Source organism: Daktulosphaira vitifoliae, unplaced genomic scaffold (assembly GCF_025091365.1).
Source record: "Daktulosphaira vitifoliae isolate Bord-2020 unplaced genomic scaffold, ASM2509136v1 Scaffold_4, whole genome shotgun sequence".
NCBI classification, from domain to species: Eukaryota; Metazoa; Arthropoda; class Insecta; order Hemiptera; family Phylloxeridae; genus Daktulosphaira; species Daktulosphaira vitifoliae.
In genome coordinates this window covers 27,206,434-27,332,717 of record NW_026099575.1, presented here as the reverse complement: position 1 = coordinate 27,332,717, position 126,284 = coordinate 27,206,434, and the positions used below count along the sequence as shown (strand labels likewise).

Here is a 126,284-nt window from a genome sequence, read left to right as displayed (position 1 = left end):
TATTTTATATGACGTAATTCTGACTATATTATTACATGAAGTATCAAGTTGCTGAATTAATACATTTCTAGAGGTAAAAAACACTTGATATATTTTTAATTTCAATCGAATCTCACTTTTTTCCGAACTGTATGTTAAAAATAAGTACACGCAACGCAACTATCTCATGGACTTTGTGGTGTATATAACCTTCCATACAATATAATATATGAATAGTCATTTGTTAAAAGGGACCTTAGCAAATTTTTACTCAATAAGTTTTATGTTTGAGCATTTTATAATATAAACACGTTTTCTTTCAAATGTCATTTTAAAAGTGGTATTTATGTGTATAAAATAATTTTTAAATACACATAATATGCGAAAAAAATAGTTTTTGTCTATGCTGAAAAATTAATCAGAGTGGACATATATCGCTTGTAACAAATGAATTTTCATTTAATTTGTTCTTACACTACCAATTTTTACTAATATTTTTTATAAAAAGGTTAGATCTCAATATATCCTGTGCAAAAGAAGACGAGAGCCCATTCTTAGTTACCCAGATTCTATGAAGTACGCCCTACAAGATGGACCGCAGTTCTTGAAATTTTTAGTCCCATTCTCTGCGTTGGTGATATTTATTTCATCTTAAATAATACATAAATAATAAGGTTCAATGAAAAAATAGTTATATTCAAGTTGTACTGTGACGTTTAAGTTATTCTTGATATTAGTACTCCTTAGACACGTAAAATAATAATATAAATTGTATACGAGTCTAATGACTGTGGTAACGTATACTTCCTATAGAGTTGTGCTTTATGATCATTATTACGACCTTGCTGTTACCACATACAATTTATGTCACACTTACATTACAAGTTGAACCTATCTAAATTATTATTGTCCCCTACATTAAAGCTAATCGTCGATTTTTTGAATTTATTACAGAATTATTGTCGATGGATTCTTGATCGTTTATCAGCTTGGAATATGTTGTGTGTACATAATGTTTATTGGAAACAGTTTAAAACAGGTAAAACAAATTGATAACTTAGATCATAGTTCTTGTTAAAAAAAAAAAAGTTGTAAAAAAGGATTCTATTAGTAAAGTTTTCAATTGTATTAAAAAAAAAAAAAAAATGTACAAAACTCATGAATTCAGACGTGTTGTTGCAAAATAATAATAATTAATAACTGAATATAGGTAGTAAATGTATATTTGCCGGAGTCAAATCAAATAAGTGAACGGTATTATATGCTTATGATACTAATTCCTCTTGTCTGCATTATGCTAATCAGAAACTTGAAATTGTTAGCACCATTTTCACAACTTGCCAACATTATCACTTTTATTGGTCTTGGGATCGTTCTTATATATGTATTCACGGATTTACCACCGATTTCGTCCAGACCATTGATTGGCGAACCCAGAACATATACATTATTTATAGGAACAACACTGTTTGCGTTGGAAGCTGTTGGCGTGGTAAATACACCTTGATTATGTAAAACTAAGTAGGTAGATGGATAGTTGACCGTAGGCTGGTAAAATTAAATGAAAGTTTTTTCTAAATGCGAAATTTTTAAGTCTAAGATATTTGTACGATAAATTCTATTACATTTTATTTAGGTAAATGACTTTTAATTATAAAAAAATGTACACTCAAATCAACTATATAAAATATTATACATAGTCCATGAAGGTTGAATGATCTCTTTATTACCATGATTTCACCTAGAAATAAAAATACTTTTAAGACAAATTAGTTTTTTTGAAAAAAAAATTGCGGTCTTTAACTTAAATGACAAGTTTAAATTTTCAGTTTTTGGCGTTAGAAAACAACATGAGAACACCTGCATCTTTTGGGGGCGTATTAAATATAGGCATGACAATTGTTACACTTATGTATGTATTCATGGGCTTTTTTGGCTATGTCAAATATGGAAGTGCTGCTGAAGGAAGCATCACTCTTAATTTGCCTGCAGAAGCTTGGTAAAACTAACTATAATTTTTTTTAATTTTATAAATGTATTCTATCGTGTTTCGTAATATTATGTAAAAAAATGCTTCGTATTGAAATAACTCAATTTTTTTTATTCTATAATAAGTTAATGTAACTAATATAATTAATCTTACATTAATTTCTCGGAACATGATGATTACACAGGATGAATGATTTATCGCTGACCACTAGATATTTTCCAGATAATAATTTTGAGAATTTTTTTGTTTTGTTTATTTAAGTAGTATTTATTTTTCGAATTTTAAATGGTCAAATACCTTTTTTGTTAGTCTGTGATCTATTATATGGGTATCAACTTAATTTTTTTTAATTGCAACATACATATTTAACGAGTTTATATAATATAGAATGATTCGACTTAGAAAAATAATGGTCGATAACGACTTTTGAACTAGTAATTTAGAAGTTATAAATATTTTTATGTCTAGATAGGAGGAGTAGCGCGGGCTATAATTACATGCATAGTAAAAAAAATAATATAATCAGTGCTTCATCACCAGTCTACATTTAAAAATGGTAATAACTTCCGGATAAATGGTTCTAAATTTGTTATGGGACAGTCATTTTTTTAGTTGAATAATTTTCTTTCGTATTAATTAGTTGAATATGTAAGTTAAGGATAAGGGATTGACCTTAAAAATACTTAATATATATATATATAAATAATTAATACTAAAGAAAATCATAAAAAAGGTTTTCAAAATTATTATTATTTTAAGAGATACTTACAGTTTTTAGTGATCAAAGATAGATCAATTATCTGTATTATGTATAATTATTATATTACATTTTTTTTCATTAGGTTAGCGCAAACCGTTAAACTAATTTTTGCTGTGGCTATCTTTATAACGTATGCACTTCAAGCTTATGTTCCTGTTGAAATATTATGGAACACGTACATGAAACAGAGGATTGAAAATGTGAATAAACAAAAAATGGAATACCTTTTAAGAATAGGAGTAGTTCTTGTCACATGTATGTATTTTTTAGCACCACGTTTACTAATAGTTTTTGAACTGCATTATCATTACATACATTACTGTATTTTTAAATCTAAAACATTCCTAAACAAATTAAATATTTGTAAACCTAATATAATATTATCCTTGTTGCTGTAATAAAATATCTAAAATGTCTTTGATGTTTTTACAGTCGTTTTAGCTGTTGCCATTCCACTATTAGATTTATTCATTTCGCTATTTGGTGCCTTATGTTTATCTGTGCTCGGTATCGCATTTCCGGCACTCATTGAAATATGTGTTTTATGGTCCAGTAAAAATTTTGGACCATACAATTATGTACTGGTGAAAGACATTTTATTGATCGTCATTGGTATTATTGCGATGGTACTCGGTACATACATCAGTGTAATAGATATTTATCGGAAAATCAATTAAGTAAAACTGTAAAATTTTGTATTAAATAATTTTTGTTGAACATTCAAGTACATTATGTTAATGGATCTAAAATATTGTTTTATAAAAATTTTGTAACGACCATAAGAATTTTCATATATTGCTTAAAAAATTAATTGTAGACAGGGTTGTAGTATTTAGATCCATAATAAGTGTTAGCATTAGTATTACTTAGCAGGGATAAAAATTGAAATAATTTCGGTTTTGGCAATTTTTCTTATATATCGTAAACTAGTTAGATGAACTAGTTATTAGATATAGATGATATCTAATTTTTTTTTTAGTACACGTTGAAAAATTATTACAGAAACCTAAAATATTACGAGAATATTAAAATTATTATTCCTATGAGACCGTATTTGAAACTTTAATTGAACAACATTTGATTTTAAAAGTTTTGATAAACCAAAAATAACTGAAAAAAGGTATCAGTTAATTTTGGTTTGAAATATTACAAGGTCAAATTAAAGTTTCGTTAACTTTTAATAGCGGTTTTATAATACTTTTAGTTTCTACAATTATTAACCTTACAAATTAAAAAAGAAATTCGATATAATTCAACTATTTACTAGACATGATAAAAATTTTCGAAAATCGAAATCCTGTTGGTTCCTATCCCTGCTACTAAGTACACCTGTTATTGATGTTTATTATTATTAATATTGTATCTCAAAGAATAATTTAAGTTTATTTAAAATTAGTTCAAGTTTTAAATTGACTTGAGTATGTTTAAAATAATATAATTGGTTTAACCTTACAATTTAACTTTCAAGAAAATTTAACAAATATACTGTATAACAACTTTTTTTTTAATTACTCGATGTTAATTACTTTGTTTTAAATCCATTCTTATTATTATTCAATTAATTTCATATATTAATTAAATTAAATGGAATATTTAGATAATATAAACAGAAAATATAATCTTCTTTTTTATTTGTACAAGTTATAATTTATTCTTTATCAGTTTTTTGTGAGAAAACAAATTTTTATTGAATTAGTAATTATTTTTTATTAATTCAGTATTTTAAAAAGACTTACGTTATACCACATGTTAAATGTAATGATAGCAAGTAGTCCATGTGATAAAGTTATTATAATGTAATATTTTAAGTCTCCTATTTATAATTTATAAAATTATATATAGAAGAAATATTTTTTCTTGTGAAGTGTAAAGGTAACGATAATTGTTTTAAATTCATAAATGGTTATGGTGCAATAACATTTACGATCTAACTGCCTTCTTCAATAAATGTTCACTCGATTATTAACTCGATAAAATTGTATTGCCTTAATGCTTAATTTTATACAATTTGTACATCTTATGAATTATTTGCTTTAATATGATTCTATTATATTAGTGTAAAATTTTCTTTACTTTTAAAAAATTTAGTGAATATTTTTGTAAAAGAATAAGAATTGTACGATCAAACAATTAATATTGGCACAATTTTATTTTAAATCTATTAAATTAAAATAAAATAAAAGAAATTTTTGGCATTTACAGGTTGTTTTATATATTTTCCTTTAGTTATTATAGTTTTAATTTTTAGATAAATAAATCGACTAACAGAACTTAGAATTATTCAATTTTAGTTTTGTTTAAAAATATTATTGATGGCATTGTGAGTCTACTTAAAGAAATTCAATTTAGCTAACTTATTTATAACTCCTTCTGCTTATTTAGATTCAAATGAAACCTATTTTACATATAGATCTAGATAGAACATATAGATTATTTTAACAATTAAAGGAATAAGGAAAATACTAAAAAAATCCATACACAGTAGGGTCGCGGTAAAATGGGGACGTGGCATAGATGAGTCCAGTATAAATTTGACAGTGATTAAAATCACTATCATAAAAAACGCTTCGATGCAAGTCTGTAGATAGTGTTTAATTTTAAAAAAATGATGGATAATTCCAAAAGCTACATGATCTCCTATTTCCTTATTTATATTTTGATACAAGTCTTATGATTTATTAGTGTAATATATGTATATATATATTAGGGTGGTCCTTAATGTATAGATGCGGAATTTTTTTTTTCAAAATTTGATCGGGCTACCCCCGGAATTGTTCAAAACTATAAAAAAATAATTTGTGTCAAATTTCACTAATTTTGGTCAACCCTAAGCTGTGCCTCAAGAGGGTTGAAAATTTAATCATGAGGGTAGTTTTTCAATAATTGTAGTTTACTTCAAAATTTATGATTTTTACATAAAAGTTTATAAGAAAAAAATCGTAGATATGAATATTTTACATAAAAAAGTTATTACTAAATAAGTCAAATATTTACCTCGCAAAAGTTAAAATTTCAACCAAATATATGTTAAAGAGTAAAATTCTGAAATTTTCACAATTTTAATATATACGATGAAGCGTTTGCGTTATAAAAAAAATGCTTGAGTAAAAGTTGTTTTAAATTAAATATTTCATATTTTTTGTAAAAAAAAAACAGTTATGAATATTTAATTTATAAGTATAAGTTAAACTTAAACTTAAATAATAAGTTTCGTTCTAAAATAATTGTAAAAAGACAACGAATCTTTTTAATCTTTTAAATAATTATAAATAATGCAATATAAAATTTACACATTATAAATGATTACAATATTTTACAATATCCAAATTCATGTATAAATTATAGTAATATAAATAAAAAATTAATAAATAATAAAAATAATNAAATAAAAAATGAATAAATAATAAAAATAATTTATCCCATTAGTGTAGCTTTTTTACTGTTAGGGAATTGCTTTTGATATCGTGTTACAACTTGTAATATGTACTGTTTTTGTCCCTCGTTTTTAGATCCTATCTTATTAAAATCCTCCATTAATTTTACCGCACGCTCTGCAGTATCATTCACTACTTTTAAATTATTGATAATTTATTGACCTTTGCAATAACTTGAATTTTTTTCCCATATAGATGGGTCTGTTTCCATAAAACTATAATCAAAATTAAATCGATCAAAAAAATTTAAAGTTTTATTTGTCACAAAATCTTCTATTTTTTTATTTTTTATAAAGTTTGATACTTCATTGAAGTCCAAATATATGCGTTTATTTTTTATGACATAATATTCTTCCCCATCGAAATTTTCAGTATCAATTCTTTTAATGTTAAATGCCATTTTAGTTTTTGTCTCGTGTGGAATATGTTTATCGAAAAATGCTAAAGCAATGTTGTCTGAAGTTAAATACCATAAATGGTTAACAAATTTTTTCAAATTATTTTTAGGTAATTCTTCATCTATGGTTTTGTATTGGAAAATATTTTTTAAAAATTCTAAATCTTGTCGAGGCGAAAAAGCAGCAATTGGTGCATTAAACCAAACTTTGGTGTATAAATTAACCAAGAAAATGCATATACTCGAGATTGAATTATATTCTTTTTGTGTCAACTTGAGTTCTTCACGAAAAATAAATATTTTAAGAGTATAATGCGCTTTTGACATCCATCGAGCATGGTGAATCGCTCCTGGAGCTCTAAATAATACACCTCTAGGCGGAACTTCATTTAAAAAAATTACTGTTAGCTCAAGAAATTCTCTATAATCTTCTCTAAAGTGGGATAGTTTTAATTGATTTAAACAAAACTCTAAAATATGATCAATAGAACTTTGCAATTTTTCAAAAATAAATCGATCGTCGATACCGGACTTCTAATTTTCAGTACTAATTTTTGGCCAAGACTTTTGAAAACGAAGAAATAAGGGGACATTCGGTCCTGAAGTTATACCAAATTTTGTGTCAAATGTACATTTTAAAATAATCTCGTAAATATGATGATGACACGGAAAGTATACAATGTTTTTTTCTAACCATTGTTCTAATAAAACACACGTACCTCCAATCCTGCCTAAACGATAATTAATATTACTATTTATATTTTCAATTAAATTTTGAAGGATACAAAATTATAAATAACAGTTAATATAGTTTTAAGTAAAAGTAACAACACGAAAAACGGTGATTTTTTAAATAAAAATAATAATTTTCGTTTAACTTCGACTTAATAAAATAGATAATAATAAACAATTGTTTTATTTACCTGTGTTAGTGGCTGTAGTATTAAAACACATAGCTTTTACGTGGTTTGTTAAACCCCAATCGACCAACGTTTGATATATAGCCTCAGCCTGTGATTTAGAAGTTCCGTTTAACATCTTTGGTACTGCTAATAGTTGGTCATTTCCATTATTTGAAATAATTATAGGTAGTCTATCAACTAATTGTTTACTACATAAATCAGGTAATAATTTGCCGTCCCAATGTAAAACTAAGGCATTGAGATTAGTCACAGAAAATTTGTCGCGAATTTCTGTAGCTAAATTCCAAACGTATTTTTTCACGATGTCGTTTAATTGATGACCTATTAACTATGATATCATTGACATCATGCCCTCTAATGATTCAGCCACTGCAATTATAATATGCACTGCATCTCGGTCGCTTATTTTGCACCTATCTAATGCTGAAGATAACTTTACAGTCATTATGTCTATTGTACCTCTTTGTTTTATAGAGTTTGATATTGGCAAAACATTAGTTTTATTAGACGGAACCGGTGAAAAATTAATATCTTCTAAATTTAATATTTGATCTTTAGTTTTTTTAACATTGCCATCAAACAAATTACTGAAGTCATCATTGTTTACAACTATAAAACAATATAAATTAATGAATATAATGATGTATAAATCGTTGTAGATAATTTATAGATCGTAATATTTTAATCTAACTCACAATCATCAGGCAAACTTTCTTCTGTGTCGTCGCTTGTAGAACAGAATTCCACAGTTTTAGCTAAAATTTAAATAAAAATTGCATATGACTGAACAATACTATACTATTCATTGTTTATTTATAACTCAAAATACTTACTAGTTAATTTGAATTCATCTTCATTAAGTTTTCTTTTTTTCTCAAATTCTTTTAATTTTTTAAATTGCTTAAATTCTTTTTTTTGTTAAGTTACATCAACGCCAATAAGTGATTCTGGACGACCTTTTTGTTTTTGACTTATTAAAAACTGCTTGTCTATATCAATAGTCATCATGTCTAATGCATCTGCATGAGCAATATCAAATAGCTCATCAAAACATTGTACAAATTTATTTTCTTTATCTATCTGAGTATTTGTACGCCGACTTGAATATTTTTGCAAATTACGCCATGTATTGTACAATTCCTTTATTTTTGGTAAACAATTACGAACTTCTTTAGTAGGTATTCGAGCTTTTTGCCAGAATATCAATGTTTCATCGATCACTAAACGCGCACTATCACGAACACTCAATTTAACTTCTCGAATATTAAAAAATAATACCGATAAAACTTGTTTATTTGATGGTAATTTACATCCAACGAGTTGATGTGAACTATTACCAATTAAATAAATACTTTTTCGTAAATTTCTTTTAGTCTCCATTAAATAAAAAAGTAATAATTGAGTTTAAAAAATCATAAAATACACAGACTACAGATTATCTCGATGAAACCTCAATGTTAAACTTAACGTTTATTATTGATGTAAAGATATGAACTAAAATGCTGTAGTTTATGATATCGCATGTAATCAACACAGTTAATAATAATAGGTATTTTTAAGTAGGTAATGTCCAATCTGACCATACTATTTCGATACTATTTATACCTTGTAGAAATCAACAAACAAAAATAATCTATTAGTTTGTCAATATAAACGTATGATACTATAATAAAAAACTCTAGAAATGAATTTTTGTTATTTTGTGATTGAATGAGCCGTTTTGTGGAAAAAGTACTAAAGACAAATATTATTGAAAATTTGATTCAAAAAATATTTTATCATTAGATATATTTTCCTATCGTTAATACTTTAGGATATAATCGCAAAAAACTACGCAAAAATAAATATATAATTTTCATTTTGTTACCAAATTTCATTAAATATTGATTATTACTTTATAATAAAGATCTTTAAATTAAATAATATATCTATACATATATATATATTTAATTTTTTATTACTTTATAGATTTCTTTTCTACATTAATTATGATGTATTATAATATAATAAACAAAATATTATTTGTATAATATAAAAATAAAAACATATTTGTTCTTATTAAATATATTTTAGCAAAATGTTATCTTATCGCTATTTATTTAAATAATTACAAATTTCAAATAAGTTCAAAAATACATTAAAAAATTAAATTGAATTATATAATTGAAAAAGAACAATTAAAACTATTTATAGCACAAAAAACCTTTAAATAAAAAAATATATGCACCGTGTAATCATTGAACATCCAATGACAAAAATATTCATTAGATCTTAAATAAAAAAAAATTCAAAAAAACAATTTTTATGATTAGAACAACATAAAAAATATAATAGAAAAAATAATGTACAAAATGAATGATAGAAACGAAATTATTCATTAAATTGAAAATTCTTGAACGAAAGTTCACAAAAATTATTACCAACTTGAAACCAAGTTAAATAAATAAATTTGTTCATCAATTAAATCTAGATCTTTTTGATCGTTTTTTCTTAGAAACTTTCTTTGTAGAGCTATTCGTATTTAACTTTTTATTTTTTGTAGGATTATCAGTGGTATCAAAATTATTTATGCCATCAACATTGTTAGATAGTTCTATATTATTTACTAATTTTTCTAGTTCGATTGTATTAATTGTTTTATTAAACACATAGGAGTCTATAATTTCTTGCGGAATTCTTTTGAGCAACACAAAAGAATCTATAAATACCAAAATTATAAATTAATTTTTTGATAACAATTTTATACAAAATAAATCATTTTTATATTAAAAAGTAATTATATTATTATAAAATGACAAAATCTTTTTGATAAACACCATTGGAACTTAAAAAAAGAATATATAAAAATAAATATTACTATGATAATTTCATAAGAATTCGTATGTTATTTTCAAAACAAAAATGAAAAATATGTTAAAAGTAACGCGGTTTTGCTATTCGCTTAATAGTCTTAGTGTAAAAGGGTTTCCGAGGAACTCCTTTTGGGTTTTTTGTCATAAACACAACTAGGAAACAAGAAGGTGCTAAGCCCCTCAATTGACAAAATTACCCCCAACATTTTTTTAATTTACGTATGTTTTGATATGACTTATAACTTATAATACAACAATAATTTTGTTGAAATTTTATTTTCTTCAAAATTTTAAAATAGCCATTATTCAGCCTTATCTTACAAAAAAATTTTGTGGGTCGATGATAATATTAGGACAAGTACATATTAAGTTATTATTTCAACGAAATTATTATTTGATCAAAAATAATAAAATATGTCTAACCTAGTTGGACATTCTGTATAATTGTTTGGGATAAGATGAAAATCCAATTAGCACCCTCCAAAATGTTGGTTAAATGTTAGATTATTTTATGGTTTAAGTGTTATATGTATAATTAAGTGACTTAATTAGACTAAATTTAATTATTAAAAACTAAAGCTCTATGAAATATACTTCATTAATTTATTACTTGAAACATTAAAACAAAATACAACTCTAAAATACACTAATACAAAATTTAAAAATATATTATTTATATATTTTTAATAATAGTATAAAATGAATGATTGATTAGCTGTTACTATCAAACTATTATATATATTCTAACAGTGGAATTTGATTTTTTTTTTTTATAAGAAAAACAAAGGCGTCATTAGGGTGGAGTCAACTAGGCTTTTTCCCCAGTCTAAATTTCCAATACATATTGAGGCCGTATAGTGTTTTAAATTGCAATATTAGCAAGACACAAAATATCAAGAATGTGATGCAGCTGACATACTTTACCCACTCATTCTATGCACATGTGTATATTATTATAAAAAAAATGACACTTACTCATATGATTGACTTTGTCGGACGATATTTCCACATTAATTGGATTTGATTTGTTTTCAGTAGATATCTCGACGTTTGACACGTCAGGAGTTTTATTCTTACGATTTGAATTAAGAGTATAAGAATTATTTACTTTGTCTTCATATTTATTTGTTAGTCTAAGTTTTTTACGTGAATCGTTAACATCGTCGAGATGAGCTCTCTTCTTCGATTGAAAAGTCTTGGAAGTTTCAGGCTTTTGAATCCTTGAATCCTCGTCTTCATCAAATGTTAAAAGATCTTTATAAAATTTTATAATTTTACGTTTACTTGGACGTTTGCCAACATAATGAGGATTTAAACGTATGTTGATGTCGATGACAGGAGTTCTATTCTTTTTTCGATACATCTTGTGGATTTCAGAATTGTTAATTCTTACATTTTCTTGTTCACCAGAATCATTTACTATTTCGTCTGCATTAGTTTTTTTTCTAGACATATAATAGTCTATAATGTCTTGTGGAATTCTTTCGATCAATACAATCGGATCTATTGATTCAAAAATTATAAATATTTTATGTAAAATATATAAATTGTATATTAAAATATATTAATATAAAATAAATTAATCTTACTCATATGTTTGACAGCTTCGGATGGTATTTCCACATTAATTGAATTTGATTTGTTTTTAGTAGATATCTTAGCGTTTGACTTATTGCGAGTTTGATTGTTACGTTCCAAAATTAACGCATCAGAATTTTTTACTTGTCTTTTATTGACAGTTGTTTGTTTTTTAGTAATTTTTTTAACATGGCCAACATTAAGTGTCTTTTTTGATTGAAACGTCTTGGAAGTTTCAGGCTTTTGAATCGTTGTATCCTCGTCTTCACAAAATGTTAAAAGATCTTTATAAAATTTTATAATTTTACGTTTACTTGGACGTTTGCCAATATAATGAGGATTTGAACGTATGTTGACGAGAATGGAATTTGATTTTTTATGTCCAGTTTTTAGATGGCTTATAGTCTTTTTGGTTTGGTTTTTCATGTTTAACTTTTCGTGCAGAGATATAAATTAAATATCTGACTACAAAAAATCAAATATTAAAGAGGTTTTGGGCAACTTTTGTGGGGTTTTCGGGCTTAAGAAAATTTCCGTGTCACACCTAAATCGCCCGTGACTGTTAAAAAATATTAACTTAAACAATATAAATTTGTAGTCATGGAAACAAGAAGAAAAATTTATATAAAAACAAATAAATTGGAATAGACAATCGCTTTTGCATTATGTAAAACGAAAAATACATTGGCCATTAAAACTTTTAGCCAGAAAAATTAAAATTAAAATTATATTTATTGTTGTAAAAGTTTGTAAAATTTCCATTTTCTTCATATAAATTTTTTTTTATTGTTGCATATTATATATTTATAATTGTATTTGAGATATTGAAATACAAAAATGTGTAAATCGACATAAATAAGTTTCAAAAATTTTAAGGTAGACAAATTAGTTATAAACTCACGTGAAATTAACAAAATATAAAGGAATGACATATTTATTATATGAATATTTTTCTTATAAATAATGATTAATTATCAGTCTTATCAGTCATTCTAATTTGATCAGATATTGATTCTTGTTTTAAACCATTTAATTTCTTGTAAAATAAAAATTATATTAGAATTAAAATTTTTTTTTGAAGATAAATTGCATATTATCAGTCATGGAGTATTTTTTATGTTGGTATGGACTGTTAGTATATTATAATAAAAAAAATGTATTTTCTATAATTCGAGTAAAAAGATTTTTATTTTGGCAATTTAACTTTTCTTAACTCTAAATGGTAACTTGATAACTTTATTTTTATCACTAAAATAATCCGGAATAACGTTATTTTTATGTAACAATATTTGTTATTCAAGGAATAATACAATTTATCTGAGTTACATAAAGAAATTATTTTATAAATTTAATTTACATTTATACAAATTAGTAAAATTGATTTCAATTGCTACACTTTTAATAGTGTAAACATTATGAGACGCTCACTGATGATTAAGTTTGAACGAATGTTTCGATGACTTATGAGTTCAGGCGTTCCGTATAGGCAAGCTAACTTTCAAGCCCTCGGCAAGTGACGTAGACGCGCACTGTATTTACCAATCGAGAAAAATTGTGAAACGGTACTAGGGACTCATGAGGAAAGCAATGAAGGTGGGTAATTTGATTTCCGAGACTCGATAATTTACAAAAAAAAAAAGTTGAAAAAATAGTACTAGGAATTCAATTTTGTTGAACTTTTAACTTTTGCGAGGTAAATATTTGACTTATGACTTTTTCAGTAATAACTTTTTTATGTAAAGATTCATATCTACAATTTTTTTCTTATAAACTTTTATGTAAAAATCATAAATTTTGAAGTAAACTACAATTATTGAAAAACTACCCTCATGATTGAATTTGTAATTTTTTTTGAGATTTTCTCCATTTACAAGGGATTTGCGGAACAAGGGAATTTTTTTTCAATTTTTGAGTATAATGTATTTTCTTCGACTAATGTTCCGGAAATACTGCGTCCTTTAAACATACATTAAATTAAAGCTTATATTACGTACTATAAATTAAAAAAAAAAAATTGTTCCGATGAGCACCTATCTTCTAGACAAATGGCTACCATATTTAAAAAAAACATGCTATTTTTGTGTTAAAACTTTTTTGAATTGAAACTTCTTTACAGTGGATCTAAAAATAAAAGAAAGTATGACGTTTGGTCGTGACAAACGAATTCTGTTGTTTTATTAGGTATACAGTCAAAATTCTATTGAATGTAAACGTTTGTTAAACGGACTTAATCGTTTTATTAAATACACGGTCATAATTTTATTGCTCGATAAACGTGTACATTTGATAACCGTTTACGTTCCACAATTTTTTGCAATTTATTATAATAATATAAAGAATATTTTGAATTTTAAATTCATACAATTTGATTTTCAATATGGAATATTTATTTTAATTAACACAATTATATACATATATGTCAATAAAAATAATGATTTTTATAATTTATTATATTATGTTATATTTAAATAATAAAATTTATGGGTATTACATTTATTTATATAAATGGAAAAAAGAAAGATCAGTTTTACATCTTTCTATTTCCCGAATTTGACATGCTCAGAGGTTGGTGGCCTTCTTCACATGTTAGAGAGTCAAAAATGGTTCATGGCTAAGCCAATGATGGACATGACGGATATAATAGACGGCTTGCACCAGAGACCAGACTTCACAGAAAATCACAAGAAAAGTCTCGTTGGCACCCTGAGGATTGAAAACGAGACATCATGCGCCGAAATATACCCACTAGCCCTTACAATGTATTTCATATTGTTAATTTAATCACACGACTTATTGTTGTTACTATGTGCAACATACTTAATATTAAAGAAGTAGGATCAAAAATAAACAATTTCCCAACTACTAAAATATAATTTTATTTTATTAAAAAACATTTTACTAAGTAAAAACTATACAATTTACACAAATTCGACAAACTACTGTCCAACAAAATATTTTACTAAGTATAATAGAAATTCTATGAATTGAACAATTTCTATTTTTATACAGTTAAAAGATATGTAAAATTAAAAGAAACGCGTTTGAAAATAAATAAAATCTCAAAACTCAATGTAAATCTAATGTAATTTTAAAAATCATTTTGTAACTGTAGGTTAAATTACTATGAATCTTTGTGCTTCGTTTATCAACCATTATACCATAGCCTATAAAAATAAAACTTTGTTTTTAATTGTTTACTCGGTATTAGTAATAATTGAACTGATCATTTTAGAAATCACATACGTCATAAAATTAGAATTTTAAATATTTAAAAATAAAAATTGATAGGTACTGAGTATTAAAATAAATGATTTTTAACCAAAATATAGAACAAATTACGATGATTTTATTTTATTCCATTTGATATTTTGATTCAATACGAGTTCGTTAAATTTAAATTTTATAAAAGGCCATAATTATGTGTATTATCATTATATTTGAAAGATTAATGACTTTTGTAATTTCGAATGCTGTCTTAGCACGATGGTTGTCAACCGACTTCGCCATGATACATAATAAAAAATTGTTTAAAATTATGAACATATTGGTATTATACACTATTTTACACTCGTCACTATTTGCAATAACTTGGAACAGTTACTATTAATAAAATAATATAAACCATAAATGTAAATTGTATACTTTATAAATATCAACTGACCGAGTAATTAATTGAGTATCCGAATAATTACAGTCTGCTACTAGATCTGTTCCTAGAAAAACCTAACATTATACAAGTAAAGAAAAATGAAAATGATTAAGAGGCCTTAAACAGATTATTAAAGGAACAGGTCGATTGTTACAAACAATTGGAACAGTAAATACCTATTCCTTACTAATGAACAATCCCTGTTCGGCGCTGCGAGCGTGACCTGTCCAATCAGGATTACCTTATGGGTAGCGCGGGGACGCTTACAATATATTCGGTCACCACCGGAATGGCTTTATCATTGATGTCGTTTAGCTGTATAACACTGTCTGTCATTAAATTTGATTTTATGGGGCGCATCGTTATTCATTGTTTTTGTACACGAAACTATCGTTACTATTTTATCTGGTGTTTGAATAAACTAACGTTTGATTGCGTCGGTCTCGAATGTCACATTAATAATAAAGATCTCCTAGCTGGCCGGCAATAATTGGTAATTTTAATCATTTGGCGATTTGACGGAGTTCCCGCCGACACAGAATCAACCTGCTGAGATCCTGGTCAGATAAAAACGAGTTTAATTTATGATGGCATAAAAAAATATTTTCTTTCGTAATAATGATGAGCAAAAAGGCTCATCAATACTTTCAGTAAAAATTAGTTGTCACCTGATTATTAGGGATGGGTGAACACGTTATCCTTTAGCCACCATTTTAACGTTGTTAAAACTTATATCTGTCGATAAATAGCTATTACTAAATTCTCGGTAAGTTAACGGGTATAAATATTAAAGCTTATTCAACAAATCGCTTGTGAACCTTTCTTTATAATTATACATACAAATAATGTATAAATAATCAATTATACAATTGTCATATGTAAAATCTATATACACCATCGAATTTATCGTTAAAAAATAAATATTATAAAAATTGTAAACAATAAAAATGTCTTTGTTATTTATTATAGGTAACACGATAATGTTGTCGTCTTTTAAAATAAGTATACGTTTTAGCTGAGGAAGTATAAATTTTTTATGTCTGTTGCTACTTTTTCTTAGCTCTCATTTGACCGTTTTTTTTAACAATACGTATTGTGATCCAGTGATCACAACTAATAGTGCCTAATTAAAGATATTACTCTCCTTACTTTTGAAATAACCCACCAATTAAAAATTAAACATTATCTACTGATTTGCATCGAAACGTTTCTTATGACGGTGATTTTAATCATTGCCAAATATCATTTGAACTTGTGTCAACTATGCCACGACCTCACTGTTCTACCGTTTTTTCTGATCCTTAACTTTAAACAGCGACCATTTCTCCAGCCCCCCTTTTTTTAATTTTGTAGTTTTTACTACGCCATTCGTTTGTGCATCGTTCATGCAGAAATATGCACAAGGTCCTGTCGTTTGTACACACTTACTCTCCGAGATATCGTAAAAAAACACATTTGGGGGGCCACAGAAACATTTAAACAGCTGTAATCGAGTTGACATTTGAAAATCTAAAGAATATAAGAGTTTAGGGATTATGGAATGATAGCAGACAATTAAGTTTTCATAGAAAGCAACTCAACAAGAATCCATTATTGTTAAAAAAATAAAACAATGATTATCTCTAAAACTTTTAAAGATATTTAAAGAATTAAGGAATTATTTTTTATATATTGTACAATTTTTACGAAATGTAGAAATACATGAGATAATATCTATGTTAAAATAGTTTATTAGCAGAACATTTATAAATGTACATTTTTATTTTCTAAAATAGAATCATAAATAAATATAATAACTGTAAAATGCACATGTATATTATAGACATTATATTTTTATTAAATCAAATTTATTGTTATTTATTATATATTTACAAGGATTAAATGAATTTGTGTAAAATAGACAAAATATGAGTGTATATTATGTCTCACTATCAATATCTTTTTAATAAATGACAAAGGTATTATTAAAGGTTTCTATATTATATTACTGCGAATATATAAAATATGAGTATTTTAAAAACAACTACAGTGTATAGAATGTTATTTGAGCATTTTATTAACAAATTTATTTCTAAAAGACACAACAATTAAAAAAAAATTAAAACATATTCTTCTGACAGACTAAATTGAAATAGATTGACAATTTAAAGTTTTTATATTTTTAAATTTAGGGAGCCAACAAAATTTGTAAGGACACCTACATATGATGAATTCATACTTACTGTATAAGTATTTTATAAAAATATCAATATGTTGTTAATAAAATACAAAGGTCGTGTATTGATACCAAACTTATTATTTTTGTGTCAGTATTACTCTAGTAAAAGAGATAAAAAGAAAAATTATATTTCATGAAGAAATTACTTGAAATAAAATGACATGAAATTTAAAAACTGGTAAACATAATTTTATATAAACAATTTGTAGGATAACCCTTGTAATTATCGAATAATTAAGGACTTATTGAACATAAAAATTGTATAACTAATTTACTTTAACGAATTACTTTTAATATTTGGATTTAAAATGAATACTTACATCATTTCTTAAGTTTTAATACTTTTAACGATATCAAATAAAAAATAAAACTACTAGATTGATTCAAAAAGATACAGTTATAGTTCAAAAAGTGTAACTAAATGGAAGGTTATTAGATTTTGCACTTAAAATTAGTTACTATCCTAGAAAATTGAGTGGTGTAATTAAGTGACATCGATTTTTATTATAAGAAATATGCTAAAATTATAGTAACAAGGTAGTTAATATTGAAACATAATTTATTATCATCTAATAAATCCCAAAGGTAAACCCTATTATTACATGCTAAAGAAAGATAATAATAATTAAAAAGATACATTTTAAACACGCATTTATTGAAATTATAGTTCATTAAATTTAAAAGTAAATCAAAATATGTTTAAATTAAATTGAAAATTTTTAAATAAAATCATGTGTTTCTAATATTACACATAAAATCCTTGGCAATTTAAAAATAAACAATTGATTTTTAATACGAAAATAATTTTAATTTGTTTCATAAAGCTAATAAAGCATTCACGTACAATTAAAAAAGCTATTTTTGTACTTGAATTTCTTACGTTTTAAAATTAACATATTGTTTATATATATATATCTTTATAATAAGTTGTATATTGTTATTATTATATATTACTTTTTTATACAATTTGAAATATATTATTTAAAATAAAATGAATAAAAGTGGAAATATTACAAATTCCATGACAAACAACCCGTCAGTTGGGTTTTGGAAAAAAACCTGGGCAAATATTAAGAAAATCTCTCTAAAAAAATGTAAGTATTTAAACTTTATTAGAGTTCTAGATAAGATCTTCTCAAATTACATTTTTTTCGATTTTATTAGCTTATGGTAATTCCGAAGTAAAGGTCCGTCAAACGAAATCCCAACAAAAGAGTATGTCAGTATGGAATTTTTGCAAACAACACATAAAAAGAAAGTTTGAACTGTGTTTATGCTGTGTCAAATCTACTCCTGACGAATTAGATGAAGAGGAAGTCTATGAACCTCTTCAACATTTTGTAAATCCACAAATTTGTAAAGAGTTAAATACACATGGAGTACTGCTTTCTGACGTTTTGAAAAACGCAATACTTCAATTAACGTTGAATAATTTTTATAATGGTTATCTTTTTTTCTCAAACGAAATCCGTCATAAAGAAAAAATTTACAATTTAGTTGTCAACGTAAGACTTAAACATGAATATCTTAAAAAAATCGAAAACGAATTCTGATTTGTTATAATATATTAGGTTTTTTTATGGAAAATAAAGCTAAATTATGTGCCAACAATCGGATACACAAATAAAATTGTGAAAACGCCACAAAACAATGACTCTGGTGTTAAAAAACATGTTACAGTGTTGAAAAAGAAAACTCTCCTTACTTTTCCAACGATAAGTCGTGTGTCGCAAGGTAATCAAAATTTTATTTTTATATTAATTTCATAATTATTTATGACTTAGTGTATGTAATATTTTTAGTGGGCCGCGGTCTAAAAAACCAAGGCGCCACCTGCTACTTGAATGCTTATATCCAAGTGTTGTTTCACACACCGGAATTCCGGAACGTCATTTTGAACATGGCTCATGATCGTTGTACCGGTGACGACATAAGCTACAACGTTGGACAACAGCTCCGGAATCTTTTTCTTAGATTACTTGAAAGAAAAACATCAGCAGTAGAAACAAACGAGCTAACCAATAGTTTTGGTTGGACGCAAAAGTACTTAAAAATTCAACAAGACGCTCAAGAGTTTAGCCGGTATCTCTTGGGAGTTTTAAGCAAACAGTTGCAAACTTCCACGTCCTCCAATAGCATTGAAGATTTCTTTCAAGGTAAATAAAATGTGTTCGAAGCTAAAAATATATAAAAAAAAATACATCTTAAGCTATGTACAATAACTTACATTAACATGTAATAGGTATTCAGACTGACTATATCACGTGTACCATGTGTAACAATACTGTGGAAAAGTTTTCCACATTTTTGGATATATCGTTACCGATCCGTCCGTTTGGTGCCACTAGATCATATGGTTCATTGGTATGTATTTATCAACCGTATATTTATTTATCTTGTTTATAATTACTAATAAAGTTAATTAGTAAGTGTAATATTCTACAATAATTAATTAATATGTGGCTTTCAGGAAAGTGCTATTGACGGTAGCTTACAGCCAGAGTTTTTAGAAGGAGAAAATGCGTACTTTTGTGGGTTTTGTGAAAAAAAGTGCTTTGCAATTAAAGGTTATCGGTGGACAAAATTGCCATTAGTTTTGTGCTTCCACTTGGGTCGGACCATATTAGACATGAAAACTTTGAGAACAAAAAAAATAAATGATAGGTGTGTAACATTTATAATAATTGAGTTGTGATGAACTATTGTGATGATTTCATATATGTAACTCAGAGTAACGTTTCCATTTTTCTTGAAAATGCCGTTCGAAGATCAAACTATGATTTATGAACTATATAGTGTAATTGTTCATAGAGGGTCGGCAAATTTCGGACACTATTTTGCTTATGTAAAAGTATTAAAAACAAATAAATGGTTCGAGTTTAATGACCACGTCGTGTCTCGAGTATGTATTTAGCATTGTTTGTATACATCATGATTAAAATCAAATATTATTTAACAGGTCAATCCAGGAGTAATTAAAAGTACATTTGGCGGTAAGGCCAACGCTTACATGCTTTTTTATCGACTCCTTGATAAGAGCAACAAATAAGATGGGTACACTATGGCAGATATTCGGACGCATTAGAAGTAATTATTCTTTTTTGTCTTTCTAAATTTGCCATCTTGTGGTACCAGTTGTAGTAAATAGCTGAGACTGTATCAAATAACTTCCATATTAGCATAGTATAAGATTTTTAACACTGTAGTATGCAATTTTAAATTCTTAAGTAAAATAATAATGTCATGTATAGGGAAAATTCAGAGTAAGCAAATCAATGTTGGAAACAAGAACATATAAAAGAAAACGAGAAAAGTAAAGGAGTTTTGACGTTTTTAACAAGAAACGTCTTGTTACGAGTCAGAACGTTTAGAGTGTGTAACTTTGAATTTCGAATTGATTTAATTGTGTTACATTGTTGTATTATATTTTGATTTTGTGTTTCTTACGTCCCGTAAATAAAAAATAACTGTTCAAAACATGTACTTGGTGTAAATATGTTATATCCGCCGTGTTATTAAAATTGTGCGTATGTGTGTGCGGCTAAAGTCAAGGTTGGACTGTTGGTCCTTTAGTCGATCTTAACAATTAGTGTTTATGCTGACTAGTTTCTGAACGTCCTTTAGTACATATAGTGAATAGATAGTTGTGCTGATGGCTAACGAGGAGCCATCTTTCAGTCTGATACTTTTGAGCTAGACCGTGTGCTGACGAGTCTAATAACTACCCCTGTACTGGTTTATTAATTGGAGGGATTGGGACTGACAAGTGTACTTAACGGGAGGACTCGAAAAGAACCAAAACGACGAACATGACGTTAAAAGTACTAATTAATTTGTGTAATTTTTTTTTGTATTGCGTCGCGATACTATCCAACGGATGACACATTGTAATTAAACTATTAGAAGTACAGTCTTACAAGTATACACGTTAAAAAATATGATACGTATCAAATTGATTAGAAATATTTCAAATACATTTTTATCGTACCCATTACTAATTGAATGTATACTTTTTTGATTCCTTAAATTAAATCCTTTATTACATGAATTAAACATTTCACCTTGAAAAAATTGCATTTTAAATAGTTCGAATTATGAATGTGTTAAAGCCTTCTAGCAATTCCAACTATATTGTCTTATTGTACATGAAATTTAGAGTAACTTTTATAAGCGTACATTCATGCACTTCCACACAGTGAGGGTTAAATTCTTTTACATTTAAGTTTGTAATTTAATATACAGAGCTGTCGTCGAATTACATTGCAATAATGCCAATATTTTTAGATCATCATCCATAAAATTTAACACGCTTTAATCTTTTTTTTCACAGACAACAGTTAATCGGTGACGACAATCATGATTAGTTTTATAGCTATATTTTTGTTATTGATTGATTTTCTACATGTTATTCTATTCTTGTAATTTTAATATACGAAAATATTATTATGTACTTAATCGGCACTAATTGAAAGAATTCCAAAAGTGCAACTTTATAACACATAAAACAAAGTTATTTGTCAATTTTATTGTCTTAAATCAAAAAACTTTTCTCGTAGTTTTTTGAAAAAATTAATATTGTATGTTATAAGTATTATATCATTTTGATTTCAGATACTGCAAAAATTTATTATAAGTGCTATTTTATCATTTTCAATAATTATAAATCTTGTTTTAAAAAGTATAATTGAATGAGGTTTCTCCAATAGAAAACTTATGCCTCGGCCTACTCCAATAAAAAGTTTCGTGAATGATTTTCATGAATTATACTTAGAAATTAAATTTGATATGTCAAACGTGATCATAATGCTACGTCTGCAGATGGTTAGTAGATTTTTAAAAAGTAATTAATACACATTTTTTTATTTGTGTAGGTATATAATCAAAAGATTTTATAAGTAGTTATATAATATTGTATTTTGTTACATCATACATTGGGATAATAGTCACATTAATCAAAGAGGGTTTTTTAAAAACTGCTCAAGTATTTTAGCACAGAGAAGACTAGAATGGCCACACACATAATATTTCAGCTAAAGCTATAGATAAAGTATACACACAGTTTGAAAATTCAGATAAATTATGATAATGTACATAGATAATGATTCTAATTTTGGAATATTTAAAGTAGGATCTTTTTAAAATGAATATGATTAATAACTATAAAGGTATTCATGTTGGTTTGCTCACATTTTAAATTTATGTAACATTTATCATGTGGTCATGTACTTGCTGATGTAATATATAAATTTTAAAATAAAAAGTAACATTTTAGATCAAATATATTATTTGTTTAATTAATAATATCTGTATAGGACTCTAAAAAAGTTTCGTAAATTGCTACTTACTAGAAAACCATCCAAAATCAAATTTGCCAAGTCAACTGCATTGTGAAACAAACAGGGGTATTCGACCAAGGTAGCAGATTTAATCAAATAAAATCTTGGTGTTTATTTAATAACACCCAACGAGACACGTTGGAATTAATTTTGTGATGCAGTTTTGTTGTTTACTAAATAAATTAAAAATTATGTGTTTAAATATAAAATTAATATGGAAGACAAATTATTCAAAGTGAGATTAATACTAAAATAAAATAAATAAGTAACTGATATTTCATTGTACATATATATTTTCAGATTTTATAGTTGGGACATTGAATTTATAAAAAAATTAATAGAAGCCTTTACATTTAGTCTAAATTTACTAAAGAGTTATAATAACTAATATTTTAGTAATCTCTTACTTATTATTGAAAAGTTAAAAATATGAAGCAATGCTACAAGATCACACAATTCTTAATTATATGTAAGCTCTGGTAATTGCTATACTAAAAGGTATGTCATGATAATAACTATAAAGCAATATATTTTTAAAAGAATTTATCTCAAATAATATTTGCCTTTTTTACATTATTACATAATTATACTTTATCAGCCAAGTACGTTAACTATTCTACACATTTAATTATTTTTATTTTAGCTAATTTTGTTCCAGAATATTATTAAATAAAACCATTTTAATTAAAAAAAAATATTAGACATATATAATTGGTTAAACAAACTAATTTTCATACTTTGAAAGTAGTATTATTTACATCAGTTTTAAAGTATCATAACATCAAATACCATTAATTTTCCTAATTACTTTTGATATGATAAGTAACACATCAATATTTTTAAATTATTACAAAAAACTAACTTAATTATTTTTTTATTTACAGATGTGTTAATGACGACTAAGAGGCTCTCATGAGATAATTGTTCAACACTTTGTTCATTTTATAAAAAAAAGTTGTAATTTCAGAATATTTTTGATTTGACATATTTCATTTGTTGATTTTGGCACTTACATATTAAGACAAATGACTATATAAATACCAAAAAAATGATCTCATTACTCTTTATTATTTCATTGCTGCATTGAATATTAATTAAATTTACGTCATTATTGTTGCTGCCTACTAAATCCCATTAATAAGATCGTTACTATGAAAAGATAAATTTTGCTTCAGAAATTTATTGAATTATTGAATATTATTGAATTTATTTANAATTTACGTCATTATTGTTGCTGCCTACTAAATCCCATTAATAAGATCGTTACTATGAAAAGATAAATTTTGCTTCAGAAATTCAGCAAAAAATAATTCTTGTGTTTATATGAACTCTTATTGAATTTATTGTGTAATTAAGTGTAAAATTCGATTATAATTAACTAATATGTAATTTTTAGTTAAGTGCAATTGCTTGCAAATAGAGATTTTAGAAAGAGAGAATGTGTACTTTTGTTGTTTTCTAAAATAAAGTGCTTTTCAATTAAAGGTTATTGGTCGTCAAAAATACCATTCGTTCTGTTCTTCCATTCGAATCGGAGCATATTACTTTGAGCTAAAAAAAAAATAAAACACAGGTGTGTAATAATTTTTATTAATTCAGTTAAACCATTGTAATGATTTCATAATTGTAACTCAAGGTAACATTTCGATTNATTAATAAGATCGTTACTATGAAAAGATAAATTTTGCTTCAGAAATTTATTGAATTATTGAATATTATTGAATTTATTTATTTATTGAATGTTTTGTCGTCAAAAATACCATTCGTTCTGTTCTTCCATTCGAATCGGAGCATATTACTTTGAGCTAAAAAAAAAATAAAACACAGGTGTGTAATAATTTTTATTAATTCAGTTAAACCATTGTAATGATTTCATAATTGTAACTCAAGGTAACATTTCGATTTTTATTGAATGTTTTGTGTAAAAATCAAACTCTGTTTAACCACAAAAATTATTGATCTCAAAAATTTATAATATTTCTTTGTTGCAGTCAATGTTGATTCAATTTACAACATTATTGTCACATCTTACAAAATCCCACGAATAACAACATTATTACGAAAAGATATATTATGTCTTATGAATTAGTCAAATACTAGTTCTTGTGTTTATTTGAACACTCGTTGCATTAATTGATATTTTAATTATGTTATCTTTTGAATTAAAATTTTTTTATAAAAATTATTAGAAATTTTGTATTGTGATAATCATATTATAATTTAGAAATGTTATGTTTAAATTTATCCAAATGTATTTATTGATACATATTTTCTCATATTTTTTATTATCTTATTCCGTGTTTGCTTTCCTTTTTAATAAAAATAATTTTTTTAATTTTGTGTATATATTATATTCTAATAAATTTTATTTGTTCGATAAAATTCTAATGATAATTAAATGATATTCAACTAAAAACAGTTTAAATTACGAACAGTTCAAATTAATGTTTAACTGGGATACAAAGCTATGGAGTTATATTTACATTAATGTTTTTTTTTGTCCATAAAAATGCATTTTTCACTGGACTGACATTTATCTTATCCAAAAATTGAAATGACCGCCTTTAATTTTAAATAAAATAAAAAAATATCTAAAATTAAGCAGCTTTTGAAAATGTGAAATTTTTGAAATATTGATTGTTAAATTCCAGTTGTAATAATTATTAAACGATATTCGAATAGAATAATTTTAAATGACAAACAGTTCTAATAAATTTTTTTATGCCTTAGTTAAGCAATTATTATGAAATATTGACATTTTGTAAACTTACAATAATAAAAATATATGTAATTTATTAATGGTTTTTGTTATGTAACAAAAATTAATGTATCTATGAATTTTGTTGCATATTTAAATACATTTTTTGAAATTATTTTTAAAAGTTACAAATTATGCGATTAATTTCCAAATAAATTTTCAAACAAATTCATAAAATAAAAATTAGTATAGATTCAGTTCAATATTGTTGGTCTTTATATTTTTTTGTTTTACTAGCAACATGGATAATTTCTATTGGAGGAAACAGCGGCATGGCAATGCATACACAATAGGAATAAAAGCCGCCGGCTTAAATGATATACGATGAAACTGGCGGCTTGCTGTCACTTCAGAGAATTACTACCACTGCCATCCTTAAAGGGGAAAAAACGAATAATATATTTTACTGTTTTCGATGCCGTCCATCGCATATTTATGACATACGTGCGCGCGCCTCTGACTTGCTTACACAAAACAATATATTTTATCCTTATACGACTCGTTTCACCCTGCAACGTTCACATAAATCTCTTGCGAGACTCTTTAGATTTTTAATAATAATAAAAACGTCCACCGCCTGCACAAATAGAACATAGGGATTCGTGTGGCCTGATCAAGTAGGAGGCAACGAAAATACAAGGAAAAGAAAATCTAAAGCAAAATGTCTGCCTCTTAAAATTACATCTTCCTAAATAGCTTACCAAGAATAAAAAACAAAACCTAATAATAATTATTATTATAACAATTATTGTTATATTGAGGTTTATCTTTATTTTATTTTCTAAGAATTGATATTTGAGCAAATTTGTATATAAAAAATTCATACATTTTAGGTATTTATATTTTTATAAAAATTTTGCTATTGAATTATTTCCATGTTTTTACGAAAATTTAGACATTGTCTTTTTATATTGAACGATTTGTATAACATGTAAATATCGTTTTAAATACTTTATTTCATATCCATAAAATATAATTTTTTTTAAACAAAAATAGTTTAATTTTGTGTTTAATATTCATCATAATAATCTATTAAAGGCAATGCCTTATCATTGGAGTCACTCCTCTCTGTTGACGCCAAATTCTTCAGTGAAATAAAAGACGTACAGTTCATGAGTTACAGGATATTTTCAAAATTTTGTTTCATTAGGCGTTCTCTTGGTTTCTTCCTAGTAATTTTTTCTTCGAAGATGTTAATTATTAAGTCATTATGTCGGATGATATGTCCAATTAACTTTATTTTTCTTGATTCAATCACCTTCATTAGCTGTCTTTCTTCTCTTACTTGCTCATTTCTTTTCTTGTCTACTCATTTAATTGGTCTTTGTCATTTTGCTCCATGTCCATAACACTAATGCTTCTAGTTTACGTCTGTCTTTCTTGTTAGTTGTCCATGTTTCACTGCCTTATGAAAGCATACTACAGGCAAATGTCTTAACAAATCTTTTACATATGCCAATACTCAGAAGTTTATTATTAAGAAGCTGATTCTTGTTTTGGAATGCTTGCTTTGCCAATACTATTCTTCTTCTGATGTCATGTGTTGATTTGTTATTGAAAGCCATGATACTTCCAAGGTAGCAGAATTCTCGGGTCTGTTGTAATCTTATGTTGTTTATTTGTATATGAAGATTTAGATCTGAGTGCATTTTACATGTACTCTGTTTAATATTAGGAATTCAAGATATGTAGTTTTTTTCGGAAATTTATGTTGAATAAAAAATTATAACTTGCAAAAAAAAAAAAAGTACAAATAAAAAAAAAAACCCCAGCGCAATGGGGACATGGTATAGTTGGGTCCAGTATAGATGATATCTGACAGTGATTAAAATCACTATCATAAAAACGATTCGATGCAAATCTGTAGATAGTCTTTAATTTTAAGAAATTGGTTGATTATTCTAAAAACAAAATTAACTCTTATTTTTATCATAATTTCTAATTAATAGTTCATTTATAAGTATAAATATCTACTAAATGTAGTATGAAATTGATATTTAATATTTAGTATTGTATTGTAACACTTTCAAAAGTTAAGTTGAAAAAGTTGTCATTTTGAATCCCACCTTGTGGGCATGTTAAGGTTCAAATTTATAAAAAAAAATATACAAAATGATAGGTAAATATATCTATAAAAAAGTATAAAGAAGTATAATTACAGTTTAAAGAAAAAGAAGAAAAAATGTCGAAAATTAGCAATTTTTAAAATTGTAACTTGTAAATTTCCCATTTACGGGGAACGAGAGAAATTTTTGAGGGTAATTAACTTAAATTTAGGGTTGCCTAANAGAAATTTTTGAGGGTAATTAACTTAAATTTAGGGTTGCCTAAAAATGATGAGTCCTCACACAATTTAATTTAAGTCTGGTTCTTAGTAATGATAAAATTTCCTAGTTTTTAACAAAATATTTTTATTTTTATAGATCCAAAAAATGTTTGAAATTAATTTTACATAAATAAAACTACTTTAAATAAACAAAAAAGAAAAATCAAACATAATTTTTAACTATTATTCAATGAGAGAATCATAATCCTCGACATTTACCTTAAATATTTACTTACTTAATTGACTGTTTGTAATGTAAATACAATTTATTATACAGTTTACAAGTTACACCCGAAATACGTATTTTTTTTTCTATCTCGAGAGATGAATATATTTTTCGTACAAAATTAATTAATAGCTGTAAGATGAATTTTAAAATTCATAAAATTGTTAATACACGTATAACCGTGAATGCATTCAAAGCAGCAACTATTAAGTGATATTTTTATTTAATAAATTATATCATCAAAAAATTATTATTATATATTAATAAAATATTTGTCTAAGATAGCATAGTTATTTTATTTGTCAAAAATTTGTAAAACAAGTACCCTTAACTGCAATTGTTCGCTAGCTTGAAAGTAGTACAGTGTAGTCAAGCCGTTAAATATGGTCACTATAGAAACCATTGAAGTGCAAATATGGCGGATACTATATGTTATATACATTTGTGAAATATTTACGATTTTTAATCATTTAATTATACAGAATAGACTGCTTAATTTAGATAGTTTACTGAGCTGTTATAAAAAAGATTGCATATTAAATGATTTTTACTGAAGTGACTAAAGAAAAATTCATAAATCAAATTGTATCGTTTTATTTAGTGTAATATTTAATAATAAGTATGAAGAAAAGATAAATAATGACACTATCTCATTAAACATTAAACATTAATTTTTTCCTTAGCCATTAATTTCAGTAATTTAAAATTGTTATAGTAAAGACTTGTTAATGTATAAATCTATATATAATGTAAATATTACAAAAAATATAGATGTAATTTACATTTTATAGATATTAAATAGTCAAAAAACTTTAGCCAATTCTCACGTGATATATTAGTATACTACTGACGGCGAGTTTAACACAATATTGATAGAAAATGCTTTATTTTTTCATCAATTTAAAACAGTTATCTTTATCAAGAAACTTTTTTACACAAAAAACAATTTTCCATAGCTATTAATTTCAATGTTTCTAAATTAAATAATACAACCATTATTTAACATTTTTATTTGAATAGTATTATAAATAAAATTACTTTAATTAAATTTATATGAATGACTAATGACTATTACTTATTCTAAGAAAAAAAAAATTGTTGCAAATTTATTATTTTTAGATATGACACAAAAAATGCTTAAATGTTTTCAAAATAATTCTTTATAAGATCTAACCTTATTTAGATACCAAAAAAATACAATCGAATGGTTTAAATTTAGTTATTTCATCAATATAACTAATAAAAACATAAATAACGTCCATACTATCATTATACAAAAATAATTTGATATAATTTATAAAATCTTCAGCATACAATATACTGTAATAACTGATAGTAGTAATATTGCCAATGTCATGTATTGGTTTTGGTTTAATAGCATTGAACGTTTCTGATTCATTTCCATTGAGGATTAATTCCGAAGTTGCATTACAACCTAAATCTTTACAAAGATGTTTCAAAAATGGTATTATGTCCTCTATTAACCTATCCATATATATTAAAACCTTAAGTTCGTTCTTGTAATACTCCATTTTTTTTATCACTGTTTTAATCATAACGTCATTTTCCAAATGTAATGTAGATGAAAAATTATTTAAAATAGCAATCCATTTTTCAAGAAGATGCATAATATTGTTTTCATGTTGATATTTAAGGTACAACAAATGTTTCCAAGTTAATCTTAACATAAAAATTTTTAAAAAACTAAAAACAGCATTAAAGTATCTCTTGTAAGGATGGAATTTATTTGATCTCCATAAAAAGTCACTAGTTTTCCTATAAAATTCATATATATTGGTAAGAGCATCACCCCAAAAGACTTGAACATTATATGTATACATCATATGATTAATACTTGCTGGTTCCATTCATTTTCTCATGAATAAAAGAGGTTTTTTAAGCATTGTTGTTGCTTCATTAGACCACGGTAAATCGCTATAATTTTCTTTAATTAATCTATCAAGCTCTTTGTTTGTTTGTTTTTGAAATGAACGAATCATAGACAAGGCACCCTCATTTTTATATTCTGTTATTGTCGAATCACTTATAAAAAACTTGCTTCCTTTAGCACATCTTTAGCGTCTTCGGTTAATTTTTCTAATACATAATTCGATGTATTTAACAGATTATCATAATCGCCACTTTTTAATTTATGCACAATATTTTTTAAATCTATCATATATAGATTGAGTAGCCATAATGATCCTAATTCAATATTTTGTACATTTAATAATGTACTCATTTGCAGTTTTATTATTGTATTGTAACCAAACGTATCGTCTCCCACCCCTTTTTTATTTTTATTTTCTAAGTGTAACTCATGTACTTTCATGTTAAATATTGCATTAAACAAATAAGAACATTTAATCAACTCAATATTTGAAATTTTATTATCGATTATATTATAACCAGTCTTAAGTGATTTAACATAACTTACAGACATCAATAGTATTGTAACTAGGATAAAATTATTATTCTTGTATAGCATTTTAAAAGATATTTAAATAAAAAACTAGTAAAAATTATTATAAATCAATATATATATATTTTTTCAATTTATACATTTTTATTTATTTTATAGTTTTATTACTTGCAGCTTTTTCTTGAACTACAATTTTTACTTAACTTTTTTTTCGACTAATACAAGAAGTTTACTTGTATTGAATTAAAATATTACATTACAATATTCAAAATTGAAAAATGATTGAGAAAAGTAAAATTTTTAAAAATTATTTGATTTGAATAACATTTTTAATTTTCTTGGTTTTAAACTATTATAGTTCATTTATTTTTTTTGAAATATAAGGTGTTTTGTTAATGTTTTGATACACATAGATTTGTTGAAAAATCTTCTATATTGATCCTGTTGTAATCTTAATAAACAATAAAAACAAATTAAGTTGTCCTGTAAAATATAATTATTTATAGTTATCTATCATTACTATGATATCTTATAAGTTTATTAATTTAATTTAATTTTATACCTAGTGTGCAATATAAAAACTAGAGTTCTGATTTATTACAGTGAATATTTCATTACAAATAATAATTAACGTTAAGCTGTATTGTTTTTCCATGAGTAATTTATGCGATAACATACAATATAAGTTTTATAAGGATTCATATTAATTACTTTTATTCATTATTATTAACATATTAATATACTACTGAAGGTTACAAAATTTATTTTTTGATTACTTTTTAGAAATATTATATTACATAAAAGATGTATAATAACTCTGGAGATTTATTTAAAATTGTTGAAGAAAATTATTGGTTATATAGCAAATACACTACTATTTATTAAATATATTTAAAAATATATACTTATTTTTTTGATTCAATTTAGTTTGACCAAATAATTAAAAGTTCTGTTCGATCTTAAAATCGGGAATTCATTATTTTAGAGGTGTAAAAAAAAACAATTAAATCACAAAATTTTTTTGTTTTATAATGATTTTATGACAAAAATATAATAAATTAATAATAATTAAGTACACAGCATGCAAGTAACATACTATAAGTTGTTATTAACTATTCATTCCTTACCAAATAACAGAATATATTATGATAATAACATACATTATTATTAGAAGCTTCGGTATTTTTATTAAAAAAAACTTTGATTTTTAAATAATTCGCACGTATACTTGCGTTTGGAAATATTTACCTGCGCAAAGTCTTGTATACCTTTAAACATATTATTACAGATGTGGTATTTAACTTAATTAGAACATTGAAGAGTTTACAAACATAAATATACTGAATTTTATTTTAAAATCGGTCAAAATGCGCAAAGACACTAACAAAATTTTAAATATGTATTTCAAATTTTGTATCATATTTTTAATGCATTTGAAAATAATATTCAAAGAAAATGTATCGTTTTATTTCTTTCTTCTTCTTTTCCCTCGCCTTAATCCAACTACTTAGGGTCGGTCACCCTTATCCTAAACTTCCACTTGACACGATCTCCCACATCATCTAGGCGTATTATTTTAATTAGTATATAAAATAATAAATATGAGGGAAAAATGAATAATGACACTTGTTAGCTGATTAATAAAATAATTTGTCTTTTATTTAGATAAAAAGCAAATAATTTCATTTCTTTTATTAATTAATATTTCCTTTCAAGACGTTAATATTACTAAAACAGCACAATGTTTTCCCTCCAACTTATTGTTGCTAAATAGTTTCTATATATTGTCGACAATATAGAAAAAAATGACGTCTAAAAGGATACATTTACAACAATAAATTTTCCTACAAGATCACGAATTCAAATCAGTATTATGCAACCCTTAATTTTTAACAGACCATAGCAATTTACACATGCACGGATCCATAAAATTTGTTAAGAGAGGTAATCACATATAATATGAATGAATGACGTTTTTTTAACTCGTTCAATAAATAGGTACAGTGACTAGGCGAGTCCGAACCGCCATAAAAAACTGTATAAAAACTAATATTACTCTTTTATTTTTTTGTTTATTTCTTAAAATAACCTTACCATTGTTATTATGACACTCATTTACCTGCACTGACTTTTCATAAGAAAAAATCACTTCAAAGTAATTGATATAATTTTAATTATAAACATTTTCTATTTTAACGTTTTAAGGGTATTAAGAAATATGTATAGAATTATAAAATTACTGATATTTATCTTAAGTAATTTTAACTGTTGAATAATAACTTGAATAATATAGAATCAATTTTTTTATATGAACGATTGCTGTATTTTATACAATAAGTTTATTATTAAATAGATTATGCATTTTAATATTTTAAACAAAAACCATATTTAATGAAATAAGTAGTATAAGATTGGATAAAAATATATTAACTCATGTCATCCAAAAAATAAAAAATTAATAAGTATTTTACAAAATTCAATTCTTATTAGTTTTAGAAAAATATTTAAAAAATTGAGAGCTATTTGAAAATGTTCTTTAACTAAATAAATAAAATGAAATTTAATACATTAGTGAGATTTATTCATTTATCTAACAACTAAAAAAAAACTATACCCTCAAGATATTTCAGCCATCATATAGATTAAGTTATTACGTTATCATTTATGACATTAATATTCACTGAGTAGAATTTTAACCAGAGCCGTATTTAGGTTTAATTGAATTTAAGAATTCCCAGAAAAAAACTTCATATAACTGCTAATAACTGTCATTTATTTAATAAAAATTATAAACCCAATATAAGTTTTTACCCACATTATAAGGGTTGAATAATAGAAAACTATATCCCAAAAAGTTTTTTTTGAAAAAACGCGAGATGAAACCTTATGATTCTTATCAATTTTGTAAGTATATGACTTATTAATATATTTATTTCATATTAACCAAAGTATTTATTTATTTCCAATTATAACTACTCGTGAAAAACAAGTACATTTATAGTTTTAAGAAATATAAAATTTATTCAACTGTATTTAATAACAATTTAAGTAGTTCTAAAATAAGCATTTCTCTTATTTAGTATTTCGTATTCACAGCACCCACGAGCCGCCCACTGACAAATTCGATAAACTCAAAATATGTTTTATCCATTTCATACTGTAGTTATAAAGAATTTGATTACATCATTTTAAGAGAATAAGATTTTCTATTGGTTATTTATATGATTCTTAGTAATTCAGCACTATTTTTGTCCAGTATTCAATCGGATTATCAAGATTAGTATTGTATGTCCCCTCTACATGCAATATTAAAATACTAATTCATAAATATATATTTTTAATAAAATATTGCACAATAACATTTTCTTTTTATTATTCTATAAAAATTATGACACGCTGAGGTTTTTCTTATCAACTACAATTTAAGTATGAACATCTTTTTAAAACTTGGCATAGCAACTTTATTTTATTTTTTGCTGGTTAAAAAAATATAAATATTTCCATCAAATTCATCAACGGTAGATTAATTAGTTTATTAACCCATTTTTGTTTAAAAATCTAGATTATATCTACTTACCTAAATTAATATGAGCAGTAAAATATATATTTCTTAATGACATAGTATTTCATTGCTTTAAACCGACATCACTTATTGACTTACGGCCCTATATAATATTAGCGTCACTTATAATCAAGTATATTATATATTTCATATTATGACCTAAACATTAAAAAGACATAGAGCGCTTAGATATAAATTAAATAAAACTAATTTTATTTTATTTAGCCAAATCTAATGATATACAAAAAAATATGGTTGCCATTAGAAATTTCAATTCGATACAAGTTGTAAGCATAAGAGTTGGTGATAGAAATTTCATTTTTCTTGTTGAATAGCTCTTCAAAGAACTAAAATGATTAAAAAATGTTTATATATTGTACTTGTCTTAATTAAAATATGTTTTATGTTTATTTTATTTATTTTTTTAGTTTTTTGTATCGTATTAGTTAGTATACAAAATAATAATTACCCGGGGAAAAACGAATAATGACACTTTCTCAAGTAACACTAAAAAAACCATTTCCTTAGCCATTCATTTCAGTCTTTTTTAATAATTAAAGTATAGGATTATTAATGCTTAAATCTATATTGCACTGTCAATATTTCTAAAAATAGATGTAATTTACATTTTATACAATTAGTCGAAAAACCGTTGCCACTTCTCACGTGACATTTTAGTATACTACTGATTACGAGTTAAATATTAAATTCATAGAAAATGTTTTTTTTTTTTTTTTTAATGTACGATTTAATCAACAATTTAAAGCAATTATATTTTATCAATAAACTTTTCAAAATTAAAATTGTTGATGCTGTTCTCAACATCAACTGTTTCACAAACAATACTTAATATGTTTATTTAAACAGTTATATAAATACAATTACTTTATTTAAATTTATATACAGGATTAATTACTATTCATTAATAATTTTAAGAAAAAAAAATTCTTGCAACTTGTAATTTTTTAAACACGACGCAAAACATTCTTCATTGATTTTGAAACATTTTTGATAAGTTCTAACCTTATTTAGATATCTAAATACCATCGAATGTTGTAAATTCAGTTATATTTTCAATATAATTATTGAAAGTATAAATAATGCTCCTTTCTTTAAACAAAACGTTTTTGATATAATTTATAAAATCTTCTGCATATGCTATGCTATAATAATTTATGGTTGTAATATGGCTAATGTTATGTTCTGGTTGTGATATAAACTTATGAGCATTAAACGGTTTTGATTCTTTTCCGTTTAGGATCAATTCTGAAGTCGCATCGCAGCTTAAGTCTTTACAAAGATATTTCAAAAATGGTTTTATATCTTCTATTAACATTTCTATACATTCTTGATGGGAATTTAATATTTTTCCCAGATCTGTTGAAACAGTAGTTTTTACGCAATGAAAATTGTAATATTTTATTTTCTCCTGTACTGCAATAAACATAATGTTTTTTTTCAAGTATAATGCAGATGAAAAATTTTTTAAAACAACAATCCATTTTTCAAGAAGATTTTTAATATTATCAAATTTTTGATATTTGAGGTACAACAAATGTTTCCAAGTTAATCTTAACATAATAATTTTCAAAAAACTAAAAATAGCATTAAAGTATCTCTTGTGAGGTTGGAATTTATTAGATTTCCATAAAAAGTTATTTGTTTTATTATAAAATTCGTCTATTTTGGATTGAGCTTGACCCCATAACACTTGAACATTATACGTATTCTTTAAATGATTAAATACTTGTGGTTCCATCAATCTTCTAATGAACAAAATATCCTTTGAAAACATTTCTAGACTTCCATTAGACNTTCTTTAAATGATTAAATACTTGTGGTTCCATCAATCTTCTAATGAACAAAATATCCTTTGAAAACATTTCTAGACTTCCATTGTCTAATTGTCATTGTCTAATGACAATTCCTTAGTATTATTATTTTCGTTTATCAAATTCAAAAGCTCTGTATTTTTCTCATTTCTTAATGAATGAACCTTTGGCATACCACCAATACTTTTATATTCCGTTATCGTCGAATCATTTATAAAAAACTGGCTTCCTTCAGCACAATCTTTAGCGTCTTCAATTAATTTTGCTATTACATAATTCAATGTATTCAAAACATTATCATAATCGTCTTTTCCTAATTTATGCACAACATTTTTTAATTCTATTATATATAGATTGAGTAGCCATAAAGATCCCAATTCAATATTTTTTACGTTAAACAATGTAATCATTTGTTTTTTTATTTCAAGATCATAACTAAATGTTTCTTCCATCACCCATTCTGTGTTGTGATTTTCTAAGTTTATCTTATGTACTTTCATGTTAAATATTGCATTAAACAAATAAGAACATTTTAATAACTTTACTGTTCCGTTTTCTTTTTCTATTATATCATATCCAGTTTTAAGTGATTTAACACAAAATACTGCCGACATCAATGTTATTACAGCGAGAGTAAAATTATTACTTTTGCATAACATTTTAAAGCTTTTTAAACGAACTAATATTTACACTTTATAAAATACAATTTTTTTTTAAATGATGTAAACCTTAGATTTGGTTAAATTCATATTATTTTTTCGCATAAAAATGATATATATTTATATATTTACTGTTAAAGAGATAAATAAAAGTTTTAATTGTTATTTATAGTTGATTTATGACTTGCAGTTTATTTTTAATTACAATATTTATTTAGTCATTTTTAAAATTGTTAAACCTAGTAGGTTTAAATTTATAAGTATTATTGTAATGTAACTTTTACGGGATTAAGTTTTTAATTATTGGATCATTCTATTTATAGTCAACATAATAATTAAACTTGAATCAGTATTGTGAATCAAAAATTCTATTAGATTATATGTAGATATTTGAATAAAAAGTTATCTAGATGAGATAATGATATTTGGGGGTTAAAATTATTAGGTGATAAATAAAATAATTTTTCTTTTATTTAGATAAAATGCAGATAATTTCCTTTCTTTCATTTATTAATATTCTCTTATAAGACGTTAATATTATTAAAACAGTATAATGTTTTTCCTCATTCTTATTCATACTAAATAGTTTCTATTTTGATGTCGACAATTTAGAGAAAAATTTTCATCACAGTACAGAATGATCCGCTAATTATACCTCACATAATATTTAAAAATTAATATAGCTAAAAACACAATTTTTTTTTTAATAATAATGAATCATTATTGTGCCATTATATGGAATAATTGAAACTGATATCATTCTTTATTCTAATATCAACTTTTGATTTTCAAAAGGCAACTACATATTATTTTTATATATTTTGTTCGTCATAAAAAACAAACAACTATGTAAAAAAAATTATTTGTATAAATTATAGATAAGTACTAAAAGCGCTGTTTATTTTATAATTTCTTTAAAAAAAAAATATGTTTTTTTTATGAATAAAAAACCAGTATTCGTGTTCTATTATTTTGAAAATATTTATTACTAAATAACATCTGAAAAACTACATTTAGAACAATAAAAATTCCTATGAGATCATAAATTCAACTCAATATTACGCAACCCTCACTTTTTAACAACCCATATCATTTTACACAGGTGCGGATGCAGAAAATTTGATTGGGAGGAGGGAAGGTAATCACATATAAATTGATTGAATAATATTTTAGCTTCGATACGAAGCTGAGAAGGTATTAATTTTACTATGATGTGTTTTTTTTTTTTTTTGTGCCTGTTACCACTTTTTCTCTGCTCTCACCGAAACGATTTCTTTCAACTATACGTCAAAAGATCACAAATCGTATCTAGTCGAAGACATTACCCTCAAAAATTGAAAAAATTTCCCTCGTTCTCTATAAGTGGATAAAATCTCCAAAAAAATTACAAATTTTAAATTCGCTAATTTTCGACATTTTTTCAATTTTTTTTAATTAAAACTGCCATAACTTTTTCAATAATGATTATATCAAAATAATTTTTTTTTTTTTTGTAGTTGCATAATGTCTACCTATCATTTGATATATTTTTTTTATAAATCTGACCCCTCAAACGACAACTTTTTAAAAAAAAATAAATTTTGTCAACTTTTTAAAGTGTTCCGGATACTCTGACACTTTTATACATATCTTAAATTAAAGATAAGGTAATATACTGTATTATAGAAATAAAATTTTCGGACTTTATTTTTTCTTCACGGTGAAAATAGTTACCGAATGCTATTTTTGTGTGAAAATTGTCGATTTTATATTTTACATTTTTAACTTTATAATGCTATAACTTATTAAAAAGTGTATGGATTAATACAATCTTTTTATGAGAAATAATATTTATATGCCTCTTTCATTCGACATACTTTTTTTTAAATAACACCATTACCCTTTATATATTTATATATTATAAATACATATTTAATAGATATTTATTTATTCATATATTACACTTATAAATCATAAGACTTATAATTAGGATATAAATGAGGAAATAGGAGATCATGTAGCTTTTGAAATAATCCACCAATTTTTTAAAATTAAACACTATCTACAGATTTGCATCGAAGCGTTTTTTATGATAGTGATTTTGATCACTGTCAGATATCATAATACTTGACCCAACTATGCTACATCCCTACTGTGGTGGGTTTTTTTTGCTTTAAAATATTAAATGATTTGTGAAAAAGAGGGTCATAGATCCTTTAATTAGTTAATGTAATGCATAAAAAAATAACTTTACTTTAAAACATAAAAAATTCATAAATTTGGTTCTTAAATGTTTAGAAAAGTAGTTTTTATTTTCCTTATACTAAGATGACTAAAAAAAACCTGAAAATATAATTTTGACGCGGTCGGAGTTCACTTCTGAGTTTACCGCTAGATGGCGACTGCGACTTAGCTGCCTCTTCTCGTCCGACAGGTGTCGCGAACCGGTCCGGCGATGCAAAAATATATTAATATTGATTTTTCAACTTCCTTACGGAACATCATCCTGACACTGTTTTTGCATTTCCTGTGTATATTGATTTAAAATATATTATAAGTTATACCTAACCAAATTGTGTTGTTCTTTATTCATTATTAGTATAAATAAATCTGCAATCACAACAATTTTAATGGCTCATTCACATGTTTAAGAAAAATATTTTTAAAAAAAACCCAGCACAGGGGGGTCGCGGCACAGTGGTGACGTGGCATAGATGGATCAAGTATAATGATATCTGACAGTGATCAAAATCACTATCAAAAAAAAACGCTTCGATGCAAATCTTTAGATAGTGTTTAATTTTAAAAAATTGGTGGATTATTCCAAAAGCTACATGATCTGCTAGTTCATTATTAATATCCTAATTAAGATAAAGTATGTCGAATCAAAAAGGGATTATTAAAAAATATTATTTCTTATAAAAAAATAATGTTGATCCATACACTTTTAAATATGTCATAGCATTATAAAGTTAAAAATGTAAAAAATAAAATCGAGAATTTTCACATAATAATAGCATTTGGTAGCCATTTTCACCGTGAAGATAAAATAAAGTCCGAAATTTTTTTTTCGCATAATAAAGTAGATTACATTAACTTTAATTTAAGATATAAATAAAAGTGTCAGACTTTCCGGAACAGTTTCAAAATTTAAGTTGAAAAAGTAAATTTTTTGTGAAAAAGTTGTCATTTTAAATCCCCCCCTGTGGGCAGGTAAAGGGTCAGATATAAAAAAAATATATACCAAATGATAGGTAAAGACATCATGCATCTATAAAAAAAAATTTATATTGATCCATACATCTTTCAAAAAGTTATAGCATTATAAAGTTAAAAATATAAAAAAGAATTTTTTTACAAAAATCGTATTTTTTTTATAAACTTTGATGTCTGTTTTCACCATGAAGATAAAATAAAGTCCGAAATTTTTTTTTACCATAATAAAGTATATTACATTAGCTTTAATTTAAGATATATATAAAAGTGTCAGACCTTCCGGAACACTTTCAAAATTTAAGTTGAAAAAGTTCTACTTTTTACATGCATTTTTTAGATTTGAACCCCCCTCGTATATAGGGAAATGGTCCGATTTAAAAAAACAGTATGTCAAATGAAAGATGTATATAAATACTACTCCTCATGAAAAAATTGTACTGATCCATACATTTTTCAAAAAGTTATAGCATAATAAAGTTAAAAATGTAAAATACAAAATCGAAAATTTTCACACAAAAATAGCATTCGGTAGCCATTTTCACCATGAAGATAAAATAAAGTCCAAAATTTTTTTTTTGCATAATAAAGAACATTACATTAGCTTCAATTTAAGATATATATAAAAGTGTCAGACCTTCCGGAACATTTTCAAAAGTTAAGTTGAAAAAGTTAATTTTTTTTGAAAAAGTTGTCATTTTAAATCCCCCCTTGTGGGCAGGTTAAGGGTTAAATTTATAAAAAAAAATATACCAAATAAAAGGTAATGATATTATGCATCTATATAAAAAAAAATTATATTGATATGTTTATTTTTAAAAAAGTTATGGCACTTTTAAGTAAAAAAAATTGAAAAAATTTCGAAAATTAGTGATTTTTAAATTTGTAATTTTTTTGGAGGTTTCCCCCATTTACGGGGAACGAGGGAATTTTTTTCAATTTTTGAGGGTAATGTCTTCGACTACATACAATTTGTGATCTTTTGACGTATCATTGAAAGAAATCGGTTCGGTGAGAGCTGAGAAAAAGTGGTAACAGACACAAAAAAAAAAAAAACACATCATAGTAAAACCAATACCTTCTCAGCTTCGCATCGAAGCTAAAAAATATTAGCACAGTAAGTATAAATGATGTCTGACAGTTTTCAAATCATTATAATAAGAAATGCTTCGATTCAATTCAATTCAATTAAGTAAAAACACTAAAAAACATTATGACTAGATGAGGTTATTTCTAAACAATTACAATTAAAGCAAAAACACTTTTTTTAAGACTTAGCACAGCAACTCTATTTATTTTTCCCAAATCAAGCACTGGTTAAATAAATATAAATATGTACCTGGAATTCATCAACATCAGTTTAATTTATTTATTAACCCGTTTTTGTTTAAAGTGTATATACTTAAATAAAATGAACAATAAAAATAAGTAGTTCTCAGCGAATGAACTTAAAATCTGATTACAAATTATTTTATTGATTGCTAAATAAATAAATATATTAGCATATATACATTTATTTAAATAAAACTTATTAAGTGTCAACAAACTATCGAATAACTATTCGAATAGTTTTTATACAACCGAATAGTTTATTTTTGGCATAGACTATTCGAATAGACTATCGAATAGTTTTAAAAACTATTCGAATATATTGTGTAACTATAGAATATTTTTACTATTCGAATATTTTTTGAATGACTATCAAATAGTTCGAATAGTGGACAACTATCGAATAGTTCGATAGTTTCTATTCGATATATCCCATCACTAGTTACAATTATTGTAATAAATTCAATTTATTAAATCTGTGATACTTGTCTTAAACTGTTAATAATTAACATAATATAAAACGTAAATCGATAGGTAAAAAGTACAATTTAAGTTAGTTAAAAAAGTCAAATTCGTTTTTCTTAGAGGAAACAAAAAATTTAAAATAAGTTTAAATTTATAATCAATGTAAGTTAGATTCGACTTTTAAAAAATCGGTGGCCTTATTACGATGACAAACCTTATAAAGTATTTTAAAATAAATTAAACAAAAAAAAAATTTGAACACAGTAATAGTACGTTTTTTAACTACGGCAGCCATTAGCACATAAAAGATAGTTCGTAAAGACAATTTTTTTTTGACTTATAGTACGTAATATAAGCTTTAAATTAACATATGTTCAATACTTGTGGTAATCCCAAAACATGTTAAAAAGTTAAGTTGAAAATGTTCTACTTTTCATACGTATGTTTCAAGAATTAAACGCCTCCTGTATAAAGGATAATTGTCCGATTAAAAAAAAAAGTATCTCTGATGAAAGAGGTATAAGTTTTTAATAACATTACATAAATGTTACAGAAAAACAATTGTGTTGATCCATACATTTTTCAAAAAACTATAGTAATTTAAAATTGACAATATAAAATCAAAAACTTTAACACAAAAATAACATCTTTTTAACTATGACAGCCAATTGCACATAAAAAATAAAACATCAGAACAATTTTTTTTTTTTTTTAACTTATAGTATGTAATATAAGTTTTAATTTAACACTTCTTTAAAAGAANTTTTTTTTTTAACTTATAGTATGTAATATAAGTTTTAATTTAACACTTCTTTAAAAGAAGCATTATCTCCAAAACATTTTCATATGTAAAAAGTATTCAACTACAAAAGTAAATAATTTTACTTACTATACTTTTAATATAAAAATTTTGCCTAAACATTTTGAATTCTATAAGATTAACCTATCATACTTTTTTTTTCAAAATTTTTTAATTATTTAAGCAAAAGGAAAAACAATTATAATCACTTGCTTACTTTGTGTACAACAATAGCAATATACTTAATATGTTTGTTTAAAAAAATGTCATCATAACTAAATTTAAAATGAAGTTGAAATATTGATAAAACATTTACTGTGAATTTATTTTTAAATTCATTTTTCTTTGAGGCTTCCATAATATTTTCAAGTTTTCAGATTTAATACTTATCATAACTTAGTTATACTTCTCTTGGTTTAAGTTAATTAATAATAACATTACATCTAATTCATAAATCAAATGAAATTTATTAATATCAAATAATGTATTTTTAATATGTGTTGAACTTCTGCACATTTTTAGTTATTAATTATTTAATATATAATTACTAAATCTATAATTATAATTATTTTCATAGTATTTTGATTTTTACATACATTTAATATCAAAAATTCTACAGAATATTCTTATATTTTTAAGTGGTCTTAAATTACCATGAAGAATACTTTTTTAGATGTTTATGAGAATTTTTTTACAAATAAAAATCATTTTTTTGAAAATCATTTATAATTGAGAAAATTTGTATAGTATAAATGATTTATACAATAAAATTTTGGTCTATTATTAAAAATCTGATATTTTTAAGTGCTATATTTTTAATATTAATGAATATTAATAAAATCTACATCACAATGATATCTATCAATAATATATAAAATTACATCTAATGTCTTTTTAACAATATTTTACTTTAATACACAGTGAATAGTACCAATAGTAAAAATATTTAAATAAATAATTAATAAATTGTAAAAAAAAAATGATAATATATCATCAAAAAGCCAACAAGCATAGTAAATTTAATAGATAATAAGTGAAGAACTCATAACGAATGACAAGTTATGTTTATAACCCATATAATATGGGTTATATTGTTTATAATAACAATTAAAAATATTAATACTGTAATCAGAAGCTTAAAAACAAGTATTTAAAAATAATATAATATACTGTACTTTTGATAAAATGTAAGCACCTAAACTTTGCATAAGTATTAAAACACAACCGTCAAGTAAATATAACTTTAATATACAAAAAACAGCTCAACAAAATTAAGACTTTGTTATAAGTATCATCATTAGAATCAACACATAAGTTAATCTAACAACTTAAAATTAAACAGAGGAAAAAACTTAAATATAAATATTTTGATCATTTTAAGACTCATTGGTATTGATTTTTTTTGAAGATACTCGTCTAATCAGTTTTCTGAATGAAGAAGTCCATTTAACTGAGCGATTAAATGCACCTCTATCAGTACAAGGCATTTTATTTGGATCAGTTGGAGTAGCAGTAGAGGATGAAATTCCAGAGTCAGAAGAAAACTGACGTCTATTACTACATTTGGCACCAACTTCTTCATTCTCACTCTCTGAAGAAAACGCATCATCAATATAAGATACAAAACGTGTTAAAGAACCACTGTTTATAGATCTTTCAGGTGTTGATGGTGGTGTATGAGGGAAGGAACAAGCAGATAAGCGTTCAGCCAATTTTGCACATTCAAATTCAATATCTGTAGTAGACATGCGGGATGCTGAGCGACGAAACTCATCTAAAGGAAAACATCCACCTATTAATTTGGAACTTTTGTCTCTAAAAATCATATATAATACATGTTAATGTTAAATTTTGTAATTTAAACTCTATTAAAGTTAGATTACTTACTCATTTGTTGTATAACCACCAAATGTAGCTCTTGTGTAGGAACAAACTGAACATTTCTTACGTCTACATGTGGCTAAATGTTTCATACCCTTTTGCAATTGACTATTTAGTGATGCAGACTGTTTGGCCATAAGTTTTAGCTCGTTCACCTCACGCTCTAAACCTGATACACGTTTGGCTTTTTGATTTGCTTGTCTACTATTAGTATGATACAAATCTGCTTTTCTACCAAGATCCTCCAATATTTCTTTAAGCCTAGAATTCTAAAAATAATTACATATTTAGAATAACTTGCATGTCTATCAAACGAGCATAATTTAGTTAAAACCGGTTATCATACTTCTCTCTCTAGAGTATCTTTTTCAGCAGAAATTTCCGAAAATTGTTTATAAGCATCTAAACGAGCCCTTTCCAAATTTCGACGAGTGATTTCAGACGACTCGGCTTGTAATCTCAGTTGTTTATATGCTTCATTTTTCTCCCTTTCCAAACGATCTTTCCACTTGACCATTTTATCTTTTTCCATGCGTAATTTTTCACAATCCTCTTCAAGCCTGATTACTTTCTCTAACTGTAAAAACATCTCTTCCTCTTTTTCATGTAACTCCAGGTCTTTAGTAATCATATGTCTTTCCATTTCATGATGAGAAACTATCAAACTGTCGCGTTCTGCCTGCAAAATAAATATTGATATAATTCAAAGCAAAAAATCTTATTGAATCAAGTTTAACATGAAGACATCTTTTGAAAAGTAAAAATAAATAAAGTGATCTATAAAGCATAAATCTGATTATAATTTTTTTAAATATAATAACTAACATTTAACAGTAAGATACCATTGTTCATATTAATGACGTGTAGTTAACAGTAAATAATCATTAAGAAATAAACAGCAATTAATGTAGAATATAAAAATATTTTCGTTAAATGAGAGACATTACTTAAATGTTGCGTTCTTAGTAGCCTCAATTATTAACATATTAAATCAATATTCCGTTATTGATACAGCTATTATTTAGCTGTAAAAAAATCGCAGCATTAACATTCACCGGAAACAAACGAGAGTTTACAACATGTCACGTATTTTCCATATAATGTTTTGGTTATTATTTAAGCTGTTCAACTATAGATCTATATTCCAAGCCGACTATGGACCTACGTTTAATCCATATTTAATTTCCATATTTTTTCAGATATTGTTTTTACTTTACTGACTAGTAAAAAATAATGTAGACTTAATGACATCCGGAACACGACGACTATTATACATAATCCACGTACTATAAATACCGTTAAGATAGGAAAACTTTTTTTACCTGTAAATATATTTTTATAAACATTTATCAGTTTCCTAAGTTCATTAAAAAAAATACAAGTACTGTTAAGAAATAACATTGTGTTTTTTCAAGGCATTTTTCAACATTATTAAATTCGACTTAATCATCAATGAAATTTAATATTATTAGACTTTTCACATAGTTAGCAGGGACTTATTTAGGGGGCGTCTTTGGGATTCGGATCTTCTTCGTAACATTAAAATAAAACTTCTCGTTTCTCTACATTCTCAGAGTTGTCTGAACCTCCATATTAAACGTCTAAATACGTCACTGATGAATAGTCTATTATTACATTTTTATTACAGTTTTACATAAGTTCAAGCATAAAAAATTAAACTCTAAACGAAAATAAAGAGAATAAACAAAGAAAATAGTTTATTTTATACTTTTGAAAATAAAGAATGACAATAATGAATATCAAAACAAACCTGTCTTGAAACAATAAAAACAAGTTCACCTAAATTTTTTTTAACGGAAGTGGAGCATGAGTTAGAAGCTAATTGTAATTCACAATAATTCATTATAACAATTTATGACGTCACTATTAATTCTACTTAAATATAAATGTTGACATTAAAATCACAGTAAAAATTAACATGTAATATATACAATTCTTCTTTACTGTAGTTTTAATATCAATAACCCAACCAAAATTTAATACAATTAAAACTTAATAAAAACAAAAATTTTTATTTTTAAATTTGTTTGAACGATACAATTTTAAGAAAAATATACATTATTCTAGTTTCTATAGTCAAATTAGTAAATAGCGATTAGACACTCTGCATATTCCTAATAACATTATTTTTAACAATGTTATTATACTGTTTTTATGACGTTATAATAACATTATATACAGAGATTGAATCTTTTAATATTAGCGACTCGATTTCTCTTAAATTATAAATTTAATAATATTTCAAAAAAATTATTTAATTTTATTTAAATTTTTTTAAACTCATTTCTTGTACCTTATAATTCATATTTTTAACAACCACATACATACTTAACTCGCTTATAAAATATAAAGTGATATTAAACAAGAAAATTACTGGTCGATAAAGACTATTAACACATAGACGTTGTTGCAGAAGTTATAACCATTTTTTTAAAATATAGAGTGCAGGTGAGGTGTGTATTACATTACTTTTATCATAGAGTAATAAGGCGCTCTCCCTCCACTCTATATTTCAAAATGTTAATAACTTCCAAAGTATTAGAGGTCAAAAGATGTGTCAAATTTTTTTTTTACAGTAACATACATATTTAACTAACTTATAAAATAGAAAATAATCTGATTAAGATGATGATGACTGGTCGATAACAACTTTTGGACCAGTATTTCGAAAGTTATTCTTATTTTTATAACTAGGCGGATGGAAGAGTACAGCCGGGAGATGACTAGTGATAAAAATAGCAAAACTCACTCTCCACCACCAGTCAATGCTTTAAATTATTAATAACTTTTGAAATATTGATCCAAAAGTTATTATCGACCAGTCATTTTCTTAAATAAACCATTTTTTTATTATGTAAGCTAATTAAGTATGTGTTGCCATAACAAAAAAAGTTGACATCCTTAAAAGGTATAAGGAAAGAATTAATAAAATATTTTATAATTGATAGATCGTGAATTATAAAAAACAAAAAAAACCAAAAAGAATTTTCTTAACAAAACTATTAAGTAAAATCGAGTGGCTTATCCAAAGAAATCACCCTTTATAAATATATGTTTGTTTAATAATATTGTTCACCTAAAAAAATTAATTATTTCTTAGAAAATATAAATAAAGAGAATACTACAAACAAAGTGGTTTCGTATTATTTCAAATGAGGTCATCTAGTCAGTTTACGCAACAACAGTAGACAAATCCCATATGAGACTACAAATGGGTGGGAACTGTCATAGTTAACATGCGGAGAAAACGTCACATCAGTGTTTTACAAGAAAACAAAACATACATTTGATTTGCTATCAGTAAGTTCTTAGTGATGGTCATTACTTTTAAAAATGGTGAAGTAAAAACAATCCTCAACAAAAATCTAACTGTGAAAAATCGCCAAGTTTTAACCTCGTCTTTTAAAAAAAATCCTCCAATTCATATAATCTACATTATGTCTAAGTTTGCTTTTTCTTTACTTCATAAGCTTTAAACTTATTTTCATGAACAACATTGCTCCTTTATTCGTATTGCCTTAATACTTGGCCAGTTGTTGAATGAGATATAAAACAGATTTGGCAACAATTTTCAATAAATTTCGTGAGGTATAAATCATTTTTCATTTTTTTTTTAATTCTCTTCTTCCCATTTCCCACGTAATTCTTAAATGAGTACTCGTATTATTAGAAGGATAAGCAACGCTCTATGAGACACGAAACACAAACTGCCACTCGATATCAACTAGTAAACTAATAACATGAGCAAAATATCAACGTTTGGTGTAAATATATAGAAACTATTTTTTGTTTAATATTATATTTCGCGTGATACTTGCTTTAATGTAAGTATATGATAACTATACATGTATATGTTTATCCTATTGAGGTCCCTAGTGCAATGATCCATTTTAAAATAACTCGGTCAACTGCACTAGAAATACAAGATATCGATAGAAAAATTATTATGGTTAAAGAAATTATATTTCAATGAAATATTTCGAACACTCCATTTTAATAATTGAAATAAACATGCTAGCATTCATAATGATCGTGATGGGGTAAGAAATTAAAATTAATAGTATTTTATGTCCATGACCGAAAAACAACAGGGTGCCACATACAAATAATAAGTAATTAGATAATTAAAATTCACATAATTAGTAACACGTAATAGAATAGTTTAACTCGCTAATGAGATGTCATAATTAAACTATAGGTAGGTAGTACTTTTTATGTTTGTATTGTTTCAGTAAAAAAAATGGATTAACAATAACAAACATATACACCACTAATCATCACAAAGTACAATAATTCACCAACAATTTTTTTTATAATTGATATTTGAAACGGATAGTTTTTAGTGAGGTGGACATAATGCCCACGCAATCAGACCTGTTGGTCCATTGTGCACTTTAAAACGGATAACTAGAACAATTAATTCGGGAAATTTTGGCAGCATTGCGAAGCAGAGCGGCGCATAAGGATTTTTTCATGGGAGATATAGACATAAGATATTTTTTACTACGCCCTTCAAAATACATCTATTTATTTTCATCGTGGAGGGGGTTCTATCCCTTATAACCCTGTCAGTAAGAACACCCATGTTGTGAAGGTGAAATACCGATAACGTCACTGTAGGAAGTGCAGCATTGCGTATATGCATTAAAATTAAATAACCGACTCTGTTAAATACACCCGCTGTCTAGTCTTTGTCGCACTCACAATAAAGTGAAATCTTCCATAGTGTACAAAACAACCAACATAGTATTTGGTATTTTTTAAACGTTTTATATTGTCTTTTTCAACTCTTCCTTTTTGTGTTTAATGTCACATCAAAGTATCGTGACGATAGCACATGATCACTTTAATACTTTCTTTTTTTGCGAATTATACAACATTAATGTCGTGTATTTGTATATAACATTATTGATTAGGAGCTATATGCAATGTGCATGTTCTTAATTTTTTGCCAAAGGACACGAAACAGTTGCGAAATAACATTTCATTATTAACTAAACTACGACAATATTTTGAATGTTCATTCAGTTATAGCTTCGTCAAGCATACTGCGTACACACTGAAAATACTAGTATTTTAATATTTATATTTTTTTTATACAATAATTGCTATGGCCTCGAGACGAATCGTAGCGCTCATGACCGCTAAATAAATCATGTAGTATAAAAGTAAAAACTATAACTATATATTTTACAACACTGAAGAAATGAATTTTTAATAATCTTTTCACAATAAAAATTTTGCTTAATCACCTAATGTCCATGAATTAAATGAATATCTAATATATTTCATTCAATACTAAAAAAGCTCAATACATAAAAAAATTAAATTTTTTAAAAAATTTATTTAAACATGAAAAATTTAAAAAGATAAAATGCGCTGTTCATGAAGTAATAATACAATTAAACTTGTTAAAAAGAACTTCCATAAATTCCCAAGGAAAATAATAGTTATCAAGACTCTCATAAGTAAATGTCTTCTAATAGTTATATTCAAATTGTATTCAAAAGATAGGGTAATTATCTAAGAGTAACGACATATAAAAAATGTAATTACTTATAGAATATTTATTAAGAATTACCTACGAAGTAATAAAAATGAAAATACTAAATGTTTCACTATCATTCTAATTTAAATAATTTAAAAATAGCATCTTTATTCTTACGAAAAGAAAAAAGTTAATGAAATAATAACAATTAACTCAAAATAAATATACGAGTGATAATAAATATATATTCTTAAGCGATTTGAACTCGAAGGTGAAGATTTTTTAAGTTCTATTGTGGCTAGAGATGAAACTTAGATGGCTCATTATATCCCAGAAACCAAAAGATTATCATCACAGTAGAGTCACACCGGTTCACCGTACGCAAACAAATTCATAACCTCAATTTCAGACAAAAAAATCATAACCAGTGTTTTGGGACTGTATAGAAAATATTTTGATAAAATGTCTACCTCAAAGAAATATAATAAATGCAAAAGGACACTGTAAAAAATTCAAAAATTCAAAATAAAAGGAGGTGAATATGTCTAAAGGAGTGTGTTTGTTGCATGACAATGTTTATCCACACACAATCACGGTTACTGATAAGATTTGACTCATTCGGCTGTGAAATTTTTTTACCACCGCACTTATTTCATTACTCGGCACCTTCAGACTTTCATCTTTTTACCTCTATGAAAAAGCGAAAAAAAATTATAACTGATAACAAAGTGATGCAAAAGGTCTTAAAGTAAAAAAGGGAATCGTCGAGAATCTTCTTTAAAGTGTATAAAAAAAAACTTGTCCCAATATTTAAAAATAATAATAATATGCAAATACTATACACTTACTAAAGTTCATAAAAATAAACCCGGAATAATTTTTTCTTATAACAAATTTTACATACACTTACAATGGTTAATAAAAATTAGTTAAATATAATTAATCTATACATTTTTATGAAAAAATCATTATCTTAAGAGAAAAAATGAGGTAGTTTACTTATATATCACAATGTATTCTGTTTTTATATTTAACTTTAAATTTAGCTTTTAAGAAAGATCAACAATTTTTCTAAACAATATAAGTACATCTCCACTAAAAAAATTTGTATTCATTTTTTACTAAAACTACTGAAAAACCCTTTTTTTTTAAGAACTAAGAAGTTAAAAACACTCTATTTATTTATTAAAAGTTGTGAAAACTTAACAATTTACTGATAAAAAATTTACCAGCGATACTAACATGATTTACTGAAACAAAATATAAACCAAAGGATTTGTCAAATTAGCATTTGTCAATACACCTTCTATAGATATTTTCAAAAAAAATTTAGAAACAACAAAACTTAAAAAAAAATTAGTTACTAATAGAAAACTATACTTATTAGCACACTTATAACAACGTCAATCGGTCCTTTGTTAATTCTATAACCACTGTTTTAATAACAAAGCGTGTCTGTTATTTTTGTCATATGCCAATTATATTGTTGTTGTTATTAGCAAATATGAATTTGTTCGTCGTTTTTCTTATTTTTACATTATTTTGTTTTATACACGCCGTAGACAAATATTTCAACAGCTATTATTATAAATGGCTGCCCTTGACTCCGGGCCTTACTCTATAACACAACAATACCAAGTAGTATTATAGTGCTATATAATAGCTCCCTCAATTGTATAAATTGGCTAGCTAAAACTTACAATAAAAATTTTGGGTTAAGCTAGGCAATGATAAAAATATATTCAAAACAAAACGCCACCACAATATACGCAAACCGTTCTAAAGCACATCAGTACAACTCGTTAATTTCGTCTATGTACAACAAGATGGTCACTTCTATTGTTATACGATGATTTCTCGTCAGTCATTGTATATATGATTTTGTTTTAATGATTTAAACACTGGATCATCTTAACATGGCACTATTGTTACGGCACCATACTAAACACAAGTCGTGCATAGGCGCGTTTATTTAATCGTGTAAACGGAAGTACACAATTTCCCGTTACAGATGCAAACCGAATATAGATACATAAAGATAGTGAACACGTCTTTGAAATCAAAACAAATATCACAGGGAAAGAAATAGATACCACTATATAATAAAACAATGTAGGAATAACAAAATAAGGTCAACTAATATAAATATTGTGTAATAAACTAGATTATTTTTAAATATCCTTATATTATTATATATTTACCAAATACACGATCTTACGCGAGCAATGTCTATTGGTCATCAAAAGTTACATCTCAGTATTATAGAAACTAGCTACGAGTATTAAAAATAGTAATTATCGAAGAATATTAGTAGAAACATGACCAGTACCAGGATTCTTGTAAATGCACAAACTAGTGATCAAAAATACATACGTCATGCACATCATACAATCAATTTTCATTAAATCTAATTAGTTTTTAGTTATTAGAGGTGGGCACTCAGACCTGTAGGTTCATTGTGCGCATCTCCTAACCAATTATATTAATTCGGTTTCTTCGCCCAAGTGTTTCTACCGAAGTATTGTTACCATTATTTGTATACCTAGCATTTAAATCTAATTAAATCCAGTTTTATCAACTCAATATTGTCTATGATATATTCTTATTTGTAAACTATCTATTGCCCAATATAGTCACGAACCATGATACAAATACTAAGAATAAGATCTCTTATTAGAAAATAAAACAAGAATAAAAAAAAACGAATTACGTTAAAAAATAACTTTGGTTTTTCTTCAAACTAAGTTTATATGAAATTTAAATATATACTGATTTTCAAATGGGTAAGAGTTAAAATCGTTTGAAAACTGCAATTTTATTTTTTATAAAATCAATCATTTTACAGAAAAACAAAATGTACACCATTGTTTGCTTTTTAGCTATTTTAACATAATTGTACGTTTTAATACAAAGATTTCACCGAGTTCTCAAATACAGTAGGCCCTTAGGCTTAAGATACAATCCAATCAGTTTGAGGAAGAGACTTTCATTTTTAAGAAGAAATATTGATGTCTTAATGTATAAATATAATCAGCTGCTTTATTTTTTAAATAGTCTTCATTACGGTTAATTTTAATCTACATACTGTTTCCACTTATACACTTACCCCGACAGTTTCCATCATAGCCAAGTGTTCGACGTTACACACTGATGAACTTCTATACAAAAGTCTGAAATGATCTTACACTCAACAGCACCATTATTTTTATTATAGATATTTATTTTTGTTACCAGACGTCGTTTTTACTATAAGTATATCGTTTGGATCTTATGAAATCATCAAAGAATGTTTTTTTGTTATAAAACGCAGAGACGAGACCAATTTTTTTTTAGCTTTAATGCGAAGCTGAGAAGGTATTAATTTTACTACGATGTTTTTTTTTGAATGTCTGTCGCAATTTTTTTCTCAGGTCTCACCGACCGATTTCTTTCAACGATACGTCAAAGATCACAAATCGTATCTAGTTGAAGCTAGATACGATTTGCCCTTAAAAATTGAAAATATTTCCATTTCCATTTAAAAGGAAGAAATCCCCAAAAAAATTACAACTTTATAATCGGTAAATTTTGACATTTTTTCTGAAAACTATTTCAAAAATTAACAAATCAAAATGATTTTTTTTTCAATAACACCTGAGATATTTTTCTTTCATTTAATATAATTTTTTTGAAAACCTGACCATTTACCTGCCTACAGAGGCGGTATCAATATAGCAAATTTTTCAATTTAACTTTTGAAAATGTTCCGGAAATACTACGTCCTTTAAATATGTGTTAAATTAAAACTTATGTTACTTACTATAAATTAAAAAAAAAATTGTCCCGACGATCTATCTTCTAAATGCAAATGACCGTCGAAGTTGAACAAATTTATTTGAATGTTTAATAAATAAATATAAATTTATTTAAAATACTTATTCATATATTACACTTATAAATCATCAAACTTATTATCAGAATATAAATAAGGAAATAATATACTTTATTATGGAAAAAAAAAAATTCAGACTTTATTTTGTCTTCACAATGAAAATACTTACCGAATGCTATTTTTGTGTGAAGATTTTTGATTTTATATTTTACATTTTTAACTTTATTATTATGCTATAACTTTTTGAAAAATGTATAGATCAATACGACTTTTTCATGAGAAATATTATTTATATCCCTCTTCCATTTGACATACCTTTTTTTTTTTAATAACACCATTTCCCTATATATATTTATTTATTATAAATATATATATTTATTCATATATTACACTTATAAATCATAAAACTTATAATCAGAATATAAATAAAGAAATAGGAGATCATGTTGCTTTTGGAATAATACACAAATTTTTTAAAAATAAACACAATCTACAGATTTGCATCGAAGCGTTTCTTATGATAGTGATTTGAATCACAGTTAGATTCATCTAAATTTGTCCCAACTAGGCCACGTTCACACTGTACCGTGACCCCTCCATTGTGCTACCATTTTTTTTTCATTAATTTTTACAAAACTATAAATTCAATCTGGTTGAATGATACTACGATATTCAAATAACAAATAATTCACACATTTAAAGAAAAAAATTCAATTCATTTTTATTAGTAAATCTGTGTCAGTTACTTTAAAAACAAAAAAATAGAACCTTGAAGTCAACGGTCGATTGTAAGGTGTTATGTCATGTGTCAATGAATGCTCACTAGTGTTTTTACAAAAAAAATCTTTTTTATATTTTTGGGTATATGCTGGTTTGTGATCATATACCCTTCAATATAAATAGTACATAAGTATTATTTTTAGAGTATACATTAATTTAAAAAATAGTGGGTATACGACTATACCCTCTCTCCTATAACACCACTGAATATGCTAAAAAACCAAATTAAAAACACTATGTATACATGTTTCTAAGGTTTAAATAAAAAGTTAAGTATTATTTTTAAGAATTTTCAAACATCTATAAATCATATTAGATATTTTAATAACTATTTGAAAATATAATTATTTAATATGATGAACAAAAACAAAATTTGAAAATAAAAATGTTGTAAAATGAATGATCATGATCAATAATGTTATTGATCTTTGTCTAGTAAGATAAGTCTCATATTAAAATCTATACTCATATGTCTACTAGCGGCCATAGTACTACTTGAGTATCGTGCCATGTAAACCTATATATAAGGTTTGTAACGCTACATCGATTTACTTTGAAAGCATTGCATTATAATAAAATTAATGCCAGGAAAACAAAAGCAGTTAAAAAATATACACATATAACCACGCCTTAAGACAAATTGTGTAACAGCGGATATTTCTGCGACGCGTGTGCCCTAAGGTTTTTATGACAGTATTTAGGGTGAATCAAATAAACATTGATATGAGGATATAAAACAAGCATATTATTATTATTTATAGCATCACATTTATTCGCATTCTTAAGAGAATACTTTGGAAGAAACGAAAAACAAGAATTTAATCCTCTATAATGTAGTCTCCCTTACATTTAAACGAAGGGGACGTCTCTTTACATTACTTTTCAGAGTAAAGCGAAATTAAACAGAGTTGTAGGAATATTGTATTAGAATTTTTCGATTAATTCTTTCAAAAAAATTGTTTAAAAAATATTAATACTAAAACTACACACAAATTGCTTTAATAATAGACAGTTTAGAATTATTAGGTGCGAGTACAAATATATTTCATTATTTTGCCCAATGTTTTACATATTAAATTTAATAAGATATTAGCTCTTTATTATTATTTATCATAGTACTACTTTATTATATTGAATCAATACAGTAATAAGTAAAAATTCTCTTATGAATACATCTATGATACGGTAATAAGTTTTTTTATATTTAATCCTAAAATATCCCCCGGTTTATTTCACCACACCTAACTGAAATTACGAACACATGTGCTTGTAGGGGAATGCAACACCTATACATCCTTTTTAAATATTGCCCTGATGACTTAGCGAAAAACTAGTCACACTATATGGTCAAAATATAATTTTTAGACATACATCATATTAGAATTTTACTGATTATAACAGTGGACGTTTACATCTTGAAATTGTCTCCTAGCAGTATCTAACCCGGTCATTATCGTATTAGTGGGTCATATATTTATCTATCTCGATTGCGATGAATAGTACCTTAAGGACTTAGCGGTAACTGTGTCCGTTACATGCCATGGTTACAAATTCCTATAGTTAAAACTAATATGAGTTTACCTTGGATATAACACATGTTGTTATGTATTACTACAATTTCTTATCACTCAACTGTTAAAATATTTTAACATGTGTATTTTCGAATAAAAAATATGTAATTGGAGTAAATAGTGCACCGTATGATTCATACACACTCTTAGGTAACCGGCTTAATTTGATGAACACGGCTAATCAATAATATTTCCCGTTACCGACAGTTACCTACACGAATGAGCATCTCTCACTTTGGTAACTTGGAAATTGCATAATATTTGAACAAAATATAATTATAAAAATTATTACAACGATCACTGATTTTTTTATAAGATTATTATATTACAGAAAATGCGGCTCTAACGATGCACAGTAAACATTTAATATTATTTACTATAATTGAAGTATTACAAATTATAAGATAATTTTATATCACTTGATTAATTTAGAATATATATATATATATAGTTTAAAATTATTTACATCATTTCACGGAAATATTTTAAATCAAATGTGTGCACATCATTTTTTTATATTAACTTTAATAAGATTCAATTTTGCCCTTTTCCCTTTTCATTTGAAATAAAGTGAGAGTTTGCATTTACAGTGGTATATTAAGGAATTTTGTATGGAGGAATCCAGATAGATTTTAGAACTTAAAGTAATGAGGGATTCACCCCCCCCCCACTACCCCATTATTATTATTTTATGACCATGAGGGTTCGGACCCCATATAACCTCTCTTCCCATAAATACGCCGCCACAGTGCAATGAAGTTTATATATAAGACCCAACGTATAAAAACCAATAGTCATTATAACAACAATAACATCGGAACGCCTCAAGTATGTATGTCACTTTTTCATAGTAGGTAGGTGTATACTATGTTTAGTCGTAGCAAATAAATTTGATATAGAAATATAGTGAAAGTGGTGTCGAAAAATTAAAACTATAATAATATAGTAAAATAAAAAAGACGACCTCTTAATTTGAGTGATATTTTCAGAATACAACCAACGTTAAACAATAACCTTAATAATGTAAACCAGGATAATGGACACTCACCTTGATTTCATGATATTTTTCTTCTAGGTAATAAGCCAAGCTTCGAGCTTCTTCATATTTCCTTGATATATCTAGATACTTTTCATAATGTCGTTTGAACAAAACAAACCTATAACAAAAAATGATCACAAAGCTCAGAACGAAAACGTTTCATTTTTAAAAATTCTTCAATCAAAAATTATTTGAAGTAGAAAAATTATAATGAAATTAATAATTGATATAAAAAAACACGTTGATTTAAAGTATTGATTGATTAAAACATTAAAATAATAGTACTTTAATATGTTTTATTTGTAATTATAAATATTAATTTATGACATTTCAATTTATTAAGACATTTCCTTTCCAAAATTATTTATTTAAGATGTGTATCAAATTTATTTCATTTTTTATTTCTTTTAATTAATTGATGTCTACAATTAAAATTATATAGTCTTTAATGGGTTTAAGAAAAATTTTTAAAAATTAGTTCAATTTACTAAAAAATATTTTGCTATATTACTGTAAAATTGATTTTAAGGAATAAAAATGATTATACTAAATTTTGCAAGTAATTAGCTACAATAATGATCTTACTCTACATTTTTCAATTAAAATAGTTGATAATATAGTAAAAAATTTTAACGCGTAAAAAAAATACAATTCTTTTATATTTTGTTATTTGTATATTTTTTAGCAATCAGTTTTTAAACAGATATTCCCTAAGCGAACATACTGAAATGTAACTCTGCTTGAATGTTTTTTAACATTAGGACCTCTTGTTATAAAATTTCGAAGATTTTGTTAGTTGGCGTGTAATGAGTTTCATAGATAACTTGCCAAGATAAGAAAATAACAATATCTTGAGAATTGATGCTACCGGAAATGTAATGGAAAAAATACGACCTTGAAAATATACTTGTTTTGTCTCGTTATCAAACTATAAATTGATGGACTCAAAAAGTTAAAACAGAGTGGCACTAACAAGCTATATACTATGTTACAACTTATCTGTAACATTTAAAGGATTTAAAGAACGATGGAAGACATGACTAAAATCATACAGAAATAATTATGGATAAAAACGAAAAAAAAATTATATGTTTTAATAGTTATAATTTGTTATATTACAATATTATATTTTCATTTATTATTATGTAGTTCAAATTTTAAAGCCTAACTATAAATAAATTTCTATTTTGTTTTAATATTTACGAGAATGATTTTTATTCAGCTATTAATTGCCCAGTTTTTTTTAATTTATTTATAATTAATTCGATTCACTTTGATTAAAATGTATTCTCGTGAATTACACGTTTGGTAACTCATAACCATTGACTGTATAATTTTTAGCTTAATTTCATACAAACAAAAATTTTAGATCAATAATTCTCTTCTTAAACTTCCGATTTAATCACACATTGTGAAACAGGCACTTATACCAAAACCCAACGAATATAAACGAACGTACTTACATCTGACACACCTATAGTTCAGGTAACATACTAAACAAGTTTGTTAGTCGTAAGTACCCTAAAGACATTTAGTTAATGTGCAAAAAATGACGTTTTCAATAATGATGAGATAATATCTGACGTCGTGCATAAGAAATACTACAAATAATTTCACGAAAATTTTATTTTAATATATATAATTATAAGTCAGAAAATAAAGTCACGAAATATTTCTCAAATAATACGATTTTAGTAATATCATATTCAGAATTTGTAACTAAGTAAAGTATAACAAAAATGCTAGAATTTAAAATCTGTGGTATTAAAGAGAAAAATATGTAACATATAGGTTTCAAACAGAACACTAAAAAGATAATTTAAGAAGTTAACAAAAAAATAAACAACCCATAATACAGCAATAAATAAATACCTGTAAAAATCATTCTGAGAAATTATATCACTAATACTGTCTTCAGGGTCAACTCGATCCACAACACTACATCTCTTGTTTGAATTATCTTGTGCAAAATCACCCGTTAGTTTTAAAAGTGGCATGGGATTAATATCTTGTGAGATATTTGAAGTTTCATTAAAATCAACTGATATCCTAGGATCACTAATTTCATCATCATAAACAACACAAGCATCTTTTTGTATTTGTAAAGCTGCATCGCTAATACCATGTTGCATATCAGCTGGAGTGTAAGGCGCCCCTTGCAAAATCAAATCATCACTCCGGCTGTGTTTGAGTTCACTACTCATACGAAAAGTACTACGTGGTCCAAGAACTGGTGATAACATGCCACATCTGTAAACTTCTCGGCGAGGAGAATTATCAGCCGAATGCACCATTATATCAGCCATGGTGTCTCGTTTATAAGAATTCATAAAACTTTACACTGAAAAAATGTAAATAATCAATATAAATATATGCTTTAAGTTATCTAATATTATTAAAACTTGTTATTATTTAGTGTTTTACAATATAATATAATCATGTCAAATCCAGCAATTTTTTACATAGTAGACCAATTACTTAAATTAATTAATTAGTAAAGTTGTAAATTATATTTGATTAAATTTCAATAGAAAAACTTTATAAAAAAAATTTGACAAAAATTATACATTAGTTATTTTATATTGATAATTCTTTATATAATTTAAAAAATTGTATTCTATTAGGAAAATACATAGTTTAAATAAATACATCAATAACAATGTTTTTTTTAATTAAATAATGTTTATCAACAGATGATATAAATATAATTACATTAAACCATAAACATTATATTATTACATTTTTAGAGTTAAAAGTTTTTTTAACAGAATTTTATTTCATAAACTCACAAGATCAAAAGATTGTATTACTCAAACTATAATTTAAAGATATATTCTAAAAAATATAAATACAGGTATCTACTCTTTTCATTTAGTCATAAAATATATTATGTTCAAATATAAATATTTAATCAAAACTTTTTTAAATTTTTAGTCAAAAATAGAAATAATCTATAGTTATATAATGATTCAAATTAATCATTGTTGCGAATGATCATTTTGAAGAAAATGATCAATCATATAATGAACAAAATAATACAAAATATTTTTCTATTATATTTTAATATTCAATATTAATCTAATACTTAATTTTAAATTACATAAAAAAACAAATCAAATAGAGCACGGTTTTTAAAGCAAAAGAATTTTACTTAATATTTTAAAAGCTTAAAATTGTTAGAGAAAATATAAAAAGTACATTCTTTAACTGGAAAAGTTAGAAATATAAGAAAACATAAGGACTGATTGTCAGTTATTTTTTTTATGGTAAAAAAATTTAGCAATTTGCATTTAAATTATCAAATTATATTGAGTTGGTATTATCATAATTGATAGGCATTAAGTAATATTAGCAATTCTTGAGTTTTCTTTTCAGTTTTTTTAGATCAAACATAAGAGAATAATACAAGAATACAGAAAATATCAAATTGTTTTTATAGAATATGCATTTAGACATTAAATATTTTAAATATTAAACTTTGAGATGGAAATTTACATTATTAAATTAATATATTTTTATATGCAAATAATCATATGAAAATAGATGATTATAAAAAATATACAGCGACTTTAAGAACATTTAAACATTTTTCTTTAGTTTATCAATTGTTAATCCATTACATTAAAAAAACAACTTGGAAGGTAAAGACAGTGCCTAAAGTGCCAAACAATAAATAGATAAATTGCAAATCGTAAATACTATATCAAAACTAATAATTAATAAATTTAGTTCAAAATTAATTAAAAAGAAATGTTATTAGTTAATACTGTTAAAAATGGTTTGTTTAGAAAATATGTTTTTTTTTAATACCAACTGAACACTTATAAATGAAATGACAATAAATCATATAATTAAAATAAATATTATTTTGCATTTGTATTCAAATAAATAAATATAAAAAGTACACAAATTAAAAGACATATAAGTGTACACATGTATGATTTACACTAGCAATAAATTGGTCTTTAATAAAAAATAAATACTAGCTTTATTCTCCGAAATTTAAAAAGCGAGATCAAGATAACACGCCTTTTTAATACTTACAAAATTTAGACACCCCAAGCAATATTCTGGGTTGTGTCGTGTTATTCCTAAATCATTTATAACAATTAGCTCACAAAATATTCTTAAGATGTAAAAAATTATACACACATTATTATCAAAGATAAAAAGTTCACAGCAACGAGACGACGCACACTAATACAATCAGTAATGAAAAACAACGATGTACTAGTCAGCTGCTGACTAGTACTAGTCATTTAGGCAATGCGTCTCGATGTTCGATAATCGATTTTTCGATAGTAAGTTACTGAAGAAATTGTTATACAATCGTAGTAATTTATGTATCGATATAAATTACTTATGATTAAACAATTTTCAAAATTAACCCAGTTTTAAACAAAAAAACATTTTTTTTAATAACCTTAAATTATAATAAAATTCACATTTACAAACTTGAAAAGTCATTTTAGTTATTATTTTAATATTATGTTGAAACCTAAAGCTCTTCGATTATTCTATTATTAATGAACTATCAATAGAATTTGTAACATTTTCAACATTTCTCGATTAATAATGTTGTTAGTTTATGATCTATTAAATTTTACATAAAAATCTGCATATTTTAACTCTATCGAATTCTTTTAAAAATTTATCAGGTCATATTAGTTCCTATTTATACAGGGCAACTAAAAAGGTTTCAAATAAAAGATTTAACAGAAATTTTACAACGCAAACGTCTTTGAACATTAAATAAATAAACACAATAAACGAATAAAATTTTTCTATTTTAACACTAAACATGAAAAATATTTTATTTAATAATCAACAGATAATAATTTCTAAAGTGGAGTCATTTTTAAGGGTAATTGGACAAAAATTTCTCTTTTAATAATATCAATTTAAGTAATAAGAGAAAAAAATATAAAACATGATAATAAAAAAATGCTTAATAAAAATATATTAAGCTCATTTATATATACATTCAATACTTTACTGACGCATCCTACTATTGGTAAGTATTTTAAAATTAAACCACTTATTAATTACACATTCAGGTCTAACTGCATACAAGTCAAATAATACTAAAATATAATTAAAATTAATCAATATCAAGAATTTATTTTAAAACATATACACACTGTGTATATAATTAGAAATTTTAACTTAATAATAAGGAGATTACAATATCATCTAACAACAAAAAATTAGTAATAATAACCAAGAAAACTAAAAAAATATTCACACAAGATGCTCAGCCAAAAATAAAAAGTATTTTTTAGCTACAAAATAACTAATTATAAAAGTTATTTTTCTTTTTGCAAATAATTAATAAAATATTTTAGCAATTTTGAATTTCGACAAAATATATCTTAATATAAAAAATAATTAAATTGTTAAACATAAAATGAGATTTTTACAATATAAATATTAAAGAATATATTGTTGTGTTAATAAATAATCATAAAAATATAATTGCCATCAATGAATAATTTAAAAAATTTACAATTACTTTATACAAAAAAAATATTTATACATTTCATTATAAGATTTTCAAGCTTAAGTAATTTACACTCAATCAGACTATTTGCAAAAGAATTTGGCACAAATATTATAAAAATGTATAGTTTATTTGAATTTTTTTTTAATGTTTTGGTCATGGTCTTATATTAACTAGTAACTATAATATTTGGAAAACACTTAGTAATTAAACAAATAAATAATATAAATTATTTCATAAATTTCATTTTCAACAATATTAACATATTACAGCAATTACATATCATAAAAATGCATCAATTTTAATATTTAACATAGTTTTAGAATGTTGATAAATAACTTAGGTTATATGCTTATTATTGTAATAATAAAATATAAATCACAATTATATATTCTGATTCTTTGTCATGAAAATATGCTTTATACATTTTTAGTAAAATTTAGACACATAATAAGATAATCAATACGTAAATAAAAAAAAATAATATTTTGTTTTTAAATACTATAGCTTAGTACTTAAAAACTCATGCCAGTAAAAGAAATTATATCATTGCAGTACTGTTTCACTTAAATCTTTTACATGTGCATAAAACCAGCATTGCTTTTAGGATATTCATTTTGAATTAAAGGAGCTCTCTCAATTGAAGCTACAAATATAAATAAGTGAATTGTAAAACATCACAGAAAAAAATTTATTAATAACTTAATTATTTATTACCTGATGCAAGATATTGTGGATTATTATACAATTCTTGTGGAATGTGCTCTACAAATACATAGTTTACTGTAGATGGTGGTGCAACAGCAAGTACCCCTGTAGTAATATTGTTTTTAAATACAGCCTGTGAAAATGCATTTAATTGTGGACTTAATACAAGGCAAATTTTTGTTTAATTTATAACATACGTATAAATATCTCAATAGCCACAACCACATGCATTTTCAAAACTGTATATTATTGCAATTAATTATTTAATTGTACAATTTCTACTCTATTGCATTGAGCAAGAAAAGCCATTACCACTTTTAAAAAATTAATTATTGAAACTATTACATATAATACAATAACTTATCATTACTTAATATGTATAAAGCTCTTAAAACTTAAAAAAAAATTATACAGTTCAAAAAATGTTTGTCTTTTAAAATTAGTAAAAACATGACAAACATTACTTTTAAACACATATGTTAAGATTTAAGGAAGCTTTAAATTAATATTATTACTCTAACCCATATAAAAATGTCACCCAGAAAATTTTTTATGGAAAAAATGAGTATGAAAAAAAATTCAATAATTATTGACGCAATATGAATGGACTTTCAAAAAAAAAAAAACAATTCAGTTTATGGAAACTTTAACTTGAACTTGTTCACACACAAATTATTTTTTGACAAATTAATGAATCCATATACAAATATATTTGATGTAATGTTATCTAGCTTTCATAAACTATAGACCCTACACTCGTATATTTTTAGAAAGCTACAAAATTAAATAAACAATTTCAAAAATATTTTAATTTTTAAATAGTTGATGTAAGATACTTAAATTATACAAAATAGTAATTGGTATAAAAATATCTAGAAAATGTTTGAGGAAAATTAACAATTTATTTTATTTTATCTTGTAAGCTTAGCATGCAAATATAGAGTAATAGTAAATTAATGGACATAAATATGCATAAATAATGTTTAAAAACCACTATAATAAGCTTTAATTTAACTTCAACAGAGATCTAATGTTAATTTTCAAAAAAAAAATGTTTATAGAGTCCTCAATTTGTTTTAAGCTAAATGAAGTTTTAACAAAGTATATAAACATTTTACTTACTGCCACCTTGTCTACGTCTATATACAGTGCAGCATGGGCAACATAAACAACAAATGCAGCTGATAAAACAGGAAATTATTAATAAAATTATCAAAATTGGAAGGAGACAAATTAACCTGAAATAATTCAATAGTATTAAATAAAAATATACAAAGTGTTCAAAAAGTAAGGAAACAGGTCAATTATTACAAACAAGGCAAACAATAGAAATCCGTTTCTTTACTATCTGAATTCACTATATAATTTACTTAAATATAAAATGTACACATACCCAAATGCTAAAAATTCAGGAAAATCACAACATTCAACTGTTCCATCAGTATTGTAACAACAGTATTCTTTATCAGGATTTCCAAGAATTGGAGGACATCGATTTTTCAACGAATCAAAGGTTTTGTAGAAAGGATTGTTATTTACTAACCATGGAAGCGTACAATCATTAACACCTGAACATTTTTAATAATAAATCAATTAGAAATTAATAACTAATTTGATTAATATTATTTTCTTTTATAAAATTTCTATTTCATAGATAACTTAATAGTTATTGTTAAAATGTTTTTAACCAGGCTTCCTTTAAAGATATTTAATCGAACGTCTACAATTTCATTATATTGTTTAAAAACAATTGATTAAATTAATACTATCTAAGATTTAAAAAATAAAAATAGAGTTCTTAATTTATTGTTAATTAAAAAAAAATGATTTAAAAAAACTACAGATATTAATATAAATACAAAGCATTTTTAAAAATTATCTTTACATTTAATACTTTTGATAACAAGAAACAAAATCTCTTCAGTTACTAAGTCTAAATAGTAGATAATAATTATAAAATTTTCTTAGATTTTAGTAGAGGTTTCCTGAGTTGGACACAGATCAGAACTGTATAGAAAATTAAATTTAACTGCCAAACAGTGAAGCCCATTTATTAAAATTAAAATCAGGTCATTAGGAAGATCCCACTTTTCCAGCAGGCCTATCCACTGCTATAAGTTTTTAATCATGTATACTGAAAATGATTAATCTGCCTCCAGAAAAACGGATGACAATTCCAAAATATATATTTTATTTATTTATTTATGATTTTATGTCAAAAGTACACTCTTAAAAACTATTGCTTGTGCTAGAAAGAACGGATAAACTTATGTAGCAAATGGAATCATTTATGCCCAAGCCTAAAACCAATAAGAGTGTCATCACTTTTATGATAACACTAATAATAAATTATTTGTAAGAAACGTTAAATAGTTGTTATTTAATGAAATAATACATTTAATTTACTATGACAAAACATTATAATTTTAATCAAAGTTTATTCAAAATGTATTCAATGCAGAGACATGTTTTGGTTGGATTAAACCCCCCTCCAAAATCAATAAATTAAAAAATATACTTTTATAGTTTTTCATCATTTTGACTTTTTTTTTTTTTTTTTTACAACTATAATATTCAAAAATGACTATATGGGAAAGATTAAACTAAAAAAATATAAAGACTTGCTTATTTTAAATTAAGAAAACTAGTAAATGAAAATTCTTTGTTTATTTAAACTAAACATATTTAATTAACCTAAAAATTCTCACCCAATGAACCATTGTAAAATGCAAAAGTCACCAATATCAATGTAAAACCTTTGATGGCCATATTTGAGTTTTGTTTGGATAATCTATGACAAAAAAATGTTATAAAATAGAGAAACAATAGTATTTAGGAAACATTTGATGAATTAACTATAAAGTATTGTTACACAAGTGATGCACAAAGTTCAAAAAGATAATAAGAGTAAACTATCGCACCTAAAACTGGTAAACAAATTCAGATAGGTGTTATCACATACCTGTTGTATCTATCAAGTGCGGTAAACACGTAAATAATGGAAACTTAATATTAAATTTTCCGTAGTTATACTATATTAGTTAAGAGCAATGAACGATTAGTACCATAGACTAGTATATAAAATAATTAATATGTAATAAGCATACAATGTCAGAGATGCGCAAAGGATAAAAATGGTATGACTGACTTTTTTGTAGATTTATTCTGAAATACCATTGGTTGTGAAAATCAGTTCTCGGTAGTCAACGTTCAGTATTCATGACTGTCGCCGGAACTCCGGGCGCCTTGACAATACCACCAATATAAAATACAAAAAATCATTCATTATAAGAATATTTTTTTAAATTTTATGCATAATATTGTCGGACATTCATTATTTTCTTTAATCACACAATAGTATATCATTGTGCTATCGTGATTAAAAGATTAAAAAAAAAATAATAGATCTTATGTATCATTACGTCTATATACAAATGTGTTGCGTACATATACTGAACTTTTTAACATTAATTATGATTCACTAAGATAGTTCATGTTATTTACAACATTTCTAAAGACGGAACTAATTTGGTGGAACAATATAAGACAAGTATATTTAGTTTAACGAAGCTACTGCATCAGTTTTTAGCAATAAATAATATAATTGACATTTGAAAAAAATGACAACATACAGCAGACAAGGTTTTATTTTAAAATAATTTGTTCGTCAAAAATATTTTATTTTCCTAGTTAAAACTATGGTTTGCTTTCAAAAAAAATTGTTAAATGTTTATCAATGCTATTGTCAATAGCATCATTCGAGGCTGATACTTTTTTAATGTATCAATAACCTAAAATATTTTTCAATTACAATCTTTACCTACGAGAACATCACGAGCTACGGATAAAATAAAGCACCAAAAGCGTAGCTTTTGTATAAAACCATAGTTATTTGTAAAATTGTATATCTACGAAAAAATTGTTATTTACTTGACATTGGCATAATTATGGGGTTATATAATTGTGATATCCCTATGACAAAAATAATATGGCATAGATATTATTTATTTTTCGTTAGGGTCGAAATAAAAATTATTTTACGTATATCCCCCCCAAGACGAAGTCTCAAATACGACACTGTTACTATTGCAAACTATTTAAATTATTTAATTTATGGAGTGAAGAGTAATTAAAAAAATTAATAATTTATGAAGTAAAGAATAAACAAAATTACATCCGTAAATTATTACTTTTTATTTACAGTACAGCTGAATTATAAATGAGTAGCTAAAAAGTTTTGGTTATTATTCTTCAAGCATATATGTATCCCTTACTTGCATCATGGTTATAACAGTTACTTATATAAAAATGTATAAACTACTCATTTTCTAAATTTTGTTACTCTCAATATAATAAGAAACATTTATGTGTCTATCAAATTATTTAATATTTGTTAAGGCATGTTATTAAGATACATTAAAGTTTAACAATAAAAAAATTCACATCGTTATTTTATATTGCATGAATAATACCACTTCATATATTATATATTTATAAGTGAATTGACACTTGATAATCAATTAAGTGCCAAGAGTATAGATAACAGTCTCATGCTTATTCCACATAAAATATGATGATCTAAATTGAAATTATAGTTCTATCTAGCAAACTGTATACAGCAACAGTACATTTTTCATGAGCCTTTACGATTCATTATAAGAAATAGTTAATCAAGAGGACTTTTAATTAAATAAACATTTAGTTCATTTCAGTTTAAAATGTATTTATTACACTCCACTGACTAATCACACTCATAGATATTAATTATGAAATAGTATAAAAATGGCAACATTGTTAATAACCTAACAACCAACTCTGAAAAAATGAATACGATAATTCATTATTATAAATAAAACTCTTATTTTAACTAACACAATCTATATTAAAATTCCATATCTTTTAAATTGTAAATTTTTAAAGAATTATATTAAAAGTTCCTTTGGAAAAATACAACTATTATCATTTTAGATGTTTAAAAATCAAGGTCAGTGCTTAATATCGCAGGACTAACAAATAAGTGCAAAACAATTTTTCAGAGAGGCTTAAATTTTTTTAATTTAAAAAACTTTAGTTATTTTTTTAAATTGCGAGGCTCTTAAAAGCGCAAAAGCCCTTCATTTCTTATGCGCCAACCTTGATAAAAATCCTTGCTATTATGCATTTACAAAGTGATCAATTTATCATTAACCACTCAATTACTCGTAAAATTAATACAATACTGTAAAAAATATGTTTAATTCTTTTAGTTACGTGCATTTCTTGATTTATTAACTATTTCCCGTCTGTACTCTTCCACCCACCAAACTGTAAAAATAAAGATAACTTTCGAAATACTGGTTCAAAAGTTATTATCTCATTTTAGAAGTTAGTTAAATATGTATATTGCTGTTAAAAAAAAAAATTAACACGTCTAAAATGCATAAGGGATTAACATAAAAAAAATTGTATAACAACAGATAAATGAAGATACACATGTAACTAACAAAAGACAAAAAAATATTTTACAAAAAATTATTATTTTAATAAAATTTGAGTGGTTAGCGTTAAAAAAGTTACTCTGTATATGCAATATTCCATAATAACATTTTAATATAGAATACAAATAAGGATATGAAAGCAGATCTTCCATCATGATTTTTATAATAAAAGTTTTTCATTCCCTCTCAAGAAAATATCTTTTGACCGCATCTAGACGTGGTGAATTTATTTTCATCTTTTATTTGAAGGTTCAGCGCTGTATTTAGAATATGGCAAGAAGACATAGGCTAGGGGAGCAAATTTTAGAATTTTCTTCCATAAAAACTACAAAAATATTATTATGAAGTATACGTTATTAGCACATAAACACAAAATAAATAATATTTTCTAAGGGGCATCTCTGAAAATTTGATAGGGGAGAAACTAAATCTAAATACGGTTCTGTGAAGATTAAAAGGCCGAGACTAAATATGCTGTTTTTTGGGACCAAATTGATAACATAGAATTTTAAGAATATAAATATATACTACTCGAATTTAAAATATTTTTATTAACTATGGGGGAAATAATTGGCGAAATTGGATGATCTACTTCCAAAGACCAAAAACAATTATTATTGCTGTTCCTATAATGATGTACTCAACCTTATTTTAATCTATTAATTGATGTTACCTACCTGTATAGAATTAGAAATAAAGTTTATTAATACTCATGACTAATATTATAATAAATTTAATAATATTAGATAAAAACTATATTTCATAAAGAAACACATTTAAACAAATGTTTGAGACAACTCCAACCTGTATCAATTTTTTATTTACATTTAACCTTAATATATAGCGATGAATGAACAGCATGAAGTAAATTACACTTAAATTAAACAATAAAATGTAATACTCTTTTCTTTAAAAAAAATCAGTTTATCAGTGGTTACATCTGTTTATGTGCACATAAACAAATGTGAAAAAATACATATATATATACATTAAAAATATTTAAAAATATGATGTACAAAATACATTGAAATATTAAAAAACACATTATGGTAAAATTAATACCTTTTTAGCTTCGTGTAAAAGAAAAAAATAATAAAATGTGTCTAATCATGAGGCCCTAGTGTAATATACCTTCTAGTAAATTTGGTATTGAAAAGTGTATTTGAGTATTTTAATAAAAAAATGTTGTCATAACCAAGATTTCAATATTTTAGTTTTACAATTGTTGGTATTCCATATGTGTAATAGAAACAAATGAAAGCGTCATTGGTGGAAATTTAATGATAAAATGTATTCTAGATTTGGTAGAAAAAGATTTGGTATTAAAACCTACGTTTAATGGTGAGTAAACTATGTAATTACTCTCTAGCCACATATGGATGCATAACAAAGATTAAAATCTGTTAAATATTAATTAATGCGAAATGCTTTATTTTTGGAACGTGTCATTTTTATTATCACATCTATTCAAGTGTAACTTTCACTATATTTTTATATCTGCCGACCAGCGTATTTGCATTTGTTGTTGTACGCTGTATTCTCTTATTTTAATGCATCAGCTACGCGGCGGCCGTGGCGGTCTGGATCTGATACATAGAAAGAGTGAGGTAGTGGTACTAGCTGTACACAATGTACACATTGACTGTTTCCGACAGCCACCAGTCGGCACCAAGCAATAGTTGCCATTCAGTATTCATAATCGGTCCGTCCCCAGCGCATCTGCGTAGATTTACATTGTTAGTGTAGCGTCCTTCAAATTTTCTATTCCAACAAATATTGCAGCTAAATAAACAAAAGCAACAGCTTCCTACGTATTTTACCGCGCTTACTACTTTGGACATACAACAGGTATGTATAATAACCTATTTCTCTTGATCGTTTTTGATACTGTTTTCCGAATTAACTTGACGTCTGTCGTATGTTTTTAATTAACATAATCAAGATTTGTGCATTATATTTAAAATAATCATCATTATTGGTTTCAGTATTTTATTAGAAGTTTCTCAAATATCTTAAATATGGCAATCAAAGGATTAACATTGGCGTTAGTGACAATAGCTTTTTACAGTGGTGCTGTGATGGGTGAGTTATTCGTTATTTAATTAGATATATTCCAACTATAATTTTATTTAAAATTGTTGAAATCTTATTATTTAAGAGACAATGTTTCAAAAAACAATGCTGACAAAATCGTGTTACGTTTAGGTTTTGGTAATTTTTTTGTAGCATGCTGAAATAATGTTTTAATTTGTGGTATTTTGATGTTAATGCCAGCAAATTGAAATTATAAGGCATCAAAACCTTCACAAGTTGTATTTAAACAATATCTAAAGCATTGTTTTACTTATAAGTTTATGTCGAGTAAAACTGCGTATTTAGTTATAGCTTATTAGTATTTTTATGCTATTTAGTCATAAATAAGGGATAAACCCCTATCTAATATTTATTTTAAACTTGAACTTATGTAAATTATATTTAACTCTTATCACGATTACATCAGCATGGATTTGTTTTTTAATGGTGATATCTTGACATTCAGCATCATTGTAACTGATGAGTATTATAAAATGATATAACGCTATTTTTCATTTTTCGTGTTTAATGTTAAAGAGTATTTCCGGATAAAACAGACTAGGGGCGTATTTTTGGGTACGATGACATATGATAATATTATGTATTGATTGATATGACCCAACCCACGTAGTTCGAAGACACTATTGTACATCACAACCCGACCATTATCAACTAAATTACTTTTTGTTTAGTCTTACACCCTTGCATTAATTTAATGATACTGACGCGTGCTGCAATATAATCGCATAATATGTGATGTATAAAAATATAGTATTATCACAATTTAATAATCTGACCTGACGTTCAATTGTTGCATAAATATATGCGTGTGTATGAGTAATTATGTTTCGCTCCAAAATAATCGAGAAGTTTCATGGTTGGATATTTCTACTATACTAGATAGCAATGACCAATGCTTTACATGCAGAGTGTGTATCAATTTACATCATCCTTCTACCTTCACTTTTATAAATTGTGTTCAAGGTCAAAATGAATTATGCGTTATTTTTGTTAAGGTTTTTTTTTTTAAGATTAGGTGGTCTTCATAGTAAGAAACAATATATGACTGGTGGGAGTATCGCGGTAAATTATTTTTTCCTAGACCATTATACTACACTTCTTTTCTCTTAATGTGTTACTTGAAATGTTTAGTATTTAAACTAATTTATTTTACGGATTTGGAGAATAGCATTTAGGTTTTTAAATATAAAATATAAAATTTAATAAAATATTAAATATACATGTAAAATAAATTAAATCACATCAATTTTAAAGAAATTTATGGGCGTAAATTATTTTTAGATTTTTAAAGAATTTTTTTAATGATCATCATTTCTACAAAATTTAAACATTTATTCTTGACTAGATGTGTATAAATAATAATAATAAAAAAAAACATTTCCTAGAATAATAATTTTGGCGTAGTAAACCCTTTTATACAATAATAGTTATTTGCTGATTATGACATCAGTCTTGAAATGTGTTAGAGCTTTCACATAATTCTTTTATGACATTGGATATTGTGTGTCCTATTGTTGCACGACAGTAACATTATTATGGTTGTAAGGCTATGATATAGATATCTATTCAGCGAATAGTATTCATTTTTTAATTTTGTTGATGATATAGTGCTACCCTAACCATAACAAAACATATCTGATTACTTATATTATTGTTCAGCGGAAATAAACATAAGTAATTCCCATAATGCTCTGAATTTTAGCGCTTTATACATTTTTTTATGTAAAATAGCAACCATTATCAGTATTTTCTAAAAAAAAAAAAAACAATTATATTATTAGTATGCAGAGTTATAAAAATTCATTTGTGGGAAGTATCATGGATGTTAGTTTACTTTGACATAATTAAATAATTTAATGTTTTTTATATTATTCTATAATATTTTGATTTATACTTAAAAATAATTTTAAAATTCAGATCAAAGATCGTTTTAAATAGAACTAAACACAATTTTTTAGATTTGGGAAGAAATTTACTGTTAAATTAATTTTTTCAAAAAAATGTTTTTTTAACTTGAACATAAATTGCTGACACTATTCTTAAATAGTTGACTTGGGGGGGGGGTGTTCTACCTTTGTATTACCCATTTGTATAGAGATTCTTGTTTAGCTCAAGTTAATATATTACATTTTCAAAAAAAATATGACTAGATTACTTTTAATTTTCCCTTCTATGGTTGTCTTCAAAGTTTTATTTTATTCTTAAATAAATTTTATAAATATAATCAAATTTTTTCATGCTTACATTATTATAATCGTTATTGAAAATATAATTTTCTTAACTTTTCATTAACTTAATGACCATTTTTCTTAATTTAATAAAATGATTACAACATTACTTTGTTTTAGGATCAACTGACTGTACTCTTCCGTGGTTAGCCAAAAATAATCCCTTGTTTTCATCAGTTGAATCTGCTCTGACCAATAGATGTCCTCCTTTAATTGGAGATCAAAGCAAAGAATATTGCTGTTATAACACAGATGGACAAGTTGAATGTTGTGACTTACCAGGATTTTTATTATTTGGGTTTGTATTATTTGATTTGTATTCATACTAATACATAAAAGAATAATTATTTTGTTTTATAGATTGATTATGCTTCTACCTATTATTATACTTTTCTTGATACTATCTGCAGTTATTAGTTGTATTTGCTGTTTCTGTTGCTCATGTTGTAAATAGTAGGTAAGGTCAATTACATTAAAATTAATTGTTTACTGTAGAATTTTTTTCTAAACTAATATTTTATTTTTATATTTCAGAATCTAGTGTATCTTTTTTTATTTCGGATGCCACTAATAAAAGTTGATCAATATTCTATTTTTGTTTTGCATATTATAATTAATAATAAATATTTATTTACATATAAGAAATAACTATAATTAGTATGTAATAAGTCTACTGTATATCTGAAACATTGTTAACTTAAGGTAATATTTAAGTTCAATTTTTTATTTTATTCTTTTTTCTTAGTATAAAATGTATTTTCTTTTGTAAAATAATTTTTATTGTGAAATTTTTTACACTAATGAACTTTTATATTTAAATCATTTTTATTACGCCAACTAAGCCATAACTATCTTCAGATAATAAAATTCAGAATAATATGAGGTACAAATTTTTATTTCTATATTATAGTGTGACATGTTGTACCATTGTAATTTTAGAGCCAAATATAAAATTTTGATACTCCCTACATTAATCTGTTTGCTCATTTTTCCACAAATTCTAAAAAAAAATTAAATTATTATTATTTATTTAGGACCTATCTCCAATGGCTTCCTTATTTCTTTAAACCTAATTCTAATATTCATTTCCTATCTTTGCATAGTGCTTAATAATTGTTCTAATTTAATCTGATAGGTGGTTAGTTTTAAAACTATTTATAACTTTTAGGGTATAAATAGAATAAAAAAAATTTATCAGATGGTGTTATTAAATGTTAAATTTAAGTAGCAAGAAATAAACTCAAAACCTTATAAAAAAAACAGTGATATTGTTGAACAAAAAAGTTCTAATAACATTAATAAATAACCTGAAAATGGTAAAATTAAACTGCCTTATTACAAATCGTATCAAATTATATTATGATTATAATAATTTTTACAAAATTTTATGTTATGTTATGTCAGTTAAATAACTGAATTAATTCATGATATAGTTAAACATGTTAAATTTGTATACTAAATTATATGCCATATATTTTATCACATGTTATTTTGTTATATTAGTCAGATAACCAGTTCTAAAATATCATCTTTAAATAAATGTGTAATTCTTAATACATTTGAAATAAAAAACATGTTACTAAAGGACAAATCATTAAATTGGCTGTAAAATATTTTCAACTATTTTGTACATAAAAACTTGTAATGAAGCATAATAACTAATGAAAAAATTTGTTGTGAATTGTTCAGCCATGACCTTGAAAACCTACATCACATAGTTGACCATGATCTCATCATAGTTAGGTAAGTCCTAGTAGATACAGAACTGAAAGTACTATTCAGTTCATTCATTATTTATTAGTGTAAAGATATAACTTCAAATTAATATAAAACCATAATACTTGAGAAAAAAATTATTTAAAATAAGATATGTCATTTGAAAATTAAAGTTACAGAGAAAAATGAATGTGATAAATAAAAAACATCACATTTAAGAATCTATCATTAATTTTTCTTGAACTTATCTTGAATCATTATTTTAATGATGATTGTTAGTATTCCAATTGTTGACTATTATTTTATAAATTTATGATATTAAAAAAAATAATCAGTTTAGAAAGATTAATTCATTATTATTGATTAAACAAATATATTTTTGGTAGGGTTCGTCAACTATATATTTTTGAATATCAAGATTATACCTAATTTCAGCAACATTAAAAAAAAATTTATTTTAATATTTAAATGTTTCCACCATTTTTTTTTTCAAGAATATCGATTAGTTACCATTGTGAAAATCAGACTATGGTATACCAACCAAATCAGATCAATCTCAAAACAATCGAATATTTTCAAATTACTTTTTATTATGAAGAAATAAGTTTTTTTTTGTTGCAAAACTATTATTATAAATTGGTTATATTGAATGCCTTAATTTATGTTTTTTTTTAATAATATTATTATAGTTTGTGTTTAAAAAAAGTTATAAGAGTGTTGTTTATATTTTTTTATTGCTTTGAATCATAACTAAAAACAATTTTTTTTCTTTTCAAAAATAAAATTTAAACTTTTACAAAATAAAACATCACCATTTTCATCACTATCATCTAATAGGGGTTTTTTTTTTTGACTTAATAATTTCATATTATTTTTCAAATTAAGTTTTAACTAGTTGTTGCTGTATATCTTCTAATTTTAAAATTTCTTTCTCTAATTCTCCTCAAACATTACTACTTTGTTTGTGTTTTGTTAAAAATAGGAATAACAACAATGTTATGATAAAAAACCTAATCTATGAATATAATTTTGTATCAATAAATATCATTTTTCGTTTTATCTCAATTCTATAGTTTAATACAAAAAATATTAACAAGATTATCATGAACTATTTTTGGACTAATATCAAATCGTATATATTTTATAACAAACTAACAAAAATTTAAACAATTTTTTTTTTGATTATCGTGATATTTAAAAAAATGTTGACGATCCCTAATATTATGTATATAAATACGTCATTTTACACAGACACTCAAATAATTTTTGCTTATAATAGGTAGAAGTATAATCTTCACGCCATTCAATAATACTTTATGAAAAATGTTTCAAGCGATAGGTACTTAAATACTAAAAAATATATCAATTTAGTTCTTTGACACAACAAAAATTTAAATCATTAATTTACGCTTAAGCGTACAAAATTGATGATTAATTATTAACGGTATTTATCTATATTGACCAACAAGTCAATTTTTTTTAATTAATTATTTAGGTTAACATAAAAATTGTTTAGTTGAGTTAGTAGGTGTTTTCATTGTACTTCGTCGAACATTTTTAAATATCATACTTCATAAAAAATTAAAAGATAGATCTTTGAATTTTTGTGAATATTATAAATTGAGTTAATTAACGATAGTTATTTAAAATTAAAACTATATTAAAAAAAACCCAGCACAGTGGGGGGGATGTGGCATAGTTGGGTCAAGTATAATGATATCTGATAGTGATTAAAATCAATATGATAAAAAACGCTTCGATGCAAATCTATAGTGTTTAATTTTAAAAAATTGGTGGATTATTCAAAAAGCTACATGATCTCCTATTTCCTTATTTATATCCTGATTACAAGGTTTATGATTTATAAGTGTAATATATGAATAAATATTTATATTTATATATATAAATGGAAATGGTGTTATTTAAAAAAAAAAGTATATTGTATGAAAGAGAGAGGTATATAAATAATATTTCTCATGAAAAAGTCGTATTGATCTATACATTTTTCAAAAAGTTATAGCATAATAATAAAGTTAAAAATGTAAAATATAAAATCAAAAATTTTCACACAAAAATAACATTTGGTAGCCATTTTTACCGTGAAGACAAAATAAAGTCCGAAATTATATATAAAAGTGTCAGACTTTCTAAAACACTTTCAAAAGTTAATTTTTTGTGAAAAAGTTGTTATAGATATATTAAATTAAAGCTAAGTTAATATACTTTATTATGGTAGAAAAAAAATTCGGTCTTTATTTTGTCTTCACGGTGACTATGAGAATTATATCTTATTATTGTCCTGTGAAACTTAAAACCCTAAAAAGTTTTTTTATTATAATTACAATATATATTTATATTACCAATGATTATCAATTTCTAACTTACAAATAGAGGTCACGGTGATGGGATCATCGATTTTCAAAAAAGTTATAGGAATCTAATCTAAATCGGATATATTGCTGCACTAACTTTGAATTTTTTCAAATGAGAAAAATTACTTTGAAAATTAAACCTACCTTAAATAGCCTTTTTTTATTATTCAAAGTCGTTGAAAACTGTGGGTCTGTTTGTGACGCGTGTGTCTCTAGCATTCGGAATATAAGGTTTGTTCCTGACTTTTTGCATTTTTTAATATATTCATAGAACATCTTGCAAAATATTTTATTTTATAATATTTTAGAGTTATACTTTTAAAATATTGTGAGAATGTAATTCGCTGCCAAAGTATATTCTGAGAATATTTTTATATATTCTAGAAATTTATAAAAAAAATTATTATAAAATATTATTTTATACATATTATTAAATTATAATTTAGTATTAAAAAAATATTAAATATTTAAAAAACACAATCTGATAAAAATAAATTTACTTAAAAATATCTCATTTTTAATTTAATTTTCATTCGACATACAGGTTAATTAAATTTAAAGAATTAGCGGATTATTCAATAAAATAAAAATAATATTAACATTTTTTATTATTTTGATTCTTTAGAACATATTTTTCTCAAATTATTAATCGTGAAGTATATTTATGTTCATCCCTTATATTATACAAAAGTGCCAACTTTAATTTTTCAAATTGCAGCTTACATAATCCACTAGTTTAATTATTAGATAATCTAATTATGTGGATAAAAATTAGTGGAAATTTATTTATTATGATAGAAAAAAAATATTTTTAACCTAAGATAAACCGTTTTATATTATATATTATAAATATAACAAGTAATCTTGAGTCGTTTATAAAAATGTCAACAATGTAATTTTATTATTTCCAGTGTCCAGATTATATTTTAGATTATCTAATAATTATATCATTATTTTTGTTTTTTTTTTACTAAAAATAGAATCAAATTTTATATTTTAATAACTATTTAAAGAGTTACAAAATCATTATGTATATTGTGATTAATTGAATCGCATTAATTTAGAACAAATTTTACTTAATTAGAACTTTTAATGGTTTTCTATTTGTATTGGTATTGGAGGCTCTTCATCTATTTTTTTAAGATCCAATTCTATATTCATAAAAAAGGTATAAAAACATTAAAATTATATTTTAATTAAATTTTTTTTCTTATATACCTATTTCAAATGATTTGTATGATATTGGTATAAACGTTTCTTCAAGGAATGGATCATATTTAAATCCAAGTTGAAAATACTTCTCTACAATTATTGTCTTAATATAATTCTTAATTTGTCCTTTTAAGAATTTGAAAAACCCTAATTTTATGTTTTTATTAATAATGGCATTATATTCTATGTTCCATTCCTTCCATAAAGAACTCGTATTAAAAGTTACAAATTCACAATATAATACAGTGTCATTATATAATTTTCCCCCTATTTTTTGATAAAATTCTTCTATAGTATTCAATGTCCAAAGGTATGAAGATATATTATTACGTGATAAAGTTCGTTCGTTTAAATTGTCAAGAATATTTCCAATTTTTCCTAAATTAGGACTTATTTTGTAGATATTTTTATAATATGCCATAGGTATTTCATGTAGTAAATCCAGAGCATCCATAGCGTCTTTCAACAATGTAGCCAGTGGAGAAATTAATAAGGATATTATATTTACGAGTTGTTCAGTGCAAATACATCCCTTTTTAATATCATTTTCTTCAACAAATTTTTTCCGACACACTTTTAGGACATTGATAATAACTAATAATAGATCATTCATAACTTTAGAGTATGTACATCCAAGATATATAGTCAAAGCTCTTATTTTTTGACCACCTTTAGTACGTTTTGTAGGTATTTTAATCAATTTTTGAAGATAATATACTTTTCTATAATATGTTATGGAGATCAAATCATTTAAATTTTTCCATCCCGAATACCTTAACATCTTATCTAACTGATCTACTGTTTCTCTTAATGTCGTCTTTGAATTTGTATACATCATCACAGAAAATAATACAAAACTAAACGTGTAAAGTTTTAATAAAAACATTTGGAAAATTCTTAATTTTATGTATGACAAAATTTTTTTAATTTAAATATAATACAAAAAGTTTCAGTTGACCCGTATATATTCTATGCAACATTTATAAATAATAAGATAAATATTTGTAATAAAACATATGTCGTGTTTTAATATAATTTTCTACCATGTTTTTAAGTTTAAAAATATATTACTAACATTTGTATGACATTTTTTTTTTTAAATAAAGTCTAAAAAAACAATAAATATATAATTAAAACAGTTTTCAAAAATAATTCAAAATTGATGTTTTAACATTTTTATACTCATCGCTATAATTAATATTTATTTATTTTTATTTTTTTTTATAGTTCATAGATCAATGCAAAGTTAATTTAGTAAATTTTACTGTGAATTATCTTTATGTCTGTCGCCATATTTACTCAGCACTCACGGGACTGATTTTTTTCAGTAATACGTCGAAAAATTACAATTCGACTCTATTTAAAGAAAATGTCCTTCAAAATTAAAAATTTCCCTCGTTTTTTAATGAATTTTAAAATTTGTAAAAAAAAATGTAGAAAATGTATTTTTATCATTTTTAGTGTTATTTTTAACACTTTTTATAATTAACTCTTTTTTTTTTTTTAATAAAATTACATTATTATATTTTAATAATTATTTGGGGATTTACAAAATTGTTATGAGTATTGTAATTAATTAAAAAACATTAATGTAGAATAAAATTAATTTTATTATAATATCATCTGGTGCCTTAATTAATGATTTAGTATATAAGAAATTCAATTTTGTAAGGTGACTTTTAACCTACGATATTCCTAAATTTTTATCTAGACGACAGGAGAAAAATGACTAATGACAAAAATATCATTGTTTGCGCTTCATCTCTAGTCTATATATTCAATTACTTAAAACTTATAAATTCTTAATATATTGTGAGAATGTCATATTTGCTGCCAAAATATATTCTAAAAACATTATGGAAATATTAAAAATTATTCTGGTTATATTTTAGAGATTTTTTAGTATCTAAACAACTTTAATGCTCATATCATTTAAAAAAATGAAGAGAAAAAAAATTAAGGGGTTCTCTCAGAGAGTAATAGGATTTGATATATTAAACTACAGAATTCCTAAATGTAGCCTTCTAAGTATATTTTATGCTTAAAGGTATTAATTTAAACATGTTTACTTTATTATGATATTTGTATTGTCTAACAAGTTTTTTGCTTAATTAAATATCAACGGTTGAATAAATGAAAACCTTAAGAGAGAACGAAAGTTAGACAAACATTATTTTTGTCTTATTATTAACAATTAAATTGTAATTCTAAAGTTTTAATTCATATATTCTAAATAATAATGTACCCGACATTTTAAATAGAAAAAGATAATAATTAACAAAATTGTTTTCTTTATGACTTTTTCTTTCTAAATTCTTATTCGTGTTATAAGTTTTTAGTTTTTTTTTTAGTTTTTAAGTGAACTAATATCTTTATCATTAGTATAACCACCCTTAGATGTACTATTAACTCCAAATAAACCTATTTATTCTAAAAGTAGAATGTTATTTACGAAAAAATTAAAATCCTGTGTTTTACTATTCAAAAGTGAATTACGATTTTTAAAGACAAAAATAATTTTCTTATAACACAAACTGCATTTTTAAAAAAAAATTGTTTATTTTTACAGATATTTACATGGCTACTGTCTGTAATTTTGACGGTTTTTGGACAAGTATATGTTAATTCTTATATTCCATTCAAGCCTATTCCTTATGGCTATCAATATTACCAACCATCCACATCTGAAATCATCATACCACCAGCTAAACGATATCTTACCGGTTATGATGTAATCAATAACTATGAACCTGTTGAAAAACACGAATATAAATATTCATATTAAGTTTGATTTTTTAGTGTGGAATAAAAGCAACAAAGGTTAAAATAGCGACAAACTAATTTTCTAGTTAAATATCTGTCACTGTAAAAATGTAATTTTGTTTGTTAATTTAACTTGAAATTTTAATACTCAAGTTAAAAGATCGTATAAAATTTTTTAGGCCATTGTTGTGATAATAAAATGGTGCATATTGGTATTATATTTTTATCGTGAAAATGTTCATACAGCTGTCTTTAAGATTATCTAATTTATAAAAAAATATGATTGTTAAACTATGTATTATAGGGTACGTGGGACTTAATTATATTAATTATGTTTGTATATTACATATAACATTAATGGAAAAATAAGATTTATTTAATATTTAGTGTAAATTTTAAGCATTATTTACATTTTGTAAAACTGAAAATAAAAATTGAATGATTTTATTTAAATATAAGGTTTTTTTATTACTTTTCAAATAGCAATCAACTATTTAATAATAAAAGTTAAAACTACCTAATTAATAATAAAATGAATATTAGTCATTTTAAATCCCTCCCTGTGGGCAGGTAAAGGGTCAGATTTCTGAAAAAAATATACTAAAAGATAAGTAAAGACACCATGCATCTATAAAAAAAATTATATTGATTTGGTAATTTTTAAAAAAGTTATGGCAGTTTTAAATAAAAAAAATTGAAAAAATGTCGAAAATTAGCAATTGTTTAATTTGTAATTTTTTTGGATATTTTCCCCATTTACGGGGAACGAGAGAACTTTTTTAAATTTTTGAGGGTAATGTCTTCGACTAGTTACGATTTGTGATCTTTTGACGTATCGTTGAAAGATATCAGTTCTGTGAGAGCTGAAAAAAAGTGGTAACAGACAGAAAAAAAACATATCATAGTAAAACTAATACCTTCTCAGCTTCGCATCGAAGCTTATAATAATTTAAAACTAAAAATATTTAACTTAAAAAGTCACAAAAAAATTACTAAAAAATCAACGATAAACGCAATTATATAATATCTATTTTGTTACTATTTGTAATTTTTTTTTTTTTTCTTAAACTGTACTTTTAAAAATGTTTGACAATTAAAAAAGGTTTTGTTTACCTTTAGATTTTATTAAATAGGCATTTATGTCTTCGTTATACACATTTAATTTATAAATTTTACATTTTATTATTGAAATAATATGAGTACAACTTTGGGTATATACTATTTTATAAATTACTTTAACAAATAATGATGTTGAAATACTGTCTTATTAGTCATTGTAAATTGACACACTTTAATTGTAATACAAGATCTAAAACTTATCAATTAAGTTGTATTACATATTTTTAATTGTCTTTAAATATTTAATTTTTACTCTAAATACCATTTATTTAAATTATACAGAGAATTATATAAATTGAAGTCTTTGTTTACAAACTCTTGAAAAGTTGAAAAAATTACTATTGTTAGAGTATGTATTAAGTTGTTTTTTTTAAGATAGTTATTTAAAAATAAAATTATTATTATATTTTTATTTTACTATATTAGTAGAAAATTTCCATGTGTTGAGTTAACATGAAGGATTTCGTGCTACAGTGTAATCTGTTTGGAATGTAATAGAGTGTAACATAGGTCCCTAAGTATAATTATATTATTTCAATATAATTCTGATAAGATGTAATTTTAATGAGATTTATTTAGCATGCAAGAAAGGTAGTTCTGACTTGAAATTTAGGCTTTATGCACTAAACAAAATATCTCTCTCACTATATTTCTTAGAAAAATAGCAGCTATGAACCTCAAAAATTCTGGGAAAAAAATTTGTAGTACGAACTGAAAATATAGTTTTTGAAGTGTTCTTCTCTTTAAAATGCTCTTTAGTTACAACACTTTTTATTTATTAAAAACAATTCAATTTCATGTCCAAATGTATAAATATAGGATTGCAATTAGTTTGCTTTTATTCGTTCAAAATAAGTTAATTCAAAAGTATACGAGATATGTTAATGAATAGATTAAAGCATATTTAATTAATTTATAAGATTTTTTTCTTAAAAGTCCTAATAGTATAACAAATTAATTAAATTACCTCTTTTTATTCAATACTTTCACTTAATTAAAAAAAAATATATGTTTACTTTCTTTGATAGTACATTAATACTTAATATTAATATCAATTCTAATCGACAGTGCAATCAAAAAATATAAATTATAGTAATTTATAGTAGAATGGCAGGTATGAGTTGTTGCCCATCATTTTTTTAAACACAGTAGTGTATTTAGAGGAAATTCAGGGGAGTACAACCCTACTCACCAATGACATAAATGTCTAACGCATATGATTTTATTCTATAGATTAAAAATATTAGGAAGGCTAATGATGTATTTTAATATTTTCTCCCAATCCTATAATATGTATTTATATAGCAATACTTGTAATTTTCAAAATTTTTGTGAGACTAAGACTCCATAAGACTATATATTTTTGTTAATACATACATACATACAAGTGAAACTAATATAAGCATGTTAAAAAGCCTAATAAAATATATTATTTTAAGAAAAATCGAATGGCTAGGAATAAAAAAATCACTCTACATTAATGACTTTCTTTTTTTAAGTGTATTTTAAATATTTAATTTATTTTAGAATAGTTTCATGTTGAACTTATCGATGTAAATTCATAACCTAAATAATAACCAAAATTTTAAATTTAATCTTCTGAATTTTTAGGATTAATAGTTTTTTTCATATTAATTACTCCCAATAACTCTTAAATCCTTATACCCGACAATAATGAAGCTAAGTCTAATATTTTCAAATAACGGGTATACATTTTAGTGAATTTAAGTAAAATTCAGAATTTAAACTATGAAAAAATTTTACTTTTACTCTTTCTATTGAATATCACACCCTAAATACATTTTTTTAAAGAAATTGTCTTATCAAACTATCAAATGATTTAATAAAAACCTCCAAATGCCAAATAGACATTTTGTAATGTTTTTTTGAAACAGAGATAAGATAATAAGCTAATAATTGTTTAAGTTCATTAATTTACAAAATAAGTATTTCACAACATAAAATAATATATGAAACACATGTTTTCATTTTGAAAAAATAATTTATTGTTTTTAATTGTTGTCTAATATTAATTAAGTTTTTCTGTTTCTTTATAGTTTAAGAAATAAATTATTAATTTCTAATATTAATAATATTTTAAGTAAATAATTTGGTACATTTTACAAAATAAAACCAATATACAAAAAGGAATATCAAATCATTAAAAATACTATAAAAATTAAATCTTAGAAAAATGTTTAATACAATATAATTGTTAATGTAATAATACATTTTGAACTAGTCATACATACAACAAAATATCATATGTATATATAAAATAATATGCAATTATGGTCAATGTTATTCAACTGCAACTAAGAAGAATCACTGTCCTGAAACAAAAATATAAAAATAAATTTATAATATGTATACTTAAATATAGATCAAAAGTATTTTTAAATGTTTGAATAAGTTTTTGAAAATTATCAATTTAAATTCTAAAAAATAATTTTTGGGGATATATATAGTGTTGTTAAGTGTTAAATGTAAAGTATTTAAGTAAAAATAATCACTAATAACTATTGTTTTAAATATAAAACCAAAATTTAAAATTTAATGAACAAAATAAAATAAAATAACATTTGAAAAAAAATTTGCTTTGGTTGAAAACCATGTTTTAATTTTAAATTTATACTTAAAACATATAGCTTCTTGGTTATAAGAAAAAAAATTGATGATTATTTTAAATAATTCTCATTTTTACTACAAATTTTGTAATTTTAAATAATTCTGGTAAAAAAAATTGAATACCGTAGGATCACATTCAGCACAATGCCATGAGTACCCTCTCACTTTAGGAGATTTTTTTACTGGGGGGTCTAGACAACAAAAATGAAAGTTTTTACTACACTCATCACATCTATAATAAAAAATTAAAATAAATCATTATTTAATATAATTTATGATTCTATTGATTTTGAAACATACTGGACCATGGTAGCACTCGTACCAATTATTTTACAATTATTACATTTTGGTGTAACTTTTACGTCATTTGATGTAGTAGTTATTCTAAGAGGTTCAACACTCTTTTCTTGTTTAAGTTTTGTAACATGAGATGTATCATCGATTGGTGATGCAATAAGCAGTTGAGATGATGTAGTTTTAACTCCGCTGGCACTTGGTACAGATTTAATCTAGTAATTATTAGATATGAATTATTGAACACAATAAACTTATTTAGAAAAATTACATACAAATAACTTAATTCCTTGTCTAGGCGGTTCAGAAATTGGACCATTGAAAGGTTCTGATTCTTGAATAATATTATTTTCTCTATGATGCTTATGTTTTCGCTTTCTAGATTTTACACGTTTTGTAATCATCTCTGGAGAATATCGTTCTCTGTGTCTCTCATGGTGTTTCTTTTTTTCTAAAAATTATAAAATAATATTTAAATTTAAAATTTAGAATAAAAATTGATATGATAATTAAGTCTTTTAATCTCACTTTGAGTACCACTAGGTTTAATTAATTCACTAAAGTTGCCAATATCCTAAAATTATTAATTTCAATCAATTTTTAAATTTTATTTTGTTAACAAATATTTTTTAAATTTACAGGCTTAAAATTAAGCTGTAACTTATTCTAATAAATAACATACTTCATGTACTAATGAGGAAGACCTATGACTACCCGATATTGATCTTTCTCTACCACCATACCTCAATCTTCTAGGAGCATTAGGATCAACAGAATCTGGCTCAGAATTTGAATTGCTATTATCACATTCACTACATTGCCTATTCAGCACATGATTATATTAAAAGTTTTAAAAATATTAATTGGTTATAAGTTAATAAAATACCATCCAAACAGTTTTGTTTTTTTAGGCATTCTTGTTAATGGTGGATTTAAACATCCCAAATGGTAATACAAGAAGCATGTATCACATTTTGCAAGTAAATGCTGGTCATTACTGCGAGCACAAATACCACATTTGTTATTTAATCCCAGAGGAATTTCATTGTCTACGAAAAAAAAAAAAAATTCTACATTATAGGAAAAAAATAAAAATAATATTTTCTCTTATAAGAGATAAATAATAAAAAGTGTATTTTTAATGTAGTCCATAAAACATTAAAAAAAAAGTAACACAAAATATTTGTTGGATCATAAGTTATTTATGATGTCATGTATGTAAATAATGTTATAAGATAGGGATGGGCAACTTAAAGTTACTAGAGGGCCAATTTTTAAAAAATTAAAATCTAGCGGGCCAGAGCATAGAAGGCAAAAAAAAAAGGTCATTCAAAATGTACATTTTAATTAGCATTTTTTTGTTTATAATGTAATAATACAAAAAGGGTTATTAAAATAATTTAATTAAATATAAATAGATATTTGTTTAGTTTGAGTTTTGAGCATGTGTAGCTTCTAGTGACAACGCGGCAAAATCGACTTCTATCTCGAACGAAGAAACACAAAGTAGGTGACTTAATGTTTCATCTGTAATTTGATTTCTATGTTTTGATTTAATATGTTTCATGTTTGAAATGTACATTCACAAATGTAAGTAGTCCCAAACATGGATAACATTTTTAATGCGAACTCTCGTAAAAGTGGATATTTTAGAATAGGTAATTTTTTCCAAAAGCTTATGTCAATCTCTTTTGTAGATAAACTTTAAAATTGTATGTTGCAATTTGAAAATGTAGCGCGGGCCAGATAAAAATGGCTCGCGGGCCGCCAGTTGCCCAACCCTGTTATAAGATGTAAAAACTTGGTGGACACACACACACACGCATGTGTGTGTGTTTAGTAGTGTATTTATAATATTTAAAAAAGATTGTGCACTTAAAAGTTGATTTTTGCAAAAATATCAAGTATAGTATCGCTTTAAAAAAAAATAGTAACTCCGATATGGTCAATATTTGATTTTTGTTCATATTGATACTCATCTCTAACTAAATTAGTTATAGCTAATTGGGAAAAATTGGTATGTATGACATTTTAAAGTAAATATTATGTTTTAAAATAATACACAGCTATTAAAGCATTGTTGTTAAAAATTTAACTACCACTAGCACAAACTTTCTAATAAAATAATTCTACCTCATTTCAGTTTTTAAGTTAGGAAATTAATTCAATATTGACAATAGTAATAAAGTAAAAATAATAATTTTATCATAGAAGATTTATAATTTTAAGAAAATAAACTAACCTGCAGGATAACAATCTAATTTTTGGTCATTAAAAAGCATGTTTATATCAGGTAATTTAATACCAGGATTACCAAAGTGTAAGATATCATGGTAAGCTGAAATACAATTTTTAAGTTCTGAATGTCTTCTCTTCTGTTTTTCATTAAGTTCTGATACCTTAGATACATAAAAATTATTCATTATGAAATAGTAAAAATATTAATTGTTAAATAATACTTCTTTATATTTTTCTTCTACAACTGATTGCTCATTATGAAGTTTCATGTTTTGTTCAGTGAAATATTTTAGTTGTTTTTTTAATTCTCCTAATCGAAGGTTTCTGTCCAAAAAATAGCTCACAAATTCTAAACTAAAATTAAAATACAAATACTTAGTTATTCTAAAAATTAACAAAGCTCTTTTTAATTTATTTTTGGTAATATCATGTATCAGTATTAAAAAAAAAATAATAATAAAAATATGTCTACTAATATCTTTATAAATTAATTTTTTTACTCAGTGGTTATGCAACTAATCAAAATAAAATTTCTAAAAGAGAACATTAACATTTTAACTTATTTTTAAAAATAATAACCTGAATGTTGGAGGTATATGCCATTTCTTTGGAACATCACGAAGTGCTTTGATGTGACCTTCAATTGCTTCATAAGAACTTAAATTCACACCCATTAAACTAGCTTTTAACCAAAGAGCTCTACATGCTGAAGCTGATGTTGTTATAGATCGTGGTATTTTTGGTTTTACTACTAGAGGAACAAAAATAATTTATTTGAAATAAAATAAGTTTCATCAATTTTAACAATTTAACTCTATTAATGTACTTAATAAATGTAGAAGTTAATAAATTTGTTACTTAAATCTTTTTTAAATTGATAAGTCACTACAGTAAATATATTTTACAATTTTATATTATCATGTTACGATTATCTACAGAAATAAATATTTTTCCAGCCCTCTTTTATTCAGTATTCCTAAAAATGTCATCAGATCTTCTATTACAAGAGTGTTAACATACTATATAAGTAGATAAATTTGTACAGTTTATTAAAAACTTTTGGAATAAGTAAATGAAATCAAAAGATATAAATATAAATAACGAAATATTTACTAATTTCTGGTTTATAAATGTTTTTCTGTTGATAGTATTTAGAACGTAATTTTTCTAGACGTCTTTGATTTCGTAACCACGTTCCTGACTTTTCAATTGCTTGTTCTTCTCTTAGGAGTTTCATTTGTTTAGTACGTAATTGAAGTGCTTCCCAATTTCTTTTTCTTTTTCTAATAGAAAAATATGGTACACATAATAAAGATATTTAGGAAAATAATAATTTTTAGAAAAAAAAAATACTGACTTAGCTATGAGTTTGTCAACATGCAATTTACAATGAGCATAAAATGGGTCCGATTGATCTGTGTCTGGACTGGTAGCTTCTGATAAAAAACCTTCTCGCTGTGCACTGAAAGTAGAGCATAGAAATTCTAATCATTTAATTAAGTACAATATATTTTAAGTAATTCATACCAAGTAACATGAAAATTTGATCGACATAATCCAGCATCACAAGCTATTGTGACACCCGTACACATAAATCTCATATCTTTACACAAAGTACAACTTTTAGCACCCCATCTTGGAGAAGTATTTGGAAACAATATAACTTTACTAAGACTAGTAACTTCACCAAATGTAATACCATGTATATACAGAGCACAAACTAAGTGCACCCATTTTCCACTGTCCGTTTCCTTAAATATACCACCTACGATAAAATATTTAAAATTTTTAATGGTACATTAATAAATTTTTATATCCTCAACATAACTTCCTAGGATTGATGGTTGGTGATCAAAATAAATGGAAATCATGCATAAAAATAGGCACAGTACTAAAATAGAACCCACAAGCCAAGGTGTTGTAGAGAAAACCTTAACATAAGATCACTGCGTACTTATTATTCAGACACAAACTGCATCATTATTTTGAATGCTTAATATAGGTTGATTAATAATAACTTACCAAAATTGGGACACAGTTCACAAGTAGGGTTATCAACACCTGCCTTACATGCTTCACAAAACCAAGGTTCCATGGAACATGAAGATACTGATGAACTAATACTTCCAGAGTCATGCACACCATAGCAACCTGATCACCGATTTTATATCATTAACATAATTTATATCATAAAGAGAATAATATATTTCAGTGATGGGAAATATAGAAAAGTAATTATCAAACTATTCAACATATATTAAAGAAATATTCGATAGTTACCTAATATATTCAAATAGTTTTTTGAATATTTGATAGTTTATGCCTAAAATATACTATTCGGTTGTTTAAAAGCAATACAAATAGTTATTTGATAGTTTAAAATATTCGAAAATTACCATCACTAATATATCTATAATAATTTGAATATTAAATACTATTGGACAATTTACCTTCATGAACTGATATTCCACAGTCATCACAATCAATAAGTTCATTAACATCATCACTAGCATCCCCTAAACAAATACTGCATATATGTATTTTATCCACAATTTCTTTTAAATTAACCTATAAAATATTTATCAAAATTATATTACTTCATCAACTATTTCTAAGTTTGAAACAAAAGAAAATTTGAAATACTTTTTTGGAATTATACTGAATAGTAGTAACTTCATTTGAAGTATTAATTGTTGATTCATTATTTTCACCAGAAATATTATCATTATCATCATCACCATCTTCATCATCATCATTTTCACCTAAAAGTTATATAATTAAATTGTTTATGCAAAAGGATTAAAAAAAAAAATTAAACCAAACCATCAGAAAAATCAGAGGCCACATCAGAATCAGATCCACTATTTATAACATGATCTTCTATTCGAAAATCACTATCAGATGAACTTTCACCAGCTATATCATCTAAATTAACTAATTCTGGATTAGATGGAGGTTTCACTTTTCTTTTGTTGGGATCACGTTCCACTAAAATTAAACATTTATTAAGCAATTAATAAAAAAAAAATTTTTTTTAACACTTATGACGCTATACTTGGTCAGGGGTAGCAATAAGGAAGTTCAACTCAGCCACTGCTTCATGATCTTGTCAAAAAAATTAATTAAAAAACAGTTTTTTAGTTTGTTGATTGTATATGGGTCCTGTTAAAATTTGTTCAGGGTCATTTTTCAAATCATAATGACCTAAACTTGGGTAATCTTTGTCAGGTAAATTAACAAAATATTATTTTAAGTATATTTTAGTGTTTCAACTTTATATTATTGTATTAATAAAATTTTTTTTTTGTAAAAATTAAAAAAAAAATTATTAAATTAATTACTTTCAAATTGATTTTTAAATAATTCTAATCAAAAACTTTAAAGAAAATTTAACGTTTTTTAATTAAAATATAATTTGATACATTAAAAACAAATAATTGGGTTACACAATGAAAATGAAAATTGTCATTTTATTTATAACAGCTAATTTTAAGACAAAATAAAAAAAGCCGGTTAGAGATTTCAGTACGTTATTTTATAGATCTAATACACTATCTAAAGAGTGGGGAAGGGACAGTGTGAACGATAGTTATATAGTAAGGCAAAACTTATCATATTTTTAATACTTACTTTCATGAAGTACAAAAGTTAAAAAAAAAAACAAAGAAAAAACAAATAGTGTGAATCAACTAGTTTGTTTGTTATTTTATAATTTAAATTACATCGTTATTCTTAATGAATAACGTCAAATTATAAATTATTGATACAATATATAAAAAATTTCTATCTCGTTATACATTATGTCCATCACCAATCACCATTCACCATCATTCATTAATCAGCAAACAACTATGAAGAAACGCCGATACAGTATGACCACATAGATGATAGTTTTATAAGAAAATAATTTATATTTACATATAATAATGTACTTTAAACAATTATTGTTTAAAGTATTGAATTGTATATTAGGGTATAATTTAAGGATTTTTATCGGCTACACGAACAATTTCTAAATTTCTAAACTAGCTAATGCGAGTGCACCATCTTTCACTCCCTAACTATTTGATTATTTTACACTACATTAATTATTTTTTAACCTGACCATGATTATATATCATTGATAAATAAATTAAGCTATCATATAAACCTAAGAGTTATTTAAAAAAAATTTTTTTCATATTAATATTAAATTATAATAAAACTTTTACAATCACAATATAAATCATTTGTTAAATTAGTATAGACACATTATATTATAATTTGATAGAACTAATAAAAATTTGATTTCTATCATTCAATTTTTAATATTTTAAAAATATGAAACTGATCATACTCAAAAAATAAAAGATAAATTTTTTTTAATAAACCATACGATGGAATTATCATTTAAATGATAATTTTCTAAGAAAATATATTACCTGGCTACAAATAACTCGGCACAATCGGGGAGTCTAGATCGGGCTTAGTTCTTACAATTCTCTCAAAATTACTACAATTACGTGTAAATTTATATAGTAATATTTTTAAGGAATGAACAATTAAGTTAGATCCCTCAAAATATTTTGTTCAAATTACGCCTCTTAAATAATTGTTTTTTTTTTGTGTTCAAACTTTGAACAGCGTGTTCAAAGTTTCATAATAGCGTATTATGATGATTTCATGGAAAAAAATTCACTCAGCACTAATTGNAAAATTTGATTTCTATCATTCAATTTTTAATATTTTAAAAATATGAAACTGATCATACTCAAAAAATAAAAGATAAATTTTTTTTAATAAACCATACGATGGAATTATCATTTAAATGATAATTTTCTAAGAAAATATATTACCTGGCTACAAATAACTCGGCACAATCGGGGAGTCTAGATCGGGCTTAGTTCTTACAATTCTCTCAAAATTACTACAATTACGTGTAAATTTATATAGTAATATTTTTAAGGAATGAACAATTAGGTTAGATCCCTCAAAATATTTTGTTCAAATTACGCCTCTTAAATAATTGTTTTTTTTTTTGTGTTCAAACTTTGAACACGCTATTATGATGATTTCATGGAAAAAAATTCACTCAGCACTAATTATTTCATTATGTATTTTAATACATTATTTTTATTTGTAGTATAACTAATTTTTTATGCAGGTGACAGAACAATAATTGTTCTATCAACTATGTAAAAAATTTTGCAACTGCAAAATAAATATTCGCCTGTATATTAAATCATAGCTTTATATGTATTTAAAATTAAGTATTACCTAGAAAAATATACACAGAATATTAAATCATAGATAATCTTATGTTTGGATATTAAAATATACATTTAATTTCTTCTATCGTTTATGTGCATCTGATCTTCGCAAACATAATAACATAGCGAAGAGTTGTGATCCAAGGCCCACAATAAGTGGAAACTTCATATATTTTTATACTTATTTATGTATCATTTATTTTTTAAATATGGGATTATTATTAGATCCCAGAGTCTAATAAATTGGACATACTTTGAAAATTTAAGGAGTTATAGCTTCTGTCCTGTTATATTACATCTGGTAACACTTCCTAGACAAAAAGTATAAATTAAAAACTTGAAGTTATCACAATAATATTAAATTCTGTGATAATATAGTTTGATATTTAGTGTTTTTATTTTAGTTCGTTTTACTGTTAACAATACTGGTCGACTTATTTGTAAACGCAACTTAGCAAATTTAATTTTCGATAAAATTTCATTAATATAATTAAATGTTAAATCATTTTAATCTAATGTGATTTCTGACAAAATGGGAGAAATTGAAGTAAATTATGGCTCTACATTACCTACTGAATCCCTGAAAGTTATTGCTGAAAGTGTTGGTATTGGAAATTTATCTGATGATGCAGCCAAAGAAATTTCTGATTCTGCTACATACCGTCTTAAATTAGTGTTACAAGTAAAAATGATATTTTAAAAATATATTTATATTCGTATAAGTGAATTTACGACTAGGGAAAAATTTAGTTTGCTTATAAGCAGTCATTATTCAAAACATAAAGATTTATTTTATGGAAATATTTTTCTGTATGTTATGTATATTTGATGTTAAATATAAATTGTAAATATAAATGGTGTCTTACTGTTTTACTCTTTGCACTTATTATTTAAAAACTTTAATAATGATATTTTTATTTAAGGAGAGTAAAAAATTTATGATGCATTCTAACAGATGCAAGCTTTTACCAACAGACATTGATAATGCTCTGAAAGTACTTGGTATAGAGGTAAGTTACTAAGTTTATCAAGAATAAATAACATTGTCAACCCAAATTGCCAAGATCATCTCTCTACTTTTGTAGATTTATCTATTCGTTTTTTTCAGTTATAAATTTAAAAAAAACATAATATAATAGTCATAATTTATGACTATCCGACTTTTGTGATTTTGGCTAACAATACGATTTAATTCATTATGTATAATTTTTTTGATAATTTAATTTATAATTTTAAATAGCCCATATATGGATTCCATTCTAAAGAACATGTACCCTTCAGATATGCTTCTGGTGGAGGAAGAGAATTACATTTCATAGATGATAAAGATATAGACCTTATTGAATTTGTAAATGCACCTCTTGCTAAATTACCATTAGACATCAGCTTACGATGTAAGTGATATTAAATTATCAAATCTTATACATTTTTATATATATGTATATATATATATACATCTCGAAATTTTTAAGTAGTAATTAAATTTTTTTGCATTTATACGGCTTCCTTCTAAAAGTATTTTTTCATTCATTTATACTCAGGGATGGATGGTTAATCTGTCCCCGGAGAGAGGTATGGGAGTTCTAATTACTAAGCTGATTTCTCATTCAGTGACTCCATCATTGAGGTCATAACCCAGTTATGGAACCACATGACTGAATTTGTGCTTGAAACAACACTGTTCCTCAAATAGTAATAAAAAAAAAAATTAAATACTTTTTTAATTAACTTTTTTAATAGGTTTACAAAAAAACATGTTTATTTCAAACTTTTTTAAAACATAAGTAAACAATTTAAAACGTTTATAGCGTCTTATTAGAGCAATATAAATGTTGATATTTTTGGTGTTTTAAAAACGATGTGTTCTAAAATATAACAACCCTGATTTTTAATATGTAATTTATAATATCAAAAAATAAACTATTTTAAGGCCATTGGCTTGCAATTGATGGAGTACAACCGTCTATTCCTGAAAATCCTCCATCAGTATCTAAGGATGCTCAAAAAATCGAATGTGTTGATCCCCTTAATAAATTAAAAAAACCTATTGATAAAGAAGTCTCAGGTCGTCCAACAACAGGGTATGATTTTACAGCTAATTTTTAATATTATTATTTTATTTTTTATTTCTTATTTTTAGAAAAGCCCAAAAACTCCGTAATGTTGAAACTGTTCATGTAAAACAATTAGCTACTCATGAGTTATCAGTTGAACAGCAGCTTTATTATAAGGAAATTACAGAAGCCTGTGTTGGATCAGATGAAGCTCGCCGTGCTGTATATTATATATTTTAATATTTATATAATAATATTCATATTTTATAATTATTATTTCAGGAAGCTCTTCAAAGTTTAGCAACAGATCCAGGACTTCATGAAATGTTACCTCGTATGTGCACTTTTATTGCTGAAGGTGTTAAAGTGAATGTAGTTCAAAATAATCTGGCGTTACTTATTTATCTTATGAGAATGGTCAAAGCTTTATTAGATAACCCTGCACTTTATTTGGAAAAATATGTATGCTAAAATCTATAATGATTTCTTTATTCATTTTTTATGATTTGTGTATTACTATAAATAAGAAACACTCAATTTTAATTTGGGTAAATTTTATTAAATGGGTAAAATGTTAACTATTTTTAAGTTATTTAATTTATTATTATCATGGTCACTATAAATGTGCATGCATTGTCCCCAAAATCTAACTTGACAACTAAAATAAAGATTTATTTTTACTTTAAAAAAATATCAAGAGATTCCCAATTTCTAGCGTTAGACATTATTAAAAGAATGAATGTATATCAATATACTTTTACAAAAAAAGAATACCTAAATTTTTATACATTAACCAATAAGCTATTTTTAATATGTTTTTCAAAATTTCTTGATTTTAATATTAAAAAAAAAATTTGTTTTTAATAATACATAATCTAATTGTTCAATATTGTGGCTTAAATTTTAAATATAGTAAAAATAAATAAAAATATACTTATTAAAAAAATTTATTTTTTTTTCAGTTGCATGAAATTATACCATCAGTTGTTACATGTGTTGTAAGCAAGCAATTATGCATGAGACCAGAAATTGATAATCATTGGGCACTAAGAGATTTTGCTGCTCGTCTTATGGCTCAAATTTGCAAAACATTTAATACACCAACTAATAACATACAAACTCGTATTACGAGAGTATTTACTAATGCAACTAACTCGGATAAAACTGCACTACCATCAGTTTATGGAGCTTTAGAAGGTAAAATATTTGTATGTAATTTAATTTATAATTTGTAATTAATATTTTTATTTTTCAGGTTTAGCAGAATTAGGGACAGAAACTATTAAAGTATTTGTTATTCCTAGAGTTCGTATGATATCTGATAGAATAGATTCACCTGAAGTATCACAAAACAATGTTGATAGAATATCTGGAAATCAAATTAAACATTTATTATGTGTAATTAACTAATTAAAATGTTAATTAAATAAATTTATAAATGAATTTTTGGAATTTTGGAACTTAATTTTTACAGAAAATATTAACACCGGTATTGAAAACAACACATCAACCACCAGATGTATTGGAAGATTACAAAACAGAGTTTGGGTCAGTTGGTGTACAATTACATACTGCTGTTACTAAAGCTCGGGCTACTTCAGTAACTCAAAATTCAAGTAGTTCTACTCTCACACAAACCAGTAATCTATTATATTACTTCATATCTGAAAGTTTTGAATTTTAACCATAAAATAATTTTTTTTAGATCCATCGCCTAAATCAGCTATTGGCCGACCAGTAGCTACAACAACAAGTAATACAGGTGGTGGACCTCAAAAATATGTGTTAATGTCACAAAGACCTAATAATACTCCAGTATGTTAAAAAATTATATTAAATTTTACTGGTATATATAAAGAATATAATATACTTGAATTTTTTTCCTTAAAAATATTGTTACATCTTTTACTTTTTGTTTGTATGATGATATTATCAAAAAAAATTTTTTAGACTACAGACTGCTTATTAAAAAAAGAAAATATGAGTAAAATTGTAGTGAGTGCACGTCTGGTTATTTTTCCTTTATAATTAATATGTTAGTCTTACTAGAAATTGTAAGCAGGTTTTATGTAAGTTATGAAATGTTTAGCATTATAAAAATTAGAGGGCTTGAGACATATTTTAAAAAATACAGTAATTTATTTAAATTTTATGAATATTCTACCGCCTAGAAAAATTAATTTTACTTATTATAACATCATTTAATGAAAATTAGTAAATTTTACTAGTAGTGAAAAGTCAGTGATAAAAAAAATTATTCTAGAAGATTTATTATGAGTTCACTACTGTCTTAGTGCTCTGAGGTTTCTATTTTGTTCATATAATAATACACCTTTTAACAAAAACTAAAACTTTAGTTAGATGAAATATTTCTACTATATTCCTTTGAATATAAATTTATTTATTCTTCCCATTTTTTCTTAACTAATGAATAATACTTTTGTTTTTGATTCCAGAACTCATCTAACAAAAATACTCACGTATCTCATCAGAATGTTAAATCTGAATTTCAAGATCCAAATAATCAAGCTTAGTCAATGTAGTAATATTAAAAGAAGTTTAATTTTGATGCAGTTAACTTTATTTGAATAAAGAAATAAATAATTATTTATCTTTGCTAATAGTTGTAAATAATCATCAATATTTAAATATGATAATAAAATTAAATCTCATGTATTCGATTATTTTTTTCATTTTAAATCAAATGTGTATTGTGACCCTTATGTCAGTTGTATTGCACAAACTTTGTATTCAATAGTTATAGGGCTTACTTTAAATATTATCTCTCATAAACCTTTATCTATAAATACTTTAAACACAAATTTTATGTAAAATTGATTTTTGGTTTTCTTTGAATATCTTATATAATTATATATTTATAGACATTTTTATTAGAAGATATACCTTTGTATATTTTTTATGTTGCTTGTATTATTATTATTATTAAGTGACAAATATTATAAAAAAACATTTATTATCCAAATTGTGGTAATTATCAGAGATATGACAGAGAGTATTTTTAAAATTTTTTACAATATTGTTATTTTACATCTTATTTAAATAACTATCACCGAAATAACACAAAGTATCCTAGCCATAGATGATAAATATTAATAATAATGTTTATTCAATATATCACAGATAGTTATTAGTATTATACCATAAAACACTTAATACATTATGAATATAAAATGTTTATTATGAAAATGATATAACTATTATGAAACAATTATTTAAGTAGATAAACATAAAATATATAATAATAAAATAAAAAACGTTAAGAAAACAAATATATTAAAGTTCTACTCTATTTTTTTTTATTGGGCATAAATTAACTGTATCTGTACAAATGGCATCCACTACATTTTTATTATTTTCTGATTTCATAATTTTATATATATCATCTGCAATATCATCAACAATATCATCACAATAATATTCCAAACTTTTGTTTAAATCAGAGTCTTGTATTACATCAACTTCACTCATTAGAGGATTCATCTTACCATCTAGTACTAGCGGCATAACAGTTAATGTACCATTTTCCTTAAAAGTAGCACGGACATAATCGGACATTTGCTTACATACTGAATCCATAACTTCTGATAAATAAATTTGTGAACGAGATAAAGGAACAATATTACTAGGGTTATTACCATTTTCATCTAATCGAAAATTTAAAACTTGAACAACACGAGAAGGGTCTACAGAGCTTACATTTTTTTGGATTAACTCAACCAGTCGACAACAAACTTCACATTTTAACTCTGAAGTACTAACTGCAAAACTAGGCACAACATAAATGAATAACAAAATGTTTAACTTAAACATTTTTAAAATTATTTCAACAGTAATACAGTACTTAGAAAAATATGATGAGACGATAAGTACTAGTTCAATGTTTTAAAATTTAACTTGTGAGTTTCCAAATATTGACAGAACACAATGTTATGAAATTAACATTTAATGTATAGTATTTACTGGTTTTCTGTGATAACTGAAGTTGATGTTATCATTTTATACGTGTGTAAAAATAAGTGGTAGGTACGGTAATTACTATAGGTATTGTAAAATATTAATACTTTTATCTATTCATCTAGGGTATAATTATTAGCATATTTTTAACTATTTTATCACTAAAAAATAACGTTTTGGTTATTGAAATGGTATAATTTTTTTTGAAAATTAGGCAGAATATTTTTTTTATATTTTTCTAAAATTTTAATGTTTACTCAACTGTGAAAAGTAGTGTAATCAATTCAAATAGGGTACCAAAAAATAGAAAATCAATGAATGCCTGATTTGAATGACATTATTTCCAGTGGTCTAATTAGGGTTTCATCTTGGGAAGATATACATAAGAATATTTTTCACGTCCCACTCCAAACTAAAAATATTTTATCTTTGCCATATAATTATTTTTGTCATGAGAGAAGATACTCATTCCCCTCTCCATGATTACACCAGTGATTAGTTCTTGTAGAAAAATAAAGGTGCCAAAAAAATTATTGAACTTACACAAATTCTGAAGTCATAATTCAAATTTTAATAAAATTTTTGACATATAAAATGTTATGCAACTAAATAAATATACTGATTAAAACACAGGTATTTTACAATAACTGTTCTCTTTATCATTTTCTGTGGTGAATATGAATAAATGAAAACTTAAAATTGATAACGTAATATTTGACAAAAAAAAACAGTGATAGGTAGTAACTTGACTTTAATTTAAAAAAAATTATTTGTTACTTTATTCTAAAAGTGCACTGTCGTTTAGTGACTTATTTATAATTTTAAATTGGCGGTTTAAAAATTAAAAAAAATGTTCTTACCCTCTCCCTGTTATATCAAAATTTAGGTATTTTTTAAGTTCTTTCTTATTGGTAGACGTTTTTTTCTACCAATTCCTCTGTAAATAAGCCTAAAGATAATAAGACTCAAATAATTCTATTCAATTAAATTATGTTTATTTATTATAATATATTTTATATTAATTTCACTCTTATATTTTTATTTTGAAATTTAATTAAATGAATCTATGTACGATTGCCGCGTCGGTAACACTACAGTCTTTTACACTCGAGGTACAAGGTTCAAACCCCACCAGCAAAAATGATTTATTTTAAGTGGGGTTGGTTAGGCCTAGTGGGTAGAAACGTATATTTCGTCGCACGGGGTTCTAGATTCGATCTCCAGGATGCCAATGTAATTTCTAACATCTGAAAGAAGGCCATCACCCTCTATAGCATTTTAAATTTGGAAAATAGAGAGATGTAAAACTGATAATTACAGTAATTAAATGAATCTAGGGAAATCAGTGGCTTATTTAGAGATTGTACAATGACATGTGACCCCCTTCATTGGCAGTATTATGTTAATATAAAAATTTTTGGTCTTATAATATATTATATTTTATAAATAGTTCTTCTATTATTGTTTGTTAAAGTTAAAAGATTTTTAACCATATTTCTATTGATAATTTAATGTTTAGAATACAGTAGTTATAATTTCTTCATGATGTCACACAAACAAGTTTTTATTGATAATTTTTGTTATCATACTTGTTACTTACGATAGCAAGAATAAATACGGGAAATAATATATAGTCCATTGAAACAAATATTGTATTATGAAAACCAAATTAATGATGAATTTATATTTTAAATTCAAATCTATAAACAATTTTAAAACGCAAACTGTCGATTAAAAAAAATTATAAGAACAAAAATTTTTTTCTATTATATCATCAAACTAAAAAGGTTGCCATTAAAGAAAATTAATGTTTAGGTTTTTTATCCCTAAAAGGATGAAAAATAATTATTTAAGTACATTTCAGTTAAATATTACACTGTACTACATTTTCAGTATGAAATTTGATAATACTATTTTGATTTTAGAACTAAATTACAAGGAATGTTCGACTTTTTTAAATTTTAAGTTCAATTTTCGAATTGTATCCAACACCCTAAGTTCAGTTTGAACATCACTACTAAGTATTTTCAAAATAATTAAGTTAATGAGCGCCTTAATACCCTTCCTCATTGACAAAAAAATTACAGAAGTTAGGTAAAGTAGATTGTGTATAGAAAATTTTTAATTATATTACTGAAATTGGACATTGATTTGTTAACCTCATAGGGGTCCTAAAACTCTAAGACTGGCTTTGGTAACAATATTTAAGTAAAAACAATTTTGTATAGTATATGCTAGACAAAACCATATTTCGGAGGAGTCCAAGGTGTCCGAATCCTAAGTAAGTTTTTCAAAATACTCGGTGATTCATTTAACACTAGCCACTCGATTTTTCTAATAATGATAATATTGTTAAGGATATTATTTATGGTATTTTTTAATTTCATATTTATATATTTATTGGTTGTAAATTACTTTTTATTTCAACCCTTATACCTTATAGGGGTGTCAACTTAATTTTTTGAATAGTATACATATTTAACTAGCCCATATAATGAAAAATCTAATTAAGAAAATGACAGGTCTAAAACGATTTTTGACCCATTGATCCGGAATTTATTTTTGCTACTATTCTCCTGTCAAGGTATCAAAATGTTAACAACTTTCAAAGTACTAAAAAGTTATTATTGATCATTTATTGTCTTATTTAAATAATTTCCTATTTTATTAGCTAGTTGAAAATACAGGCTTCCTTGTTGTGAGTGAATTAAATTTTCATCTTCCCTATTTAATTATTCAGATTCATTGCTATTTTAGAATGTCAACAATTACTTAAAATATATTTTCAAATAAAAAATGTTGATTAAAAAGAAATTTCTTATATAAGCTTAAAACTTCATAACGTTAAATTTATAAAAATAAAATTAAGCAATATTAAAGTAAATTATTTAAATATATATATTTATTATTAATACTGAACAGTTACGTAAGCCCTAGTTATATAACTACACCTCCATCTATATTCCCTAAGAGTAGATCCAGATTTTTTAAAGTAGATACGCAAACATTTTGTAGTTTAAAAATGATATTTTGCAGATATATCATTAAAAGATTTTTTTTTTAATTTGCACTTATAGTTCATGAGGGCGCGAATTCTAGGTTCCCAACCTTGGATATGTACCTTATACACCTATGACTTTCTTTTTAAACTAAATTGTTATAAGGGCTTGTTTAAACATATTGGCTTACATATTGTATCATATTATTTATTAATATTTAATTCTTGTCAAATATTTTCGAAATTCTGCTTACCCGAACAGAATTCCATAAGGAAAAAATATTTATAGTATTTTTTAAAAATATTCAGTTCGTTTATCAATTTTCAATTGATAAGATTTACATACGGTCATTTTATAGTACGAACTTTGATCATAACTTAACTTCATTGATATTTTTTTTATAAAAGTAAGATTTACTCTATTCTATAAAATGTTTATATTAATAACAAATTTAATTTAAAGTAATTAAATTTTAAGTATTAAAGATTCAAGTATTTAAACAATTAAGTTGATAAAAATATATAATTATACATATCGAAAATTTATATTTATCATCTAAAAAATTGAATATCAATTGTAATTGACAATTTTGTGTAATTTTTAATTATTTTAATAGCATGTGTTCAACAATGATTCTGTAAACATAATGAAATATTACCCGGATAGCTATTTTTCTTCCGAAATAACCAAAAAATTGGACAATTGGAATTTCATAAAAATATTAAGAATCTCTATCACTTTTTCTATAAGAAAAGAGAAACCGCACCTTAAAATAATTAGAGTTGGTTATTGGTATTGACAAAAAAGTAAGGTTTTGAGGGTGTAAAGTCTACTTAAATTAAAGTATGAAATAAGTTATAATTGAAGTCGTGAATGTTAAAAAAATGAATTTTCAACAATTAATTTCATAACACTTAAAAATTAAAAAAGAAAACATTTATCAACAAAATTTTTAACTATAAAACAATTTATGCGTCATTACTTGAAAAAAGTTTGAATTCACCCTTGGTATGATTAAGTTATTAGTCACCACTTTTCTTTATTTTTTATAACAGTTTTAATGTTATCAATATCAACAAATAAAATGATATAATAGAAATTATTTTTAGGTATGTCAGTAGTTTAAATCTGGATCAAAATTATAAAGATCGAATCGAAGTTGAGAAGGTATTAATTTTATTATGACTTGTTTTAATTTGTTGTTATAGTTAGGCCAACTACAAAGCCATTTCCCGCTACAAAAAAATCTTTGTATATGTTTGCTTATTACTTTATTTTATCTAAAGCATGATAAAATAATAATTTAAATTGTGTAATATGTGATAACAACGATTCATTTATCACTTCTAGAACGGTAAATGCATTCAGACTTAACAACGTGGTTAACCTTGAGAATTAATTGGTGACCAGTTATGACGTCGACAAACATGCGGCTGTGTCGGCTGATAATGTAAAATTTCCGTGTACGCAGATAATAGTTATCCTTAAGTATTTGAATCTGTTACTAATCATTATAATTAATAATATATTGGCGTATTTGAACAATTCTCGGTTATCACATCATCGCCCCATCTATTCATTCTTGAGATTACATGTTCATTTAGATGTTTCATGTATAATGTGTCTCTTCGATATATTTTTGGTATTAATCAAGATATTATAATTTTTTGCGCAGTATAAATTACTAAAACGTAAGTTGTAGTTAAACCTATTTATTTTTATTTATATTGAAGACTACCTCTTACAGAATTCTTGTAGTAACAATAGTGAAACTGAAATTTTTTTTTTAATTTTGAGACATCAGTAAAATCTTAATTTTTTTCGATAATTTTACCTAGTAAATTATTTTAAAAACAAAAAAGAAAACAGAGGGCTAAGTTTTTATTTATTTTAGTGACTAGTAGAGTTGGATTAGAGTGAATGTTCTTAAAATAATATACTTAATTATTAAAGTTATTTTAATACTTTTTAAGATCACTTATATAAATTTTTTAGTGGTTTCCTAGGCTTGTTTGTATAAATTAGTAATTTATGATACTTAGAACGATTTATAATTTGAGAGACTAAGAAGTTATAAATTGCATTTTTTATTCATTTGATGGCTCTTTATAATCATTGTAAAATACTATGTTTTTATCTCAAATTTTGCATTAAATTAATTTTGCCAAAAATTAATTATACTGTATATTGTGTTTTAGATAAATATTTTAACAAATCAACATGTCAAAAAAAAGATCAAGAGATGCTTCAAAGAGTTCAAATGATGTTGAATTGCAGGTTAATAACACAGGTTCAATAAAGCAATTAGAGAATGTGAACATCCAAAATAAAAATAATCTTATACCAGTAATAATTGATTTAGTTTTATTATCTGTACTAAATTATAACTAATTGTATAGCTTTGTAATTAAATAGTATAAAAAAATATAATTATTGGGATACTAATTGATTTTTTTTGTTTAAAAGTACAAGTTATTCTTAATGTGATGATGTGTTGGAGACATTTAAATATATAACCTAAAATAATGAATTTAGAAACGGTATATTAAGGGTTTACTTGACCATATCAGATCCATTATTTTCAATTTTTTTAATTAACAACAGTAATTAATTTTAAAGTTAGAACAATACTTCCAACACCTAAATATGCTAAATTATGTAAGCAACAAAATTAAATCATAATTTTTTTTTAATTTAAAATAGAAAAATATATTATTTTCAAAATCCTTTTTTAGCTTACTCTTTAGTTACCTATCAATAAAAAACTGATTCTGAGTCATTTTAATTAAAAATAAAAAGTCTAGTCTTAAAAGGTTAATACAGTAAAAGTTATTGTAACTAATTTTAGTAATTGAATTTTCAAATTTTATCTTAAGACTTAGTTTGACAAGACTATTATTATTGTGTACAAGAGTTTTATTTTTTAATTTAAGTTTTATGTTAAATTACATAACTAAATTATCAGCAAAATACAATAATATCATTGAAAAAAAAATGTTTTTATTGATAAAAATAAATTTATTTACTATTTTTTAATTCATAATAGTTCTTATTATAGACTTTTTGTTTATCAAGGTTATCATTTAAGTATTTAATATTCAGTTGAAAACTAGTCTTTCTTTTCAATTATTTTCATTTTATAAATAAAACTTCATGTGTGTATAATATAAGTTGATTTCTATAAGTGATATAAATAAGTAATATGTATAGACATAAAATACTTGATTTATTTTCCTTGAATATACTTCTATTATATAGATTGAGCAACATTTATAGAAATATTTTATTTATTACTATTTAATCTTTAGTTCAAGTTTGAAAACTAACTAAAAATGAATTGTTTTTAATTTTTTAATCTATAAATTAATATTTAAATAAAATATTTTTTATTTTATTTAGTCTATTTGTAAACCAGCTCCATTTAGTACAGATGCTGATGCCATTATTGAACGAACTACATGCGATTATGATACAAAAATAACAATGGACATGGCTAATTCGAGCACTGGTAATTATTTAATTCTAGTTTATCAGTTTATGGTGCTGGAATTACTGGTTTATAATGATAGATAAAGTTGTTTCCGGGAACTTTTAAATTTATATAAAAATAAAAATGTAAAGTTATCAGTAACTTTCTTTTAAAAATTGTTGATGTTAATTAGAAGAATTATAAGATCTCTTAGAGAAGAAGAATTAAATTTTTTTTTACTGTTTATTTACATAATTTGTGAATGATATATCTTTTCTAAAATTATTGTTATTTAATTTTTATAAAAAAAAAGTTTGTATATAAACTTTTTTTAGAAAATTTAATTCCTTATAAAAAAAATGATCTCTTGTTTATGAAGTAATGTTATTTGTATTTGTAACTTAATATGTATTTTAATAAATTTTTAAAAAATTATTCTTTAATTATTTTTGCATTGTAGTTTTATGACTTCAAATGATATACAGTAAAATTTGATCACATAATGAATAATCTAAAAAAAGTGATATTAAAGATTTAAAAAATTATTTTTTTTCATTGTTAACCTTGAATTATTCTAAATATAAATAGCCCAATGTCCTTAATTGTGGTTCAATGATTTATTTGAATAGTAATAACTAATTTTTAAAAAAAATGTTATTAATTAATTTAAGTAATATTTTGAATTATATTTCTTTCAGCACCCAGAAAAATAAGAGTTTATGCTGATGGTATATATGATATGTTTCATCAAGGTCATGCAAGGCAATTAATGCAAGCTAAAACTATTTTTCAAAATGTTTATTTGATTGTTGGAGGTTAGTTTAAGATTTGAACTATAATTATTTCTAAATTGATTATGTGCAATTACAATCTAGTCTTATTATGATCCAAAGATTTTCAAAATGTATGGTGTATTAGAAATGATGATAAAAGGGGTTAACGAATGATGAAAATGTGAAAAGAAATGGAAACGGCGATGGATTAACCACCCGTTCTGGAGTATAAATTGTTAAAAAAACCTTCTCCTTTGGAAGAGGCTGTTATGGACCTTAATTGAGCCGATAAAAGCACTAAAAATAAAAAAATTGAATGAAAAGTAACAAAGAGATGCTGTAGAAGATACTTTGTGGAATGAAGAAGTAGTAGATTTAATTAGCGAGGAGAGGTATAAGAGGCTGTGAAATCAATGAAAATTAAGTAAGCAGTAGAATCTGATAAAGGAAATGAAAGTGTAGAAAATATTAGGGGATCAAAGCATAGGGTGATTGAAAGATTTTTTAATAAAGTTTTAACAGAAGAAGATGCCAAAAAGAAAGGAAGAATTATTTTATCGTACTTGTATTTAAAGGCAAAGAAGATATATAGCAATATGGAAATTATAGAGGCATAAAGCTTAAGAATCATAGTATAAAGATTTGGGAAAAAATAATTGATAGAAAAATAAGTGAGTTTCCTTGAACAAAATGAGGACTGTCGGTGTGTGTATAAATAATATGGGTATTGTGTCTAGTGAAGGTGTTGGATACAAGTGGTTGACTCCAAATAGTTGAGATGAAGATGATGGAGAATAAGATTGACTATGTTTAAATTGATAATTAGTGTAAAAATGTTCTTAAATTTAAATTCAGTGTCCACTAAGTTTGAAGGTAATCAATGTTTTAGTACTTATTAAAATTTTTGAATTACATTGCACTGTAATGCATTACTAAGTGAGTTATATATAAAGTTAGTTTCTTTATGGAATAAGCAATTACACTATTAAAAACATTTCATGTACAAAAGAAACAAACAAAAAATTATTCAATAACTGTTAATGATTTAAAATTTAAACAATTTTATGTTTATTTAAATAGTTTATCTAATTAATTTTTATTAAGTGTGTAGTGATAGAATTACACATGCAAGAAAAGGCAAAACAGTAATGACGGATGAAGAAAGGTATGAAGCAGTAAGACATTGTAGATATGTTGATGAAGTTTTAAAAGATGCTCCTTGGGAAATTAATGATCAGTTTTTAATAAATAACAAAGTCAGTATAAAATTCAATGAATTCATCATTTAGTCTTAAAATTTAATTAGAATGATTTTTTATTTTAGATTGATTTTGTTGCTCATGATGATATTCCATATATAAATGAAGAAGGAGAAGATGTTTACCAATCTTTAAAAGATAAAGGTATGTTTGTAGGTACTCAGAGAACCGAAGGTGTATCAACATCAGATGTTATATCTCGAATTGTTCGTGACTATGACATGTATGTTAGACGTAATTTAAAACGAGGATATAGTGCCAAAGATTTAAATGTATCATATTTAAGGGTAAAATACTTAATATTAAAAAATATGAATTAATTAATTAAGTTTATTATACTGTCTATAAAATTATTGTATTAATTGTAGGAAAAAAGATTAAAATTACAAAACAAAATGGAGGAGCTGAAAGATCGTAGTAAGCGTGTTATGGGGACCATTGGCGAAAAAAGAGTAGATATAATACAACGATGGGAAGAAAAATCTAGAGATTTTATTGTTTCATTTTTATTGCTATTTGGTCGAGATGGACCAATTGTAAGTTAATTATATAATTATGTATGTTTCAATTAATTGAACCATACAGTCATTTCAAATGATAATAATTTTTATGCAGTCACATTTTTGGAACGATAGTAAAGGTAAATTATTACAAGCATTTTCTCCTCCAGCAAGTCCAACAGAAAGCGGACGTAGTACCCCAGAATTTGAATCTAGCAGTTCATCTGAAGAAAACTCGAGGTATTTTAAATATTTTATTAAATCTAATAAAAAATTTAGTAAATCAAATAAAACTAATTTTCTAATTTTTGTGGTTACATTTTTTTTTGCACTTAATTAAAATATAATTTAGGTTTGATGATTTGTGTATAGAGTGTTCAATAAGTAAATAAATAAGTTTCTATTATTCTCATTATTTGTAACAATTTACCGGTTTCCTTACTTACTGAATACTCTGTATATTACATTTAACTTATTTTTTTATACTTAAATTATTCTAGTATTTTCTTAATATGAAACTATTTCATTATTATATTCATTACTTTAAAGATTTTTCAAAGTCTTAAAAGTATTTCTAAGTATTTAATTATTTCAAATAAATAATTAAAATATAAGTGATATATATATAAATATTAAATTATTTATAGTAGGTCGCCACCTAGAAAATCAATAAAAAATGATCACTATTTAGAAGATGATTGTAATGATGATGATGATGATGATGTTGATAATGAAGAAGACTTGTTAGAAAGATATGATTATATTAATGGATCCAATACTCAATCTTAGTACCAAATTATTGTTATGTTGAGAAAACATTCTTAGCATTAATAGATAAACTAATCCTAATGAATATGAAATTAAATTATTTATACACACATAAATGTGTTTTAAAAATTATATATACACATTTTATTTTATACAAAAACCTACATTTTTTTTATTTTCATACATAATTTTATCAATGTTATGAAGATTTAAAAGAAGTGTAGACATTCAACTGTCATTTACAAATGTGAAGTGTTGTATAATTATAAAGTTTAATTTGTATGCCTCTGCTTTTTATAGAATATATTTTGTAAATGGGTTTATAAAACACAAGATTACAGATTTATTTATTATATTATATATATTTTGATCTGAATTTTGTACAATTTATGTAATTAAAAAAATTAGAAGTTTTAATAAACCTATTTGTTAAAGTTTATATAAAATTGAATTTTTATTTATTCAATTAAAATAATATACAGGTCTTCAAAAAGTATGAATTCTGTTTTTATTAAGCGACAAATTCCAACAACAGTTTTCAGCAAATGAAAAAAATTAAAACGGAAATAAATTTATTGATTATTTTGAATTTGTTGAATAGTTATTTGAGAAAATGAATACTAAGTCAATTTAACCAGGTAGTAATAGCGAAAAGACTAATAGAAGATAAGTTCATAAACAAAATGATATCGTGTCTTAGATAAGTGTTAAGAACGTTCTTAACAATATGGCCATTTTAATTATACACATTTATCAATGCAACGTGATATTCATTGTACTATACATTTATGATACTATGTTCACTTAGTTATTATAATTTGTCGCTCTTGCTAGATAGCTAGATAGTTCGATTGATTTCAGTATTCTTATTCTTAAATGTCTGTTCATTGAATTTATTATTATTAATATATTACCGTATTTTATATTAATTTTTTTTTTCAGAAAATGGTTGTTCAAATTTATCGCTTAAACGATGTATAGCAAACTAAAATAATTTATAACTATTAATAGACCTTTCGGGCTGTTTTATTTTTATAGATGTTATTTATTGTCTTTAGTATTATAAATAGATTGAATTTAATCAAATGTATGTTTTTTTTTATGTTTAGTCAATTTTGATATACTCTCAAGCCTCAGTTTCATTACATTTTTACAGAAAATATTTTTATGTTAGTTTAAAATGTTACTTTAGATTTTATTTAAAATATTTATACTCATATTAAACAAGGATGTGATAAGTGAGGCGGAAAGCTTTAAATATGTGCAAAAGAATAATGGTATTAACGAGAATGCGAGACATAGGATTAAATGTTAGTGGAGAGAAGAATTTAGTATATTGGATAATAAGAGAACTCCAATAAAGCTAAAAGTTAAGTTCTATAAGCCTTTTGTTTTTAGATGCTCATTGGAGATGAAAAATTTTAATTACTTATATTAAACTTACTAACGCAAGTAAAACGTTTGGATAACACTGATAAACTCCGCTAGACTGCGCTGCATAATAAGTTTCTTTTAAAATGCAAACATTGTTTAATTTATTTTTATTTTTAAATTACAAGTTAAATGATAGATTAAAATTTAAAAAAATCTCAATCTAATAATGTTTAATAATTAAATAAAAGTAATCAAAACTATATTTAATTTTTTTACAAATTCGTAAACATTTACCATAAATAATTTAACAATGTCACCGTAATAAAGTATAAAGAAAATGATTCACACTGACATAATAATTACATTGCTGTTGAGATATACCGAATCATAAGTATACGTAAGAATTATGATAAACCACATAATATATTCGCATTCAATGATAATATTGAAAGACAAAAATTTGTGGGCATAACCTTCCACTGATTTAAATTTCATTTGTAAAATTAACTGAGTCAATTTCACATAATTTTGTTATTGATGATAATTTTATTAATGGAATTGTTATAAAAAAATTAGAAATCGTGATACATGCTGTAGTTCAATATAAAAATGGTGAATAAGAAAAATAAATGATGATCAATATTATGTTAATAACTAGGCTTCAATTAGATAAAAAATGCATTATTTTATTTTTAAACACTTTATAGTTCAGTGGCATATTTACAATAGAATTTTGAAATGAGTTTTGAAAATATCAAATGGAAAGGTTTGTAAAAGTCTTCTTGTTTCACATCGTCTCTTAAAATTAATAGTAATTTTTTATTTTTCAGTAGTTTAAAAGCAAAGAAAATTCAAGAATATAATTTGAAACTATATTCCCCTTAAAAAAAATTTTGGTTGCATTACTGGTTATAGTAATTAGAACATTCTTTTAGTTTAGCTATTGGTTTCGGAGGTGGATGAGTTTTGTTGTTCCAGGACACCCTTAAAAATATGCTATTAAGAAAGTTTATAATTAAATATTTTTTTTTTATGATTGAAATTTTTAAAATAAATTTTATTGAAGTAAAGTACTAACATTTTTAGAAATACGCTATCTCAAAGTCTGTCTATGTCCTGTGCATTTTCACTAACTCAGTACGTCATAAGAATTCTGATGTCTGACCATGTAATTGGAAATAGAAGTAACTTTCATGGTTAATAATTTAACAAAAAAAAAACTATTCGTAGGATTTTTTTTCATGTCATTTGGAAACTTCCGATTATTAATTAAATATCCGATTTTGTGTTACAATAGGATATTAGACATGTCGTGATTTCAAAAATTGTTTACTAAATGTGTTAATTTATAATTCGATATTAAATGTAAATTCAAATGAATATCCTAGTAAATTTCGGTTGGGATGTGTTTTACTTGAATGAGTAAAAATTAAGGTTTTAGTCCATTTGGATATGTTTTTTTATATTTTTTAGAATTTGAATTAAGTTATTTATTTAGAAATATGTTTGTGATAAATTGTAGAAAAATAAAAATAAACTAAATGTAACTAATACAAAGTAAACAAATTATTGTTTTTTTTTAGAACACCTGAACTGATAATAAGTTAAAATCATTTTAATTTTAGCTTCGATGGGACACTGAGAAAGTATTAGAATCAGTTTTAGAAATTTAAAAAAATGTATTAGAATTAAAATACAGTAAAAAATACTAATTTTTTAACAATATTTCGGAAGGTCTGGCAATTGTTAACTTAAATAAATTAAAAGCTTTTAAAATAAACAAAATTATTGAAAAATAATTTTATCCATGATTGTTCGATTATTTTAAACGTTTTATTTATGAGAAATTGGTCTTCAAATTATTTAATCGGCAAAAATAATTATTTGCCCCCATTCATACTTTTGTATTTGCATATATTTTTGCATATAACATAAAAATAGGCTATCTAGAAACAGATTAATTTCACACTACAATGAATTTAAAATACAAATTTTACATTGCATGTTTAGGTTTTATGGCTTATTAGATATATTTTTATTTTTTATGAAATTTTTTTTTCATTTTTTTTCAAATAACATTATTAAGATTTAATATTTTTTACCACTTGATTACGGTAAAAAATAAATCTACACCCAGAGAAAAACCTCGATCTATATAATAAATTCATTGTTCAATTTGATAAATATATCATTACTATTGAATCTATGATATATTTATCAATATGATAATTTTTTTTCTTGTCTTGAACAATAATTATTTATAAGAATAGTTATTTTGTTCGTATTAATAAAACATTATCATAAACCCTTGATAAAATTTCTCTATCAAAATTGATTGAGGTTTTTCTTTGGGTGTATAATCTTTAAAAAATTGTATTATTTATATCAATCATACTCATTATCTATGAGAAAAAAAATGTCGATTGTATTTAGTTCACAATATTCATTATCGGCGCTAGGTCTAGGAGTGGGACTGTTTGGAGTCTCAACTGTGGTTCACGTTTCAAGCCGGGTCGTTGTAGACCTGTTATTAGGGAGGCGTGGGTACTCGTACAGGCGTTTTCCAAAGCGGTAAACCTAAGCAAAGAATCGGACGATAGACGCCTTTGGGTGTTTTATGTGTTATTCTATGTTTTCGTGAGTCTTTGAGCCCCGACATCGTAAAGTCCTGCCCCCCCCCCCTATGCGGTGCAGTCTGGGCAACAGAGTGGAATTCGGGTACGGTTAACAGGGGAGACCATGCTGTTTTGTGACCAATCTCTTGATTAATTTCGAGCATAACTTGGTGGTGTGAGTTATAGAGACGGTGCGGACTATCCTAAAGTAATGCCTAACAGCAGTTTCAGGGCGGCCCGCAATATGCCAGCCGAGAAAAAAAAAAGTAGACCCGTTTTAAAATTATGGTTTGAGCCGGCTAGTTCGAATCATTAAGTTAATATTACAGACTGAATTATATTAAATCAAGTTACGACCTGGTCCAGTCCAAAATAGAAATTAATATATTTGATATCTGGACTGGAATTCAATTTGGATCAGTCCAACCCGTCCTAAACTGATCTGTGTTAGCTATGTCATTAGTACAGGTAATATTGGTTCATAGTAGTCTTGTATTACACTATTTGTAACACTCTAAATATAAGTAAAATTAGTTATAATTTTATACTAAACTACATTTTAGTATAAAATTATTATTATTACGTATGCTTTTTTTATTCGATTGTATAAGAATATAATTTAACGGTAAACTTTGTTAATGCTTTTAGAAATTTTCGTCTTAAGTATTTGTTCTCAAAAAACACGTTTATTTAGTCTGGATGGTTAATAGACCAATTAGACTAAATTAAAACCTTACAAATATTCACACTAGTATAAACACAGTTTTTATTTTTTTACTTATTAAACTCTTACATTCGACCTCATATTTAATTAAATTTTTAAGTAACTCTGAAACAAAAAGAAATTATTTTCAAAATAAATCCCGGTATAAATAATATTGGACATACATATATAATACATACAGCACAATTAAATGAATTACGTCATCCAAAATTTTAACTTTTTATTAAATTTGGATAATTTTTAGATGAATTTCTATAGACGGGTCAAATATAAGAATAATAAATAATAATTAATAACCTCCCTAAAATGTTGCATCTCGATTTCTAAGTTTGTATTTTTGATTATCTCAAGACTTGGAATACTGTGAATTTAGTTGTATTATTTTTATTTTTTCATTATAAACAAATAATAGAAATAGACTTTAAACACCATACCTTTAAGCAAAAAACAAACAAATTTTCACTCAAACGTGTTATAATGCACGATATTTTTGGCGAAATAAATGCCATTATAATATTAGTTTGCCTTTCCTATAATTTCAAAAAGAGTTAAAGTGACAATTAATTATATATTTTTGGGTACTAATTTAAATTTTTACGAATACACGTGTTTGTTATAATTTTATTAATATTCTTAAAATAAATCCAATGTAAATAATTTAAGTTATATGACTTGAAAAATTATATTTGTGTAAAGTTCATAAACGCCTGTTCGTACAAATTGTTTTCTATAAAATCAGCAATTCTAAAATATATTTTATTTCAACTGATCGTAATTTTGTAGCATTAATTGTAATTGAGCGTCATTTTAGGCCTACCATGGACATAAAGTGTACATCGGTTTTTTTATTTTTATTAACTGTACATTTCAAGAGTTGTGAGGTAATATTTTGTTATATTTTTTAATCAATTTAAATAATTTTTTTACTTAAAAGTGAATTTTGTAGGTTTCATATTTTTTTCCAACCATATCTTAGATATCAATGCTCAGCATACATTCATATTAACTAAATTTAATTAGTTTTTACTTGGTAAATCATTGTTACATATCTGTAATATTCTCAAGTGAAAATTTTTAAATATTTGAAAGTATTACATACTATTTTTCAAATTTTTTATTGCATTTTAATTAAAGATATTTCAGTTAATTTATTGTTGGTTAAATTTTAATATTTTTAGATCAAATTTATGAACAACAAATAATAATTTGATTTATTACAGTCAATTGTTAAACCGGCTCCGTATAGCACAGATCCAGAAGCGATAGCTGAAAGAGAAGCATGTGACTACAATATAAAAATTACACTTGAAATGGCTAAAGCAGGCAAAGGTAACATTTTTTTTTAATCATTCAGAAAATTACCTGTTAATTTTTTTATCGCTTAAATCAAAATATTTATTGAAATTAAATGTAACAATAAAGATAATTTAAAATTATATTGTAGCGAGAATGTGATTAAAAAGTATGTATTTTGATGTAATTATATGATTTATAGTTAATTGAATGGAATTTTTAATAAACAAATAAAACATTGATTTGAATGAATTTCATTTATAACTTTTTCTAAAACTAATTTTAAATAGTAATTTGTATTAAAAAATATCTATGTAATTAATAAAAGACATTCGTTTATTTTTGACTTGTTAACTAGTTAAGTATAGGTAAAAAGAAGTAGTTTATGAACTGAACTATATAAATTTTTTAAATAAAGGATCTATTTTTTCATTATTTTAAAAATGCATTATTTGTTGAATAAAAATATGGTTTATACAATTTTAATGACTAAAGTAACACCACACGATTTAAGACATCTATTATATACTTTTAAAAAGTCACCTTTTTTTTCATATGTCATATTTTTTTTTGTGTTATTAAAAAAGCATTTCTATTTAAATCATACAATCATTTTTCAGCTCCAAGAAAAATTAGAGTGTATGCTGATGGTATATACGATCTATTTCATCCAGGACATGCTAATCAACTTCTTCAAGCAAAAAATGCATTTCCAGATGTCCATTTGATTGTCGGAGGTAAGTCGAATTATTTGACAGCTTTGTAGGAAAAATATATTTTTCCTATAAAGTACTTAGAAACATTTACTTGAATATTTATAATAAAAAAACCTAAATTTAATTAATTAAATTTATTATTTATTATATATTAAGAATTTTATCCTCCATTTGTTCACAAAAAAATGTACACATTGAAATTTGATTAATTCTTATGAACCATAGTAAATATCAAGTTTATTGTAAAAAAAAATTATTTCTAAAGGTAAATTTTAGGCTTAACTTTCGAAAATTAAATGAAGATTTTTTATTATTATTCTGTAATGGTAATGGATAATATTTTATATAATATAATATTTTAAATGGTCAATATACAGTTTCGTACAATAATTTTTAGTTACAGGCAAAAAGGTTGCGCAATGTAAAAAAATTCTTATCTGTGTGTTATAGTAAAAATAGAATATTGTTAATTATTACCCAACTCTTACTTTACTATTTACGCTCCTTGCATTCTTTTAATCCTTAAATCTCAAAAAATAATGTTTCAAAACTAATTATTGACCAGTCAAACTTTTAGCCAACTGTTTTATACTTGATAGTAAAGGTAAAACATAATAAACGACAACCAAGTTATTTAAAAAATACTCTTGTAATAAAAAATTGACTTGGTTTTAGGAATATTGATAAAAAATATGACAATATTTGGAAGTAGAGCATTAGCCTGACATATAAATATAAAATTCTTGAAACTTAACTCGTATATTTATTTAGACTATCATTTAAAATGTGTTTATATTTTTAGTTTGTAATGATGTACTTACACATGCTCGCAAAGGAAAGACTGTAATGAAAGATGTAGATAGATATCAAGCAGTTAGTCACAGTAGATATGTAGATGAAGTATTAACAGATGCTCCCTGGGAAATAACTGATGAATTTTTGGAAAAGAATAAAGTGAGCGAATTATGATTTTCTTAAATTTTTATTTGTATCAATTACCTTATTTTGGAGAAAAATGCTTAATTTAATTATTAAAAATAAAGTTGGATAACTATGGCTTCTCCGTTCTCAAAATTATGCCACTGTATGTATCTAGGTCTGAAGAATAAAAATTATATAAAAATAATATATAAGTCATGAATAATAATTACTGAATAATAATTCATGAATGATTTATTTAATAAATAAAAATCAATGTAAATGATAAGATAGTTCAAAAAACAATTATTAAAAAACTTAAAATACGCACCATACATTTTTTTAAGGGTTATGAAATAAATCTTTTTCAAGTGATATTTTATATTGAAGTACATAAACTATTCTGTTTTTCTATTTTCTAAATTTTCATATCCTTATACATAGATTTAGAAAACTGGTTCACTACCATATCGATGAATTCATAAAATTTCACAACTTATTGCTAAAAAATTTAATAATAATACAGTAGAACTCCAATTATCCGAATTAATGGGGACCGGGACCCATTCACTGACTAATCAAAATAAACAATGACAGGTGACTGCAATGCGCCGGAACTGGAGTGGGAACTCTTACCACGTGTTGTGCCTACACTGACGCCGCGGACTTTGGACAAATTTTTTTCTGATTTTTTCTGAAAGTGATTCGGATAATCGGCGATTCGGATGATCGGAGTTCGGATAATTGGAGTTCTACTGTAATTTTATGGTAGAATAACTGTCATAACTGTTTTTACAAAATATTTTTACAGTGACTTAAGTGAAATTTTAATGAAAATTTTATTATTAGATTGATTTTGTTGCTCACGATGATGTTCCTTACCTTAATGAAAATGGTGTAGATATTTATCAGTTGTTGAAAGATAGAGATATGTTTTATGGTACTCAGAGAACGGAAGGTGTATCAACATCAGACCTTATTTCCAGTATTGTTCGTGATTATGATGATTATGTTAAACGAAATTTAAAACGAGGATATAATCGTAAGGATATGAATGTTTCATTTGTAAAGGTATAGATAATATTCAATAAAAAAGTTGATTTATTATAAAATCTATAAATTAAATCTAGGCTAATTCAATAAAATTAAAAGGAAAAATTGATGAAATAAAAATTGCCGTCAATGAAAAAAAAGAAGACATGCTTCATATGTGGGAAGACGTATCTAAAGAGTTTATGGAACAATTTATTCATTTATTTGGTAGAGACGGTCAAGTTGTAAGTTTTTTTTCTTCAAGATGAAATATAAATTAATATAATATATATTGACGTTCTCAATATTTTGCTTTAGACGAATTATTTTAATGATAGAAAAGGAAAAATTCTCCGATCAATACCTTCACCTGAAAAATTTAAAAAGTTACTGCATTTAAAAGAACTAATAATCACAAGTTCAGATTCCGAGTCACATACAGAATCGGAAACAGAATCGGAAACAGAATCGCAAACAGAATCGGAAACAGAATCGCAAACAGAATCGGAAACAGAATTGCAAACTGAATCGGAAACAGAATGGCAAACAATATCGCAAACTGAATCGGACACAGAATCACAAACTGAATCTGAAATAGAATGGCAAACCAAATCACAAATTGAATCAAAACTAAAAAGTTCAGAAGAATACTATGATGCTTTCAGTTCATTTGAAAAAATTTAAAGGTAAAATATTGTGTATTTTGGCTGAATGAGAAAATGTTAACAAATGAAATGACTTTTTAATTATTTTTAAATTTTAAATTCATTAAAAGTAACTTTCACAGAATTAAGGTTAGTTTTAAAAGTGATATAAGGAAGTGTACAATTTTTTCTATTCTTTGATTTATGATATTACCTAATAAAGACATATTCAATTTTGAAAGCTACTGAGAATAATTTCTTAAATAATTATCAATTATCTTAGTATCAAATGGTAATATTTGTATCATTAGCATCTAACATTCTTCAGAATTTAAGTATTTTTAGGTCTGCACTAATAAATGACAATTTATTTCGTATTCTAAATTTGAAATTATTGCGTCCAGTCATTTTTTTTTACGACAGCCATATACTTAAATTAAATCTTTACTATAATTTTAGAAAGCCGTTTACAACAAAGATATTTTTAAATTTTTTTTTTTTAAATAAAAAAATTCCAATAATAAAACGAGAAATTGTACAAATTAATATAAAATTGTATAATTAAATGATTGCGAAAATAGACTCATTTATCTTATACATATGAGAATCAAAATCATTACATTAATTGTTTTGAAAAGACATTTTTTGTTATGTTACAGTACTGCTGAAAATTAAAAAAAAACAAATTTGTTAAACTCAAAATACAAAAACAGAATCAGAATTTTTTTTTTGTTATGGAAGGATAATCATAGAATTTTTACATCTTTTTATTTATTAAAATAAATAGACTATAAGATATTTTTTTTTTTTTTTTAATACTTGTGGCTTGACAAATATAATATAAAATAATTGAATAAAACAATTTTTTAACTTGATAAAATCATTGTAATTTATTTTCAAAGTAGTCTATATTATCCTAAATTTTACATATCTGACAGCAGTAAAGTCACAGGTTCAAAAGATAAATAACAAGAATACTTATATATTACTTACTAACTATATAAAGGGTTATTTTTAATTTTAAACTCTAATCAGTTTTATTTAAGGCAATAAAGTAGTGTCAATTATAAAAAATCTTGTAGTTGTTTTATTAATTTTTTTTCTTTAATATACAGTAGAAGTGAATTATCACTATATGGGTTTGGCTAAAGGTTAAAGAGGTACCAGGAAATTCTTAGAACGATTTACTTTTTTCAAATTAAAAGTATTAACTTTTTTTTTATGTTTCTTTCACAACAGAATAGAAAAGTTACGCACGCTAAATATACGTTAGTTATTACATCACCTAATTTTAATAAAAATGGTGTTATTAACGGTTTAGGTTTTACATACTAGTGCCATGCCTACCTCAGTCATATTTAATTATAACCATATTAGATTTGTTAATAATACATGTTTAAGTAGTTGATCAAACACTGTAGAAACATCTGTAATTACAAACTTCTTCGTTTTTACTAAAATTTTCAATTATTTATCTAGTAATCTGAATGAAAAATGTATTTTAAATTATTTTGTTTTTTCTTATAAAAACGAGGAGAAAATTATTACAGCAGTGGTCAAAATTATAAGACGCTCCCAAATATTACTTGGGATTATATTATATGTATAATATTATAATTACGCGTTTAGATTTTGGTTTGTATGAGGTCGTAAAGGTTTAAATCATCATGTAAATGCATGCAACTTTTTTCTTTACATAATGTGTTCATAAACTTAAATTAATTTGCATTAGTTTCATTTGCAACTTAATTTTTACTTACATGTTCGTTAAAAATGTTATACATGCAAATACAGCAAATTTCAGACATTAAATCATTTTAAAGGCTTTTTAAAATTTTTTTACTAACATCCGATTGCGTAATTTTTTTTCTACGTGTTATTTGGATAATTAAGTTTGAAAAAAAAAAATTTCAAGTCGATCCAGTTAAAAATATTCAAACCACAGGCAAATTATGAGAATTTTTAAGGAACGTAAAATTAGCTATTTTTGGTGTTTTTTTAATAATAATGATAAGCAAGATTTAATAATTGTATTTCTATTACATTTGTCAGGTACTTTAATTTATTTACTTTTTCTGTAAATATATATATTGGTCATTGTTATATTTATAATGACATTTATTTTCGTCTGTTCCGTTATCTTCGAACGACATACGGGTGACAATTGTTGAATCGGAGGAGGAATGGGTTCAACAACAGACAAGGATGAAAAATCGCTCTTAGTTGAAATGGGAAGGTGCCATGACGTTTATCAAATCATAATTAGAGATGACCAATACAGTAAGGACCAGAGGGTGATAAGCAGCTAATGATTTACGCCCATTGATCGGGTTGGCGATGAGGCGATTTTCGAGTTAATACGGAAATTTGTCCAGTCTAATGAATTTTCTTATAATGTGGCTATTGAAGTTTGGTCAATGTATTATGAAGTTCGAGCGCAAGCTGAGCAGATTTACTGTTAATGAGACTGGTAGCGATAAAGCAAATCAATCAGGTTGAATCAAAAGATTCAAGTATTTGTAGAAATCAGACACATGATGCTGGTCAATTCACCCTATAGATCACTTAAGTCTTAAGTCATGGCAACTTGGTCATAGATGTTCACCTGGGACGTGTCGTTTCAGTTAAGACAGCCGACGAATTCCCGCGGTACAGTTGTAAAGTTTATAAAACTTCCAGTGTAACCTTTTTACCTCCTTATCTCCGTTGTTTTTATTAGCAGCATGGTACAATTATTTATTTTATGTTGTTTCTTCTGTTGTTTATTTTTTAATTATTCCGTATTTTGATTTAAAAAAAAAGTAAAAGGAGATTGTGGGGTGTCATAAAATAAAGTTGTTAGAGCCACTTTAACTTTAGGTCAACTTAACATTATAAATATATATTAAGTGTATATAGGGTTTTAATGTTTCAATTAATACTCTGATTCAGAAGACCATTGAACAATATATTCGAAAGATCTTCAAAAATTATAAATGTCCTATATAAATCAAACTTGTATTGAAAAAAAAAAAAATTAAAATAGATTATTTTTAAAAAAAGCCTAGAACATTCCATACAATTTGATTATTTATACATTATTGTATGTTAGGATGCATGTTATTTTACGAATTTCTGAATTCTTCCAATGTGCAGTTAATTATTTTATATCAACTAGTAAAAAATTAACTGATTTATTTTAATATCTTCTGAAACCATCGATTCTTGTTATTGTATTCTAATTGTGTTTTCATTGCATAACTAATAATTTAAGGATATTAACTAATAAAATATAATTCTTCTACTATAATAGAAGCGTATTAAGGGAGCTTATGACAATGACCACAGGCAGGACATTTTAAGGAGCATACATTTTTAGTCAAAGATATTTGTATAAATTAAAATTCGAGTAAGTGAAAATTTTATAGGTCTAAAAAATATAAATATATTATACACCCTAGACAGCAAAAACTTACGCTTCTGTATACTGTAGGTAAAAGACACTACATCCATTATTTATAAAATAATTTTAGCTCTTTGTCCTTGTTGTACATTTTTTGCTCTATGTATATTTTCTACGAAAATACGACGGAATGAAATAGAATCATGTCCATCTTTTTTAACAGAAAATAAAAATAATTTGTACAATTGAAAAATTATAATTTTATTATATGGTGTCCTCAACCTCCAGAACGCAGACTTATTAAATATAACTTTCATAGTTATCCACAATGTTTTGACAACTATTGTAACATTTGAACAAACTAAAATATTTGAATAAATTTTTGCAAACCATAAATAAATTGAAAACTATAGGCAACTAATAAAAAAACATAATTTGAAAATGAATACATACGTTTTTACATATTTATATAATATTTGATGTTAGATCTAATATTTTGTATTATAAAAATGAGGTAATAGAAATTTAAAACGCTAAAAAGCTATAACAATGCAAAATTTAGGAAGCCATAAAAATGCAGAGATAAAGAAACCATAGAAATGGATAAAAAAAATAAGATGCCATAAAAATGCTGAAATGAAGAAGCCATAGAAATGCTGAAATGAAGAAACCATAAAAGTGCTGAAATAAAGAAGCCATAGAAATGTAAAAAAAATAAGATGCTATAAAAATGTAAACAATTAAGAAGTAATAAAAATGCAGAAATGAAGAAGCCATAGAAATATAAAAAGTAAAGAGGTAAAAGAATGAGGTAAAATGAGGTAATAGAAATTTAAAACACTAAAAAGCTATAACAATGCAAAATTTAGGAAGCCATAAAAATGCAGAAATAAAGAAGCAATAGAAATGTAACAAATAAAGAAGCTATAAAAATGCATAATAGCAAGAAGTTGTATAAATTAATACAAAATGTTTTTTAATTTCTAAGACTTCATAATTTTGCTTGTGCTTTTATAGCTTTTTAATGTTTTTGTTTCTATATTTATATAGCTTCGTAAATTTTTGAATTTCTGTGGTTTCGTAATGTTTTAGTTAAATTGTAGATATATAAATGAATAGATCCGAATAAATGAACTTCATATATTCCTGGATTTAATAAATTTGACATTACATATTTTACTAAACAATTTTATTTATATTGCTTAAAGTTTATGTGAAATCTAACATAAGTAAAGCTAACTGGTGATAACTTATGTAATTATAAGTGATATTACTATTAATCTTGTTACAAACATTGGTCTGTCGATTTATGTTTAAAAAGAACTATAAAATCCGTCAAATCTTTTTAATGTTGATGAACAATATACTAATAAATTTCAAAAATATAAAAATCCAACTTATACAATTTTAAATATTCTTCTAAAAAAATTTCTCAAAAACTAGTGGAATCAATGACTTTTTTCATAATTAGATAATAATGAATTATTGTCGAAAAATCAATTTGGTTTTCAACCTGTCGTGAGTACCACAAATGCTCTTCATATATATAATAAAGATTTCATACAATTTTGATTATTAGATGAATGTGTATAATAATAAAAAATATTATATTAATAAATATAATTTAATTAGTAATTACATGTAAATTTTAGTTTTTATTTTATTATTTGTATACATCATTGTAATTAATTTGCTTTATTTAAAGTTATGCTTATAGTGCATAAATAATTCGGTTTGATCAATTTGTATTAGTACATAATTTATTATACTATAAATATTATTCATCATTGTATTGTACTAATTTAATTCGAATAAAAAACAAAAATCGTTGTATGGACATATTATTTGATATTATATATTTGACATATATATTGGATTAGTCTCAATTTTTCATAAATTATTTTTTTACTAGTTTTTTTTTAAAAGTGCGGATCCTCGAACAAATTCAAAAAATTATAAAATATATAAAAATTACGTCTATTGTTAATTTCTGATTGAGATTTTAAAACTATGAAGTTGGTATTTGATGGAATTTTTAAAACTGTTTTTAGCCTTCATCATTTGCCAATATATAATTGTAACCTCATATATATTTTACTCCTCTTTCAGTAACATAATTAACAACTATTAAAAAAAATGATCAGTTTTACACCCTTCTGTTTTTACTTTTGTATACAAATATTTCCTAAAACATTATTTTCACGTAACTTAAGTTTAAATGGCTTTTGACATCCACTTCGCATGATTAAAAGTAGTAAGGTAACGAAAAGTTATACCATTTGGGGTTGATGCGCCTAAATATATTATCATGAGCTCGAAAAGTCCTTTAATATCATATCCACATAGTTGGACTTTTAATATTTCCGTTCACAATTAATATTATAAATCTCTTCCATTTATAGTTATTACTTTTATGATAATTTTATTGTTATTTAAAGTCCACTAAATTGATGATAACAAATAGTTAACGTCTAATTATGTAAATCTGTAAATAATATTACCGCATATTTATTAAATAATCACAAATAATGAGGTTATTACTATATTTTAATTTTAACTGGTAAAAATCCTTATAATTTATCACCAAGTACAACATATTAGTAAAAGGCTTGGGGAGATACATAAAACATAATTTTATAAATAACTTTTGCGTGAAATATTTAGTTGTATAATGAACGGTTCACATTCAATATAATCATTTTTATAAAAATCGATAATTTTTCAGTGGAAATGAAATTTTTTATAATATTTTTATTTTTAGAGTTAAATATTTAATTTATAATAAATGTGTTAAAACAATTTTTATAGAAAATTACTACATCTTTAATGTATGTTATGTTCATTATTATAAAAGCAGTTGTATTTTTTGAGTAATCTAAAATAAACTAAAAAAACACCCCTATTATTCAACTTCCAAATCAACCATCTTATTAGGATTGATCAACCTTGACCGAATTTTATAGAACTTTTTATTTTTTTATAGTAGTATAATTTTGAGGGATGAGAAGAACGAATTTCAAAGGTTACAAATTAAGGGCCACTTTAATCCATCCCAACCACATACAACAACAAAAAAAAATATTTATAACATTTTTTTTTTAACTGGATTTATTGATTATATGATTTATGACTACAGTCAAAAATGATACATTCAAAAAACACTTTTTAATCAAAACTTTTATAAGTCTAATTTAATTCCTTTTTGCAAATTTTTTTATTATTCAACAAATCGTGTTTTTTAATCTAATGGAGTTATATCAGAAGTTGGTGGGCTTTAAGAAAATTATAAGCTGTTGAGGGAATTTGTAATACTAAAAAATTAATAAATTAGAAATCTTTGAATTATTTATCGACGATGTAGGTTTATTGGTACTTTATTATCTATGTCAATGGCAAATATATTTATACATTAAAACTACCTGTGAGTTATTCATTCTTCATGCAGAGCAGTTAACAAAAATAATTTTTGAACAAATCCTTTTATCGGATGTGTATTTGATTAGCTCTTGTAAAATTAAGAACTGAATCGCTATGAAGAACTGCAGCTTTTAAAATAGAGTCAGTTGTCATTCAGCGATTGGCTTTAACAGTATAAATAATGATGTAGAATTAATGTGATAATCAAAAGCATTTTAAATTGATTGTTTGTCACAAGGTTAGCCTTGAGTATCAAATTGCAAGATTCATTCGGGTATGACTGTCGATGTAAATATCAAAACCGTATCTTTTGTTCGTACGCTTATACTCACAATTGCATACATAATTAGAACTTATACAATAAATAAAAAAAAATACAAAACTGATTTCGAAATCGCACTTTGTTGAATTTTACAACCATAGACTTGACGATTGAAAGTGAAAATTCGTGCCTGTAATAAGTGAAAACAAACGTCCCCGAACGTAATGAAGAAACCTTAGCAATTTCAAACTATTTGTTTTTTAAAAATGAAATTAAAAAACAATTGTCATAAATTTAAAAATATTTTTTTTAAACACTAGATTACTCGATGATTTCAATAACTAAGTAAGCAAACATTAATATATGTACTAACCTTGGTACATTTAACATGGACGGGGGCGAAATTTTATGATCATTTATGGGAAATGTGGGAGATACTTGTTGAAAAGGTTATATTAAACAAGGATCTTTATTTTTTTTTATTTTTACTAGTGATCTAAGGTTAAAAACAAACACGAAACAACTATAAACTCACAACTTAATTATACCAAGTTTGAAGTATTTAAAGTTTACAATAAATACTATATGTCATATGTAATTGTACATTATTATCCGGAATTATAGTATTGTAAAAAAATAAAATTTAATTATTCAGACTGGTACCTACACTGCTCTTCCGGGTTTACGGGAAAAATAATGAATAGTTGTAAAAAATTAGGTGAATAAGAGTTGGCGTTACGTCCTACAATTGGTGTAATCCATACAGGGCCGTATTTAAGAATTGTGTTGACGGTATACTCAATTCTGCCGCCTATAATGACTTTTTTATTTTGCTCATGACAAAAGTAGTTCTCTATTTTTTACGCAAAAAAAAAAGGTCTTAAACTCCAAAATTTATATTCTTTCATATTTCACTGCCGCCTAGGGTACGGAAACCGACCCATATGTGTATAATCATAATTTACCTATATTTATTTTAACAATGTGAACTAGACAAGTTAAACTATATTTTATCATAGTTTAAAAGAAAATTTTTAATTAAAAGTAGAATAAAATAATCTTAATTTCAATATCTGTAAAATAGTAAAAAAAAAAAATTCAGTACAGTGAGGACATGTCATAGTTGGGTCAAGTATAGATTTAATCCGACAGTGATTAAAATCACTATCATAAAA

General features: G+C 24.8%; 10 protein-coding genes and 2 long non-coding RNA genes across 22 annotated transcripts in view; 6 read left to right on the top strand and 6 right to left on the bottom strand.

Moving 5' to 3' along the window:
* The window catches only part of LOC126905299 (proton-coupled amino acid transporter-like protein CG1139), a 10,262-nt gene extending 5,334 nt beyond the window's left edge, over positions 1-4,928 (top strand). Inside the window, exons 4-9 of one of the 2 annotated variants that reach the window (XM_050684867.1) lie at positions 488-609; positions 934-1,018; positions 1,190-1,471; positions 1,809-1,978; positions 2,812-2,984; positions 3,162-4,928. In XM_050684867.1, coding sequence (XP_050540824.1) covers positions 488-609; positions 934-1,018; positions 1,190-1,471; positions 1,809-1,978; positions 2,812-2,984; positions 3,162-3,406 — 1,077 coding nt within the window. In that variant the 3' untranslated portion in view covers positions 3,407-4,928. The remainder of the gene's footprint in view (positions 1-487; positions 610-933; positions 1,019-1,189; positions 1,472-1,808; positions 1,979-2,811; positions 2,985-3,161) is intronic. The other variant, XM_050684866.1, reaches the window with a different exon arrangement.
* Positions 4,929-18,789: 13,861 nt separating this feature from the next.
* Positions 18,790-24,256, top strand: LOC126905298 (ubiquitin carboxyl-terminal hydrolase 47-like). The gene is made up of 12 exons (XM_050684865.1): positions 18,790-18,874; positions 18,945-19,285; positions 19,352-19,514; positions 19,583-19,936; positions 20,023-20,144; positions 20,251-20,444; positions 20,511-20,682; positions 20,740-20,867; positions 22,392-23,014; positions 23,093-23,351; positions 23,417-23,614; positions 24,001-24,256. Exons 1-8 carry the CDS (start codon positions 18,802-18,804, stop codon positions 20,827-20,829), a joined length of 1,509 nt encoding a protein of 502 aa, XP_050540822.1. The 5' UTR covers positions 18,790-18,801; the 3' UTR covers positions 20,830-20,867; positions 22,392-23,014; positions 23,093-23,351; positions 23,417-23,614; positions 24,001-24,256.
* Positions 24,257-43,513: 19,257 nt separating this feature from the next.
* On the bottom strand, positions 43,514-61,569 carry LOC126905296 (uncharacterized). The gene is made up of 6 exons (XM_050684861.1): positions 61,382-61,569; positions 59,210-59,678; positions 57,347-57,455; positions 44,914-45,246; positions 44,574-44,836; positions 43,514-44,501 (listed from the first exon to the last, which is right to left on the bottom strand). Exons 2-6 carry the CDS (start codon positions 59,665-59,667, stop codon positions 44,063-44,065), a joined length of 1,602 nt encoding a protein of 533 aa, XP_050540818.1. The 5' UTR covers positions 59,668-59,678; positions 61,382-61,569; the 3' UTR covers positions 43,514-44,062.
* Positions 61,570-62,103: 534 nt separating this feature from the next.
* Positions 62,104-66,737, bottom strand: LOC126905303 (uncharacterized). 3 transcript variants are annotated; one of them, XM_050684872.1, is made up of 6 exons: positions 66,694-66,737; positions 66,254-66,336; positions 64,939-65,113; positions 64,668-64,783; positions 63,555-63,650; positions 62,104-63,483 (listed from the first exon to the last, which is right to left on the bottom strand). In XM_050684872.1, exons 1-6 carry the CDS (start codon positions 66,720-66,722, stop codon positions 63,413-63,415), a joined length of 570 nt encoding a protein of 189 aa, XP_050540829.1. In that variant the 5' UTR covers positions 66,723-66,737; the 3' UTR covers positions 62,104-63,412. The 3 variants fall into 3 exon arrangements, with proteins under 3 accessions (XP_050540829.1, XP_050540830.1, XP_050540831.1); XM_050684873.1 differs by lacking the exon at positions 66,694-66,737 and adding an exon at positions 66,508-66,675; XM_050684874.1 differs by lacking the exon at positions 66,694-66,737 and adding an exon at positions 66,467-66,485.
* Positions 66,738-77,205: 10,468 nt separating this feature from the next.
* On the bottom strand, positions 77,206-79,609 carry LOC126905302 (uncharacterized). 2 transcript variants are annotated; one of them, XM_050684871.1, is made up of 3 exons: positions 78,651-79,609; positions 78,509-78,583; positions 77,206-77,812 (listed from the first exon to the last, which is right to left on the bottom strand). In XM_050684871.1, the coding sequence occupies exons 1-2, from the start codon at positions 79,528-79,530 to the stop codon at positions 78,522-78,524; spliced, it is 942 nt and encodes a 313-aa protein (XP_050540828.1). In that variant the 5' UTR covers positions 79,531-79,609; the 3' UTR covers positions 77,206-77,812; positions 78,509-78,521. The 2 variants fall into 2 exon arrangements, with proteins under 2 accessions (XP_050540828.1, XP_050540827.1); XM_050684870.1 differs by lacking the exon at positions 77,206-77,812 and having other exon boundaries at positions 77,972-78,583.
* Positions 79,610-80,388: 779 nt separating this feature from the next.
* On the bottom strand, positions 80,389-82,617 carry LOC126905306 (uncharacterized). The gene is made up of 3 exons (XR_007703938.1): positions 82,521-82,617; positions 81,222-81,394; positions 80,389-80,489 (listed from the first exon to the last, which is right to left on the bottom strand). It is a non-coding gene; the product is annotated as an uncharacterized LOC126905306 (long non-coding RNA).
* Positions 82,618-82,702: 85 nt separating this feature from the next.
* Positions 82,703-86,344, top strand: LOC126905305 (uncharacterized). Of its 2 annotated transcripts, XR_007703937.1 has the most exons (3): positions 82,703-82,875; positions 82,953-83,036; positions 86,090-86,344. It is a non-coding gene; the product is annotated as an uncharacterized LOC126905305 (long non-coding RNA). The 2 variants fall into 2 exon arrangements; XR_007703936.1 differs by lacking the exon at positions 82,953-83,036.
* LOC126905295 (PHD finger protein 14) lies at positions 84,706-91,509 on the bottom strand. 5 transcript variants are annotated; one of them, XM_050684857.1, is made up of 19 exons: positions 91,317-91,509; positions 90,742-90,848; positions 90,510-90,674; positions 90,330-90,448; positions 90,137-90,254; positions 89,709-89,837; positions 89,214-89,451; positions 89,044-89,148; positions 88,800-88,969; positions 88,266-88,437; positions 87,908-88,040; positions 87,691-87,847; positions 86,335-86,497; positions 86,131-86,269; positions 85,977-86,022; positions 85,724-85,899; positions 85,455-85,663; positions 85,278-85,386; positions 84,706-84,859 (listed from the first exon to the last, which is right to left on the bottom strand). In XM_050684857.1, coding segments are annotated over exons 2-19 (2,367 nt in total). In that variant the 5' UTR covers positions 90,743-90,848; positions 91,317-91,509; the 3' UTR covers positions 84,706-84,841. The 5 variants fall into 5 exon arrangements, with proteins under 5 accessions (XP_050540814.1, XP_050540815.1, XP_050540816.1 ...); XM_050684858.1 differs by having other exon boundaries at positions 90,742-90,791; XM_050684859.1 differs by lacking the exon at positions 90,742-90,848.
* Positions 91,510-93,323: 1,814 nt separating this feature from the next.
* Positions 93,324-97,673, top strand: LOC126904318 (transcription initiation factor TFIID subunit 6). The gene is made up of 11 exons (XM_050683287.1): positions 93,324-93,617; positions 93,859-93,945; positions 94,176-94,329; positions 94,866-95,016; positions 95,076-95,211; positions 95,272-95,451; positions 95,952-96,186; positions 96,245-96,387; positions 96,464-96,629; positions 96,695-96,804; positions 97,446-97,673. The coding sequence occupies exons 1-11, from the start codon at positions 93,468-93,470 to the stop codon at positions 97,521-97,523; spliced, it is 1,590 nt and encodes a 529-aa protein (XP_050539244.1). The 5' UTR covers positions 93,324-93,467; the 3' UTR covers positions 97,524-97,673.
* A 271-nt stretch (positions 97,674-97,944) lies between these two features.
* LOC126904319 (protein seele-like) lies at positions 97,945-98,987 on the bottom strand. Its single transcript, XM_050683288.1, has one exon. It carries the CDS (start codon positions 98,818-98,820, stop codon positions 98,284-98,286), a length of 537 nt encoding a protein of 178 aa, XP_050539245.1. The 5' UTR covers positions 98,821-98,987; the 3' UTR covers positions 97,945-98,283.
* A 4,448-nt stretch (positions 98,988-103,435) lies between these two features.
* LOC126904052 (choline-phosphate cytidylyltransferase A-like) lies at positions 103,436-109,065 on the top strand. 2 transcript variants are annotated; one of them, XM_050682690.1, is made up of 9 exons: positions 103,436-103,654; positions 104,162-104,309; positions 105,363-105,471; positions 106,131-106,247; positions 107,310-107,461; positions 107,530-107,751; positions 107,833-108,000; positions 108,080-108,204; positions 108,615-109,065. In XM_050682690.1, exons 2-9 carry the CDS (start codon positions 104,184-104,186, stop codon positions 108,751-108,753), a joined length of 1,158 nt encoding a protein of 385 aa, XP_050538647.1. In that variant the 5' UTR covers positions 103,436-103,654; positions 104,162-104,183; the 3' UTR covers positions 108,754-109,065. The 2 variants fall into 2 exon arrangements, with proteins under 2 accessions (XP_050538647.1, XP_050538646.1); XM_050682689.1 differs by having other exon boundaries at positions 103,438-103,654; positions 108,612-109,061.
* A 5,080-nt stretch (positions 109,066-114,145) lies between these two features.
* On the top strand, positions 114,146-118,888 carry LOC126904050 (putative choline-phosphate cytidylyltransferase). Its single transcript, XM_050682687.1, has 8 exons — positions 114,146-114,326; positions 114,666-114,774; positions 115,359-115,475; positions 116,257-116,408; positions 117,222-117,443; positions 117,503-117,649; positions 117,723-118,090; positions 118,708-118,888. The coding sequence occupies exons 1-7, from the start codon at positions 114,264-114,266 to the stop codon at positions 118,086-118,088; spliced, it is 1,176 nt and encodes a 391-aa protein (XP_050538644.1). The 5' UTR covers positions 114,146-114,263; the 3' UTR covers positions 118,089-118,090; positions 118,708-118,888.
* Positions 118,889-126,284: the final 7,396 nt, after the last annotated feature.

What these genes read in the sequence shown, in the direction of transcription:
- LOC126905298 (XM_050684865.1), top strand. Translation starts at nt 18,802, where the DNA reads ATGACAAACAACCCGTCAGTTGGGTTTTGGAAAAAAACCTGGGCAAAT. An exon ending in TTTACAATTTAGTTGTCAAC is followed by an intron (nt 19,286 to 19,351) that starts GTAAGACTTAAA and finishes ATAATATATTAG; the next exon opens with GTTTTTTTATGGAAAATAAA. An exon ending in CTAGATCATATGGTTCATTG is followed by an intron (nt 20,145 to 20,250) that starts GTATGTATTTAT and finishes TGTGGCTTTCAG; the next exon opens with GAAAGTGCTATTGACGGTAG.
- LOC126905296 (XM_050684861.1), bottom strand. Translation starts at nt 59,667, where the DNA reads ATGAATTCTTATAAACGAGACACCATGGCTGATATAATGGTGCATTCG. An exon ending in AAAAATATCATGAAATCAAG is followed by an intron (nt 45,247 to 57,346) that starts GTGAGTGTCCAT and finishes TTTATTTTGCAG; the next exon opens with GCAGAACGCGACAGTTTGAT. An exon ending in AAGATACTCTAGAGAGAGAA is followed by an intron (nt 44,837 to 44,913) that starts GTATGATAACCG and finishes AATTATTTTTAG; the next exon opens with AATTCTAGGCTTAAAGAAAT.
- LOC126905303 (XM_050684872.1), bottom strand. Translation starts at nt 66,722, where the DNA reads ATGGTATTTCAGAATAAATCTACAAAAAA. An exon ending in ATTTTACAATGGTTCATTGG is followed by an intron (nt 65,114 to 66,253) that starts GTGAGAATTTTT and finishes AAAAATGTTCAG; the next exon opens with GTGTTAATGATTGTACGCTT. An exon ending in TCCACAATATCTTGCATCAG is followed by an intron (nt 63,484 to 63,554) that starts GTAATAAATAAT and finishes TTATATTTGTAG; the next exon opens with CTTCAATTGAGAGAGCTCCT.
- LOC126905302 (XM_050684871.1), bottom strand. Translation starts at nt 79,530, where the DNA reads ATGTTTTTATTAAAACTTTACACGTTTAGTTTTGTATTATTTTCTGTG. An exon ending in ATACAAATCATTTGAAATAG is followed by an intron (nt 78,584 to 78,650) that starts GTATATAAGAAA and finishes TTATGAATATAG; the next exon opens with AATTGGATCTTAAAAAAATA.
- LOC126905295 (XM_050684857.1), bottom strand. An exon ending in CATTTATAAACCAGAAATTA is followed by an intron (nt 88,438 to 88,799) that starts GTAAATATTTCG and finishes TTGTTCCTCTAG; the next exon opens with TAGTAAAACCAAAAATACCA. An exon ending in ACGAGTGCTACCATGGTCCA is followed by an intron (nt 85,387 to 85,454) that starts GTATGTTTCAAA and finishes TTTTTATTATAG; the next exon opens with ATGTGATGAGTGTAGTAAAA.
- LOC126904318 (XM_050683287.1), top strand. Translation starts at nt 93,468, where the DNA reads ATGGGAGAAATTGAAGTAAATTATGGCTCTACATTACCTACTGAATCC. An exon ending in CACTTTATTTGGAAAAATAT is followed by an intron (nt 95,452 to 95,951) that starts GTATGCTAAAAT and finishes TTTTTTTTTCAG; the next exon opens with TTGCATGAAATTATACCATC. An exon ending in AAAGACCTAATAATACTCCA is followed by an intron (nt 96,805 to 97,445) that starts GTATGTTAAAAA and finishes TTTTGATTCCAG; the next exon opens with AACTCATCTAACAAAAATAC.
- LOC126904319 (XM_050683288.1), bottom strand. Translation starts at nt 98,820, where the DNA reads ATGTTTAAGTTAAACATTTTGTTATTCATTTATGTTGTGCCTAGTTTT.
- LOC126904052 (XM_050682689.1), top strand. Translation starts at nt 104,184, where the DNA reads ATGTCAAAAAAAAGATCAAGAGATGCTTCAAAGAGTTCAAATGATGTT. An exon ending in CATGGCTAATTCGAGCACTG is followed by an intron (nt 105,472 to 106,130) that starts GTAATTATTTAA and finishes TATTTCTTTCAG; the next exon opens with CACCCAGAAAAATAAGAGTT. An exon ending in AGTTTTTAATAAATAACAAA is followed by an intron (nt 107,462 to 107,529) that starts GTCAGTATAAAA and finishes TTTTTATTTTAG; the next exon opens with ATTGATTTTGTTGCTCATGA.
- LOC126904050 (XM_050682687.1), top strand. Translation starts at nt 114,264, where the DNA reads ATGGACATAAAGTGTACATCGGTTTTTTTATTTTTATTAACTGTACAT. An exon ending in AATGGCTAAAGCAGGCAAAG is followed by an intron (nt 114,775 to 115,358) that starts GTAACATTTTTT and finishes ATCATTTTTCAG; the next exon opens with CTCCAAGAAAAATTAGAGTG. An exon ending in TTGGTAGAGACGGTCAAGTT is followed by an intron (nt 117,650 to 117,722) that starts GTAAGTTTTTTT and finishes ATTTTGCTTTAG; the next exon opens with ACGAATTATTTTAATGATAG.